At 45.8% G+C, this 144,179-nt stretch overlaps 1 pseudogene; it reads right to left on the bottom strand.

Annotated features, from left to right (window-relative positions):
* Positions 1–97,426: 97,426 nt before the first annotated feature.
* LOC123412102 lies at positions 97,427–99,167 on the bottom strand (annotated as a pseudogene).
* Positions 99,168–144,179: the final 45,012 nt, after the last annotated feature.

Genomic DNA, 144,179 nt, shown 5'->3' with positions numbered 1-144,179 from the left:
TGCCATAAAAGAACTCTATTTCTGTCGTCGTCTTGTTTTGCTATAGCAGAACTGATAACTCGTTAGCAGATCATTATACAGTCTGAATGTTTCAAGTTTGGCAACTATTATATGACAATAACAAGAACATTACTATATATAGCATGCATACACGGCGTACATACATCAAAATACTAAAAGTACATTTTGAAAAGTATTATGGCGCTATAAGCCCATTTGATTGAACAGGTGTTCTCCCTGGCTTAGCAGCATCATTTATATAACGGGCAAATTTTATGTCCCATTGTGGATCAAAATAGATTGAATCCTCTTCAGGCAACCAGCCCATAAACTCACTTCTGCGCATCCCATGGTAGTTAAGTTCATCAATGGTGAGTCCATATCCATCAGAAGCAATTTCTTCAAACTCTGCGTCACACCCATGGTATGTTCCAGAAGAAGGATGCACAAGTCTGGCCCCTCTATATTCACAGTGGTAACAACGGCCTTTTTACAGAGAAAAAACAAAAAAACATAATTAGCTGCAGGTCATCACAACTGACCAAAACCACCTACTAAATGACAAAGTGTCTCACATTAGCAGTCAAGTAAATCTTTTGCTTATACATAAAACAGTTTCAGCATCTACCACCGCACATAGCACAAAAGGGGTATTTAAGGACAACAACAGCCAAACTTCTTAGGTAGTTTAATCCACAAAGGGTATAGCAAGCGTAAAAAAAACAGTGCAGAAAGCAGCATCTATTAATGCAGAAAGCTTAAGCAGGCACAAGAAAAGTTTACCATCATCGCTCGATGGATCTACCACACAACAGCGCAGCACATTTTCATCTTCATCAACATTGCTACATTCAACGAAAAACAGAGTGGGGGCTGTGCCAGCTTCAGAAGGTGAATCCTTTGGTGCTGCATAGAAGTTGATATGACAGTATGGGTACCCATCTACGAGGTCGTAGAAACCATACTCCCCACTCTCTGTTACTTGTGCATTCACACCACATATAACATGAAGCTGATACTCAATCCCCTCCTACAACAAGGCAGACAGTGTAATAAATCAATGAGTGCATTAGTAGTAGTGGAGATCGATTGGAAAATGAACCCACCAGAGATTGCTTTGAAAATTCTCTCAGTGCAGCTTCAACTGTGTCACGAAAGAAAATTTGATCATCCTCAAACCTTGCCTGGCGGCGTGAGACAAAACTAGATGCACGGGACGTCAATTTGGGAACTTTCTGGACGGATGGCCTTAGAGATATCAACAGGGCAGAGATGTCGTTAACTTGTCTGGAGGATAACGTGTGTGCAGTGGTTTTCACAAGTGATCGCACAGAGGATATGACTGATGGTGCAGTTGACAGGGCAAACTTTCGTAGCGCTTTTGGGTTCGGATGACATGCTACTTGAGCAGCCATCTTGTACGCTTTCTTATAGGATCCAGACAAATGATGATGTTCCAGCTGCAGCTTTGCAATGGCTTCATGGAGGTTGGCATTAGCCTTAAGTAGATATAACATGGCGACATTCTCGGCAAGCTCAGGGAATAGGGCACAAACAAATGCCACAAGGCCAGCCATTGACCGTTGTTCCAAGCGTGCAAGGATTTTAGTGCAAAGCATGTCTATCAGAAACTCATCTTGAGCTGGGAATGCAGTGTCATACCAAATGGTGTTGAGTAGGACGTTGGATACAGGGTCATCAATGGGGCCAAAGCAGTAACCAGCCTTGAGGAGGCCGTGATGGTGGCGCTGGCACAAGGCGTCCCTTGGAAGGTTTGCAATTGCCTCGAGGTAGACACTGTGGATTTTATCTAGAAGCACAGAGCTAATTGAGGCCCTTAGTTCAAGGGGAACCTTCATCCCCTTCTCGCATTTCATCCGCCTAGTGAGATGCGATCTTAGAGTTCGAATCTGAGACCCATCTAGGTGGCCAAGCCCGAGCCCCAGCTGAGGTAAAATGGGGAGCAGCTTCTGAAGACAATCGGTGGTGTCTGGTGCTGAAGTCGGAGGGGATGACATGGATGCCCAGGTGGCCGTGAATGTGGAAGGGCAGGGGTGGTTCGCGGTGATGGCGGCGCACTTGAGGGCCACCGAGACGGCGGTGGTCAAGGGAGCTATCTTGGTGGTAAGGGGGGAGGAGCAGATGGCCGACGTAATCCCACGGTCGAGCTGGACGAGGCGGGCAGCCAAATCGAGATCGGCCTTGGCCAGCCGTAGGTAGCGCAGAGCCTCCCGCCTGTGTAGGCAGCGGAAGCGGCAGATGAGGAAGGTGACGAGGCCGCTGAGCGACCGCTGGACGACGCCGTCGTTGGAATCTTGGAACAAGTCTAGCTCAATCTGCGATCTTCTCTTCCTCTTCATCTTCTTGGGAGTGATGTCCTTGCTGCTGCTGGATATGGTGTTGAAGATGATGTTGGAGACGGGGTCGAGGAGCCCGAAGCAGAAGCCGGCGCCGAGGAGCGAGGGGATAAGCTCCGGCATCTCCTTCAACGGCAGCCGGTCGAGCGCCTCCTTGTAGTACCCACGGATGTGGCCCAGAACCTCGGACGCGTCGCTGGAGCGCTGTTGCGAACTGCTCGCTTTGTCGTCCATCAGAGCGACTTCTTTCTTTCGCAGGCACCGCGGTGGCGGTGGCGGGCGGTGGCGGTGGCGGCGGGATCGCCGTGAGACTTGTTAGGAGGATATGAACGCTATACCGCTGTGCACTTCGGACGGAACTAAGGATGAACTGGACGATGCGGGCCTGTCCGCTTCCTTGGGGGATCTTCGGTATTGGGCTGGCCCGAATTCACTGTTTCAAGCCTATTCGATTTATAGAAAAAGCTTTTTATTTTTTAAAGGAAGCTCGTGTACTTGGAGACGGAAAACCCTATTTGCCCTTCTTTGCCGCAGATAATCAGGAGCAACTACTTAGTTAGCACTCCTTCAGAAGTATTCCAGCGATCATTTAAAGGTGCCACCATTTAACGCGTTTCCAGTCGTCGCATGTGTCATGCTCTCAGTGTTTCATTCGGATTTTACTTTTTTTTCACGCGTTTTTGCTTTTTTGAGTGGTTTTTTTTGGATTTTTTGGTGTTCCTTTTTTCACGGTCTTTCAGAACTTTTGGACATTTTTTTTTCAATTTTGAATGTGAAAAAAACGCGTTTTCTGTTTTTTACGCGAAAAAACACGTTTTTTGTTTTTTTGTAAGAGACGCGGTTTTGGTTCCGCGAAAGGCACGGTTTTACCTTCGCGAGAGGCACGTCTGTGCCTTTAGAAATGGAAACAAAACGTGTTTTTTTTAAGAGGCACGGTTTTGCTTCCGCGAAAGGCATGTTTTTGCCTTCGCGAGAGAAACGTCTCTGCCTCTCCCGAAAAGGAAAAAACGTGTTTTCTGTTTTTTGCGAGAGGCACGGTTTTGCTTCGGTGAAAGGTACGGTTTTGCCTTTTGTGAGAGGCACGCCCGTGCCTCTCCCGAAAGTGAAAAAACCCCGTTTTCTGCTCTCTTTTTTCCGTGAAATGCACGGTTTTGCTTCCGCGAGAGGCACGGTTTTACCTTTGCGAGAGGCACGAACCGTGGCTCTCGGAAAGAAAAGAAAAACGCATTTTTCTGTTTTTTTCTATCGCGTGAGGCATGGTTTTTCTGTTCAGTTTTTCCCTCCTGGTTCGTAAAAAAAGTTGGTCAAAATATATCAACATGGTATCTAGTTTTGAACATCTCGACACAACAAAGCCAACGATGAAAACGGTTTGAGATTTGGACGCACGGTTTAGGAGATAAAACATTTTAAAAATACGGATCTACGAAAAAAGAGAAAACTTCCTCGTTGCGACAAGTGGCACGCAATGCCACTTATCTCAATCTTTGGAGGTTGGAGTAATCGTTTGAAAGTGTAGTCGCTAACTAGTGATTTCGCAGATAGTCAGGCAAATGCATAGGATTTCTGAGCAAGCCCACGGGTTCAAGGCCGAACCATTAGCGGCTTTCAGCCTTTTTCCGGTTTTGGAAAGCTTCTAAAAATTCCTGAACTAGGTTTTCCGTTCACCTTTTTCTTTATTCTTTTTATTTCTTTTTTCTTTTCTTTTTCTGTTTCAAAAGATATTCTTCAAATTCGAAAAATATTTTTTGCTTTTCTAGAAAATGTTCTAGATTTTCAAAAAATATTCTATATTTTCAAAAAATGTTTGGAATTTTCAAAAATTATACTTCAAATTCGAAAAAAGTTTTTCCATTTAAAAAAATGTTTTGGACTTTCAAAAAATGATTTGTATTTTCAAAAAATGTTCTTCAAATTTGAAAAATATTTTTGCTTTTAAAAAATGCTCTAAATTACAAATAGTTGCCTTTTTCAAAAACATTCATAACTTCAAACAAAGTTTCAGAAAAGGAAAAAAGTAATAGACAAAAAATGAAAAAAAAGGAACCAAGGTTGGGCCGGCCAAGTCGGGGCGCCCCCGTCTGCGGCTCAGGACTTCCTACCGCAACGAGCGACAGGTAGGAGCTCTCCTTCGCGACGGTATGATCTTAGCACAATTGGTGGGAGGCAAAGGGAGGTACTCCGCAAGTCAGGCAACAACTATCTATAAAGAATGTACCCTTTCTTTTTAGAGGACAAGGGAGGTAACTCTCCCCGGTTCCATTGCTTGAATGAAACCAAAAGTTATGCATAGATCGACTCTCTTAGAGGAGCTGTTCAAATTGAGCAAGGAGAACTAAGTGACAAGCGAAAGAATTCATTACATCAGCCATCACCAAAATGGCAAAAACCATGAGGAGAACTAGCATCTAAAAGAACTACTCGCAGGTGATCGTGAGAGCAGCTCTCCTTGTCTTTAGGGGGGAGGGGGTGCCGAAGGCATTTATTGAGACCAGCAGGGCACCACGGTTGACATTGGGCTGACCATCTCATTCTTGCCATCAGAGATCCTCTTCTTTACGGGGGAGAGGAAGCTGTCATAATTATCAGTGATCTTGTGCTTGCCCCATAGATCGAAAGCCAGCAAGTCTTGTGCAGGAGCGATGGGGCTGAGCCACTTGTGGCTGTCGGTGGTTTTCAAAGGAAATTCACGAGGTGCACTAAGAAGGCCGAGAGTCTCTCTCGGGCCTGAACCAGAGACAGGATATCCCAAGTTTTGATCATATTCAGAGCACCCTCAAAACCTGATGAATAGATAGCCAAGTGGTGTTATTGAAAATCATAGCATTTCCATATTTCGAAAGACATCACATCACAGCAGCCCTAACATAATTCAAAGCAAAATTCCTATCGTTGGAGATCGAGAGTCTAGCAATAGACTCAAAATCTCCACCAATTCGAACTTTAAAATGCTCATTAATTAAAGGTCGGATGTTCTTAGCCACCGCACAATCAAAGAAAAGATGATGAATGGATTCATTTTCAGAGCAAAACACTCAATCAAGGGGTTTAATTAGGAGTTTAATCAAGGGACATGTACTGCCCTTGAGTGGTACGATAATCCTGTTTTGGAGGTCATGTTGTTACACAACAGTGAAACTATGAACTATGAAGAAGCGATGGTGGCCATGATTCCCACAAATGCCTAGAGGCCTTGAAATCCAAGATAGGATCCATATATGAAAACAAAGTATGGACTTTGGAGGACTTACCTGATGATCGTAAATCCATTCAGAACAAATGGATATTTAAGAAAAATACGGACGCGGAGGGTAATGTTATTGTTTATAAAAGCACGGATTGCTACAAAAGGGTTTTCACAAGTTCAAGGAGTTAACTAAGATGAGACTTTCTCGCCCGTAGCGATGCTTAAGTCCATCGGGATTATGTTAGCAATAGTTGCATTTTTCAATTATGAAATCTAGAACATTGATATGAAGACAACGTTCCTTAATGGCTTCCTTAAGCAAGAGTTGTACATGATGCAACCAGAAGGTTTTGTCGATCCTAAAAATGATGAAAAGTATGCAAGCTCCAGTGATCCATTTATGGGCTGGTGCAAGCATCTCGGAGTTGGAATCTTCGCTTTGATGAGGTGATCAAAGCGTTGGTTCATAAAGTTTATGGAGAAGCTTATATTTACAAGAAAGTGAGTGGGAGCTCTATAGAGTTTCTAATATTATATGTGAATCACATATTGCTGATTGGAAACAATATATAACTTTTGGAAAGCCTGAAGACATATTTGAACAAGAGTTTTCCAATGAAAGACCTTGGAGAAGCTTCTTACATATTAGGTATCAAGATCTATAGAGATAGATCGATACGCATCATAGGGCTTTCACAAAGCGCATACCTTGATGAGGTTTTGAAGAAGTTCAAGATGGACCAGTCCAAGAAATGGTTCTTGCTTGTCTTACAAGGTGCGTAGTTTAGTAAGACTCAATGCCCAGCAACTAGAGACGATGGAGAAAAGATGAGTGTCGTCCCCTATGCCTCGGCACTACAAGAAATATGCTAACTTGCGACCTTCAATATTGGTCACCGAATGGTCGTTGATTTCCATTTGTGACCTTTTTACGACCAAAAACAGACGGTCAAAAGTTGAGCGTCTGTAATGAACTATAACGACCTTTCTTCCGGATTGGTCGTAGACATTTATGACCAAACAAAAGGTCGTTGGTTCTATGACCAATCATTTTGGTCATTCGTTATTTGTCGAGGCCACATTGGATCCAACGTGGCGTGGCAAAGTGACGACCAATTGAATTGGTCATTAATAAGAATCAGCCTGATCCAATTCAGTGTTTTACATGGACCGAGCCCAACATTTTAGCCTTTTTTATTTTAGGGTTTTGTCAAAGTCTAATTCAGTGTTTTACATGGCTGCACGGTTCATGGTGCGCTAGTTGGTCGTTGCTGGTACGTAATGGGACCTTGTGTCCGAAGTGGAGCTCCATAATGACATACTCCCTCCGTCCGGAATTACTTGACACTCAAATGGATGTATCTAGCATTAAAATAGTGTTAGATAGATCTATTTGAGCGACAAGTAATTCCAGAAAGAGAGAGTACAAGGTAAGTATTATTGGATATTTGCTGGAGATAGTCAGTATTTGACAAAAAACGGCTTATGAGGCGTTTTTTATTGGTTCAGTTGGTCTGGAACATTGGAAGATGATTTGTAAACCATGGCCCCCTAAGAAATGCTATTTCTTCCTGTGGTTGACCATAAGGCTATAATAGATGTTGGATGGCTGACCGCCTTTCTCAGAGGAGTTTGCCATATCCAGAATGTTGCCCATTTTGCGAGAAGGAAGAGGAAATGATTCATGACATCCAGGGTGAGTCAACCATTTTGGCATGAAAACTTGTAAGAACCTACAAAGTTTGACCATCTTATATGTTGAAAAGTTTCAGATTTTTTTAAATTTTGTTTTCTATTTTTTTTATTTTACTGTTCGTAGAGGATGCCTAGGCACCCGGGTGCTGTTACACCTTTCTCTTATGTAAAATTGGGCTATTCACAACATAGCATACCAGTATTAAGAGAAAGTCCACTCTGTGTGGCTTGAAAGCTTGAGTGAAACCCTCTACAGCCCATCACACCTCCACCCATGTCCACGATGTTCAAAGGGTCGTTGTGAAAAATTGATCGACGGACTAACGGGCAGCCCCTGAAACATAAGAAGAAATATACAGAACGAAATAGATATATTGACCATGGCACCAACGCAGAAAATGAAAAGCTGCATTCGTGGAAAAACCTTAATGTGCTAATTAACGCTTATGAAAGCCACGAGAACCAGCCCAATGCAGCTTATAAGATCTCATCAACAGTTCCAAATTTTCCCTACATTCCAGTACATACTTTCTACTCATCTGCTTTGGTTATATGCACCTCCTGCATTGCGATGTAAATACAGTATATGCCAGCATCATCAACAAACAAATTTATGTGCATGGAAACAATACACGTGGATCAGCAATCGGCGCAGGCATTTGCAAATCAACATGCAAACGCATCAAACCCAACGCCGAATTTAAACGATTCGCTGTTCAGCCAGGCATGCCAAGTACCGACGACCTTTCTCGACCCAGAACAGGAATGGTATTCACCTTCCATGAAGCACCGATACTTTAGAAATTTGTATATCGCCGTTCATTACTTCACCGATACTTCGATACTTCAGATACGCCTTCGATACGGGTATCCCTGAAGTATCGTCATTTTCAATTTAAAAGAAATGGCAATACGCGTATCCTCAAAGTATCGTCGTTGTGTATTGGCCATGCCTTGATGTATCGTTGATCTCTTCATATATGTAGTGCACGTGGACTGTACTAATGTAGTAGTTGAATAAAAGTGCTTGTTAAGGATGTTACTTGTGCAATTCATTATTTGACCCACTCGTGCAATCCAAAGTTGCTCTTTATATATGTTTGTCATTTGACAATCTCAAGTTTTTAAGTTTAAAAGATTTATTAATTTTATATTATCATGTTAATAAATATTACAGTCTAAATTGTACTGTGACAGTCTATGACCGATTGATCGTATTATTCATTGATGATAGTGAGATTTTAAAATGAGAAACAATAAGGTATGAAAGTAATTAGGCAATCAGTAAGTCGGTATTTTGTTATCATCTCATACATTTATTATGTTAGTTTTTATTGCATGTTATTTTATCATTATTTATATATGCTTGCCGTATCGCCGAATTGCTGTTTTCAGAAATTGCCGTATCCCGTCTCGCCGTACCCGTATCGCAGTATCAGTGTCGCCTTATCGGTGCTTCGTAGTTCACCTTGGAACTGGGAGGGAAAGGATCAATACCTCACCTCCATCTGCGCCAGGCGCCGGAAGCAGCCGCCGCCACATGGCCGTCTGCGACGAGCTCCCGGAATACCTCGCGGCAGATGTCGGGGGTGCCTATGCGGCCGATCCAACGCGGGCTAGTGCCAGCGTGGCGAGGCGAGGCGGAGGGGAGCTCCCGCCGGCGCCCTCCCCGACGCTGAGCGCACCTTCCGCCGTCCCCATCGCGCGTCGAGCTAGGGTTTCTCCGGCGCAGCAGGTTCTGGAAGGATCGATGAGGAGGAGGAGGTACGGCGACGTTGCGGGGGTGGGAGTGGATTATGGAGGGGTTTGCTTTGATGACTACGAGGGGTTTGGACCAAACTGACGAACTAGCAGTAGAAACCTGAAGGTTTTGATCGAAGCAGGGACTGTATGAGTAGAGGTGGAGATGATAACAAGGGTCTTCACCGGGCTTCACTCTTTTTTTTTAGAGAAGGAGGTTAAACCTCCGGCCTCTGCATCAATCGATGCATGCAGCCATCTTATTAATTATTCCACAAAGGTATAATAAGAATATACATCAATCCACCCAAAGCCACCACTCACACCTACAAACTCGATAATATGGAGTGCTCTCACTCCACATATCTAAGACCGGTGTTGTTTCCAATCCATCCACATAACGTATCGGGAACAACAGCCGGTGCAGCACACCTAAAACGCACACCTCACGCACACGTTTTACCAGCCGCCATCATCCTCGAACCACTGACCCATCTTCAGGAAAGAGATCCGCATCATCCTTGCCAGTCCAATCATCCGTCGACGCCACCACGGCGCCCAACGGCGCCACCGCCCTGCGCTCATCCGTCCAGATGCGAAGACTCTAGAAGATCTGTCGTGCGTAGCACCTGCCAACTAGGCATGACTCAGCGTAGCACCTGTCGGCCAGGCATGACTTGACAGCTCCACCAAAATTCCATGCAAGACGAAGCCGCTCCAGCTCCTGCCTCAGTCTGCCAGCGCTGCTCCACAAACGATGCTCCCAAGAGAGAAACGGCACCGCAGTACCACCATCGTCCGATCTGGAAGACCAGATCCTAGGGTTTCCCCCGAAGTAGTGCCCACCACCAGCAATCGTTCAGGACCCACACAGTGCCCACCACCACTCAGCCCTCAAGGCGACGCCTTCAGGAAGGTCACGACGTCAAGGTCGCCGCCGCCGCCCACCGGAGTTAGGGTTTTCACTCGAGAGGCAAGGAAGGGGAGCAGAGGAGCAGATGTATACCGACGTCTTCAAAAAGAATAACGGCGCCCTTGAGCGTCGTCGTCGGCGTGGCCAGCCTGGGCCAACCAAGGGGTTTCCCCCAATCCGAATCTCCTCCACCGGCTTCACCCGCAGGAAGGGCCCCGGCAACCACGCCGGCACCGCCAAGAATCCGCAGGAGAGAGGCCCACAGATCAGGACCTGGTGGGCGTAGGTGGCGATGCGGGCAGCAGCCGACGAAGGGGAACAACACACCTTCACAACGACACTTCCAACAAAGATAGCGGCACCCACGGGCGTCGCCGTCGCGGCTCCGATGAAGATCGGAGCAAGGATTTCTCCCGGAGCTACGCTGGATATCCACCGCCACCGACCGCTGAGCATGGCCGCCACGCACCATCACGACCCCCAGGCAAGGCCACTGCACCGCGCGCCCTGGACACTGCTCGTGCCCAGCCGACCAACGCAGCCGCGCCCGGCTGCCGCTCCCTACCACCAGGGCCGAGTGCCCCGCCATGGAGCCCCGGATCCGCCCTCCGCCGTCGCCGATTGGCGAGATCACACCGGATCCCGCAACCGCCGACGCGGGGCGCTGCCGTCAGAGCCTGAGGGCCGACGCGAGGGGCCCCGCCGCCGCCATCCCCAGGGCGCGTGCGGCTTCACCGGCGTCCCCTCCGGCAGTGACGAAGCGGGAGGGGGCGGAGAGGGGGTCCGGTAACGGCGCGGTGCGTGTCTCCAGATTGGTGCGTATCACCAAGATGAGCGCTTGACTCTGGAGCCCTTTTAAAGGGGAGAATTTCACTTCCCGGCCTCTGCATCAACTAGGGATGCATACAACCATTTTAGTATGAGTACCAAGATAAACATGGTCCTCAAAAATGAGTATCAAGATTTTTTTGATGAGTGGTTTCACCACACGAGTCAAACTTGATCCTCAATAAATGAGAGAAAACTCCCTGTGCATCACCTGTCAATTCTAAGAATTGAACTCGGGTCGTTGGACTGCACAACCGCATGCCCAACCACTGAGCCAAGGCTCTTTTTGCAACCGGGCTTCACTCTAGAGGGCGGAAACGAATTGTTGAACACCTACGGTCTGCCGTGGTGTCTTCAGATTAGGTTTTTTGGAAACTGGATTTTGGGGAGTCTCGTGTGGAGAACGAGGAAGCGAGGAACTTGGTAGGAGATGAGATAGTGGAGGTTTGTCCAACGCATGAGCGGAGATCATGGCAATAATCTAGCGAGTACAACTCTTTTTTAGGCAAAAAACTAGCGATCAGTGGGATACCTACTACTGCAACCTGCTACGTGTGTACGTGTGCTTCCCTCTTCCTGGGCTAGGCAAGTTGCGTACCTGGTGGGGGCCCCTTGGGTGTTGGGGGCCCGGGGTGGCCGCCCCCTCTGCCCCCCCCCCCCTACAGGGCCGGCCCTGGGTTTGGTTGGATCCTTGATAACCGTGTGGGCGCTAGGCAATAGCTTAGGGAAACACTCCCGTACAGAAGTCTGACCAAAAGCATTGGTCTTTATGTAGGTGGTGTTTCTTTGTTCAGGGACTAGACTAAAAAATCTTTTTATCAATAGATAAAGAAAAAGAAGAGACTTTTCTTTAAGAGACTAAAAAAGACTTTATTGAAGAGACTTTTTTCTTTAGTCCTGAGACTAAAAAAAGTATAGTCTCTGGGAAAGAAACACCACCGTAATATGAGATCAAAGATTAGAATTAGTCGGACGTGAATGTATGGAAATACCCTAGAAAGTCACTTTATATGACCAAGGGCATATAATTGCAGCAAGTAGCAAATGGCATGCTTTTATTCCTCATGCATTGACAACTCAGGCACTTGCCTGCAGAGACAAAGCACAATTGATGAGAACCAGAAGCATAAATCATGCGATATTGGAAAGAGAATCCACTAAGTTAACATTGTTTTATAGAATAAACCATGAACAATCTAGAATTCTCCCAATTGTAAAAATAAATAAGGGTTCTGCTAGAGGTCACTCGACTGACCACAAACACGATTCAGTCAATATATGCGTTGGACCGGTTCTTACTGTACGTGGAACACTATGTGCGTTGAGTGATGCATGTGGATAGCCAACACGAGGCAACTATGATAGTTAGAGCAACTCTAGAGACCCGTATCCATCCGGCCCGTAAAACGTATTTGCAGTTTATGAAAAAACGTTTTCGCGGGCCGCGTGCACGCCCGCTGATGCAGACCCTGCATAACAGATCCGTAAAAAAACATATTCATGAAATATGCTTTTTCCGACCCCGCGCGGGCTGAAATGTCCTTCCCACCAACCGCTTCCGCTTATATGCAGGCCACCGCAACGGCGAGGGGGAAACCCTCGAATACACGGGTTGGGGCCGAGATTTTGCCGCGCCCCGCAAAAATATTTACAGGACGGGATGCGGGGTCTGATCGGGCAGGTTTTTTCACCCCGACCCGCATTTTGGCGGTTATTTTTCGGGTCGGGACGGGATGCGGGGTCTGCTAGAGTTTCTCTTAGAGCATCTCTAGCCGCGTCTTCAACAACCATTCAGGGTTTTTTTCCGCCGTCGTGGAAAAATAACGGTTCAATTACGTTCCCAGAAGCTTGTTTTTCGTCGGTTAGGGTCGAAATTGGTCTCGGCGGTCCCAGGCCGAACCCAGCGCGCTGGGGGCGTCCGAGGACGCCGACGGAAACTTTGTTGTCGCGAAATAGTTGTGGACCTGCCGAGTCAGTGACTGGCGCGCGGTCGTCATCCTCATCGCCTCGTTTCCCGCGGAAATCAATGCGAAGGTTGCGCCGCCGGTCAACCTTCCATTGATTCTTCACGGGCGGCGCAGCGAAGGTGAAGGATGCAGGTCCCATGAACTCCAGCCACGCGTTCACACTACGTTGCTCTGCGTGCCTGCCTGCCCGCGGCTATATAAGCCGCCCCTCCCCTCGTCGGTGGCCACACACCTCTCTCGTCAGAATCTTGTCGTCGACGCCTCCTCTCCCTCTTTCTCTCCCAAAATGGCCGAGCGCTTCCCCGGTGACAAAGCGACGACCAATGGCTTCGGCCGCCGTCACCTCCACGAGGACGAGGCCCGCCTTCTCTACGAGGCGGACTACCCGGCGCCACCGGACATGTGGGTGCCGAGCTCGTGAAGGCCGAACGCCGGCAGATTCCCGGTACCACCGCCGCCATCTGGAGCTGACCGGCGGGCGGAGATCGCACGCATCTGGTCGTGGCCACCGGAAAGCTCGCGGAACCTGCTGACAGGGACGAAGCCACAATTCATGCATAGAGAGGGTAAGTTTATTTATGGAAGGGGAAAAGTTCATATGAAGTGAATTTTTTTGCCTACAACAATCACAATCATAATAGAAGAATCAATTTGTTAGGGGGTGTCTAGCCCCCCCCCCTCGCCCCCCTAAATTCGTCCCTACCTGCTGAGGTATGCCCTGGACAGCAACACATTGTGGATGGCTGTAACGACCAAGATGCGGTCCTTTCCGATCTGGGGGTCGAGGCCCCCGAATAGGAAAGAAGCGCATCTAAGCGTTTCGCAAGGAAGTAACATAGCACAAATAATAATACAAGTAGACAATTCGGGATTCAACTGTATTCTTATTAATAACTCAGAGTACATCACAGATACAATCAAGGTAGTTCCGCTATGGACTACAAAACATAGAAATGCTATGCTACCCTGCCTGCAGGCCCACGATCACGACCACGTCTCAGTCCTCTGGATAGTTCACGTAAAGGCGGTCTGTCTCCTCGTCATACTGCCACGCCAGCTGGGTGCCGTCGGGATCATCTGTCTCTGGGTACCTGTACCTGCTAGGAGTTTTGGAGGAATCCGTGAGCCACGGGGACTCAGCAATCTAAGACCTTGGTGCCAGAACTAGTCATGTTATTAGGTAGGGTAGGGGTGAAGTGTATCAGGCTGCAGCATCCTATGCTTGATTAAGTGGCTAACTTACGCAAAGTAGAAGTGAAGGTGGTCTACACTAGCGGTCGGGATTACGTGATCACTAAGTGATCCTGAACACCTACCTACGGCATTCATAACCCCACCGTGTTCCCGATCGAAGAGAGATCTTCGAAGGGACGGTCACGGTTACGCACACAGTTGACAGTTTTATTAGGTTATGTTTAAGTTCTCTAATACCAGATGTTAACAAAATATTCCAAGTTGCCACATAACCGCGGGCACGTCTTTCCGAAAGATTAAACCCTGCAGGGGTGCTCCAACTAGTCCATCACAAACGAACACAGGACGCAAAGGCATCCTCTATCACGAATCTCATGATCTCGTCGGATTCCTTAGAGGAAAACCTCAACTCTGGGGAGAACCAAAGCTTCACTAGGATTCCTATACGCAAGATATACCGCTAAGGTAAGACAAGGCTAGCAGGACCTCCCGTCGTGTCGACGACCCTGATAAGAGTCGCGTATCTCAGTCTCAGGACACGACGGATGAGCTAGACGTCGGGATGGCTAAACCTCTGGGTGACCAGTGGGGCCCCGGACATCGCTCAGGTGGGGCCAACACTCATGAGGAGCACTGGCCCGGGTTGTTGATTAAATTCCTTGGGGTAGCTATTCCCTATGCAGATTATTATGTGATTAGCAGATTAAAACCAAAGTTGGGTCCTGCCGGACATGCCTTAGCACTACGCGATTTATCAAGGGGGTCCCCATAACAACCCTGAACGTTTTGCTAGGAAGGAGAACGGTGTTTGGGCTCATGGCATATGAAGAGGCAATTTAATTTCAGTGGTAGGCAGCGAGCGGTAAGACATGGAAACGAAAACTAGCATAACAAGTCTAGAGATGGAATCAAGGTCATATCATCTTGCCTGTGATATCCTCAGCTTGGAATGGTTCTGGATCGTCCTGCACGTACTCTCCTGACTCCACGTATTCGTTCTCCGATCCCGGTGCTACCCAACATGAGAATAACAACCAATGAACAGCAGCACCACAAGATGCAACAATCACATGATGCATGAGATGAAAAATGGGCATGCATCACTAATTCTATCACTAGCACAAGCAAGTTAAACTACTGCAAGTTTCTGGACAGAACTGTACACTAAGCTATTTTTACATGCATGAGGATGGCATGAACAGATGCGGCTCGTGAAAATGATGCAAAACCATATAAATAACATTGCAAAAGGAGCTACGGATCAACGGGAATCAACGAAACAAGATATGAAGCTCTACGTGGAAGAATCAACACCACACACTCAAATGGCACAAATCTGGTATTCCCAAGTTGCCAAGACATGTATCATTCCAACATGAATGGAATGGAGCAAGGAAGAACACCACAACACCCCCTAAGCTCACACAATGACCAAAATGACAAAACTACATAATCTGCCATAATCTGCATCTTAGCTCTTTGGGAGCTACATGCAACATAGCTACAGGCCTCCAAACATGACAAGTAATATATGTGGCTGAAGCCAACCAAGAACACTACAGGCACCAGCAAGAATCACATCAAAAGGAATTAAACTCTAGAAGATACAAGGCAACAAACATTCCCAAAACCATCAGATCTTAGGGACTTAGTGAAAATTCCTGCACGTGAGTTTCTGTCTTTGTTCTCAAGCTTTTTGACAGCCATCAAATCACAACCTACTAGTCTCCAAATGATTTGAAATTTGACAGGGAGCTTCACAAACATACCAGGTCCAAAATCCTAGCGCTGAACTACGGCTAGTTATCAATACAATGACCAGCACATCCTCATTTATAAAAGAAGAAAATGTTTCCAGAATCCCAGACTTAGTGAAATTTCAGATTTCACTAAACTGGAATTTTTCAGCCACATGCCCACTTTGTCTAGGTATAGTTTGCACACACATAACACCAAGTGATAAATGACACCACTATGGTGTAGAACAAAACCCCTACTACTATCACACAAAAACTCATGCCCTTGGGCTCCACCTATTCCATGGAATCAAGGAACAAACTTGCAACAAATCTGAATATGTCAACTCCATAAAGTATCCTAATGGAAAAACAAACTTCACCACAGGATTCCTTGGGAGATTCTACCCCAAAATCATCTATAATATGTGGACACTTACTTGGAACAAATGACCACAAATTAAGGAAGAGGACACTACTCCAAACCATGCCTAGTAATTAGTGCATCATTTCATGTAGTTCCTACTAAGACAACAACTACAAAGGTTGTATTCATGTGCACAATGACAAAGTGACATGGGGGTTTGAACCCCATGTTTGTGTCATGCACATCAAAAACACAAATACTTCTCACTAAGTCACCCCCCCACACACAACATGCTCTCTCTCATATTAAGCATGAGGAGGTGCACAACTTGCAAAGGTGGGAAGGTCCACACACACACATATGTCAAGCACAACATATAGCTAAACCTACACATGCTAGTTAGAACATACACTAACTACACTCACATCATGATTCCAACACCTACACACCCAAGCTTGCTCATGTGCACATCAAGGCACATCATGCCTTGGCATGTGTGAGACACACACACATCAATCACACTAGCACCACATGGTGCAAGAGCCCAACACCAAGCACAAGAGAAAAATGCTCACATACATAACTATTCTAGTGCAAACCACAAGCTAATACACACACATCATGGTGTAGCTCATACCTACACTCATGCTCACAAGCCTACACCATCAACTATTCACATCACTAGCGAAAACAATATGAACAACATGTTGTTTGAGGGGAGAAAAAAATACCACAAGGTGCCAAGCCTACCACATGCAAGTAAGGAAGTGATCAAAACAAAACAGCAAAGAAAAAGACAAAAATAAATAAAAGGTTTGGGGGGGGATCGAACCCCAGATCCCCTGGACACCACCTACAGCTCATACCACTCTGCTACTATCATTACCTCGACAGAACAGAGAGGACCAAGCAAGGTAGGTTACTACGTGCAACTACTGTGCTACTGGGCAAACAAAAACAACAAAAAGGGGGGCTTGTTGCCTCTGGGACTCGAACCCTGGATCTCACGAGAACAACCCCACACACTTGCCACTACGCTATGCTACGAAGTCTGACAGAGGGGGAGGCCTGAAACAAGTAAACTACTACGACGCCCAGCTCGGCTCTGCACAGCGAGCCGATGACAGAGAGGTCGTCGTGCTCTCAGCTGCTGTTGTTGCTGCACGAAGAGAGGGAAACATCCCTGCTACTGCACGCCGGCTACCCACATACCGCGGGCGCGCAACAACTACTGCAACACCATCGGTCTACACTGGATAACGCCCACCACCACATATGCTGTTGCAGCTCGGGACAGAGATGGCTACCACCAAGATCGCCGGATCTCTACGAGGTGGAAGGGAGGAAGGTGGATGGCTCACCTTGGAGAAGGAAGAGGAACCACACGGTGGAGAAGTCCGTCCGAAGAGGAGGTTGACGCACGGGAGGAGCCCCTGTTGCAGTTTACTGCCGAACCGAGGAAGACGAAGCAGACCACCGGGGTCGAGCCGTTGACGAGGTCGAGCTCGTCGGTGAGGACTCTCCTCGTCCTCGGCGAGGGCGGGAATGGAGCGCGGGACGCACCCCCGAGCTTCTGGACATGGCCGCCGACGCTGGAGGACGATGGGGCGGCGATCGGCGACGAGCTCCTTCCTGTCCTAGCTACAGACCTTACCAGGAGGGGGGTTAGAGAGAAGGAGGAAGTTGGCGGTGCACTGGAGGAAGGAGAGCGAACCCTAGGTACGGAGGAGGGCTCCCGCAGCTTAAAACACCTCAGGGGACGCACATGAGCCGCTGGATTGGGGGGAGGCGGTCGGGAGGTCGAGCCATGGTCGTACAAGGTGACATCGACGGGAGGTAGGAGAGGAACGACGCTGGGCTGTTGTTGTGCGAAGGGTTATTGGGACTGGGGGGAGTTGGGCTGCTGCTGCGAAGGTTTGAGAGAAAGAGGGAAACCTGGCCCTCTCTAATATACAAACAACATGAGAGCAGCTAATATTTCTAGGAAAAACTAAGGCATAAATAAAAGAGATAAAATATCCCTGGGCATAAGGGAATTATGCCCCAAATAGATAAAATATCAAAATGACTATTTGGACAACTAAAAATAATTGCCAATCAGATTAAAATAATCCAAAATAAAGTAAAACCCAAAACAAAATAAGTTTTAAAAACCCCTCTCCTACATGCCCACATTCCAACTAAAATGCTCTAAAGGTGTAACATTTTTAAAACAACATAGGAGCAAATAGGATTTGAACTTGGGAATAAAAGAGCAAAAAGGTTTGAAACTAAACAAGGGGGTTTGAAAATAATGCCAAGCACCACACCCTCATTACTTCCCACCACATCATCACATATGCCTCAACACATGAATTCACAAAATCACACCTAGCAAGATCACAAGCAATCACAACAAGAACACATGGCATGAAACATTATGGTATGGCAAAGATGGTATGGCATGGATGCATGCATGCAAAAGAAGAAAAACAAGGTGACACATGAAATCATGCATGCATAAATAGCTCTCATGACAATGTCAAGGTGGTCCCACATGGAAGGTTACAAAAAGGGAAAGCTTTACAGTAGGGGCACTACAAATTCTCCCACACTACAAAGAAGATCTCGCCCTCGAGATCTAAGACTGAAAGAAATCGGGGAATTCGGAACGGAGGTGATCCTCGCGTTCCCACGTAGCCTCTTTATCGGAATGGTGTGACCACTGCACTTTGAGAAACTTGACAGTCTTGTTACGGGTCTTGCGCTCAATCGCCTCGAGAACCGCAACTGGATGCTCACGATAAGAAAGGTCAGGCTGAAGGTCGATATCTTGAAGATGCACAGTGCGCTCGGGGGTCTTGAAACACCTCCGAAGCTGAGAAACATGGAACACATCATGGACATTTGCAAAGGTTGACGAAAGCTCGAGCTGGTACGCAAGGTCGCCCCTCTTGCCAACCACTTTGAACGGACCAACGAAACGAGGCGCAAGCTTGCCTTTGATGCCAAGGTGCTTCATACCCTTCATAGGTGACACCTTGAGATAGACAAAGTCATCAAGCTCATACGACATGTCATGGTGCTTGCTATCGTAATAGCTCTTCTGACGGGACTGCGCTGCTCTGAGGTTGTCGCGAATGATCCGACACATCTCCTCAGCTTCTTCTATCATATCATTGCCAAGGATCTGACGCTCGCCTGTCTGGGACCAGTTGAGCGGAGTACGGCACTTCCTGCCATAGAGAATTTCAAACGGAGCCTTACCAGAACTAGCTTCATAACTATTGTTATACGAGAACTCCGCGAAAGGCAGACAATCCTCCCACTTCATGCCAAAAGAGATAACACGGGCTCTCAGCATATCCTCAAGAACTTGATTCACTCTCTCCACTTGACCACTAGTCTGAGGATGGAACACTGTGCTGAAGAGGATCTTCGTGCCCATAGCAGACTGAAAGGAGTCCCAGAACTTGGAAGTGAAGATACTTCCGCGATCTGAAGAGATCATCATAGGTACGCCGTGCAAAGAGACAATCCTGGAGGTGTACAACTCTGCCAACTGAGCTGCTGAAATGGACTCCTTGACTGGAAGGAATTGAGCCACTTTGCTCAATTTGTCGATGACGACGAAGATAGCATCATTGCCCTTCTTGGACTTCGAAAACCCGGTGACGAAGTCCATCTCAATGTGATCAAACTTCCACTCAGGAATCGGCAAAGGCTGCAAGAGGCCTGCTGGTCTTTGATGTTCTGCTTTCACCCTTCGGCATACATCACACTCATTTACGAACTGTGCAATTTCCCGTTTCATACGAGTCCACCAGAGAGTCTGCTTCAAGTCATGGTACATCTTGGAGCTTCCAGGATGAATAGAGAGCACAGAGTTACGAGCTTCTTCCATGATCACCTTCCTGAGATCACCTTTCGGGACGACAAGGCGATCCTCGAAAAACAATGTGTCCCTGGCATCAACAGTGAAACACTTATACTTGGGGAGACTCTTTTGTTGGGGAACGTCGCATGGGAAACAAAAATTTTCCTACGCGCACGAAGACCTATCATGGTGATGTCCATCTACGAGAGGGGATGAGTGATCTACGTACCCTTGTAGATCGTACAGCAGAAGCGATGTGAGATCGCGGTTGATGTAGTGGAACGTCCTCACGTCCCTCGATCCGCCCCGCGAACAATCCCGCGATCAGTCCCACGATCTAGTACCGAACGGACGGCACCTCCGCGTTCAGCACACGTACAGCTCGACGATGATCTCGGCCTTCTTGATCCAGCAAGAGAGACGGAGAGGTAGAAGAGTTCTCCAGCAGCGTGACGGCGCTCCGGAGGTTGGTGATGATCTTGTCTCAGCAGGGCTCCGCCCGAGCTCCGCAGAAACACGATCTAGAGGAAAAACTATGGAGGTATGTGGTCGGGCAGCCGTGAGAAAGTCGTCTCAAATCTGCCCTAAAAGCCCCATATATATAGGAGGAGGGAGGGGGACCTTGCCTTGGAGTCCAAGGGACTCCAAGGGGGTCGGCCGAGCCAGGGGGGAGGACTCTCCCCCCCCAAACCGAGTCCTACTTGGTTTGGTGGGAGGGAGTCCTTCCCCCTTCCCACTTCCTCCTTTTTTTTTTCTTTCTTCCTTTGATTTTTGTTCCTTGGCGCATAGGACTTGGTGGGCTGTCCCACCAGCCCACTAAGGGCTGGTGTGACCCCCACAAATACCTATGGGCTTCCCCGGAGTGGGTTGCCCCCCTCCGGTGAACCCCCGGAACCCATTCGCCATTCCCGGTACATTCCCGGTAACTCCGAAAACCTTCCGGTAATCAAATGAGGTCATCCTATATATCAATCTTCGTTTCCGGACCATTCCGGAAACCCTCGTGACGTCCGTGATCTCATCCGGGACTCCGAACAACATTCGGTAACCAACCATATAACTCAAATACGCATAAAACAACGTCGAACCTTAAGTGTGCAGACCCTGCGGGTTCGAGAACTATGTAGACATGACCCGAGAGACTCCTCGGTCAATATCCAATAGCGGGACCTGGATGCCCATATTGGATCCTACATATTCTACGAAGATCTTTATCGTTTGAACCTCAGTGCCAAGGATTCGTATAATCCCGTATGTCATTCCCTTTGTCCTTCGGTATGTTACTTGCCCGAGATTCGATCGTCAGTATCCGCATACCTATTTCAATCTCGTTTACCGGCAAGTCTCTTTACTCGTTCCGTAATACAAGATCCCGCAACTTACACTAAGTTACATTGCTTGCAAGGCTTGTGTGTGATGTTGTATTACCGAGTGGGCCCCGAGATACCTCTCCGTCACACGGAGTGACAAATCCCAGTCTTGATCCATACTAACTCAACTAACACCTTCGGAGATACCTGTAGAGCATCTTTATAGTCACCCAGTTACGTTGCGACGTTTGATACACACAAAGTATTCCTCCGGTGTCAGTGAGTTATATGATCTCATGGTCATAGGAATAAATACTTGACACGCAGAAAACAGTACCAACAAAATGACACGATCAACATGCTACGTCTATTAGTTTGGGTCTAGTCCATCACGTGATTCTCCCAATGACGTGATCCAGTTATCAAGCAACAACACCTTGTTCATAATCAGAAGACGCTGACTATCATTGATCAACTGGCTAGCCAACTAGAGGCATGCTAGGGACGGTGTTTTGTCTATGTATCCACACATGTAAATGAGTCTTCTTTCAATACAATTATAGCATGGATAATAAACTATTATCTTGATACAGGAATCATAATAATAACTATACATTTATTATTGCCTCTAGGGCATAATTCCAACAGTCTCCCACTTGCACTAGAGTCAATAATCTAGCCCTCACATCACCATGTGAATTACATTGTAATAAATCTAACACCCATACAGTTCTGGTGTCGATCATGTTTTGGCCGTGGAAGAGGTTTAGTCAGCGGGTCTGCTACATTCAGATCCGTGTGCACTTTGCATATATTTACGTCCTCCTCCTCGACGTAGTCACGGATGAGGTTGAAGCGTCGTTTGATGTGTCTGATCTTCTTGTGAAACCTTGGTTCCTTTGCCAGGGCAATGGCACCAGTGTTGTCACAGAACAAGGTTATTGGATCCAGTGCACTTGGCACCACTCCAAGATCCGTCATGAACTGCTTCATCCAGACACCCTCCTTAGCCGCCTCCGAGGCAGCCATGTACTCTGCTTCACATGTAGAATCTGCTACGACGCTTTGCTTGGAACTGCACCAGCTTACTGCACCCCCATTTAGAATAAATACGTATCCGGTTTGCGACTTAGAGTCGTCCTGATATGTGTCAAAGCTTACATCGACGTAACCTTTTACGGCGAGCTCTTCGTCACCTCCATACACGAGAAACATCTCCTTAGTCCTTTTCAGGTACTTCAGGATATTCTTGACCGCCGTCCAGTGATCCACTCCTGGATTACTCTGGAACCTACCTGTCATACTTATGGCCAGGCTAACATCCGGTCTAGTGCACAGCATCGCATACATGATAGAACCTATGGCTGAAGCATAGGGGACGGAGCGCATATGCTCTCTATCTTCATCAGTTGCTGGGCACTGAGTCTTACTCAATCTCGTACCTTGTAACACTGGCAAGAACCCTTTCTTGGACTGTTCCATTTTGAACCTCTTCAAAACTTTATCAAGGTATGTGCTTTGTGAAAGTCCTATCAGGCGTTTTGATCTATCCCTATAGATCTTAATGCCTAGAATGTAAGCAGGTTCTCCTAGGTCCTTCATAGAGAAACTTTTATTCAAGTAACCTTTTATGCTCTCCAAAAGCTCTACGTTGTTTCCAATCAGTAATATGTCATCCACATACAATATTAGAAACGCCACAGAGCTCCCACTCACTTTCTTGTAAATACAAGATTCTCCAACCACTTGTATAAACCCAAATGCTTTGATCACCTCATCAAAGCGTTTGTTCCAACTCCGAGATGCTTGCACCAGTCCATAAATGGATCGCTGGAGTTTGCACACTTTGTCAGCATTTTTAGGATCGACAAAACCTTCGGGTTGCATCATATACAACTCTTCCTTAAGGAAACCGTTAAGGAACGCCGTTTTGACATCCATCTGCCAAATTTCATAATCGAAAAATGCAGCTATTGCTAACATGATTCTGACGGACTTAAGCATCGCTACGGGAGAGAAAGTCTCATCGTAGTCAATTCCTGGAACTTGTGAAAAACCCTTTGCCACAAGTCGAGCTTTATAAACGGTCACATTGCCGTCAGCGTCCGTCTTCTTCTTAAAGATCCATTTGTTCTGAATAGCCTTGCGGCCCTCAGGTAGTACTTCTAAAGTCCACACTTTGTTCTCATACATGGATCCTATCTCGGATTTCATGGCTTCTAGCCATTTGTTGGAATCTGGGCCCACCATTGTTTCTTCATAATTTGCAGGTTCATTGTTGTCTAACAACATGATGGATAAGACGGGATTACCGTACCACTCTGGAGCAGCGCGTGATCTCGTCGACCTGCGTGGTTCAACAGAAACTTGATCTGGAGTTTCATGATCATCATCATTAACTTCCTCCTCAACCGGCGTCGCAATGACAGGGGTTTCCCCTTGCTCTGCGCCACCATCCAGAGGGATGAGAGGTTCGACAACCTCGTCAAGTTCTATCTTCCTCCCACTCAATTCTCTCGAGAGAAACTCCTTCTCGAGAAAAGTTCCGTTCTTAGCAACAAACACTTTGCCCTCGGATTTGAGATAGAAGGTGTACCCAACTGTCTCTTTTGGGTAACCTATGAAGACGCACTTTTCCGCTTTGGGTTCCAGCTTTTCAGGCTGAAGCTTTTTGACATAAGCATCACATCCCCAAACTTTAAGAAACGACAATTTTGGTCTTTTGCCATACCACAGTTCGTATGGTGTCGTCTCAACGGATTTCGATGGTGCCCTATTTAAAGTGAATGCAGCTGTTTCTAATGCATAACCCCAAAACGATAACGGCAAATCAGTAAGAGACATCATAGATCGCACCATTTCTAACAAAGTACGATTACGACGTTCGGACACACCATTACGCTGTGGTGTCCCAGGCGGTGTCAACTGCGAAACAATTCCACATTGTCTTAAGTGAGTACCAAACTCGAAACTCAGATACTCACCCCCACGATCAGACCGTAGGAACTTGATCTTCTTGTTACGATGATTTTCCACTTCACTCTGAAATTGCTTGAACTTTTCAAATGTTTCAGACTTGTGCTTCATCAAGTAGACATAACCATATCTACTTAGATCGTCAGTGAAGGTGAGAAAATAACGATATCCGCCGCGTGCCTCCACGCTCATTGGACCACACACATCGGTATGTATGATTTCCAACAAGTCATTTGCACGCTCCATTGTTCCGGAGAACGGAGTCTTAGTCATCTTGCCCATGAGGCATGGTTCGCACGTGTCAAGTGAATCAAAGTCAAGTGACTCCAAAAGTCCATCAGCATGGAGCTTCTTCATGCGCTTTACACCAATATGACCCAAGCGGCAGTGCCACAAAAATATGGCGCTATCATTGTTTACTCTAACTCTTTTGGTCTCAATGTTATGTATATGCGTATCTCTATCAAGATTCAATATGAACAATCCTCTCACATTCGGTGCATGACCATAAAAGATGTTACTCATAGAAATAGAACAACCATTATTCTCAGACTTAAAAGAGTAACCGTCTCGCAATAAACAAGATCCAGATATAATGTTCATGCTCAACGCAGGCACTAAATAACAATGATTTAAGTTCATCACTAATCCCGATGGTAGTTGAAGTGACACGGTGCCGACGGCGATTGCATCAACCTTTGACCCGTTTCCTACGCGCATCGTCACTTCGTCTTTCGCCAGCCTCCGTCTATTCCGCAGTTCCTGTTTCGAGTTGCAAATGTGAGCAACAGAACCGGCATCGAATACCCAGGCACTACTACGAGAGCCGGTTAAGTACACATCAATAACATGTATATCAAATATACCTGATTTTTCTTTGCCCGCCTTCTTATCTGCCAGATACTTGGGGCAATTGCGCTTCCAGTGACCCATACCCTTGCAATAGAAGCACTCTGTTTCAGGCTTAGGTCCAGCCTTGGGTTTCTTCGGCGGATTGGCAACAGGCTTGCCGCTCTTCTTCGAATTGCCCTTCTTGCCTTTGCCGTTTCTCTTGAAACTAGTGGTCTTGCTCACCATCAACACTTGATGCTCTTTACGGAGTTCAGACTCTGCGACTTTCAGCATCGCAAACAACTCGCCGGGAGACTTGTTCATCCCTTGCATGTTGTAGTTCAACACAAAGCCTTTATAGCTTGGCAGCAGTGATTGGAGGATTCTGTCAGTGATAGCTTCTTGCGGGAGTTCAATCCCTAGTTCAGCTAGACGGTTTGAGTACCCAGACATTTTGAGCACATGTTCACTGACAGACGAGCTTTCCTCCATCTTGCAAGCATAGAATTTATCGGAGGTCTCATACCTCTCGATCCGGGCGTTCTTCTGAAAGATAAACTTCAACTCCTGGAACATCTCAAATGCTCCATGACGCTCAAAGCGACGTTGAAGTCCCGGCTCTAAGCCATACAAGACTGCACATTGAACTATTGAGTAGTCCTCCTTACGTGCTAGCCAAGCGTTCTTAACATCCTGATCAGCCGTAGCGGGTGGTTCATCTCCTAGCGCAGCATTAAGGACATAATCCTTCTTTCCAGCTTGTAAGATTAGCTTAAGATTACGAGCCCAGTCTACAAAGTTGCTTCCATCATCTTTCAACTTAGCTTTCTCTAGGAACGTATTAAAATTGAGGATGACACTTGCGTGAGCCATGATCTACAACACAAATATATTCAAAGTGGATTTAGACTATGTTCAAGATAATTAGAGTTCAACTTAATCAAATTATATGCTAAACTCCCACTCAAAAAGTACATCTCTCTAGTCATTTGAGTGGTTCAAGATCCACGTACACTATCCCAAGTCCGATCATCACGTGAGTCGAGAGTAGTTTCAGTGGTAAGCATCCCTATGCTAATCATATCAACTATATGATTCATGATCGACCTTTCGGTCTCATGTGTTCCGAGGCCATGTCTGCACATGCTAGGCTCGTCAAGCTTAACCCGAGTGTTCCGCGTGCGCAACTGTTTTGCACCCGTTGTATGTGAACGTTGAGTCTATCACACCCGATCATCACGTGGTGTCTCGAAACGATGAACTGTAGCAACGGTGCACAGTCGGGGAGAACACAATTTCGTCTTGAAATTTTAGTGAGAGATCACCTCATAATGCTACCGTCGTTCTAAGCACAATAAGGTGCATAAAAGGATTAACATCACATGCAATTCATAAGTGACATGATATGGCCATCATCACGTGCTTCTTGATCTCCATCAGCAAAGCACCGGCACGATCTTCTTGTCACCGGCGCCACACCATGATCTCCATCATCATGATCTCCATCAACGTGTCGCCATCGGGGTTGTCGTGCTACTTATGCTATCACTACTAAAGCTACATCCTAGCAAAATAGTAAACGCATCTGCAAGCACATATGTTAGTATAAAGACAACCCTATGGCTCCTGCCAGTTGCCGTACCATCGACGTGCAAGTCGATATTTCTATTACAACATGATCATCTCATACATCCAATATATCACATCACATCATTGGCCATATCACATCACAATCATACCCTGCAAAAACAAGTTAGACGTCCTCTAATTTTGTTGTTGCATGTTTTACGTGGTGACCAAGGGTATCTAGTAGGATCGCATCTTACTTACGCAAACACCACAACGGAGATATATGAGTTGCTATTTAACCTCATCCAAGGACCTCCTCGGTCAAATCCGATTCAACTAAAGTTGGAGAAACCGTCACTTGCCAGTCATCTTTGAGCAAAGGGGGTTACTCGTAACGATGAAACCAGTCTCTCGTAAGCGTACGAGTAATGTCGGTCCAAGCCGCTTCAATCCAACAATACCGCGGAATCAAGAAAAGACTAAGGAGGGCAGCAAAACGCACATCACCGCCCACAAAACCTTTTGTGTTCTACTCGAGAAGACATCTACGCATGAACCTAGCTCTGATACCACTGTTGGGGAACGTCGCATGGGAAACAAAAATTTTCCTACACGCACGAAGACCTATCATGGTGATGTCCATCTACGAGAGGGGATGAGTGATCTACGTACCCTTGTAGATCGTACAGCAGAAGCGATGTGAGATCGCGGTTGATGTAGTGGAACGTCCTCACGTCCCTCGATCCGCCCCGCGAACAATCCCGCGATCAGTCCCACGATCTAGTACCGAACGGACGGCACCTCCGCGTTCAGCACACGTACAGCTCGACGATGATCTCGGCCTTCTTGATCCAGCAAGAGAGACGGAGAGGTAGAAGAGTTCTCCAGCAGCGTGACGGCGCTCCGGAGGTTGGTGATGATCTTGTCTCAGCAGGGCTCCGCCCGAGCTCCGCAGAAACACGATCTAGAGGAAAAACTATGGAGGTATGTGGTCGGGCAGCCGTGAGAAAGTCGTCTCAAATCTGCCCTAAAAGCCCCATATATATAGGAGGAGGGAGGGGGACCTTGCCTTGGAGTCCAAGGGACTCCAAGGGGGTCGGCCGAGCCAGGGGGGAGGACTCTCCCCCCCCAAACCGAGTCCTACTTGGTTTGGTGGGAGGGAGTCCTTCCCCCTTCCCACTTCCTCCTTTTTTTTTTCTTTCTTCCTTTGATTTTTGTTCCTTGGCGCATAGGACTTGGTGGGCTGTCCCACCAGCCCACTAAGGGCTGGTGTGACCCCCACAAATACCTATGGGCTTCCCCGGAGTGGGTTGCCCCCCTCCGGTGAACCCCCGGAACCCATTCGCCATTCCCGGTACATTCCCGGTAACTCCGAAAACCTTCCGGTAATCAAATGAGGTCATCCTATATATCAATCTTCGTTTCCGGACCATTCCGGAAACCCTCGTGACGTCCGTGATCTCATCCGGGACTCCGAACAACATTCGGTAACCAACCATATAACTCAAATACGCATAAAACAACGTCGAACCTTAAGTGTGCAGACCCTGCGGGTTCGAGAACTATGTAGACATGACCCGAGAGACTCCTCGGTCAATATCCAATAGCGGGACCTGGATGCCCATATTGGATCCTACATATTCTACGAAGATCTTTATCGTTTGAACCTCAGTGCCAAGGATTCGTATAATCCCGTATGTCATTCCCTTTGTCCTTCGGTATGTTACTTGCCCGAGATTCGATCGTCAGTATCCGCATACCTATTTCAATCTCGTTTACCGGCAAGTCTCTTTACTCGTTCCGTAATACAAGATCCCGCAACTTACACTAAGTTACATTGCTTGCAAGGCTTGTGTGTGATGTTGTATTACCGAGTGGGCCCCGAGATACCTCTCCGTCACACGGAGTGACAAATCCCAGTCTTGATCCATACTAACTCAACTAACACCTTCGGAGATACCTGTAGAGCATCTTTATAGTCACCCAGTTACGTTGCGACGTTTGATACACACAAAGTATTCCTCCGGTGTCAGTGAGTTATATGATCTCATGGTCATAGGAATAAATACTTGACACGCAGAAAACAGTACCAACAAAATGACACGATCAACATGCTACGTCTATTAGTTTGGGTCTAGTCCATCACGTGATTCTCCCAATGACGTGATCCAGTTATCAAGCAACAACACCTTGTTCATAATCAGAAGACGCTGACTATCATTGATCAACTGGCTAGCCAACTAGAGGCATGCTAGGGACGGTGTTTTGTCTATGTATCCACACATGTAAATGAGTCTTCTTTCAATACAATTATAGCATGGATAATAAACTATTATCTTGATACAGGAATCATAATAATAACTATACATTTATTATTGCCTCTAGGGCATAATTCCAACATCTTTCCCACGCCAATCTTGACCTTCTTCACCATAGCGTCAAGTAGCTGAGCTGCTGTGACATGATCTTCCAAGGTAGGAGAGATCTGAAGGTTCGCAAGAAAACCCTGAGGAACTAGCTGAAGATTAAGCTTCCTGAAAGACTCAGAAAGACCCGGCTGGAGAGGTTGCAGAATCAGACTGTTGCAATATGCCTTCCTGCTCAATGCATCTGCCACAACATTTGCCTTGCCTGGCGTGTACTCAACACTCGGATTAAAATCCTGGAGCATTTCCACCCAACGTGTTTGTCGAAGATTCAAGTTAGGCTGAGTGAAGATATACTTGAGACTCTTGTGATCGGTGAAAACTTCAACCTTACGTTCCAACAAGAGATGTCTCCAAGTCATCAAGGCGTGCACAACAACTGCTAGCTCGAGATCGTGCACAGGATATTTCTTCTCCGCAGGCTTCAGCTGCCTGGAGGTATAAGCAACCACCTTCCTATCTTGCATCAAGACTGCACCGAGACCCTGGAGAGAAGCATCGCAAAAGACCTGGTACGGCTTGGAATCATCCGGAGGGGCCAATACCAGAGTGGAGATAAGCTTCTCTTTGAGTGTATCGAAATCCAGTTGACACTCTGGAGACCAAACATACTTGACACCCTTCTGAAGAAGACTAGAGAGCGGCTTGGCGATTTTGGAGAAGTTCTCAACGAATCTTCTGCAATATCCGACAAGACCGAGAAAGCTTCGAAGCTGCTTCACATTCTGCGGAGGTTCCCATTCAACAATGGCTTGAACCTTGGACGGGTCAACCTTAATGCCCTCGGCAGAGATAATATGCCCAAGATAAACCACTTCTTTCAGCCAGAACTCGCACTTGGAAAACTTGGCATACAACTTGTATTCTCTCAGTTTATCAAGCACCAACCTGAGATGTCTCTCATGTTCTTCCTCATCCTCAGAAAAGACCAGAATGTCGTCGAGATAGAGCAAGACAAATTAATTCTTGTATGGTGAGAAAATATAGTTCATCAATGGACAAAAAGTTGGAGGAGCATGAGCCAGACCAAAAGACATGACCGTATACTCATACGAGCCAAAACTAGTCCTGAATGCCGTCTTCGGAATGTCTTCCTCGCGAATGGGAATCTGCTGATAGCCCATTCTGAGATCAAGCTTGGAGAATACTTTAGCACCTTTCAACTGTTCGAACAACTCAGTTATGTTCGGAAGTGGATATTTGTTCTTGATTGTCTTCTTGTTCAATGGGCGGTAATCGACACACAGCCGGTCCGAACCATCCTTATTCTTGACAAATAGAACACCACATCCCCACGGAGACGAGCTTGGTCTGATCAAACCCAAACGCTCCTGCTCATCGAGTTGCCTCTTGAGTTCCTTCAACTCTTCTGGACCCAACTTGTACGGCCGTTTGCACACTGGCTCTGTGCCTGGCTCAAACTCAATGACGAACTCAACTTCACGGTGCGGAGGCATGCCTAGCAGCTCTTCAGGAAACACATCTTGATATTCGCAGACTACTGGAACTTGCTCAATAGGATTGATCTCACCCTTTTCGTTCAAGGAGAACAAACGGATTGTATCATCGCGCGCCGCGAATATAATCACATCCTCCGAAGAGTGGGTAAGCTTGACTTCCTTAGCTTCACAATCAATTGACGCCTTGTTCATGGCCAACCAGTCCATACCAAAAATCAAGTCGATGTCGGACTTGCCCAAGACATAAGGAGAGGCCAGAAAAGAATAATTGCCCATCTTGATAGAAACACCGGGAGCACGGGTACTAGCATTCATGAACTTGCCTGGTGAAACTACTGATAACGGACTAGGAAGCTCTTCAACAGGAACATTATGCTTGGATGCAAATGGAATGGAGAGGAACGAATGCGAAGCACCAGAATCAAATAACACTTTAGCAGGACTATCATTGACGAGAAGGTTACCCATGATCACATCAGAGGAGTTGTCTGCTTCAGCTGCATTCACCATGTTGACTCGAGCTGATCTGGGGTTGAATTTGACAAGAGCGTTGCTTGGAGGTTTGCCTGGAGGAGGAGGCGGCAGACGGAGCTGAGAAGTACATTTGTTGGCATAGTGACCCTTGTGCCCACATTTGTGACAAGTGACATCTGCTGGCTGCCGGAACTGAGTCTGAGGAGGCCCTTACTTCTGATGTTGGTATCTCTGCTGGAAGCCAGGGTTGGGTGGGTGGGAAGAACCACGTCCACCTGAGTGCTTCGGCTGCTGCGAGTGCCGAGGAGGAGGAGGAGAAACCCAAAACCTCTGTTGCTTCTGAACCACCTGAGTCGAGGAAGAGCTGGAATCTCTGAAGCGCTTCTTGGAGTTCTCCACCCTGAGCAAGGCTGCCTCTGCTCTGAGAGTTAAGTTGTAGAACTTGTCAAACTCCTCGGGATCGTGCAAAGCAAGTGCTAACTGCAAATCCTCCTTTAAGCCACCCCTGAACTGATAGATCTTGCTCTTCTGATCCGGGACATCCTGCAACGCGTAACGGGCCAGCTCGTGGAACTCGACATTGTACTTGTACACAGAATTGTTGCCCTGCTTCAAATGCCTGAACTTCTCACGCATCTCCTCAACAAAACTGGAAGGGATGTAGTGGGACCTGAAGTCACGACAAAACTCGTCCCAAGACATCACCCTGCCACCTCTGGAGTCCTTAAGCTGCTGCCACCAAATAGAAGCGTGCCCTTTCAACTGAAACGTAGCAAACTTGACATAATCCTCCGGACGCACATTGCTACACTCGAAATGCTTGTTCATATCACGGATCCAATCTTCCGCATCAAACGGCTGGTCGCAAGAAGTGAACGTCTTAGGCTGGTTTGACAGGAACTAACTCAGATTGGCGAAGTGATTGCGACCCTACTGGAAATTTCCCTGCTGATGATTGGCTCTCTCCTGGATCAACTGCAACAGCATCTGTGTGTTTGCATTAGTAGCTGCCATCATCGCCTGCCAGGCCTCTGCAGGAGGAGGAGGCGGCGGCGGCAGAGGAGGAGGTGGAGTCGGCATATCCTCACGCGCTGGGGTCTGACGAGTCGGTGGAGCCATCCTGAAGACGGACAACATATTAGTCCACAGAATAATTGAAGATATTGCTAAATCAAAAGACAGAATATCTCAATAGAATTTAGCATTGCACTCGAAGAACATAGCAAGAGTGCATCCTCAAAGTAACAAGTGTGAGCTGGAACTGCTCGGAGCAAACATATGACCGAGATTTCCCAAACCTCAATCAAGCGTCTGTAGGAAGATAGTCCTATAAGATACTACTAGATATCCCACCTCTGAATTCCCGAAATAACTGGTCATGCAATCAGGTACACAGATATAAGGAGTATTTCACACAACTCCTAAACTAACCCGTCACCTGTATCACATCCTTCAACACACAACCAGCATCTCGGACCTTCATCTACAACAAATCCTCGTGATCACAACGATACAAAGTGTGGTAATACCCCCGAACAATCTACACCAGTACTGGGGACATCGGGGTTATCTCACCACTTCCAGTATTGAAGCAACAACGAACACCCTCCGTTCTTAGATACTCAGAAATCTGAATGATGGCGATGTGCGCAGGAATCCCTCGAGCTCAACTCCCCTGATACTTAGACCAGATAGGAGGCACCAGGAAATGATTCCGTCACATCGAAATCATATAGATTTCAAAAATACCCGCGTGATCCTAAAAAAAAATTTGAGCGAGAAAAGGAGTAGAGTTAAAGATTTCCTAAGACGGGAACCTCACGAGAGCATAGAAGAGGAGAAAAAAGAATCCTACTCTCTGATATAACTAAGACTCAAAACATTTTCTAGACTCGACTCGGCCAAGTACGATCACACAAAGGCTCCTATGGTCGTAAGGCTTTGATTACCAACTTGTAACGACCAAGATGCGGACTTTCCGATCTGGGGGTCGAGGCCCCCGAATAGGAAAGAAGCGCATCTAAGCGTTTCGCAAGGAAGTAACATAGCACAAATAATAATACAAGTAGACAATTCGGGATTCAACTGTCTTCTTATTAATAACTCAGAGTACATCACAGATACAATCAAGGTAGTTCCGCTATGGACTACAAAACATGGAAATGCTATGCTACCCTGCCTGTAGGCCCACGATCACGACCACGCCTCAGTCCTCTGGATAGTTCACGTACAGGCGGTCTGTCTCCTCGTCGTACTGCCACGCCAGCTGGGTGCCGTCGGGATCATCTGACTCTGGGGTACCTGTACCTGCTGGGAGTTTTGGAGGAATCCGTGAGCCACGGGGACTCAGCAATCTAAGACCTTGGTGCCAGAACTCGTCATGTTATTAGGTAGGGTAGGGGTGAAGTGTATCAGGCTGCAGCATCCTATGCTTGATTAAGTGGCTAACTTACGCAAAGTAGAAGTGAAGGTGGTCTACACTAGCGGTCGGGATTACGTGATCACTAAGTGATCCTGAACACCTACCTACGGCATTCATAACCCCACCGTGTTCCCGATTGAAGAGAGATCTTCGAAGGGCCGGTCACGGTTACGCACACAGTTGACAGTTTTATCAGGTTATGTTTAAGTTCTCTAATACCGGATGTTAACAAAATATTCCAAGTTGCCACATAACCGCGGGCACGGCTTTCCGAAAGATTAAACCCTGCAGGGATGCTCCAACTAGTCCATCACAAACGAACACAGGACGCAAAGGCATCCTCTATCACGAATCTCGTGATCTCGTCGGATTCCTTAGAGGAAGATCCTCAACTCTGGGGAGAACCAAAGCTTCACTAGGATTCCTATACGCAAGATATACCGCTAAGGTAAGAGAAGGCTAGCAGGACCTCCCGTCGTGTCGACGACCCTGATAAGAGTCGCGTATCTCAGTCTCAGGACACGACGGATGAGCTAGACGTCGGGATGGCTAAACCTCTGGGTGACCAGTGGGGCCCCGGACATCGCTCAGGTGGGGCCAACACTCATGAGGAGCACTGGCCCGGGTTGTTGATTAAATTCCTTGGGGTAGCTATTCCCTATGCAGATTATTATGTGATTAGCAGATTAAAACCAAAGTTGGGTCCTGCCGGACATGCCTTAGCACTACGCGATTTATCAAGGGGGTCCCCATAACAACCCCGAACGTTTTGCTAGGAAGGAGAACGGTGTTTGGGCTCATGGCATATGAAGAGGCAATTTAATTTCAGTGGTAGGCAGCGACCGGTAAGACATGGAAACGAAAACTAGCATAACAAGTCTAGAGATGGAATCAAGGTCATATCATCTTGCCTGTGATATCCTCAGCTTGGAATGGTTCTGGATCGTCCTGCACGTACTCTCCTGACTCCACGTATTCGTTCTCCGATCCCGGTGCTACCCAACATGAGAATAACAACCAATGAACAGCAGCACCACAAGATGCAACAATCACATGATGCATGAGATGAAAAATGGGCATGCATCACTAATTCTATCACTAGCACAAGCAAGTTAAACTACTGCAAGTTTCTGGACAGACCTGTACACTAAGCTATTTTTACATGCATGAGGATGGCATGAACAGATGCGGCTCGTGAAAATGATGCAAAACCATATAAAGAACATTGCAAAAGGAGCTACGGATCAACGGGAATCAACGAAACAAGATATGAAGCTCTACGTGGAAGAATCAACACCACACACTCAAATGGCACAAATCTGGTATTCCCAGGTTGCCAAGACATGTATCATTCCAACATGAATGGAATGGAGCAAGGAAGAACACCACAACACCCCCTAAGCTCACACAATGACCAAAATGACAAAACTACATAATCTGCCATAATCTGCATCTTAGCTCTTTGGGAGCTACATGCAACATAGCTACAGGACTCCAAACATGACAATTAATATATGTGGATGAAGCCAACCAAGAACACTACAAGCACCAGAAAGAATCACAGCAAAAGGAATTAAACTCTAGAAGATACAAGGCAACAAACTTTCCCAAAACCATCAGATCTCAGGGACTTGGTGAAAATTCCTGCACCTGAGTTTCTGTCTTTGTTCTCAAGCTTTTTGACAGTAATCAAAACACAACCTACTGGTCTCCAAATGATTTGAAATTTGACAGGGAGCTTCACAAACATACCGGGTCCAAAATCCTAGCGCTGAACTACGGCTAGTTATCAATACAATGACCAGCACATCCTCATCTATAAAAGAAGAAAATGTTTCCAGAATCCCAGACTTAGTGAAATTTCAGATTTCACTAAACTGGAATTTTTCAGCCACATGCCCACTTTGTCTAGGTATAGTTTGCACACACATAACACCAAGTGATAAATGGCACCACTATGGTGTAGAGGAAAACCCCTACTACTATCACACAAAAACTCATGCCCTTGGGCTCCACCTATTCCATGGAATCAAGGAACAAACTTGCAACAAATCTGAATATGTCAACTCCATAAAGTATCCTAATGGCAAAACAAACTTCACCACTGGATTCCTTGGGAGATTCTACCCCAAAATCATCTATAATATGTGGACACTTACTTGGAACAAATGACCACAAATTAAGGAAGAGGACACTACTCCAAACCATGCCTAGTAATTAGTGCATCATTTCATGTAGTTCATACTAAGACAACAACTACAAAGGTTGTATTCATGTGCACAATGACAAAGTGACATGGGGGTTTGAACCCCATGTTTGTGTCATGCACATCAACAACACAAATACTTCTCACTAAGTCACCCCCCACACACACACAGCATGCTCTCTCTCATATTAAGCATGAGGAGGTGCACAACTTGCAAAGGTGGGAAGGTCCACACACACACATATGTCAAGCACAACATATAGCTAGTCCTACACATGCTAGTTAGAACATACACTAACTACACTCACATCATGATTCCAACACCTACACACCCAAGCTTGCTCATGTGCACATCAAGGCACATCATGCCTTGGCATGTGTGAGACACACACACATCAATCACACTAGCACCACATGGTGCAAGAGCCCAACACCAAGCACAAGAGAAACACACTCACATACATAACTATTCTAGTGCAAACCACAAGCTAATACACACACATCATGGTGTAGCTCATACCTACACTCATGCTCACAAGCCTACACCATCAACTATTCACATCACTAGCGAAAACAATATGAACAACATGTTGTTTGAGGGGAGAAAAAAATACCACAAGGTGCCAAGCCTACCACATGCAAGTAAGGAAGTGATCAAAACAAAACAACAAAGAAAAAGACAGAAATAAATAAAAGGTTTGGGGGGGATCGAACCCCAGATCCCCAGGACACCACCTGCAGCTCATACCACTCTGCTACTATCATTACCTCGACAGAACAGAGAGGACCAAGCAAGGTAGGTTACTACGTGCAGCTACTGTGCTACTGGGCAAACAAAAACAACAAAAAGGGGGGCTTGTTGCCTCTGGGACTCGAACCCTGGATCTCACGAGAACAACCCCACACACTTGCCACTGCGCTATGCTACGAAGTCTGACAGAGGGGGAGGCCTGAAACAAGTAAACTACTACGACGCCCAGCTCGGCTCTGCACAGCGAGCCGATGACAGAGAGGTCGTCGTGCTCTCAGCTGCTGTTGTTGCTGCACGAAGAGAGGGAAACATCCCTGCTACTGCACGCCGGCTACCCACATACCGCGGGCGCGCAACAACTACTACAACACCATCGGTCTACACTGGATAACGCCCACCACCACATATGATGTTGCAGCTCGGGACAGAGATGGCTACCACCAAGATCGCCGGATCTCTACGAGGTGGAAGGGAGGAAGGTGGATGGCTCACCTTGGAGAAGGAAGAGGAACCGCACGGTGGAGAAGTCCGTCCGAAGAGGAGGTTGACGCGCGGGAGGAGCCCCTGTTGCAGTTTACTGCCGAACCGAGGAAGACGAAGCAGACCACCGGGGTCGAGCCGTTGACGAGGTCGAGCTCGTCGGTGAGGACTCTCCTCGTCCTCGGCGAGGGCGGGAATGGAGCGCGGGACGCACCCCCGAGCTTCTGGACATGGCCGCCGACGCTGGAGGACAATGGGGCGGCGATCGGCGACGAGCTCCTTCCTGTCCTAGCTACAGACCTTACCAGGAGGGGGGTTAGAGAGAAGGAGGAAGTTGGCGGTGCACTGGAGGAAGGAGAGCGAACCCTAGGTACGGAGGAGGGCTCCTGCATCTTAAAACACCTCGGGGGACGCGCATGAGCCGCTGGATTGGGGGGAGGCGGTCGGGAGGTCGAGCCATGGTCGTACAAGGTGACGTCGACGGGAGGTAGGAGAGGAACGGCGCTGGGCTGCTATTGTGCGAAAGGTTATTGGGCCTGGGGGGAGTTGGGCTGCTGCTGTGAAGGTTTGAGAGAAAGAGGGAAACCTGGCCCTCTCTAATATACAAACAACATGAGAGCAACTAATATTTCTAGGAAAAACTAAGTCATAAATAAAAGAGATAAAATATCCCTCGGCATAAGGGAATTATGCCCCAAATAGATAAAATACCAAAATGACTATTTGGACAACTAAAAATAATTGCCAATCAGATTAAAATAATCCGAAATAAAGTAAAACCCCAAACAAATAAGTTTTAAAAACCCCTCTCCTACATGCCCACATTCCAACTAAAATGCTCTAAAGGTGTAACATTTTTAAAACAACATAGGAGCAAATAGGATTTGAACTTGGGAATAAAAGAGCAAAAAGGTTTGAAACTAAACAAGGGGGTTTGAAAATAATGCCAAGCACCACACCCTCATTACTTCCCACCACATCATCACATATGCCTCAACACTTGAATTCACAAAATCACACCTAGCAAGATCACAAGAAATCACAACAAGAACACATGGCATGAAACATTATGGTATGGCAAAGATGGTATGGCATGGATGCATGCATGCAAAAGAAGAAAAACAAGGTGACACATGAAATCATGCATGCATAAATAGCTCTCATGACAATGTCAAGGTGGTCCCACATGGAAGGTTACAAAAAGGGAAAGCTTTACACTAGGGGCACTACAAATTCTCCCACACTACAAAGAAGATTTCGCCCTCGAGATCTAAGACTGAAATAAATCGGGGAATTCGGAACGGAGGTGATCCTCGCGTTCCCACGTAGCCTCTTTATCGGAATGGTGTGACCACTGCACTTTGAGAAACTTGACAGTCTTGTTACGAGTCTTGCGCTCAATCGCCTCGAGAACCGCAACTGGATGCTCACGATAAGAAAGGTCAGGCTGAAGGTCGATATCTTGAAGATGCACAGTGCGCTCGGGGGTCTTGAAACACCTCCGAAGCTGAGAAACATGGAAAACATCATGGACATTTGCAAAGGTTGACGGAAGCTCGAGCTGGTACGCAAGGTCGCCCCTCTTGCCAACCACTCTGAACGGACCAACGAAACGAGGCGCAAGCTTGCCTTTGATGCCAAAGCGCTGTATACCCTTCATAGGTGACACCTTGAGATAGACAAAGTCATCAAGCTCATACGACATGTCATGGTGCTTGCTATCGTAATAGCTCTTCTGACGGGACTGCGCTGCTCTGAGGTTGTCGCGAATGATCCGACACATCTCCTCAGCTTCTTCTATCATATCATTGCCAAGGATCTGACGCTCGCCTGTCTGGGACCAGTTGAGCGGAGTACGACACTTCCTGCCATAGAGAATTTCAAACGGAGCCTTACGAGAACTAGCTTCATAACTATTGTTATACGAGAACTCCGCGAAAGGCAGACAATCCTCCCACTTCATGCCAAAAGAGATAACACAGGCTCTCAGCACATCCTCAAGAACTTGATTCACTCTCTCCACTTGACCACTAGTCTGAGGATGGAACGTTGTGCTGAAGCGGATCTTCGTGCCCATAGCAGACTGAAAGGAGTCCCAGAACTTTGAAGTGAAGATACTTCCGCGATCTGAAGAGATCATCATAGGTACGCCGTGCAAAGATACAATCCTGGAGGTGTACAACTCTGCCAGCTGAGCTGCTGAAATGGACTCCTTGACTGGAAGGAAATGAGCCACTTTGCTCAATTTGTCGATGACGACGAAGATAGCATCATTGCCCTTCTTGGACTTCAGAAACCCGGTGACGAAGTCCATCTCAATGTGATCAAACTTCCACTGGGGAATCGGCAAAGGCTGCAAGAGGCCTGCTGGTCTTTGATGTTCTGCTTTGACCCTTCGGCATACATCACACTCATTTACGAACTGTGCAATTTCCCGTTTCATACGAGTCCACCAGAGAGTCTGCTTCAAGTCATGGTACATCTTGGAGCTTCCAGGATGAATAGAGAGCACAGAGTTATGAGCTTCTTCCATGATCACCTTCCTGAGATCACCTTTCGGGACGACAAGGCGATCCTCGAAAAACAATGTGTCCCTGGCATCAACAGTGAAACACTTATACTTGGGGAGACTCTTTCCCACGCCAATCTTGACCTTCTTCACCATAGCGTCAAGTAGCTGAGCTGCTGTGACATGATCTTCCAAGGTAGGAGAGATCTAAAGGTTCGCAAGAAAACCCTGAGGAACTAGCTGAAGATTAAGCTTCCTGAAAGACTCAGAAAGACCCGGCTGGAGAGGTTGCAGAATCAGACTGTTGCAATATGCCTTCCTGCTCAATGCATCTGCCACAACATTTGCCTTGCCTGGCGCGTACTCAACACTCGGATTAAAATCCTGGAGCATTTCCACCCAACGTGTTTGTCGAAGATTCAAGTTAGGCTGAGTGAAGATATACTTGAGACTCTTGTGATCGGTGAAAACTTCAACCTTATGTTCCAACAAGAGATGTCTCCAAGTCATCAAGGCGTGCACAACAACTGCTAGCTCGAGATCGTGCACAGGATAGTTCTTCTCCGCAGGCTTCAGCTGCCTGGAGGTATAAGAAACCACCTTCCTATCTTGCATCAAGACTGCATCGAGACCGTGGAGAGAAGCATCGCAAAGACCTGGTACGACTTGGAATCATCCGGAGGGGCCAATACCAGAGTGGAGATAAGCTTCTCTTTGAGTGTATCGAAAGCCAGTTGACACTCTGGAGACCAAACATACTTGACACCCTTCTGAAGAAGACTAGAGAGCGGCTTGGCGATTTTGGAGAAGTTCTCAACGAATCTTCTGCAATATCCGGCAAGCCCGAGAAAGCTTCGAAGCTGCTTCACATTCTGCGGAGGTTCCCATTCAACAATGGCTTGAACCTTGGACGGGTCAACCTTAATGCCCTCGGCAGAGATAATATGCCCAAGATAAACCACTTCTTTCAGCCAGAACTCGCACTTGGAAAACTTGGCATACAACTTGTATTCTCTCAGTTTATCAAGCACCAACCTGAGATGTCTCTCATGTTCTTCCTCATCCTCAGAAAAGACCAGAACGTCGAGATAGAGCAAGACAAATTCATTCTTGTATGGTGAGAAAATATAGTTCATCAATGGACAAAAAGTTGGAGGAGCATTAGCCAGACCAAAAGACATGACCGTATACTCATACGAGCCAAAACTAGTCATGAATGTCGTCTTCGGAATGCCTTCCTCGCGAATGGGAATCTGATGATAGCCCATTCTGAGATCAAGCTTGGAGAATACTTTAGCACCTTTCAACTGTTCGAACAACTCAGTTATGTTCGGAAGTGGATATTTGTTCTTGATTGTCTTCTTGTTCAATGGGCGGTAATCGACACACAGCCGGTCCGAACCATCCTTATTCTTGACAAATAGAACACCACATCCCCACGGAGACGAGCTTGGTCTGATCAAACCCAAACGCTCCTGCTCATCGAGTTGCCTCTTGAGTTCCTTCAACTCTTCTGGACCCAGCTTGTACGGCCGTTTGCACACTGGCTCTGTGCCTGGCTCAAACTCAATGACGAACTCAACTTCACGGTGCGGAGGCATGCCTGGCAGCTCTTCAGGAAACACATCTTGATATTCGCAGACTACTGGAACTTGCTCAATAGGATTGATCTCACCCTTTTCGTTCAAGGAGAACAAACGGATTGTATCATCGCGCGCCGCGAATATAATCACATCCTCCGAAGAGTGGGTAAGCTTGACTTCCTTAGCTTCACAATCAATTGACGCCTTGTTCATGGCCAACCAGTCCATACCAAAAATCAAGTCGATGTCGGACTTGCCCAAGACATAAGGAGAGGCCAGAAAAGAATAATTGCCCATCTTGATAGAAACACCGGGAGCACGGGTACTAGCATTCATGAACTTGCCTGGTGAAACTACTGACAACGGACTAGGAAGCTCTTCAACAGGAACATTATGCTTGGATGCAAATGGAATGGAGAGGAACGAATGCGAAGCACCAGAATCAAATAACACTTTAGCAGGACTATCATTGACGAGAAGGTTACCCATGATCACATCAGAGGAGTTGTCTGCTTCAGCTGCATTCACCATGTTGACTCGAGCTGATCTGGGGTTGAATTTGACAAGAGCGTTGCTTGGAGGTTTGCCTGGAGGAGGAGGCGGCAGACGGAGCTGAGAAGTACATTTGTTGGCATAGTGACCCTTGTGCCCACATTTGTGACAAGTGACATCTGCTGGCTGCCGGAACTGAGTCTGAGGAGGCCCTTGCATCTGATGCTGGTATCTCTACTGGAAGCCAGGGTTGGGTGGGTGGGAAGAACCACGTCCACCTGAGTGCTTCGGCTACTGCGAGTGCCGAGGAGGAGGAGGAGAAACCCAAAACCTCTGTTGCTTCTGAACCACCTCAGTCGAGGAAGAGCTGGAATCTCTGAAGCGCTTCTTGGAGTTCTCCACCCTAAGCAAGGCTGCCTCTGCTCTGAGAGCTAAGTTGTAGAACTTGTCAAACTACTCAGGATCGTGCAAAGCAAGTGCTAACTGCAAATCCTCCTTTAAGCCACCCCTGAACTGATAGATCTTGCTCTTCTGATCCGGGACATCCTGCAACGCGTAACGGGCCAGCTCGTGGAACTCGACATTGTACTTGTACACAGAATTGTTGCGCTGCTTCAAACGCCTGAACTTCTCACGCATCTCCTCAACAAAACTGGAAGGGATGTAGTGGGACCTGAAGTCACGACAAAACTCGTCCCAAGACATCACCCTGCCACCTCTGGAGTCCTTAAGCTGCTGCCACCAAATAGAAGCGTGCCCTTTCAACTGAAACGTAGCAAACTTGACATAATCCTCCGGACGCACATTGCTACACTCGAAATGCTTATTCATATCACGGATCCAATCTTCCGCATCAAACGGCTGGTCGCAAGAATTGAACCTCTTAGGCTGGTTTGACAGGAACTAACTCAGATTGGCGAAGTGATTGCCACCCTACTGGAAATTTCCCTGCTGATGATTGGCTCTCTCCTGGATCAACTGCAACAGCATCTGAGTGTTTGCATTAGTAGCTGCCATCATCGCCTGCCAGGCCTCTGCAGGAGGAGGAGGCGGCGGCAGCGGAGGAGGAGGTGGAGGCGGCATATCCTCACGCGCTGGGGTCTGACGAGTCGGTGGAGCCATCCTGAAGACGGACAGCATATTAGTCCACAGAATAATTGAAGATATTGCTAAATCAAAAGACAGAATATCTGAATAGAATTTAGCATTGCACTCGAAGGACATAGCAAGAGTGCATCCTCAAAGTAACAGACGGCAAAATTCCAATAAGGACCACTACAAACAAGTGTGAGCTGGAACTGCTCGGAGCAAACATATGACCGAGATTTCCCAAACCTCAATCAAGCGTCTGTAGGAAGATAGTCCTATAAGATACTACTAGATATCCCACCTCTGAATTCCCGAAATAACTGGTCATGCAATCAGGTACACGGATATAAGGAGTATTTCACACAACTCCTAAACTAACCCGTCACCTGTATCACATCCTTCAACACACAACCAGCATCTCGGACCTTCATCTACAACAAATCCTCGTGATCACAATGATACAAAGTGTGGTAATACCCCCGAACAATCTACACCAGTACTGGGGACATCGGGGTTATCTCACCACTTCCAGTATTGAAGCAACAACGAACACCCTCCGTTCTTAGATACTCAGAAATCTGAATGATGGCAATGTGCGCAGGAATCCCTGGAGCTCAACTCCCCTGATACTTAGAGCAGATAGGAGGCACCAGGAAATGATTCCGTCACATCGAAATCATATAGATTTCACAAATACCCGCATGATCCTAAAAAAAAATTTGAGCGAGAAAAGGAGTAGAGTTAAAGATTTCCTAAGACGGGAACCTCACGAGAGCATAGAAGAGGAGAAATAAGAATCCTGCTCTCCGATATAACTAAGACTCAAAACATTTTCTAGACTCGACTCGGCCAAGTACGATCACACAAAGGCTCCTATGGTCGTAAGGCTCTGATTACCAACTTGTAACGACCAAGATGCGGTCCTTTCCGATCTGGGGGTTGAGGCCCCCGAATAGGAAAGAAGCGCATCTTAGCGTTTCGCAAGGAAGTAACATAGCACAAATAATAATACAAGTAGACATTTCGGGATTCAACTGTCTTCTTATTAATAACTCAGAGTACATCACAGATACAATCAAGGTAGTTCCGCTATGGACTACAAAACATGGAAATGCTATGCTACCCTACCTGCAGGCCCACGATCACGACCACGCCTCAGTCCTCTGGATAGTTCATGTAGATGCGGTCTGTCTCCTCGTCGTACTGCCACGCCAGCTGGGTGCCGTCGGGATCATCTGTCTCTGGGATACCTGTACCTGCTGGGAGTTTCGGAGGAATCCGTGAGCCACGGGGACTCAGCAATCTAAGACCTTGGTGCCAGAACTAGTCATGTTATTAGGTAGGGTAGGGGTGAAGTGTATCAGGCTGCAGCATCCTATGCTTGATTAAGTGGCTAACTTACGCAAAGTAGAAGTGAAGGTGGTCTACACTAGCGGTCGGGATTACGTGATCACTAAGTGATCCTGAACACCTACCTATGGCATTCATAACCCCACCGTGTTCCCGATCGAAGAGAGATCTTCGAAGGGACGGTCACGGTTACACACACAGTTGACAGTTTTATTAGGTTATGTTTAAGTTCTCTAATACCGGATGTTAACAAAATATTCCAAGTTGCCACATAACCAAAGTTGGGTCCTGCCGGACATGCCTTAGCACTACGCGATTTATCAAGGGGGTCCCCATGACAACCCCGAACGTGTTAGGAGCGATCATTGTGGAATCAAACACCGGTGACCGGTAACTAAGGCGGCAATAACGGAACAAAGCACCCGGCAAAAGGCTTGGCCTCCCGTAATTTACCAAGTATATAGGTGTACTAATTAAATAACAGAGTTTAAGATAATGATATCGAAGCTCATGTTATCACATGAGTCAAAGCACCTGCATCTAGCAATGCTAACATTAGTAGCTGAGCAAGCCTACGTAGCCATACAAGTTTTGCTAGGAAGGAGAACGGTGTTTGGGCTCATGGCATATGAAGAGGTTATTTAATTTCAGTGGTAGGCAGCGAGCAATAAGACATGGAAACAAAAACTAGCATAACAAGTCTAGAGATGGAATCAAGGTCATATCATCTTGCCTGTGATATCCTCAGCTTGGAATGGTTCTGGATCGTCCTGCACGTACTCTCCTGACTCCACGTATTCGTTCTCCGATCCCCGTGCTACCCAACATGATAATAACAACCAATGAACAGAAGCACCACAAGATGCAACAATCACATGATGCATGAGATGAAAAATGGGCATGCATCACTAATTCTATCACTAGCACAAGCAAGTTAAACTACTGCAAGTTTCTGGACAGAACTGTACACTAAGCTATTTTGACATGCATGAGGATGGCATGAACAGATGCGGCTCATGAAAATGATGCAAAACCATATAAAGAACATTGCAAAAGGAGCTACGGATCAACGGGAATCAATGAAACAAGATATGAAGCTCTACGTGGAAGAATCAACACCACACACTCAAATGGCACAAATCTGGTATTCCCAGGTTGCCAAGACATGTATCATTCCAACATGAATGGAATGGAGCAAGTAAGAACACCACAACACCCCCTAAGCTCACACAATGACCAAAATGACAAAACTACATAATCTGCCATAATCTGCATCTTAGCTCTTTGGGAGCTACATGCAACATAGCTACAGGCCTCCAAACATGACAAGTAATATATGTGGCTGAAGCCAACCAAGAACACTACAAGCACCAGCAAGAATCACAGCAAAAGGAATTAAACTCTAGAAGATACAAGGCAACAAACTTTCCCAAAACCATCAGATCTCAGGGACTTAGTGAAAATCCCTGCACCTGAGTTTCTGTCTTTGTTCTCAAGCTTTTTGACAGCAATCAAAACACAACCTACTGGTATCCAAATGATTTGAAATTTGATAGGGAGCTTCACAAACATACCAGGTCCAAAATCCTAGCGCTGAACTACAGCTAGTTATCAATACAATGACCAGCACATCCTCATCTATAAAAGAAGAAAATGTTTCCAGAATCCCAGACTTAGTGAAATTTCAGATTTCACTAAACTGGAATTTTTCAGCCACATGCCCACTTTGTCTAGGTATAGTTTGCACACACATAACACCAAGTGATAAATGACACCACTATGGTGTAGAGCAAAACCCCTACTACTATCACACAAAAACTCATGCCCTTGGGCTCCACCTATTCCATGGAATCAAGGAACAAACTTGCAACAAATCTGAATATGTCAACTCCATAAAGTATCCTAATGGCAAAACAAACTTCACCACTGGATTCCTTGGGAGATTCTACCCCAAAATCATCTATAATATGTGGACACTTACTTGGAACAAATGACCACAAATTAAGGAAGAGGACACTACTCCAAACCATGCCTAGTAATTAGTGCATCATTTCATGTAGTTCCTACTAAGACAACAACTACAAAGGTTGTATTCATGTGCACAATGACAAAGTGACATGGGGGTTTGAACCCCATGTTTGTGTCATGCACATCAACAACACAAATACTTCTCACTAAGTCACCCCCACACACACAACATGCTCTCTCTCATATTAAGCATGAGGAGGTGCACAACTTGCAAAGGTGGGAAGGTCCACACACACACATATGTCAAGCACAACATATAGCTAGTCCTACACATGCTAGTTAGAACATACACTAACTACACTCACATCATGATTCCAACACCTACACACCCAAGCTTGCTCATGTGCACATCAAGGCACATCATGCCTTGGCATGTGTGAGACACACACACATCAATCACACTAGCACCACATGGTGCAAGAGCCCAACACCAAGCACAAGAGAAACACGCTCACATACATAACTATTCTAGTGCAAACCACAAGCTAATACACACACATCATGGTGTAGCTCATACCTACACTCATGCTCACAAGCCTACTGTCGTGGGTATAAGCCAGACAGTAGATGTATAGGGTACGAAAAGGATGGGCAGAGTCCTAGCTACGGCGAGGATGTATGAGTTCAGGCCCCTCTGCGGTGGAGGTAATAGCCCTACGTCTCAGTGCTCACGGAGCTTTGTTTTTGAGTTGAATAGGGAATACAATGAATTGCTAACCCCTTTACCAGCGGGGGAGGGTGGCTTATATAGAGTACGCTGCCCTCCACAACGGTTTCGGTACAGGGGTGGAGTAGTGGCGATTGAAATGTGTACGTTACAGGTAACGTACGTCCTTAATGCTAATAAATGCACCCGGAAACGTACGACCGTTTCCCTCCAGGGGGTTACGATGTACCGAGTGGTATACAGTCGGTTGACTCGATATGCTCCGAATGCTAGTCACCGACTGGAGGACCGAAGGTATGTTACCGACTGGACGACAGGGATTCCTTAATTCAGTCGGAGTTGACTAAGGGTCTTGTCCTCTGTGAGGGGTAGTCCCTGGGTAGGACCTATAGGGCAGGCCTATGACCCTACCCTAGGACTATAACCCCATCATTAGTCCCCGAATGGATTGAGGTTGGAACGACGAATCGATGTTTGAAGTTGAATCCGACTGGAACAGATTCGGCTTGGGCGTTGCTTGCCTCGGTCCATTTCGACTTTTCTGATCGACGATCCGAGTGGAAGTACTCGCGAAACAGACTGTCGGGAGCCGAGTTCTTCGGCAGCATCTTCTGACGCGACCGGTCAACTGAGAGCGGCGGATTTTCCGGGATCCTCAAATTTCGGTTTCCACGCGCTCAGCGGGGATGACGCCAGCGCGCTCGAGTAGCGCCTGACGCCTCGATTCTCGCGCTTTCAACCTCTCCACTAATATCGCCGTGGTGGGTCGGGGGGATAAGGTTTCGGGGCCACCTGCCAGCGACCCAGTCGGAACCCTATTTAAATCTCGGCGGCGAGGCTTCTCCGTTACGCTTGCCGAATCCCTTGCTCTCGCCTGCTCCGCCCTTCTCGCCACCTCCAGCGCTCCTATACTCCTCCCTTCTCCTTCCTCCCGAGGGCTCGCAGCCGCCGCCATGACCAAGGGCCAGACCAGCAAGATGGAGGCGAGGAAGAAGAAGGGGAAGACGGCGGCACCTGCTCAGCGGCGGCAGCGGCCGCTGCCGGCGGGATGGATCCAGGGCGACTTCCTCCCCTCCACGGTGACGGAGGGGGATCTGCTGCAGCTGGTGGAGCACGGGATGATCGGGCACAAGTCCTGGAGGCTGCCGGCGGAGAACGAGGTCGAGCCAGCGCCTCGGGAGGGGGACCGCGTCCTGCTGCTCAGCCACGTCCACCGAGGTTTTTCTTTGCCCCTGCATCCTTTCTTCAAGGGCATCATGAATCACTTCGGGGCCCAACTTCACCATTTTCCTCTGAATGCCATCGCCCATCTTTCTGTCTTTATAGTTTTGTGCGAGTGGTTCATCGACTGCCCTCCCCATTGGGGTTTGTTCAAACACATCTTTTCCGCCAGATCCCAAACCATCAAACGACTTAGCCAGTCGGATGATAAGACGCATCTCCTCCAGCTCTGCGGGGGCTTAGGTTTCTAGAAAAAGAGTCGGAGTAGTTATCCTGCTCTTCAGTTAAGTGAGTCGGTCAGGAACTAGCAGTCGACGTGGTTCTACTGCAAGGATATCGCATGTCCGAATGCATCGACTGGGCTGCCTCCTTTTAGTCTAGATCGGCCCGCCCCGCCTAAGCAGCTCGCGCTCTCGAAGGCGGAGAAGAACGACATCCAGCCCTTGGTTGAGGCACTCGTGGATGTCGTTAGGAGGGGGATCACCGGCATAGACTTGCTGGAGGTCTTCCTTGGTCGGTGGATCCAGCCTCTGCAGGCTCGCGACCATGCCATGTGGCATTACACGGGGCCCGAAGACTCCACTCGGACCAACGTGCTGGGCGTGACTGAGGAGAGAGTGGCCTTGTGGGTGCTTCAAATCACGGGTCCCTACGAGAATCCCAAAGGAGCTCGGCGAGTGAAGCCTTACAGCGCGGATCATCCTCCACCGAATCAGGTGAGTGACACTTGTCGAGTGCACTGAACTGTCTTAATCCCTGTCGTTTGCCTATATCTCTGTGTGATGTCTGATGTTGCCGACTGAAATTTATGCAGGCGTGGACCAACTGGTTCTCCCCCGTCTCGAATGGGAATCCGGCGGAGGAAGAGGAGGAAGGCAGCCAGGACAGCAGCGTGGAGAGCGCCGAGTACGTCTCCGATAGCGGGGAATCGGAGGAGGAGACCAACGAGGAAGAGGAAGAAAACGAAGAGCAGGACTCGCCGCCTCCGCAACTAGAGCATCGGACCAAGCGCCGACACGAGCCCGCCGTCCCCTCGGCTCCTCCCGCGTCTTCGAGTGCTCCGCCTACTGCTCCAGTGATCCCGAGTGTTCGAAGCACTAAGAGGACCAGGGATGCCGCCGCTGAGCCCGCGGGTCAGTCTTCTAAGGCGGCCAAGCCGAGTGGGCCTAAGCCTCGGAAGGCTGTGCCGCGAATGAGGGTTGCTGTCCTTGTCACCTCCACGTAAGTGTATCCAGCTTTCAATTCTTTCTGATATCCGAGTGAACTTCTGTTTACTGGCCGAATGGATTTCACTCGACAGGGTCTCTACTTCTGCCACCTGTCCGGCGCGCCAGGGAGACGATCCCATGGACACAGACAACGTCGTTTCGTCCCAGCCAGGTGCGTTGTAGGGACGTCGAGTGTTTTATACCATCGCGTCTCGAATTCTATCATAGGTCATGCTTCTTTCTTTTTCTGAAACCTCGTGTCATTCGGCCTGTCAGGGGCGATTTGCCTGGACGAGGACGACCAGGGGAGAGCCGACCCAGCTGTGGAGCCTGTTCTTGAGGCTGCTCCTCCTGCTGCCGCTCTCGCCGCCGACGTGCTGCCGACTGAGGCGTTGCCACAGACTGAACCAGTGTTGGTGGATGAGGAGCCGACTGGGGCGGACCTTGGGATGCCTCACGAACCTCCGACGATTCCAGGCTCGTCGAATGCTGAATTCAGCATCCAGCGTCTCCCGGAGGAGCAGGTGGGAGCGGCCAAGGGGGCTATGGTGCAGGCGGAGCTGATGGCTGGAGAAGCCAAGAGGGCCTACGACTTCGTTGCGGCCTTGTACCAGCGGAGCTTGGAGCTGCGAGATGATATCCGAGTAAGTGGTCTAGTAAGTATTTACTTTTCTCCTGTAACCCACTGGGTGTTCTTAAATAGCAGCCGTCGTTTGCAATGGGTTCACTCTGAGTGAACCCGGTGGGTGTAGTCCCCAAGACTTCTGTCGAGTGCTTGCACCGACAGTTGTCTTTATACATAGTGTCTTTACTTTGGTTGTGTCTGTAAATAGTATGACCGAGTACGAGTAGTTGCTGCAGTCGGAGTGCATTTACTGTAAGAGTCCCCGAGAGTAAGTTGTACTCAGGTAGGGTAGTATTGGCCTCGTAGGCGTAGGTGATAACATGCATCTCAATAGGGCAGGCATGCTTGAGCTGCATGCCAGTGGGGTCACTCTCACTGAACCCACTGGGTGTAGTCCCCGAGGCCGCTGTCGACTGCTTGCGTCGGCAGGGGTCTGAAGAACTTAGACTTTTAACTGTTGAACTTTCTGATTGTCCCTTGGTGCTTGGTGGCAGAAAACTTGTGAGATGGGGACGGCCTATGAGGCTCACAAAGCGGGGAGGAACCAGTTCGTTGGTGAGCTTGATGTGGCTATGCTCGCAATGGCCGGCATGAAGGATGCTCTGGAGGGACGAGAGAAGTCCTTGGAGGAGGCTCGTGAAGCGAACAAGGTGTTGACTGAGGAAGTGGAAAAATGAAGAAACAGAGGACTGCTCTCACGAATCAGATGGCCGTCCTGAATAGACGATGCATAGCTCAGGAGAAGTATGTCAACGACTGGGCTGGGCAGATGATGACGCGTCTAGCTGGTAAGTCATATGTTATGCTGAGTGCTTGTATCGTGTGCGTTACACTCGGTGTTTATTGTATGCTTGCCCTTTTGTTGCAGATTTTTGCGTTGATGCTGAAGCTGAAGCAGCGGACGTGGAGCGGTCCATTCGAGACAACATGCCACTCGGCGAGGACGCCAATCAGGATCTGCTCTGGGCGCATATCCGCGTAGGCAAAGTGGGTCCTTTCATCGGTCGACTGAGAGAGGTCGTCGGCCGAATTGACAAGGAACTTTGGCCAGAAGATGGGTCGCGGCAGGAGATGGAGAGCCTGATGGCGCGACTGGAAGAGATTCCGAACCGAGTGCAATCGTGGAGAAATCGGCAGCGCGTTGCGGTGCAGATGTTGCCCTGTCCTTGGTCCGAGTCCATTGCAAGGAGGTGCGTGAAGAGAAGCTGAAGACACTGAAGGTCGCCAACACGAAGAAGCTTCGATTCGAAGACTTCATGGAGACGTTCCTTGAGAGTGCTACCCGCATCGCCGACGGAATCGACTTGGACACCTTCGTGGAGCCCTCCAGTCCTGGCGCCGACCCAGTTGACGCGTAAGAAAACTTTATCCTCGGTATGCCGAGTGTTTATCTGTAAGGTACTTTGGCCACTTCTGTTGGCCGTCACATTCTTAAATCGGTGCGGGTAAGCTTGATCCGCACCGAGTTAGCTATCTTTGCGAGAATTTTGGAATCCGAATCAAAGCGTTTACTCTTGTGTTTGAATGTTGTTTCGAGTGCGACGTTTAGTGCACACTCGGGGAAAAGTGATTACTTAGGTGACTCTGGATCACAGCAAAGTCCCCGAGTGAGACGCTTAGCGTACACTCGGAGGAAGTTATTACTTGGCTGATTCTTGATCACAGCGAAGTCTCCGAGTGCGACGCTTAGTGCACACTCGGAGAAAGTTATTACTTAGGTGATTCTTGATCACAGCTAAGTCTCCGAGTGCGACGTTTAGTGCAGAGTCGGAGAAAGTTAGAACTTAAGTGATTCTTGATCACAGCTAAGTCCCCGAATGCGACGCTTAGTGCACACTCGGAGAATGTTATTACTTAGGTGATTCTTGATCACAGCCAAGTCCCCGAATGCGACGTTTAGTGCACACTCGGAGAAAGTTAGAAACTTAGGTGATTCTTGATCACAGCTAAGTCCCCGAGTGCGACATTTAGTGCAGATTCGGAGAAATTTAGAACTTAGGTGATTCTTGATCACAGCTAAGTCCCCGAGTGCGACGTTTAGTGCAGACTCTGAGAAATTTAGAACTTAGGTGATTCTTGATCACAACTAAGTCCCCGGGTGCGACGTTCAGTGCACACTCGGAGAAAGTTAGTACTTAGGTGATTCTTGATCACAACTAAGTCCCCGACTGCGACGTGTAGTGCACACTCGGAGAAAGATAGTACTTAGGTGATTCTTGATCACAGCTAAGTCCCCGAGTGCGACGTTTAGTGCACACCCGGAGAAAATTAAAACTTAGGTGATTCTTGATCACAGCTAAGTCCCCGAGTGCGACGTTTAGTGCACACCCGGAGAAAATTAAAACTTAGGTGATTCTTGATCACAGCTAAGTCCTCGAGTGCGACATTTAGTGCATACTCGGAGAAAGTTAGTACTTAGGTGATTCTTGATCACAGCTAAGTTTCTTTTTGTGTGACCAGAGTCTGCAACTGCGGAAGAATTCTGAGACTGCAAAAACTGAATCCACTTTATATTATTCCATCAATACTAGTTCTTTACACTGCTTCAGTCGACGATCACGTGTAGAAGCGCTTCAAGAGGTCTCCATTCCATGCGCGCGGCTCGTGTGTCTCCCTCTCGATGTTGTAGAGTCTGTATGCTCCGTTGTTCAGCACCTTGGAGATGATGAAGGGTCCTTCCCAGGCCGGGGCCAACTTGTGAGGTCTTTGCTGATCCACTCGGAGCACCAAGTCGCCTGCTTGGAACGTGCGACTCCTGACGTGGCGTGCATGAAACCGCCGTATATCTTGTTGATAAATGGTTGAGCGAGTCAGTGCCATCTCGTGCTCCTCCTCTAGAAGGTCCACTCCATCTTGCCTTGCTTGTTCTACTTCAGCTTCGGAGAAGAGTTTGACTCATGGAGCATTATGAAGCAAGTCACTCGGAAGGACCGCTTCTGCTCCGTAAACGAGGAAGAACGGCGATCGCCCTGTAGATCTGTTCGGGGTTGTGCGAAGACCCCAAAGTACTGAAGGTAACTCGGTGACCCAAGCGCCAGCGGCATGTCCCACCTCTCGTAGAAGTCGGGGCTTTAAACCCTGAAGAATAAGTCCATTCGCACGCTCGGCTTGTCAATTGGATTGAGGATGTGCTACGGAAGAAAAATCCACTCGGATACCTTGGCTTGCACAAAAACCTTTGAATCTGTCCGAGTCAAAGTTTGTCCCGTTATCAGTGATTATGCTGTGAGGTACACCGAATCTAGAGACGATGTCCCTGACAAACTTGACAACTGTTGAGGCGTCGAGTTTCTTGATGGGCTTGGCTTCTATCCATTTTGGGAACTTGTCGACTGCCACCAACAGATGAGTGTAGCCTCCTTGGCCTGTCTTGAATGGTCCGACTGTATCTAATCCCCAAACTGCAAACGGCCACACAAGCGGGATTGTCTTCAACGCAGAAGTTGGCTTGTGGGACTTGTTGGAGTAGAACTGACAGCCTTCGCATCGGTCGACCATGTCTTTAGCCATCTCATTCGCCTACAGCCAGAAAAAACCAGCCCTGAATGCCTTGGCGACTATTGCTCTTGAAGAGGCGTGATGACCGCAGGTTCCCGAGTGAATCTCTTCCAGGATCAACTGCCCCTCCTCTGGAGAAATGCAGCATTGAAAAACGCCTGAAACACTCTCCTTGTACAATTGGCCATCAATGACAGTGAATGCCTTCGACCTGCGGACTATCTGCCTGGCCTGGGCTTCGTCTTCTGGTAGTTCCTGTCTTAGAATATATGCAATGATCGGCACACTCCACTCGGGGATGGCAGCGAGGATTTCCATAACCAGATCAACCACAGCAGGTACATCGACCTCAGTCGGATCTGTTGTGCTCTTGGGTTGTACTGGTTCTTCTGTGAAAGGATCTTCTTTGACTGAGGGAAGGTGGAGGTGCTCGAGGCAGACGTCACTCGGGACTGGTCTCCGAGTGGATCCGAGTTTTGCCAACTCATCAGCTGCTTGGTTCTTCAGTCTCGGAACATGGTGGAGCTCTAGACCTTCAAACTTCTTCTCCAGCTTCCTTACTGCATTGCAGTATGTGGTCATGGTGGGGTTCCTGACATCCCACTCTTTCATCACTTGATTGACCACCAAATGTGAATCGCCGTAGACCATCAGGCGACGGACGCCGAGTGAGATGGCCATGCGCAATCCGTAGAGGAGAGCTTCATACTCTGCCTCGTTGTTGGAGGAATCGAAGTGTATCTGTAGCACGTACTTGAGCTTGTCTCCCTTTGGTGATATGATCACAACACCAGCGCCGGAGCCATTCAACATCTTAGACCCATCGAAAAACATTGTCCAATGAGCCGAGCAGATGTGGGTCGGTTGCTGTTGTTCTACCCATTCTTCTATAAAGTCAGCCAGGGCTTGAGACTTAATAGCTTTCTTGGCCTCGAACTTGATATCGCAGTACAGCATCTCCATTGCCCACTTCGCCACTCGGCCTGACGCGTCTCGATTGTGGAGAATTTCCGACAACGGAGCATCAGAAACGATAGACACCGAGTGGTCTTGAAAATAATGAGCCACCTTCTTCGCAGTCATATAAATCCCGTAGATAAGTTTTTGATCATGGGGATACCTCTGCTTGGAAGGAGTCAGGACTTCGGAGATGTAGTACACTGGCCGCTGAACTTTGTATGCTTTGCCTTCTTCTTCTCGTTTGACTGTAAGAACAGTACTGACGACTTGATTTGTAGCCGCGATATACAGAAGAAGGGGCTCTTTACTGAGCGGAGCAGTAAGAACCGGCTGGGTAGAAAGTAAGACTTTGAGGTCATCGAAAGCGACTTGGGCTTCGTCTACCCACTCGAAAGTATCTGATTTCTTCATGAATCGGTACAGAGGAAGTGCTTTCTCGCCGAGTCGACTGATGAACCTGCTCAAAGCCGCTAGGCAACCTGTGAGCCGTTGAACATCGTGTATTCTGACCGGCCTCTCCATTCGGACAATCGTCCCGATCTTTTCGGGGTTGACGTCGATCCCTCGTTCAGAAAATAACAAACCGAGTAACTTTCCGCTGGGAACACCGAATGAACAGTTGGCTGGGTTGAGCTTGATATCATATCTACGAAGGTTGGCGAATGTTACTACCAAGTCCGTCAGCAGGTCGGAACCTTTGCGTGACTTGACTACGATATCATCCATATATGCCTCCACATTCCGACCGATCTGGTCGAGGAGACATTTTTGGATCATGCGCATAAAGGTAGCTCCTGCATTCTTCAGACCGAAGGGCATAGTGATGTAGCAGAAGCACCCGAATGGGAAGATGAAGGCTGTTTTTAACTCATCAGGACCATACAGACGGATCTGATGATAGCCGGAGTAGGCATCAAGAAATGACAAACGCTCGCATCCCGCAGTCGAATCGACAATTTGATCTATGCGGGGGAGCGGAAAATGGTCTTTCGGGCAGACCTTATTGAGATGCTTGAAGTCGATGCACATTCGGAGTGACTTGTCCTTCTTGGGCACCATGACGACATTGGCGAGCCACTCAGAGTGGTGAACCTCGCGAATGAAGTTGGCGGCCAGCAGCTTGGCCACCTCTTCCCCGATTGCCTTCCTCTTGTGCGCGGCAGACCGGCGCAGGCGCTCTCGGACGGGCCGAGCGGTGGGATCCACATGCAGTCGGTGCTCAGCCAACTCCCTGGGTACACCTGCCATGTCAGAGGGTTTCCATGCGAAGATGTCCCAGTTCTCACGGAGGAATTGGGTGAGCTCGGCTTCCTATTTAGGATCGAGGGTGGTGGAGATGTTCGTCGGGGCAGCAGAGTCGTTCGTCGGGTGGATGCTGACCTTCTTCGTCTCTCCCGCCGACTGGAATGCGGACTCAGAAGCTGGTTTCTTTGAGCGCATCAGGTCGGCGGGGTCGACTGTCTTCTTGTACTCGTCGAGCTCGAGAACAGCCATCTGCTGGTCGGCGATTCTTGATCCCTGCTGCAGGCACTCTTCGGCTCGCTGACGATTGCCCGTGATGGTGATCACGCCTTTCGGGCCTGGCATCTTCAGCTTCAAGTATACGTAGCATGGACGGTCCATGAAGCTCACATACGCTGGGCGGCCCAGAATCGCGTGGTAAGCGCTCTGGAAATCCACCACCTCAAATGTGAGCTTCTCCTTGCGAAAGTTCTTGTCGGAGCCGAAAACGACATCCAAGGTGATCTGGCCGAGTGACTTGGCCTTTCGTCCAGGGACGACCCCATGGAACTGCATACTGCTCTCGCTGAGTTTGGACATCGGAATGCCCATTCCCTTGAGAGTGTCGGCGTACATGATGTTCAAACCGCTGCCGCCGTCCATGAGGACCTTGCGCAGTCGGACTCCTTCCACCACCGGGTCGACGACCAGAGCCTGTCTTCCTGGGGTGGGAACATGCGCTGGATGATCCGACTGGTCAAAGGTGATCGCAGTCTGAGACCATTTAAGGAACTTGGGGCTGGTCGGAACGGCCATGTTAACCTCCCTGTTCACCAGCTTCAGTCGACTCTTGCTTTCGACGTCAGCAAAAATCATGAGTGTCGCATGGACTTGGGGGAACGGATCCTACTTATCCTCCTCATCCTGTTCACTGACCTTCTCACTCGGTTGCATTTGAACGGCTTATTCTTGGGGGTATACTGCGCCTTCCCTTTGCCTTTGAAATTGGCATTGGTCACGACTGCAGCTTCTGCCTGCGGAGTGGATGGAGCCTTTTGCTTTTGCTTCCGAGTGTTGCTTCCTTCTCCGTCGCTGACTGTCTTGTGCTTGCCGCTTCGGATGCGGTCCTCTTCTTCGCCGTTTGCGTAGCGAGCTGCTATCTCCACCATCTTGCTCATGGAGATGTCGCCTGTTCGGCCAAACTTCAGGTACAGCTCCCTGTACCTCACGCCTGCCTTGAAAGCGCAGACTGCTTGATGCTCGGTGACGTTCTCCACCGTGTGGTAGAGAGTCGTCCAACGCTGGATGAAGTCGCGCAGGGGCTCATTCGGCTTCTGGACGCAGTGCTGGAGCTCCACGAGGCCTGCAGGGCGCTTGCACGTCCCTTCGAAGGTCCGGATGAACACTCGGGCCAGATCCGCCCAACTGTAGATGCTCGAGGGGGCTAATTGATTCAGCCAAGCTCGCGCCGAGCCGTCGAGCATCAGAGGGAGGTGCTTCATGGCGACGTGGTCGTCCCCTCCTCCGATCTGGACTGCCACTCGGTAGTCGTCTAGCCATGTTTCTGGCTTGGACTCTCCTGTAAATTTACTGATTCCCGCTGCCAATCGGAAGTTGGGCGGGATGTCAGCCGAGCGGATGGCTCGACTAAAACACTCGGGACCGTACACGATGGTCCTGCTTCCACTTGGACGGTCCATATCTTGACCATCACGGTGGGCTCGACCCCTGTCGACTCTTCGCTGGGCGATACGTCCTCTTGCGTCGGGTCTTGGGTCGTAAGTGTCGCCGACTGAACGCCGATCATCATGATGTCGGGACCCATAGGGCCCACCCCGCGGAGGGGTGCGTGAGCGGCGGCGATCTTCTTGAATCATGGAACGGCTGCCTCCCCTGTGGCGCTGATGGGAACCAGGGCTGTGAACCGACCGATGCGTATTCGCGTGGATGGAACTATTATAGATCCGGTTGTGTGACTGGGAGACCGCTGAATTCTGCTGCTACGCTGTGTGCAACAGGGCTCGGATCTGCTCGATCCCCCTTCCTGCCTCTGAATCAGTCGGCTCGAGGGAATTAGCTATCTTGGCAGCCGCAGCCAAGTTGAGGAGAGGCGTGCGGAACAACTCCATGTTGCTCCGCCGAGTGTGCCGACTGGCAGAACGGCAAGGTGGACGGCGTGCACCGGATGCTTCACCGACCTCGCGCTTGCTTTGGCCAGCTTGACGGGGATCTTCATGGGAGTTGGCCATGTGTACTTCTGCTGCAGGACCGCGACCTGCATACTCGGAAGGAAACTTAGTCGGAACCGAGTCCGAGTGCTCGGACGGCGGGGCAACCACAACGGACTCAAGAACTGCCACTTGCGAAGACACGTTCTGGCGCGCTTGGGCATGCTGCACCCAACGCTGGAGCCGCGGACGGCGGGACCGCTTGCTGTGGCACGTGGCGGCGGTGCAGGTCGACACCGGAGTCGACTGTTGGAGAAGAAGGATGCCGCGAGCGCTGGCACGGAAGTGCGTAGCCCCGCGACGGGGAAGCGCCTCGACGTTGAGAGGGGCATCCCGAAGCCTCGCCGAATCGTCGACGATGAAGGAGAGAGCGCCGAAGAAGATCTGGTGACCCATGCTCGAACCTCCACCAGACGACATGACGAAAGGAAGTAGTCGCAAACTCGCCGGAAGTCGCTTAGACATCTGCCCCACGGTGGGCGCCAACTGTCGTGGGTATAAGCCTGATAGTAGATGTATAGGGTACGAAAAGGATGGGCAGAGTCCTAGCTACGGCGAGGATGTATGAGTTCAGGCCCCTCTGCGGTGGAGGTAATAGCCCTACGTCTTAGTGCTCAGGGAGCTTTGTTTTTGAGTGGAATAGGGAATACAATGATTTGCTAACCCCTTTACCAGCGGGGGAGGGTGGCTTATATAGAGTACGCTGCCCTCCACAACGGTTCCGGTACAAGGGTGGAGTAGTGGCGATTGAATGTGTACGTTACAGGTAACGTACGCCCTTAATGCTAATAAATGCACCCGGAAACATTCGACGTTTCCCTCCAGGGGGGTTACGATGTACCGAGTGGTATACAGTCGGTTGACTCGATATGCTCCGAATGCTAGTCGCCGACTGGAGGACCGAAGGTATGTTACCGACTGGACGACAGGGATTCCTTCATTCAGTCGGAGTTGACTAAGGGTCTTGTCCTCTGTGAGGGGTAGTCCCTAGGTAGGACCTATAGGGCAGGCATATGACCCTACCCTAGGACTATAACCCCATCACCTACACCATCAACTATTCACATCACTAGCGAAAACAATATGAACAACATGTTGTTTGAGGGGAGAAAAAAATACCACAAGGTGCCGAGCCTACCACATGCAAGTAAGGAAGTGATCAAAACAAAACAGCAAAGAAAAAGACAGAAATAAATAAAAGGTTTGGGGGGGGGGGGATCGAACCCCAGATCCCCTGGACACCACCTGCAGCTCATACTACTCTACTACTATCATTACCTCGACAGAACAAAGAGGACCAAGCAAGGTAGGTTACTACGTGCAGCTACTGTGCTACTGGGCAAACAAAAACAACAAAAAGGGGGGCTTGTTGCCTCTGGGACTCGAACCCTGGATCTCACGAGAACAACCCCACACACTTGCCACTACGCTATGCTACGAAGTCTGACAGAGGGGGAGGCCTGAAACAAGTAAACTACTACGACGCCCAGCTCGGCTCTGCACAGCGAGCCGATGACAGAGAGGTCGTCGTGCTCTCAGCTTCTGTTGTTGCTGCACGAAGAGAGGGAAACATCCCTACTACTACACGCCGGCTACCCACATACCGCGGGCGCGCAACAACTACTGCAACACCATCGGTCTACACTGGATAACGCCCACCACCACATATGCTGCTGCAGCTCAGGACAGAGATGGCTACCACCAAGATCGCCGGATCTCTACGAGGTGGAAGGGAGGAAGGTGGACGGCTCACCTTGGAGAAGGAAGAGGAACCGCACGGGGGAGAAGTCCGGCCGAAGAGGAGGTTGACGCGCGGGAGGAGCCCCTGTTGCAGTTTACTGCCGAACCGAGGAAGACGAAGCAGACCACCGGGGCCGAGCCGTTGATGAGGTCGAGCTCGTCGGTGAGGACTCTCCTCGTCCTCAGCGAGGGCGGAAATGGAGCGCGGGACGCACCCCCGACCTTCTGGACATGGCCGTCGGCGTTGGACGACGATGGGGCGGCGATCGGCGACGAGCTCCTTCCTGTCCTAGCTACAGACCTTACCAGGAGGGGGTTAGAGAGAAGGAGGAAGTTGGCGGCGCACTGGAGGAAGGAGAGGGAACCCTAGGTACGGAGGAGGGCTCCTGCAGCTTAAAACACCTCGGGGGACGCGCATGAGCCGCTGGATTAGGGGGAGGCGATCGGGAGGTCGAGCCATGGTCGTACAAGGTGACGTCGACGGGAGGTAGGAGAGGAACGGCGCTGGGCTGCTGTTGTGCGAAGGGTTATTGGGCCTGGGGGGAGTTGGGCTGCTGCTGCGAAGGTTTGAGAGAAAGAGGGAAACCTGGCCCTCTCTAATATACAAACAACATGAGAGCAGTTAATATTTCTAGGAAAAACTAAGGCATAAATAAAAGAGATAAAATATCCCTGGGCATAAGGGAATTATGCCCAAATAGATAAAATACCAAAATGACTATTTGGACAACTAAAAATAATTGCCAATCAGATTAAAATAATCTGAAATAAAGGAAAACCCCAAACAAAATAAGTTTTAAAAACCCCTCTCCTACATGCCCACATTCCAACTAAAATGCTCTAAAGGTGTAACATTTTTAAAACAACATCGGAGCAAATAGGATTTGAACTTGGGAATAAAAGAGCAAAAAGGTTTGAAACTAAACAAGGGGGTTTGAAAATAATGCCAAGCACCACACCCTCATTACTTCCCACCACATCATCACATATGCCTCAACACATGAATTCACAAAATCACATCTAGCAAGATCACAAGCAATCACAACAAGAACACATGGCATGAAACATTATGGAATGGCAAAGATGGTATGGCATTGATGCATGCATGCAAAAGAAGAAAAACAAGGTGACACATGAAATCATGCGTGCATAAATAGCTCTCATGACAATGTCAAGGTGGTCCCACATGGAAGGTTACAAAAAGGGAAAGATTTACACTTGGGGCACTACAATGGCGTACTTCAAACGTTGGCACGCCGATCAGCTCGCCGCCACCAACGGGGTCGAACCCCACTACCTCCACAACTCAGAGGGGCGCCGCCAATGGTGGGGCATCCCCAACCACACATTGGAGGCCGTCCTCGAGCACATCGAGGGCGGAAAATCGCCGTGGTTCGAGTAGCCACCGCCACCAGCCTTCTCCCGCCGCCGCGACAGCTCCTGGATGCTGAGGCGGAAGGAAATGGTGTCGTCCTCCTCATCCGACTCCCGCTCCCGCTCCTCCAGGTCGTCGGCGCTCCTCCCCGTCAAACCAGAGCCAAAGGAGGAGCTGCTAGAGTGGCGCGCGGGCACCGACGGCGTCGTCACCAACGAGCCCGGCGCCTCCTCCTACCTCATCAAGCCGAAGTTGGAGCTGTCGCTCCTCCGCGTCAAGCAGGAGCACTTGGCCATGGCTACCGACGACGAGACCACTCTCAAATGGGCGCGGGACGACTACGTCCGGGAGGAGATGGAACGTCAGCACCGCGCTCTTGTGGAGATTGCCGCCCGGTGCCGCGGCCGCAAGGAGAGGACGACGTCGTCATCCTCGACGACAGCGACGAGGAGGCACCCAGACATTCCAACCCCATTCGCCACGGTGACCCAGGGCAGGGGTGCAGTAAGGACTGCGGCGGAGCGCAGGACGACGACGGCGACGACATCGACGACGACGATGACTACACCAACTTCTACAAGCTTTTCGGCATGTAAAAGACGGCGACGGCGGGCGGCGGCGACGTAGTTTCCATTTAGGGTTTAATTATGTTTTTATTTCACTTTTATACAAATTTTAATGAAAACTATGAATTTCTTCAAATTTGAGTAGTTTTTGGTCGAATTTAAACCGACTTTTTTTTCTTCAAAAACCAGTTGTGTCGACCATTGGGGGGAGGGGACTGGGTACCCGGGCCCCCATGCCGATTTTTTCGCCGACGCGCCCCAGACGATGCTATTTCACGTCCGTGAAGGGTTGGACGGCTGGAGATGCTCTTAGTTACTCCTTGTCCACTGCAAGGAACATCCAACACATTTTGACTCAACTGATGATAGGAGCTAGGTCATGTTTGGTCCACAAAAAATTGTTTGAACAAGACCTTTTTCGAAATTACAACTAGTTGTTTTCTAGTTCATCAATAGGTCAACCGAGGTAGCCACACGATATTCGTAACCCAAAGCCGGTTGGCCGCCTAGCTACCGGATAGCATGACCACACACGCTAGTGATGTCCATGCGAGCGGCTCCCATCTCGTTGGACAAAACATTACCATGGCTTGGAAACCTTCTCTAAAAATTCTAACCCTATTGCCACGACTAGGAAAGCTTCTCGTTGGATTAACAATTTATAAATTTGCACACAATTTACACAAAATTTGCTCATTTTTACAATACACACGAATAAGCATATAATAGTGGAATTTACGTAGAAAAGAAATTTTCAAATAAGGGGTGAATTAGTGGAATTGGTATTACCATTGAAAAAGAAAGAAAATAAAATATAAACCAAAACAAAATCAAAATAAGAATGTTTTCTAAGGAAGAATGAATTAGCATCATTTGTGTTACCCTTTAATAAGAAAGAAATGAAATACGAATAAAAAATGGAATATAGACTCATACAATATCAAAATATGAAGTTTTCTAATAAAGAATGAGTTTGTGACATTCGTATTACCCTTTACGAAGAAAGATAATGAAGAAAATAATCTAAAACAAACAAAGTCAACATTTGCACATAGTTTGCACTAAGATTGTACTTTTTTGTCATATGCAAGAATAAGCATTTAATAGTGACTTTTTTTGCAAAAAAAAAAATCCCTAGAAAGAATGAATTAGTGGAATTTGTATTACTCTTCAAGATTAAATAAATCAAACTAAACTAAAACCAAATCAAAATAATGTAGTTTACTAAGGAAAAATGAATTCGTGGCTTTGGTATTACCCTTTGAGAAACAGAAACAGAAACTAAAACTAAGACAAAACCAAAATAATGAAGTCCTAAAAGGAAGAATTAATTAGTGGCATTGATATTTCCATTTAAGAAACAAAACAATGACAAAAAATGCACATGATAGATACACAAAAAATTGTTTCTTCTAAATATGTACGGATAACCATATAATAATGGCATTGGTGTTACTATTAAAGAAGAAATAAAGTGAAATAATTACTAAAATAAATGAAAATATTGAAGATTTATGAGGAACATTGAATTAGTGGCACATGTACTGCTTTTCAAGAAGAAAACAAAATGAAATAAGTTTTTGAAAATTTGCACACAACCTCGCACCAAAATTGTACTTCTTTTTACTAAGGAAAGAATAATCATACAATCATGCAATTTCACACATATTGTACAGTATTGTGTGTATATATTTATACTGACCCAACATCCATAAAATACTCACAAAAGGAAAAATAAAAACCAATTAACAAAGGAAAGGAAAAACAAATGAAAAAAAAGGCATAAAAAGAGAAAAACAGAGAAAGAACAACGGTAGAGAGGGAAGGACTGGGTCGCACATGTAATGGATCTCAGCCCATTATGGACAGCTGTCTTGTAGATAGATCTTGTATAGATAAAGATCAATCCTAACCACTTCTATTTCATGTAATCTTTGTATTCGGTTGGCTTTACGTCCTATATAACACGCATACGTCCCTGCTGGTAAAGCATACGTTTCTACCCTATCGATACTCACAGAAGTAAAGACTCTGAGTCTGAAACCTAGACTTAAGACACTCAACTAAAACCACTAAACGAGCCTGCATGCTAGCTACTCCCTCCGTTCCTAAATATAAGTCTTTGTAGAGATTTCATTAAGATAGACATACTTTAGAGTATAGATTCAATCATTTTGCTTCGTATGTAGACCTTTAGTGAAATCGCTTAAAAAACTTATATTTAAAAACGGAGGGGGTAGTCATCTGACGAAGGCACGAAGCCAAGCCACCAAGGTTGCTGACTGGACGCAACGGAGCAGAAGAAAAAGGCCGGCTTGATGATTGAAGGGGACCTGCAAAATGGGACAGTGCAATTGTACAGTTCAGTTATAACAATAAAAAGCAGTGGAGTTTTACTAGTCTAGTTGATAACACACACACACAGACACACACAAAAAATAGAGACTTGTACTCAGTACTCACATGTAAGTTTTCAGCACTCTCCTTCCCGAAACACAAATAGTTCGCCTTGGATGTCGAACGTGATCCCAATTGATTGTGTTACCGTGTTCCCCAGAATCTGCATGCCCTTGACAAAGAATGCATCCCGCACAAAGTACATGCACAGGCCGTGACCCCCGTCATTGTAGAAGGCGCTTTGGGGCGGCACCCTTAGCTTTGCACCTGAACCAAATAACAGTTCCACCACTGGCAGAGCGAACCAATTCTTGAAAGGTGTGAAATTCTTGTCCTCAAAGCATATGTGAGTGTCGCTCCAGGTGGTATAACGGGTTCGCATATAGCCAAGAGGCTCCACGGCTTGGGTCACTGCATTGTCTAGCTCATCCAACGTATCCGAGAGCAACAAGGTTATCTCTGTCCCACTGTCAACTGTCATCTCATAGGGGTCTGAGTGTAGTGTGATTCCGTTGACAGATAATGTATTCAACTGCAAAGAATACATGGATCTGGGCAGTTTAGAAAATACCGGCCGGGGTGTCGCCACGAACATTGGTGTTGAATAGGAAGAGCTGGTGCGGCTATAGTTTCCAATTGACAAATACCCTTGCTTCTGCCTGTCACTTGAGAAACAGTAACTGAAAGCTTCGTATCCAACGAAGCGGGACACTTGCATGAAGAAGGAGAGGGGCTCTGCGCCAAACCCCATAATTCCGGCTTCAAGCTTTTTGTAATTGGTGCCTAAGCTGCAGCCGAAAATAAACCCGAGGATGACTGCTTCATCATTGAGCCCAATGGTGAGTTTATCAGTTACTATCTTGCCCACGGAGTATGAAGACTCTGTAGTAATTAACCTAGTTGTAGTCTAAACGTACACGTGTGTCCTAATTTGGTTAGTATTGCAAACCGAGTCGGTTTGCAGTAGGCCTAGTTTAGCAATATATATACGTATACCCCTGTGTAGTTTTTGTATCAGATTAGAGAGATCAAAGAAAAGCAATATCCAGGCTCGACACGGGCCTCGAGCAATACATCGACTCGGCGTCTTCCGTCTAGAGTTTTACCAAGCCGTTCGAGTTCAATCGTCGCGTTAAGCTAGCTCCAGTTCACGTGTATGTACACGGCCAGAATCCATTAAGCTCCCTGCTAGCTTGCTGCCTAGCTAGCTTGCACTTGGTGTTTTGGCTTCCCGGAGGATACGAGCTAGCACTCTAAAACCAACAATTGGTATCTAGAGCCTCGACGATCTACGATCTACGATCACGGACAGCGACGCTGAGTCGGTCAAGTCCGGCAGCGGCGGTGCCAAGGCCAACAAGAACGGCGACAAGTTGAAGAAGGGCGTCAAGTCAGCAACCAGTGGTGGAGGAACGAGCGGCGCCAACGTCCAGGCGCATCGCAACATCCCCATCTAGTACCCGATGCTCACCGACGCCAACTACGGCATGTGGGCGGTGAAGATGAAGATTATTCTTCGATCCCTTCGAGTGTGGGAGGCCATCACGGACGACGACGTCGACGAGGAGCGCGACGAAGGTGCCATGGCCGCCATAGCACAGTCTGTGCCGGATTCCGTGCTGATGACATTGGCGGAGTTCGAGACGGCAAGAGAGACGTGGAACGCACTCAAGGAGATGAGGATAGGAGAAGATCGCGTCACCAAGGCTCGGGCACAAGTGCTGAAGCGCCAATTTCACAAGTTACAGATGGAGGAAACTGAATCGGTGAATGACTATGCCATGCGTCTTACTACTTTGGTGGGAGAGATCCGCGCGCTTGGTGCAAAGCTCGATGAGACCGAGATCGTGGAGAAGTTTTTCAGTTCAGTCACTGATAAATTCACGTACATCATCGGCACGCTCGAGCAGCTTTACGACATCGACGACATGACCATAATGGAGGCGATCGGACGATTGCGGACATGGGAAGAGAATGCTCGTGGTTGTCGGAAAGGCAAAGGAGGAGGTAGTGACCAACTCATGTACTCGCGCGCAGATTGGGAGGCCCCAAGTAGCAAAGGAAGGCGTGACGGTGGCGAAGGCTCAAGCAACACGAAGGGTGATGGACAAACCGGAAAAGGCAAAGGAAAAGGCAAACCACAAGGTCGTGGTAAGGCGGGCCAATCTAAAGAGTAGAAACCACAGAATTTGGACTTGTCCGAGGTCAAGTGCTATAACTGCAATAAGATGGGTCACTTTGCGAAGGATTGTCCAAAGCCTAACAAGCGGGAGATCAAGGCAAATTTGGCAAAGCAGGAAGACGAAGGTCCAGGTCTTCTGATGGCCGAAGTTTGTGATCTTGCTGAAACGGTGGTTGTGAAACCAAGCCGGAAGGTGCTACTTCATGAGGAAAAAGTGACACCAAAGTTATCCGGTGATCAGAACGTGTCGTGGTATCTCGACACGGGTGCCAGTAACCACATGACGGGGTGCAAGGAGAAATTCCTCGAGCTGGATTACGATGTTGAAGGCTCGGTCAAGTTCGGTGATGGTTCAGCTGTGGAGATTTGCGGGCAAGGATCTGTCCTCTTTGAGGGTCTCACAGGCGAACATCGCATACTCACCGCAGTGTACCACATCCCACGGCTGTGCAACATCATCATCTCTATTGGGAAGCTTGACGAGAATGGATGCAAGGTGAATATCGAGAGCGGAGTGATGACGATCTTCGACAACCTCCGAAACATGCTAGCTCGTGTTAATCGCACACGGAATAGGCTCTATATCCTCAACCTTGATCAATCTCAACCGGAGTGTTGGCTTGCCAAGAGTGATGATGATTCGTGGTTATGGCATGCTAGATTTGGACACGTTAACTTCTACGCCTTGAAGAAGATGTCAAAGATGGATATGGTATCCGGGATGCCGGTTATCGACCATGTTGATCGAGTATGTGACGGGTGCTTGGTTGGAAAACAGCACCGCAGGCCATTCCCTGCTATGTCTACCTATCATGCAAGTGATGCACTCGAGCTGCTCCATGGTGATCTATGTGGCCCTATCACCCCGGCAACTCACGCTGGAAAGAAGTATTTCTTCCTTGTGGTAGACGACTACTCGAGATATATGTGGGTCATTCTCCTACGATCTAAAGATGAGGCGTTTGAAGCGTTCAAGAAGTTGAAGGCTGCAACAGAGATGGAACACAAGCTGAAGGTTCGCGCTCTACGGACAGATCGCGGCGGAGAGTTTACGTCGAATGAGTTCAACGACTACTGCGAGAAGATTGGCATAAAGAGGTTCCTCACGGCACCTTACACGCCGCAGCAGAATGGGGTCGTTGAAAGGCGCAATCGAACCGTCGTTGACATGACAAGGAGTTTACTCAAGAGCAAGAACCCGTCGGGGATTTTTTGGGGAGAAGCTGTCTCGATGGTGGTCTATCTTCTCAACCGGGCTCCAACGAAGGCGGTGATCGGCAAGACTCCATATGAAGCAATTTACGGACGTAAGCCGAATGTGTCTCATCTACGGACGTTCGGGTGCGTGGCACATGTGAAGACGGCGGAGCCACATCTCTCAAAGCTTGCCGATCGTAGCACCAAGATGGTGTTCATCGGATACGAGAGCAGTTCTGGCACCAAGGCATACCGTTTCTACGATCCACAAACCAAGCGTCTACGGATTTCACGCGACGTCGTGTTTGAAGAAAACCAAGCGTTGAATTGGAGCGCCGCAGCCGACGATGCTCCAAATAGTAACATATTTGCAGTTGAATTTCCAACTGATGATGATGCAGGAGAAGATGTCCAGGTGGTTGGCAAGACGCCGAACCAAGGTGGCCACAATGGTAGTGATCATCATGGTGCTGACACCGATGACGACGTGCATAGGTCGCAAGGAGATAGCGACAACAAAGCGCACGACAGGGGTGGAGATCTCGACGACAACATCGACAACGAGGCGCATAGTGACGATGACAATCAAGATGATGGTCATGATCACGACGACTACGTCGACGACGCGGATGACGATGACACGCCCGAGACTCAACCATCTTCCTCAAGTGCATCAACATCGACACAATTTGTGTCACCTCCTTCGCAAGCCACATTGGACTCCTCAGGGCCTCGTCGCTACAAGATGCTCAACAAAGTCTACAAGTACACAAAGCCAGTTACGCTCGAGTACTCCGGACTATGTCTGTTCGGAGTTGAGGAGCCGGCGAACTTCGTAGAGGCGAGCAAAAGCCGTAGTTGGACGCACGCCATGGATGAGGAGATGAAGGCGATTGAGAGCAATGGCACATGGACTTTGGTAACCCGTCCTCTAAACCAAAAGGTGATAGGTTTAAAGTGGGTTTAAAAGTTAAAGAAGGACACACAGGGTGCCATTGTGAAGTACAAGGCAAGACTCGTTGCAAAGGGCTACGTTCAACGTCAAGGAGTTGACTATGATGAGGTGTTTGCACCGGTTGCTCGAATCGAGACGGTGAGAGTGCTCCTAGCTTTGGCAGCATAAGAGGATTGGAAGGTTCATCATATGGATGTTAAATCCGCTTTCCTCGATGGCGATCTCACAGAAGAAGTGTACGTGGAACAACCCCTCGGCTACGAGAAGAAAGGCGAAGAAGGAAAGTTTACAAGCTCAAGAAGGCACTTTACGGGTTGAAGCAAGCGCCAAGAGCTTGGAACTCAAAGTTAGACCGAAGACTAGTCTCGCTCGGGTTCAAGAGATGTCCCCTCGAGCACGCAGTCTATACAAAGAACTCCAAAGGCTCAAACCTGCTAGTTGGAGTTTATGTCGACGATCTGATTATCACCGGAGATAGCGTACAAGAAATTAAACGTTTCAAGGCGCAAATGAAGAACAAGTTTAGCATGAGTGATCTGAGATTACTCAGCTATTACTTGGGCATCGAAGTGAAGCAAAGCTCCGGAGAGATTTCCTTATGTCAATCGGCTTACTCGGTCAAGTTATTGGACAAGTGTGGCATGTCAGATTGCTACGCGACACAAGTTCCAATGGACCAACGTCACAAGTTGAGCAAGCGTAGCTCAAATTCGCCGGTGGACACCACAATGTATCGAAGCGTTGTGGGCAGCCTGAGATATTTGGTGCATACCCGACCTGACTTGGCGTATTCAGTCGGGATCGTGAGTCGTTTCATGGAGAATCCGACAACCGAACACATGAGCGTGGTCAATCAAATTCTACGCTATGTGAAAGGCACCATTAATCTTGGTTGCACATACAAAAAGGGAAAGGAAGGATTGATCCTTCGTGGATATTCAGATAGCGACATGGCAGGTGATGTTGATGACCGAAAGAGAACAACGGGCATGATTTTCTACCTTGGACCGAATCCGATTAGCTGGAATTCTCAGAAGAAAAAGGTGGTGGCACTGTCTTCATGTGAGGCAGAATACATAGCGGCAAGCACGGCGGCTTGTCAAGCAGTGTGGCTGAGAAGACTCCTAGCTATTCTTGCAAAGCGGGAGGTGCAGAAGGTGTCATTGAAGATTGAAAACCAAGCTGCAATCTCATTGTGCAAAAATCCGGTTCATCACGAAAGAAGCAAGCACATAGATACCCGGTTCCACCACATCCGAGAGTGCGTTGAGGAAGGGATGATAGAAGTTCTGCACGTGAATACGAAGGACCAGCTTGCCGATATTTTCACCAAGTCTCTCGGTCGACAGAAGTTCATCGAGATGAGGAAGAAAGTCGGAGTGCAAGCAATGAAGACACATCAACAAGGTTACGGAGGTGAATGTAGTAATTAACCTAGTTGTAGTCTAAACGTACACGTGTGTCCTAATTTGGTTAGTATTGCAAACCGAGTCGGTTTGCAGTAGGCCTAGTTTAGCAATATATATACGTATACCCATGTGTAGTTTTTGTATTAGATCAAAGAGATCAAAGAAAAGCAATATCCAGGCTCAACACGGGCCTCCAGCAATACATCGACTCGGCGTCTTCCGTCTAGAGTTTTACCGAGCCGTTCGAGTTCAATCGCCGCGTTAAGCTAGCTCCAGTTCACGTGTATGTACACGGCCAGAATCCATTAAGCTGTCTGTTAGCTTGCTGCCTAGCTAGCTTGTAGGGCCGGCCCTGGGCCAGGGCAGCAAGGGCGACGGCCTGGGGCCCAGCCAAATTAGGGGCCCCGATCTAGTGCTTCAGTGTATATATAAATATAGGCCTTGATGAATTTGGTAAATAAGAAAGAAAGATTATGTAGGCGGGGAGGCCCAAATCCAACAGAATCCCAACCGCCAAGAGGCGAAGGCACGCAAGCACGCACACAGGCACAAGGCCAGCGACTCTGTTCCTCCTCAGGTCACACGCCCATTCGTCATTCTCGCTTGTTCGTCTTCAACAGATCGGTCGATCGGGGGATTAGGAGTGTGCCATAGCGGCCGCCGCCGGATGCTAGCGCACAGGGCCGGTTCACGAGGAACAGCAAGAGACAAAGGTAAATCTGTTGAATTTATCTAAGCCCTAAATCTTAATCCAGTTATTAATTTACATTCTTCTTTTTACAACAATAGTGGGCATGGAGTAGGGATCTATCTTATGTTGTTGTCGGCATGTTCCTCGACTTTTTGATTGCTTGATTGTACTTGCACTGAAGAATACAGATTTTCACTGATTTACAACCACCTTCAGCCTTCATGTGCCTTCACTCCTTTTTCCTTTCAAACATGCAGCATGAAAAACATGTATCTGCTTCCGAGAAAAGAAGAAAGAGGAAAATAACATATATGTTTACTGGAAATCAGAAAGGAGCTATGCATAAATTTGTTATGAGGAATGACACTACTCATAGTTTTGAGGAATTAGATGGCAATGGTGCTGAAGAACAACCTGCTGAGAATGAAACTCCTAAATATCTGAGTGACCGTGAGAATCCTGCAAGTGTAGATGAACAAGGATCTTCTCCTTTTTATATGTGTGACCCTAGAAACTAGGCCGCTCTTGGCAATAAATCAAGAGATATTCTGATTGAAAGAGGGCCTACAAGGAAATAAAATCTTGTGTTTGAAAGGATTACATTTAGAATATATCTTGACACTATCATTAATGATTTTGCATCAAAAAATGCACAAAGGAGCCGTTTCTCATGCTTACTTGAGGCTTGAGGTTCACTAGCATGTCAATTTTTCTTTTGTTCTTCATGACTTCTAGGATGTTTGATTTACACATGAAGTATGACATTGCTGTTTATGACTTGGAGTAGTATTTACGAAGGAAAAATTGCCGTTGTTTATTATAGCTTTGCAATAAAAAATTATCAATGTATAGAATTATTTTTTTCCTCTAATACTGTCATTGGGCCCATTCATTTGAGTTCGCCCCGGGGCCTTCGAAACTTTAGGACCGGCATTGCTAGCTTGCACTTGGTGTTTTGGCTTCCCGGAGGATACGAGCTAGCACTCTAAAACCAACAGACTCTCCTCCATAGCTCATGGAATACAGGCAGTTGTCCTCTCTCTCCATGCATGCTTTGGTCGGAACACGCAGACTCTCTTGGATAGCACGGCAGACCCCATCTGAGCACCCAACACGACCCAAGGTGCTGGATATGCTGGGGTAAAATGATTGGCCAGCGCCCACGTCTTGATTGTGGCAATTGACTGTGCATGGGAGGCACTCGACAAACGAGAGTGTTGATCGAGAGTCAATGGCCACCAAATTCCATACGAAATTGCTTCACGTACGACGTTTGTCGTACGACACTTCCATCCTACGGCAGGGTTCGTTCCTATCCTGCCACTTGGGGCCGTGACCCAAGGTCCAGCCCAAGCCCAAGACCCCAAACATGCGTACTGTTCCCTAACCCCATCAACCCACCTATTCGCTCCATAACTTTTCATGCCTCCTCCTCTTCCCTTCAAATCACGACGGTTGATCTTCTTCACGATCTCTTCCCTGTTGATCTGCTCTAGTACAGAGAAGTTTGATCTGTCTGATTCACATGTAATGTGCACCAAGATTTTTGATTAGAGGGGTAAACACCGAGGGCCAGAAAAAACATTACAAGGTATGTATCTGTTCCATCGTTAAGATCAAATCTGTACCATGTCCTCTTCACGAGTTCATCCCTGCTAATTACCAAATCTGTCTGATTCCATGTAATCCCTGCTAATTAGCAAATTGATAAGAGGGAAAACAATCACAGCTGGTAAAAAAAATCCAAGATATGTATTTTTCGCATTGTGGATCAAATCTGTTGTATCATAAACCTGTGGATCAAATATGCTATTTTTTTCTTCCTTTTTACGGTGCCACAACAGGTTATGCTTACTAACATGTTCATATTTAATTTATAGGCTCACGACACATATTTGATCTTATTGTTGGCAATTTTAGTTAGGTGATGGAGTCAAATTTAACTTTGGATGAAGTGACAGAGCAGAGCATGGTATTTCACGAGGATGATGATGTTTTCATCGCGGAGGAGATTAGGGATTCTTTGGATTTCCAGCAAGAACCGATCATGATGTTGGAACCTAAGAAGGGGCTCATGTTTGATAGTGAGGATGATGTTGTCAGGTTCTACAATGGTTATGCAAAGAGAAAGGGTTTTAGTGTAGTAAGAAGAACCACTAGGCTGAGTGAAGATAACAAGCTTAATTATTTTACTCTTGCTTGTAGTAGACAAGGAAAGGCTCAATACTCATCAAATAACTCATTCAAACCAAATCCATCGACAAGTATGCAGTGTCCAGCTAAGAGTAATTTCTCTCGTCGTGGAGAAAAGTTTTGCATTACTTCTGTTACCATTGATCACAATCATCTTATAAGTCCAAGCAAAGCCAGATTTCTGAGATGTCATAAGAAACTGGACTTGCATGCCAAAAGAACGCTAGAATTGAATGATCAAGCAGGAATCCGTGTGAACAAGAATTTTGGTTCGCTTGTTATGGAAGCCGGTGGCTATGATAAACTTGAGTATGGTGAAAAGGAGTGCAGGAACTATTTGCAAGAGACAAGAAGGCTAAAGCTTGGTGCTGGAGATGCAAATGCTGTTTATCAGTACTTTCTTGATATGCAGTCAAAAGATCCACATTTTTTTCATGTTATGGATGTGGATGAGGATGGACGACTGAGAAATGTCTTCTGGGCAGATGCAAGAAGTAGAGCTACATATGAATCTTTTTGTGATGTCATCACATTTGACACCACATACTTGACAAACAAATATAAGATGTTGTTTGCTCCTTTTGTTGGCGTAAATCATCATGGTGAATCAGTTCTGTTAGGTTGTGGTCTTTTGTCGAATGAAGATACCGACACTTTTGTCTGGTTATTCAAATCTTGGTTATGTTGTATGTCAAACAACCCACCAAATGCTATAATTAAAGACAAGTGCAAAGCAATGCAAAATGCAATTAAATAAGTTTTCCCATGGGCTCGTCATAGATGGTGTATATGGCATATCATGAAGAAGATTCCTGAAAAGCTTAGTGGGTATGAGAAGTATGAGAGCATCAAATATACGCTGTCAAAAGTGGTGTATGATTCCTTGACCAAACATGATTTTGACGAAGCTTGGTTACAAATGATCGAGAAATATGATCTTCAGGACAATGAATGGCTAGATGGATTATACGACGATAAAAATCTATGGGCGCCAGCATATGTAAAAGATACTTTTTGGGCAGGAATGTCTTCAACACAAAGGAGTGAGAGTGTGAATGCTTTCTTTGATGGTTATGTCCATGCTAGAACAACTCTGAAGCAAGCGTTCCCGTGAAGTGGCAGAAAATGGGGCTGAATCTGATGCATTACATGACTTGGTCATGGATGGCCTTAATGAGTTACAAATAAAGATTGATACTTATCGCACTACCCACACTAGTAGGGACGGGGCCTTTAGCCCCGGCCCGTAAGGGGCTTTAGTCCCGGTTCACCAACCGGGACTAAAGGGGCGGGACTAAAGGCCTAACCTCTCGTCCCGGCCCTCTTACAAGCCAGGACTAAAGGTGCTCCACGTGGGCGCCTCGTAGCGCCCCAGGGGCAGGACCTTTAGTCCCGGTTCGTTACACGGGCCGGGACTAAAGATTTTCAGATTTTTGCTGGTTTTTGGGTTTTTTTTTGAATGAAATTATTTTTGGGTTTTAGGATTTTAGGGTTTAGGTGTTCGGGAGATTAACGTGATGCTTCGTTTGGTGTTCGGGAATTAGTTTTCATATAATTTAAATAGAAATAATTATGCATATATATATATAAGGTTAACTTATCTTACAAGCAAGCATATATATACAATTATATGCAGATCTGAATTATCGAGACTAGAGCCCGTCTATTCGATTACATGGACGAACATCAGTAATGGCCCCTAGTTACACTAAATCGTCCTTTGTCATCTATAGCTTCCGTCCTGAGGAATCCCGCAAGCTCCTCTGCAACAGCAATCGCGCGTTGCTCTGGTAGGACCTTCGTCCTCATGGCCGTGTGCTATATAAGAAGAGGAGATGAATATGAATATCAATCATGATAACAAAGAATGACGGGTAAAAATAGATGTGTGAATGTTCATTGCTTACGTCGAATCTGTGATCCTTGAGCTCAGAGGTAAAGGTGCGAATGGTCTTGCAAACATAGTATCCGCATAGATGCGTTCCCCGTGGCTGCTGGTCGCACTTTACGAGAATAGAATATATATAATCAAAATAATAATCTAGCATCATAAATGTATTGAAAATAGAAGTATATCATACTACTACTTACCTCAGCCGCTCTAAAGGCCAGCTTCTCAGGCTCGATACCGGGAGTCACGCACTTGAACCGCTTCCAAACCCTGCCCGACAAGGATAATGATTTGCTAAGGTTTTTCATTAATTGGTATATCAGAAAATCATCGAAAGAGACCGATAGAGCGCAAGAATGATTGAAATTACCCTTGGAGCATGTCCTGCGAGCTTTGGAACTGTTCCAAGGGTCTCGATAATGGGTCGAAGGCATCAACTCTTCCCTTATCAATTTGAATGTCCAACATAATCCAATGGTATATATGTGTGTGTGTGTGTGTGTGTCAGTAACTTATCAATTACACAGATAAGTGAATGGACACAACAGAGTAAAGACCCTCACCTGAAGTTGTATGGAAACAGTATGTGGTCATAGAAATTTTGATCTGTTAGAAACCTTAGAAGGTTTTCATCCGTCTCCTTGGGTTTATCAGTTAGCGTCGCTATATGTATTTTATCTGGGTCAATAAACCCAATATTTAGGATGCTCTTACTTTTACACTCCAGAATCTTCATTCTGCATAATAGAGTACAAGTTATATATAGACAATGAATTGAAATAACTAAACAAGTTATATGTAGACAACGAATTGAAAAACTTACAGACAATAGCAACTCATAAGCGATTTGTCGAGGGCGTCGCCATTGTACATCTGGAAGAGTTCATCAAAGTCGATATGGATTTCTTCGGAGCGGTCGTAGTACTCCCGTGGGACACTCAGCACGATCATCGTTCTCCCATTCTTTGATTCACTTAAGTACCATTTATGCAAGTAACGCATATTTGTTGGGAGATCATCTTTGCTGACCAAAGGCTCTCCCATGACAAACTGTGGCTTAGGGGCTACCACAGCCTTGGGTATCCTGTCGTCTTGGGAAGCCAGCAAATCTTCAACCGAGATACCACATTCATCCGCCAACTCCTTTGCTCTTTCAAAAGCTTTCCCCTGCACCGGAGGGGGAACATTCTTGGTTAACACCTTGAGGGGTGGGATCGACTGTTTGGCCTGTTGTCCAAGCTGAGGAACGTCTGATTTTTTCTTGCTTGTAGTTGAACTTGATTTGCTCCCACTTGCACTTGCACGTGAGCTGCTCTTTTTCACTTCCTTCTGCAATGTGCGTGTATAGTCATCAGGCTTATAGTGTAAGTCATACTATGATGGAAGGGTTATGAAGTCTTTTGCCCATGCTATTTGCTTCTCGGTATATTCCGGGCGGGGCTCGGGTTCCTTCCTTTTCATCTGCGCATCATGTTGTTCCTTTGCTATCCTGGCGTTTTCCTCGGGGGTACGATCATAAGGTCTGATAGGAAGATTAGCATGAGGTACCTTTGGGAGGGGCGACAGTTTGCGCTTTGGGGAGCTCCGTCGCTTAGAAATCATCGACGGAGCATTCTTGCTGGCACGCTTCCGCTTAGTATCATGTGCAGGCGGCGGCGGAGACGGACGACCCAAGTCGGGCGGCGGTGATCGAGATGGACTCGTGTTGTGCTGGCCGACGTCATGTGGAGGGCTTGGAGGTAATGGAGGTGTAGGTGACCTGCGAGGACTCGGAGGCGGTGTTGTCCTTGGGGCCGAGCCTGGAAGCTTGATGTAGTTCTTGTCCCATAGGATGACTCCACCCAGTACTTCTTCGAGTGTCATCTCATCTTTGGGTCCAGCTATGTCGAGCTCCATATCATTAAACCCCGTCATGATTTCATCCACCCTGACTTTAGCAAAGCCAGCTGGAATCTCACGGCCATGCCAGCGTGCATCAGGGCCAGAAGGTAAAGCTTGTCCGACGGCCACCTTCATGGATATGTTCTTGAATTTTTGATGGAGTTCACATGATGTTGACTCCTTGATTCCATCCACGGGGTAGCCGGGACCGCCCTCTATCATTCTTCGTTCATCGTCGGGCGGGGCCTCATATTCAGCCACGCTCCTTTCCCGCTTAGATGGGGCGCCGGTAATATCAAGTGCAGGATCTTCCTGGCGCGGTACTCCTCTAAGATCATCAATCTGCTTCTGTTGCTCGTTAATCCTGGCAAGCAACTAGTTGAACTTGTCATTCTCCTCATCCTGTTGCCGCTTCTTTGCTCTCTCTCGGCTTCTGTAAGTGTCTTGGTCTCTGGCAAACCCAAGACACCATGGGTAAGAAGGACCGAAGCCTCGCGTTCGTCCTCCATGTTCGTCATTGCCGAGGACCAGTGTGAGCAAATCTCTATCTCTATCTGCAGTGAACTTTCTTTGTCCCTCCTTAATTTCTTTCACTATCCTTTTCCAATTCTCCCTGGGTATCCTAAGATTGTCATTGCAGATGAGGTCCCCTGTTGTTTCGTCGTACGACCCACCATGCGCAAGGAACCAATTTCTTGCTCTCAATTCCCACTCATCACTGAGTGGTTCAGGTACGATGCCTTTATCTATCAGATCTTGCTCTTCCTTATCCCACTTTGGGATGGCAGTCTCATAGCCCCCTGGCCCCAGCTTGTGGTGATATTTCTTCTTGTCGGCATTTATCTTGTTCTTTTCTGATAATGCCTGGGCATCTTCTGACTCCTTGTACTCTTGAAATGCCTTCCAGTGATTCGCCTGCTTGGCTAGATACCCCTCGAATACTGGCACTTTCTTTGTCTTCAGATAGTTTTTCCATAGCTTCTTCTTCCAGCTACGGAACAGTTCGACCATCTTCTTCAGAGTCCACTGCTTGACTTTGGCCCTCAGTTTGTCTGCGGCGTCTTCATTCTCACATTCTGGCAGGTTGAAATGTGACATGAGATCATTCCAAAGATTATCTTTGTACCTTTCGGCAACATAGTCACTATCGGCTGCCCCTTTGCGCTTGTTCCACTCCCGAACGCTGATCGGGACGTGATCCCTAACGAGAAATCCGCATTGCTTCTTGAATGTGTCACCAGCATTCTTAGGAAGCTTGGGTTCGCCCGTAGGAAATATCACCTCAAATGTGTAATGCGTCCGTGCATCCAACTTTCTAGTCGGGCCTCGTTTCGTAGTTTTGCTTGATGTGGAGGCCTAAGAGGGAGAAACATTCATCAAATGAATGTATATGTATACAATATAGAGCTATCTCCAATATTTTTCACATATTACAAGTGATTGTCGAACTTCATATGTATACCTCGCCGGACTTCTCCTCTTCACCGGCTTCTCCATCAGTGGAGCTATCACCTTTTCCGTCATTGAACCTATCTCCTGCCCCATCGGCTTCATCTTCGTGTCGCTCGACCTCCATTCCAACGTCCTGGTTTAGATATGATGACGGAGATTCAGCTGGTTCAACGTCGGGGCCGTCTTTGATTATATCTTCGAGAAGTTCTTCCTCTTCGAGGTTCCTGATATGTGGATCCATAGTTCTGCAAAAAACAGATTCTCTTAACCTTTGTATCAAAAAAGAATTATTCTATCAGGAACTCCCTTCCAAAACAACTTAAGTCCTGGGTCGTGGCTCCACCCGGGACTCCTAGATTTTTGCATAGTATTCAAAGTAGGAGTACTTTTCCAATTTGAGCATTCAATAAGAAAAACCAAATCGTAAAATAAAGTAGTATTCAAATTAGCATGCATTCAATTATAAGCTAATACATCATCACTTTTGTCCGTACATCGTCGAATATTATCACTAATACTCCTCGAATACTATCATACATATAGCATCACTGATACATCTAGAACCATAGCGCCCGACGGGTATCGGCGCGGGCGGTGGACACCCAAAGAGAAGGAACCATCACAGGATCATAGCTCCAGTGAGATCCCCGAAGAACCTGCCAGGTATGCTCGAACCTGCCCTCCAACGCAACCATGTAGCGACGGACGTGCTCATCCTCCTCGCTGACACGGTGACGTACCACCTCCGCGGTGTCCGGAAGCCTCGGCACCCTCACTGGCCCACACGACCGCCACCAAACAAGGATCGGGTCAACGACGGGCTGGCTCCTCACCAACCTACGCCCCCCGGAAGGTAGCACCTCCCAATACCAGCCGGGCGGAGCTGAGTCCCGGACAGGGCCCCTCTGATCAAGCAGGTGTCGTCCGCCGAGTCGACGACGAGGATGCGGGATAGGCATCGTAAAATGAACTAAAAAAATAAACTAGTTCTATTAATTTTCTTGCTAAAAATAAACTATTAACACTTAAGCATATACAATAGCAAAATTAAACTATTAACACTTAAGCATATACAATAGCAAAATTAAGCAATAATTTAAGAAACACTATTAACACTTAAGCATATATACTATACAATAGCAAAATTAAATGACAAAAAAAAATATTTCTTCTTCTCGTAACCCTAAACTAATTTTTCCTCTTCTTCTATTTCTCCTCTTCTTCTACTTCTTCTTCTACTTCTACTTCTCCTCTTCTTGTAGTACTTCTCCTCTTCTCTTCTTCTACTACTCCTCTCCTCCTCTTCTAATTTTTTCTCTTCTTCTACTTCTCCTCTTCTTCTATTTTTCCTCTTCTTCTCCTCTCCTCCTCTTCTTATTCTCCTTTTTCTTCTTTTCTTCTCCTCCTCTTCTTATTTTCATTTTTCCTGATCTTATTTTCTTATTTTTGTTCATATTTCTTCTTCTTGTAACCCTAACCTAATTCTAAATATTACTAACCCTAATAATCTAGCACAAACCTAATAAAAATAGGAATTAAATGACAAAAAAAATCTTTTTCTTTTTCTTCTTTTCTTCTCCTTTTTCTTCCTTTCTTCTCCTTTTTCTTCTTCTCTTCTCCTTTTTCTTCTTTTCTTCTACTGGCCGGAGTGTTGGGGAGGAGGGGGCGGGGGGCTTATCGACCGGACGTGTCGACGGCGCGCGGCGAGGAGGACGGCGCGGCGGCGAGGAGGACGGCGCAACGGCGAGGAGGACGGCGAGGAGGACGGCGCGACGGCGAGGAGGACGGCCAACGGCGAGGAGGACGGAAGGTGGCGGCGAGCAGGACGGCGGGCAGCCTGACGGCGTCGTCGAGTTCGTCGTTGTGCCGCGCCGGGCAGGAGAACGAGAGGAAGAAGAAGAAAAATGGACGATTTGGGTTGGAAATTTTCGAAGTCCCGCTTATATAGGTGGATCTATAGTCCCGGTGCGTGGCTCGAGCCGGGACTACATACCCCCTTTAGTCCCGGGTGGAGCCACACCCCGGGACTAAAGGCCTCTTTTCGGGCAGACCAAGAGGCGGGAAGCAGGGGGTCTTTAGTCCCGGTGCTTGGCTCGAGCCGGGACTAAAGGGTGTCTTTAGTCCCGGGTCGTGGCTCCACCCGGGACTAAAGCCCCTCCTCGGCTGCACGATAAGTTTAGTCCCACCTCGCCCAACGAGTGGGACTAACACTTGTTTATAAGCCCCGTCGCAGCTTGTCCATCGAGCTCCTCTCTAAAGCAGGATTACGGGCCTAAACTTACTGAAAATTGAAACTATATTCGAAATTGTGCAGAAAATTCAATCTGAATTCAAAGTGAGTTCACTTTGAATTTAGGTTGAATTTTGTCCATGATTTCTCATATAGTTTCAATTTTTTTCTATTTTCAAAATTAATTATTTTGACTATCCAAACTATTAACTTATTTTGTTATTTTCAATAAAAAACTATGTTTATTAAAAATTCTTTTTGCATATTTGAGAATTTGACAAAACTATGATAATGAAAAGTGTTTGAAATTGAATAAATAATTCAAAAATATTTTCTATTTTCAAAATTAATAATTTTGACTATCCAAACTATTATCTATTTTTTTATTTTCAATTAAAAACTATGTTTATTAAAAATTCTTTTTGCATATTTGAGAATTTGACAAAACTATGATAATGAAAAGTGTTTCAAATTGAATAAATAATGCAAAACTATTTTCTATTTTCATAATTAATAATTTTGACTATCCAAACTATTATTTATTTTGTTATTTTCAATTAAAAATTATGTTTATTAAAAATTCTTTTTGCATATTTGAGAATTTGACAAAACTATGATAATGAAAAGTGTTTCAAATTTAATAAATAATGCAAAACTATTTTATATTTTCATAATTAATAATTTTGACTATCCAAACTATTATCTATTTTATTATTTTCAATTAAAAACTATGTTTATGAAAAATTATTTTTGCATATTAGAGAATTTGACAAAACTATGATAATGAAAAGTGTTTCAAATTGAATAAATAATGCAAAACTATTTTTTATTTTCATAATTAATAATTTTGACTATCGAAACTATTATCTCTCGAAGTAGCAGCGTTTCGAACGAGAACTCATCTCTTACAAAGGGATTTCATTTTTTGAACTTATTTGAACTCCATACTTTTTGTGTGTTCAAAATGCACCATTCTAAGGCACATCACAAAATTTCAACAATTTCTGACTTCATTTGGTATATTTCGTGCATTTACTTATTTTTTTGAGCTAGTTGACCCTGAAATTAAAAAGCACTACAAATGAACTCTGAAAATGTTGAAAGTTCGCATGTTATCATCATTTCACCCACATAGCATGTGTTAAAAAGTTGAGAGGGCTACGACAAAAACTGGATGCAGTTCGTGTACAAAACGGACAATCTCTCTCGAAGTAGGAGCGTTTCGAACGAGAACTCATCTCTTACAAAGGGATTTCATTATTTTTGAACTTATTTGAACTTCATACTTTTTGTGTGTTCAAAATGCACCATTCTAAGGCACATCAGAAAATTTCAACAATTTCTGACTTCATTTGGTATATTTCGTGCATTTACTTATTTTTTTTGAGCTAGTTGACCCTGAAATTGAAAAGCACTACAAATGAATTGTGAAAATGTTGAAAGTTGGCATGCTATCATCATTTCACCCACATAGCATGTGTTAAAAAGTTGAGAGGGCTACGACAAAAACTAGATGCAGTTCGTGTACAAAACGGACAATCTCTCTCTCAGTAGCAGCATTTCGAACGAGAACTCATCTCTTACAAAGGGATTTCATTTTTTTGAACTTATTTGAACTCCATACTTTTTGTGTATTCAAAATGCACCATTTTAAGGCACATCACAAAATTTCAACAATTTCTAACTTCATTTGGTATATTTCGTGCATTTACTTTTTTTTTTGAGCTAGTTGCCCTGAAATTGAAAAGCACTACAAATGAACTCTGAAATTGTTGAAAGTTGGCATGCTATCATCATTTCACCCACATAGCATGTGTTAAAAAGTTGAGAGGGCTACGACAAAAACTGGATGCAGTTCGTGTACAAAACGGACAATCTCTATCGAAGTAGCAGCGTTTCGAACGAGAACTCATCTCTTACAAAGGGATTTCATTTTTTTTGAACTTATTTGAACTCCATACTTTTTGTGTGTTCAAAATGCACCATTCTAAGGCACATCACAAATTTTGTAAATGACTGTTTGAATTTTGAAATGCACCATTCCACTGCACGCCACGTGGGACTAATGGTCTTTCATTTTATAATGACTGTTTTAATCAAAAACAGATCTATTACAAAAGGGATTTCATTTTTTGAACTTATTTGAACTGAAGACTTTTTGTATATATATGTGGTCGAAATGCATGATACCATGAAGTTAGAAAGGGCTAAACCATTCAAAAGTAGCAAATGAAGTTAGAAAGGGCTAAACCATTCAAATTTGGAAACTATAATGGCACAAACAGAAACTAGACATATATAAATTGGTCCAAGAAGTAAATGATACTAGTCCAAACAGTACATAATAATAGCTACCATAGATATATATACAAGTGTTCGACGTTCAGAACACTACTCGTCTGAATCATCTAAATCAGAATGTCCACTTTCCTCGAGGTGACGCTGGCCATAGTGGACGACTCGAATCTTGCGGTACAACTCGTATGAAACATATGCATCTTTTGTTGCATACTCAATGTTGATATCATCAAGTGGGCCCTTCTCCCAAAGTTTGTGCTGAGACTTTGGGAAAGTGGTCTTCATATCAGCATATGAATCGTCGATCAAGGCAACTGCCATATGAGCCATCGAAGTCCTGTCATGTCGAAGCCTGAATATCGTTTGGAGATCAACGAGGCAACCAGCTGGTATCTCAATACCGAAGTTGTGCCTCATCTTCAGCTTGTCGTTCCTTATGTCAACGGAAGCAAAAGTGATGCCGCTGCGAAGGAAGTCCATGAGTTCTGGACAATGCTTGTCACTCCTGCAACAGAAACAAATTAAAATGGAATAAATGTACATACTGCTGCAATAAGGAAACATGTTTCACTACAACTAAAGAGAAAATTATCTTTAGGATTCAAATAGAACATATGCAATGGAACCTAGAGAGATCACTATAGCTATCCAATGGAACCTAGAGAGATCACTAGCTATATGCAATTTTCATGACTATGACATATCATATTGCTATCCAATGGAACCTAGAGAGATCACTAGCTATATTCAATTTTCATAACCTTGGATCAAAGAACACCGCATAAAATTGTATCACTACAACTATGATTTCAATGGAACATATTGAACCAATCACATTTTTCAGATTGTGGAACACTATTCCAATCAGATTGTGTTCCCTTCAACTAATCAAAATTGTTTCACTACAACTATTTGAAGCGAACCAACTATGATTCCAATGGAACATATTAAACACTAGTTGATTCTAATATGATTTTTCAGATTATGGAACACTACTCCAATCAGATTGTGTTCCCCTTCAACTAATCAAAATTGTTTCACTACAACTATTTGAAGGGAACCAACTATGATTCCAATGGAACATATTAAACACTAGTTGATTCTAATACGATTTTTCAGATTATGGAACACTATTCCAATTAGATTGTGCTCCCCTTCAACTAATCAAAATTGTTTCACTACAACTATTTGAAGGGAACCAACTATGATTGAAACAAATAAACTTACAATGTCATTACCTTGGATCAAAGAAAGCCTCAAAACTTACCTCGCCCATTGGAAGATCAAGACATGGCGTGCGAAGCATAGTTGGATGACGGCAACACCGCGTTGATCGGCCGTGTACTCCAGATCAAGCACCAAGAACTTCTCATGATCCACTGCGTTGTCAAACCATTTTTCCTTCAACTGTTGAAGAAAAAACGGCACCTCGCTGCTCAGGTTCGTGTACACGACATCGAGCATGGTCGTGCCATGTGCGAGCACCTTATGAAAGCTAGTTGGCATGGTGGAAGAAGAGAAGGGAAGAAGAGAGGAGAAGAACAGAGAGGGAGAGCGAGAGAGAAGAAGAAACAGAGAAATGGCGACTGTACGCTTCGGTTCGTGCTTTTCATCGCCCAAAACGACGCGGGATGCAAACCGTTTGGGTCTTTAGTCCCGGGTTGAGCCACCAACCGGGACTAAAGAGGTATACCAACCGTCGCCACCACTACGGCAGGCCACGTGTTAGTCCTTTAGTCCCGGGTTGAGCCACCAACCGGGACTAAAGGGGGATACGAACGGTTGCCACCACCACTGCCCGCCGCGTAGCCCTTTAGTCCCGGTTTGGGACACGAACCGGGACTAAACGCTCCTTACGGGCCGGGACTAAAGCCTCGAGGGAGGCAGTGAGAATTGGGGCGACGTGGCCGGGCCTTTAGTCCCGGCCCAGAGACAGGCCGGGACTAAATGGTCCCGGCCAAAGGCCCGTTTTCCACTAGTGCCATATAATTCAGGAGGTGGATCCTACTTCAAAACATGGAGATACAACGTTCAACAAAGAAAAAGTTGTACATAGCCCAGTCCCTGTTCGCAGTGTAGGTCGCCCTCCCTCAAAGAGAAAGGAATCTAAAGTAGATCAAGTAGTCAAAAGATTGAGAGCGAAGAAGAAGCAGGTACCAAAAGATACAAATGGAGCGTCAAGTCAAAAAGGAAGAAAGGCATGTAAATTTATAGTCTCTTTTAAAGAACTTCTTTTTTCCTCTTATAACTTGCTGATTTATACTGGTCATTGCAACCATGATTATCCTTCAACACTGTGTGTCACTATGTTTTGTATGACCAGAATATTTTTTGAAATCCCATATTGAATTAGTAACTTTATATTGATGGATAATCACATTGTCGATTACAGTAATATAGTATAATCATATTATACTGCATCCTATTTGGTCTCAATTACCAGATTCAACACTAGCCAGATTTAAGCATGAATTGACTACTTCTAAGCACGCTCCTGTCTGGGCAAGATATATGTGATCTTATGCACTAAATTTCCTACTAAGGACCTTCAAGAAAATTGCCACTCACCTTGCCACTGGGGCTCTGCAATTTGTCGGTCACCTCTGCCATTCGATGCAGCAAGCCTGCTCCTTGCCTCCTTCCCTGCAGCCAGCCAACCAACACCCCCTTCTTATCTCGTTGTGCATCCCCTCCACCAGTTGGGAGCATGCCAAAATTAACGCCCCGCCCAGCCCAGCATCCAGTCGACAGCACGCCATGACTTGCGCCTCCGACGAGCTCAACTGCAGAGCAACCTTACCTCTGTCGCTAGCTTCATCTATGAGGCTGCTATCGCTTGTATCTCAATCTTGCTTCTCTCATTGATCTCACTTTGCTTGCTGAAATATTCTTACGGAGTAGTATCACACGAGATGGCAAGGTAGCACCTGGTAGCAGCTAGAACACTCCGTCCAAGCCATCAAAGGAATAAGGTAGCGCAGTCCAGCTAGGGGATAAGGCAGCATAGTCCAGCTAGTTGAAAAAAGAAAAAAGAAATTACTTTTTAAGAGGTGGGGCCTACCAGGACAGGAGATGCACGCAGATCCAGCCCCGGCCCGAACCCAAGCCCAGCATGTGCACGATGCAGTTCCGTTGCCCCGCGCGTCGTAAGTAGCTGCTGCCACGTAGCGTCGGACGTTTATCGTACGAGAAATGTCGTACGTATAGCAGCCGAATTCCATATGGGTGGGGTGCCAATTTTGATTGGCATTAAATAGGGGAAGTTGTTTATGCTGAGGTTCTTCATGACATCAATGCGCAGCTTCACCTCCTCGGTTGGCCAGAGATGGTTCAGGGATTTTTGGACACAGGAGTGTTCTTTGTGGAACACTGGGAACTGAAGAGCCCTCTCCGAGTTGACAACGTGGTCTGGTGTGGGCGGATAAAAACATGTTAGTTTTAGTTAAACAGATACTAGTCTAATTTGGTGCTACATTCAAGGGGAGAAAACAATCGGAATCAATAAAGCAACCTACTCTTTGACTTTTTGATTTGAGCTACAGCACTGCATTGGCTATTGTGGAGTAAACTATGACGTGTAAATTGCAACTTCTAACCGACCGACCGAAGAGGGTATTTGGAATATTTGGAGAAATCGGTATGAGAGGGTCTTTTTGAGACTTTTTGACACTTTTTTCAACAATGCCCTTACTTTTAGCATATCATTTAATAACTACTACTACACTACTAAAGGTAACATGGTCTTTTTACATGTCATTTAATGACTTCTAGTCCCTATTTAGTCCCTGAAAACAAACGGATAGGGACTAGGGACTTTTAAGTTGGGACTAAAAAAAAGTCCCGGAACTTCTAAAACAAATAGGGCCATACTATCACCAAGACACCAGCTTTTGGGGGCATACAGTTCATGAAGCTAGCATTTGGTTTCACAATCTTCAGTGTTCAAACGCACGCGTGAACAGACGAACAGTTCAGTTATTGAATTTTCCTGATATCTAATTAATGTGACTACTAATCTAATGTGAGTATTGTTTCAGGTATGACATTATCACATTTGACATTTCCACGGTCACAGGCAGCAGCTACACATTTTGTAACAAGGAGAGTAATAACAATATATCTGTATGGATGTTATGTGCAGTACTAACCAAATAAAAACCGTGGCCGCAAATTTAATATTTTTATATGGATCATTTATGTGAAATCCAGGCCTATTGCAGTCACTTATGGTCTACTCCAACGTGGTGTATACGTAGTATTCCCTCTCAAAAAAAATGTACTCCTTTAGATCTAAAAGGAGCCAATTGCACGGAACCCTAGATCTAAAAGGAACCAAGAAAATAATTTGCACGGGAATGGTAAAGGGAAAGAAACCAACATACCGTACATGGAGGAGGGGCAGTGGGACTGGGTGCAATATGCCATCGTCGGTGCAAGAATCAACAGGAGCAACACTTTGAGTTTGAAGTATCCCATGTTGTATGGCAACCTGCGGCACTCAAATGATTAGCAGCTTGGTCGCTTAAACTACATGCAACAATGGTTTGCTTGAGAGAGAGAGAGAGAGATCTGGCAGCTAGTTCTTCGGTTACTTACCCTAGTGGGTCATCAAACCAGACGGTTTGTCCAGCAGAGAAGAGCTGAAGAGGTCCAGCAGAGAGCAGCTGAAAAGCGAGAAATTGAGTGCAATCAAGCCAACCGATCAACGTAGGGATGGATCAATAATCAAGCAGTACTGGATCATACTGGTCTTTACCTTCACAGGTGAAACGAGGAAGCCGGCCACCTGAAACGAGGAAGCGGGGAGCGAGGCACCCGCGTGCCCCATTTCTTGCTGCTCTCCTTGTTGTTAGGGTGGCCACGATAACACCCACGGACTAAGAGCATCTCTAGTAGAACCCTCAAACCCCCAAACCCTTAAAAATAACCGCTTTTTTTACAGTTTTCGTCCGAAAAACGGCGTAGACTAGAACCCTTAAACCCTTAAATCCGTAAATATTTTTAGAGGTCCGACCCTCAAACGCCATCGCAGCCTGTAGAAGTGAGGGTTGGGGGGAGTTTCTCCCCCCAACCTGCAATCCATTTCCTCGCGAGCGCGGGAGGAAGTTTCAGCTTCCTTCCCTCCCTCCGCAGCGCCGCCGCCGCTCCGCTCCGCCGCCCCGCCCTCCGCCGCCTGCGCCCTGCCCCGGCCGCCCTCCGCCGCCTGCGCCCCGCCCCGGCCGCCCTCTGCCGCCGCCGGCCCGCCCTCCGCCGCCTGCGGCCCCCGCATCGCGCGGCCGTCCCTCCGCCGCCACGCCCCGCCCCGGCCGCCCTCTGCCGCCGCCGCCCCGCCCTCCGCAGCGCCCCGCCCCGGCCCGCCCCGCCCTCCGCCACGCCCCGCCCCGGCCGGCCCTCCGCTCCGCCTCCGCCTCCACGCCGGCCCTCCGCCTCCGCCTCCGCCCCGGCCGGCGCTCCGCCTCCGCCTCCATGCCGGCCGCCCCTCCCAGCGCCGCCGCCCCGTCCCGGCCGGCCCTCTGCAGGTTCGAATTTTTGCTTTTTTCTTCATTTTTACATTTTTGCTTTTTTCTTCATTTTTACATTTTGGCACTCATATTGTAGATGGAGTTGAACAACGCCGACATGGACTCGTTGTCGGATTCGTCGGATTGGTCGTCATCCGACGATTCCGACATTGACGAGTTGTTGCAAGACGACGACGTCGAGATGATGAGCCTCCTCGTCGACGTGCAAGCGTTTGAAGACCGCGTGAAGCTTTTGGATCAGAGGAGAGGGTCGAAGATGGGGCGACTCACCATCTACCGGAACCGCGCTCTCGGACACGAGCATTTGATGCGAGACTACTTCGCGGAGGTACCTACATACCCTCCTCGTCTCTTTCGCAGAAGGTACCGGATGAGACGTAGTTTGTTTGTGAAGATTGTCATCGATTGTGAGGCCGCCTCGTATTACTTTAAACGTCGTAGATCCGCCGCCGGTATCATGGGGTTTAGTGCATATCAAAAGATATCAGCGGCAATGCGGGTACTTGCTTATGGCATACCCACGGATTATACCGACGAGTGGATCATGGGGTTTAGTGATGCTACCATTGTGCTTGAGGTCGTAGCATCGGAGGACACATGGATTTGGCATGCATTCTTTGGGTTGCCGGGAACACTCAAAATCATGAACAATGAGTATTCAATGGGATACTATCTTACCGATGGCATCTATCCCTCATGGGCAACTCTTGTGAAGTCCATCAAGGAGAAAAATGGGGTGCCCTTAACAAGAAAAGAGGCTCATTTCACCAAGGCACAAGAGGCAGCCCGCAAAGATATTGATAGAGCTTTTGGTGTTTTACAAGCAAGGTTTGCCATAGTTCGGGGTCCAGCTCGGTTTTGGGACAAGAAAACCTTGGTGAACATCATGAAATGTTGTGTGATTCTACACAACATGATCCTAGAGGATGAGAGAGGGTTAAACCTCCCTTGTTTCTATGACAATGTTGGTACGCGTGTGCAACCGGAAAGAAACCCTTCTCGCATACACGCCTTTCTTGAAGCACATCGTGAGATTGAGGATGCAACCACTCATGGTCGTCTCCGGGATGATCTAATAGAGCACCACTGGTAGTTGGATGGGCGGCGTATTGGCCCATGATGTATCTTTGTTTTACTTTTCTATGTCCTATTTGATTCGAACAATTGTTGTTATTTGCTCAAACATTGTTGTAATGATTTGAATGATTATTGTTTTATTCGGTGTTGTAATAATAACTAGAATGATTATTGTTTTATGTCAAATGTGATTGAATTTGTGATATGTCATATGATGAAATGTGATGAAATGTGTGATATATGAAATGACAGTTTTAAGGTTTGGGGTTGGGACAAAGAGTAGAACCCTCAAACCCAACCCTTATAACGGAATATTCCGTTATAAGGGTTGGGTTTGAGGGTTCTAGTCTTTGCCCCTGTTTTTCAACATTTAAAAGTGTCAAAAATGGACAATTCTCAACCTTTAAAACTGATTTTACATTTAAGGGTTTGAGGGTTCTACTTGAGATGCTCTAAGACCGTGTTATATAGAGGAGAGGGATCCGGGGTGTTGCAAGCAGTTACCCGTCCTTTTCTGGGAGTAGGAGTACTAGTGAAGCAGTACCCGAGGTAGCTACTCTACTCCACCCGTCATTTTCCCTCTGTCATACAGGCAATGGAGTTCTGACTTCCGAGGCATTATTATTGCAAATTCCTCTTACCGCAATGATAGGGTCACATTTCCCTCGGCCGATGATCAACACCAACGGAGACGAGTGTTATAGAGGCGGGTGTTGCAAGAAGTTTTTAATTATTATTTTTTGTTAATAGCTTACCAAGCTGACCACTTGGTAGGGTGTTGCAAGAAGTTACATGTCCTTTTCCTACTACGAGGCTAGGAGTACTGGTTCCAGCGATGTGAGATGCGGTAGCTCTATCATTTTTGTATGCGATAGCATTAGCTCAACAGTAATAACATCTACAACCGGACTTCTCGAAGTCTCATCAAACGACCGGACAGGCCGTCCGGTCACTAACCGGTCACGAGAAAGCATTCTAGACTGATCCCTTAAACCGACCTTAAACGTCTGGGTTGACCGGCACCCCTCATTTCTAGCCCAAATATGATGCGAATATGGGATAGCCCGAACACGCCCGCCTGGCCCACACTGGCCCGCGTCTACTCCATATATGTTCGTCCTCATTCGCTCGTCGGACCAAACTCTAGCCACTTCATTTCATTCCCCTCCACTCCCACCCCCGTCTAAGCTCACCTTCGGCATGGCGGGCAACGGATCTGACTCCTTCCCTCTAGATCCATCGACCTCGAGCTCGTCCCACGCGCCCCCGAGGACAAGATGATCGTCCGACTTGCGCCTTGCCGCTCCCGAGAGGTGGCCGCAAGACAGCGGCGCTCGGATTCGCAACGCCGGGAATCCATTGCATCCTCACAACCGGTGCTTGGATACGACGTTGGTGCCTCAACGGAGGTGGTGCGGTCCGTCTGGTGTCCACACCATGGCGGAAGCGCAACCTCTCCGTTGACGCGCGGAGCACGAAGCATGGCCGTCCTCGGATGATGTCATGGCGCGTCGTGCCCGCCGAGCAAGGCAGCGGGCACGGGATGCGGCGGAGGCCCTCACGGAGACGAATGTTGGAGAGGCGGAGACACACTCTCCGACACCCCGTAAGGTGCACCAGTGCGGGCGACACAACCACGTGGCGGTGGATGTCGGCTCCTCCCGACCGCTTCAGTCCGCAAACGCGCCATTAACCATCGTCAACGGGCGGTAGTGCACGGTTGGCCACGGTGGTAGCTGGTTAGTGGGCCTAACCGGTCAGATTCGTGCTTAGAGTGGGCGAAGCGGGCGGTTAAACGACTTGGTAGTTTTTTGCAACGGATTACGTAAAAGTGATAGTTTTTCGCACAAAATCGTAAAGTAGTAGTTTTTGGGCATGTTTCCATGAAATGTGGTAGTTTTTGGTTAAATACTCCAAATCGGGACTATAGGTCCAAACTGAACCAGGACTAATGATGCCCGTGCCCACCGACGGCTCCTAGCCGTTGGAAGCGGGACTAAAAACCAAACCGGGACTAAAGGTTCAAACGAAAGACCTGTTTTCTACTAATGTCAAAACCATACAACATATGTTGAAATATAGTAAAGTAAGGTTAAAACTTAAATGCTTAGCACTTACAATTTACATGTAATGTTTGGCAAGTTGCACGGCAGGTAGAAGGTTGTATGTTTTTTCATGGTACCATTGTATCCATGTTCTTTGTTACACGTTTTTTCTTCCTTCAGTTTGAAATAATCATCACAGATTTTCAAATCACAGTACTCCCTCCAATTCATATTACTTGTCGCTCAAACGGATGTATCTCTGGATCAGAGGGGGTAATAACATTATCCCATGGCAGTTTGAAGTTGTCTTATTCGCCACAATAAGTTTTTGTATGATGTACAATTTAGAGTCAACTACATCATAGATGTCAGAACTTGACATGAAAAATCAATTTGATGCTAAATTAAACTTGCAGCATACATTGAACCGACGACAGGACTTGGCTTGAACGTGCATCTACGATTCTAATTACGCTTGTGTACGTACAGGGTGCTGATGTGGAGCGCCAACATGGCACGAGGCCCACCCATCAGTGATTGGGAGGCGGGGATGAGGGCGTAAGGCCCGTTTTTTTTATGAAAACTCCCTGAAATTTTAATTTTCTCATGAAAAGCCCCTCAATTTTTTTTCCAAAAATTGAAACAACACTATTAATACAAAAAGTATTGCATCACCAAGGTTTGAACTGACGACCAATGGCTTTCTGGTCGATCTGGTTAGCCACCCGACTATGAATAAATGCTAGTGTAGTTGGATAGCTATTCGTAATGAACTATGGGAAAGCACCGCGGCCCATTTTTCACATGTTAGTTTTTTTCTTTCTCAGAATTATGTGGCATTATTTAAATTATGATTCATATAAATAAAAAGGAAATAAGTAATTAAAATATTTTCTATGTAATCCCAAAAACTATTTTATTTAAAATAATATTCATATAATTCTAAAAACATACTTATTTCATATAATGTTCATATAATTCGAAAAAATGTTCTTCTTTAAAAGAATGTCCGTGTGATTGTAAAATACGAAATATTATTTATAAAATTAAATAAATACAATAATATTTATGGTTACTATAGAAATTATTAATTGTAATACATGTATTATTTTAAAATATTTTTAATGATTCATAAAATACTCATCTATTCATGTATTTTTAGCCGGTATACATGTATTCACTTTGAGAGAAATATTATTATTTAAAGTGATGTTCACGTAATTCTCAAAATTATTAATGTATTATTTGATGCTCATGTAATTAAAATAATAAATACGAGTTGTATTAGTATTTTTGAACTATAAAAATATTATGTGAAAAAGGGGCTGCGAGTGACTACAGCGGTGCAGCCCATGTATGCCCTATGCGCGTGTTTGTTTGTAGGTCATTAGGTGTTATTATCCCATGTATACTTCTAGTAGTAGTTGGTGTGGTAGCTAGCTTGCATGTTCGTATGATGCAGCCTTCGGGGAGGATGCTGAGGGCGTGGAGGAACTCACCAGCCCTCCCATGACCCGAGGCCGCCGCCAGGCTGGCGAGACGGCCGTGCCAGGCGAGGCGGCCAAGAACAAGGACAAGGGTGCCACAACCTCCAAGCCGGCCTCCAAACGCGTCGCGCCTGGACCTCCAGCCGGAGCGCGAGCAGGCGGCGCCAAGAAGCGTCGAGCCGGCGCCAGCAGGAAGCAGGTGCCCGTCGTGGCGGGGTAAGAGTCCTTCGCTGTCTTTTTTTGTTTTGTCGAGTGAGGATAGGTTCCTCAAATCATGCATGGCAGGGAGGCAGAAGACGTGGAGGAAGAAACCGCCTCCGCCGCCAAACGAGCCGGCTGGTCAGCGGCTGACGCTGCCCAGAAGGCTGTGGATGATCAATCCGCCCTTCGCTGGGAAGTGGCGGCGAAGAAGAAGGCCGCGGGCCAATCTCAGCCCAGCCGGACTGAGAAGCCCAAAGAGAAGCGTACGAAGGCTAGACATGACCCCTCCAAGCGAACTCGCGTGAAGGAGTGAGCTAGCGAGGCGGCTCCGAGGCGCACCTAGAGAACCGAGGCGGCCAAGCCTCCCGAGTCGGCCGTCTCCACACCTGCGGACCTCGAGGTGATCCCCGACACGCCGGAGGCCGAGGTAGGCGATGCGCCGGAGCTGAACCTGGAGGTGCCGGAGGTGACCATGGATGCGCCGGAGGCGGCCAATCCACCCCCAGATGCAGAGACGGCGCCGACCGGAACGTCCACGGATCCGGCCACCAACCAGCCACGTGGAGCCGGCGCCATCATCGTGACCAACCGTGGCCCAGCCGCTCCAAGAGCCGGCTCCAGCGCGGGGAGCCGGCTCATGAAGACTTGGCGCGTGGCCAATGCCGAGCGCCTAACGATGGCCCAGGCGACGCGCTCAATGATGTCCCGGAACTGGTGGCGATGTTTACTAGTAGCCGAGTCAAGGTGAAGCAAGCGGCCAACGTGGCCCACAGCGATCTGAAGCGCCTGGAGGAACGCGCCAGGGCGAGTGCTTCCTCCTTTGCGTCTTCATCGCCTTGGTTTTGGTTTTTTCTGCTCTTGAATCAGTGGGGGCGCGCCAGCGCACCCACTCGGTGTAGCCCCCGAGAATCGGGCCGGCCAAGCATTGGTCGGGCCGAATCTCTTCGTGCTATGCCTTGTCTTTGCTTTTTTAGTGGGGACGCGCTAGTGCACCCACTGGGTGTAGCCTCCGAGAATCGGGCCGGCTATGAATTAGTCTTGCCGAATCTTACTTCCTTTGCTTTCTTTTGCTTTGCTCGTAGGATCTTCATGACGCCCAAGTACACGCGTACAACGCGCCGCGGGCCCAGACCCAGGCGGTTGACGGCCAAGTTGCTGATCTTCAGGGCCCGCTAGGCGTTGCCGTATCAGAGTGAGACGCCTTGCGCGAGGCGGGCCAACAGCTCCAGCAGCAGCTAAGTCTTCTCCAGACGGAGAAGAAGGATCGCGAGGCGGTCCTTCGGGCCGAGCTGGGGCAGCTGCGCACCACCCTTGAGGAGAGGGACACCTCCTATGCTGCCGACACGGAGCGTCTCAAGACGGCTCATCTCGAGGAGATGAAGGTCAAGGACGCCGCCTTGGAGGAGAAGGAGGAGGCCCTGATCCATAAGCAGGCGCAGTTGGCTAAGGCGATGGAGACGGCTGTGGCCCTCCAGGAAGAGCTCTCCCGTGCAGCCCAAGCGAGCACAGTGCGGGAGCGCGATGCCCTGGAGGAGGCCCACGAGACCGACGCCCATTCCGACCGTAAGCCCTTCTTTCATTTTGTCTTGGATTTTTCTTCTTTGTTGCTCTCTCCTCTTATTCTTCTTCGCACCCCATCCCCTGCCCCAGTAATCTTCCCTGAGTCACGGGAAGCCGCTAAAACGGCTATTAAGACCAGCCGCAAGGAGCGTCGCGCTGCTGGTGCGGAGGTGGATGCCAACGCCGGCTGGACTGTGGAGGAGATTGGCGTGGGCATCAGAGACCGCCTGCTTGTCCTGGCCGAATCCATGGAGCGGCTCCAGAGTGCCGGCGCGTCGATGATAAAGGCACTGTGGCCTGCAGCCGTGGAGCCGGCGTCGGTGAGCCGGCTATCCGGCTGGCTTGCGGCTGGTGGCGATCGCCTTGACGCCTGGCGCGCCTCAGCCGCACGTGCTGGTGCCTACATGGCGTTGCGCTTGGCCAAGTCCTAGTATCAGAACCTGGACTTGGGCAAGCTCGTCGCACAACGTGATGACTCGAAGGGGGAGCTGCAGGCCATGGAGGACCAGCTGCGTATGAGGGCCAGCGACATCGCCTCATATGCCGCCTGGGACGAGCTCAACTTGGAGCGGGATGAGCCGTCTCGCCTCTAGCCGGCAGGTGCTTCCTGGCCGGCCAGAGAATTGGTCGTCTCGCCCCCAGCCGGTAGGTGCTTCCTAGCCGGCCAGGGGGACTTAGGCTTTGCAGAATGGTTCTTGCTATTCCTTCTTGGTTGAAGGCAAAGGAGTAGGCTCGATGAGCCTACCCCGGGGTTATCCCCACGACATCACGCTCATACTCTACAATCATGTTGTGCATAATCACTTAAGCAGTCATCACCTACCACAATTTGTTAGTGCTCTAAGTTCTAGCAGAATACTGAACGATGATCCATCGAAATTGAAGAACTTTGAAAGCACACTCCACATACTTTCTAGCACTCTCTTGTGCTTGGGAAAATCTTTATCTCTTCTCTCCTGTCGGGTTTGAGATTATCTTGACAAGAGTACTCCACTCAGGATAGATCCTTTCTTGTAGTATCCTTTCTTGTTGTGGTGGCCATTCATCTAAAAGTTGACCTTGGGGCACTTGTCTTCTGAAAGCCTCTCGAACACCGAAGAGCCCCGAAGCACGTTGATGTCATCATGGAGCCGGCCATGTCAAAGAAAGAGTGCGAAATTCAGAGATCTTGCGAAGTCACGACCTCAAATATGACACTGCAAGCTTTGATATGACCCCTATATACTGCCCTTGACAAGTCGAAGAATAGGTCTTCCACTCCGAGCGCATATATTCTATGCTACTAAGCATCCCCAGAAAGCCCCCTTTCGGCATTGATCACCAACAATTAGGTTGTATCTACATCAGTTGGCTCTCTCAAGTATTTCGGGGCCAAATACTGCTACCACAGCCTTGAGGAACATATACATGGATTCTAGGCACGTGGACTCTCTCATGAGAACATATTCATCAATAGCGGCATGGCCTTCGGAACTAGGCGGCGATGAGGAAGGGATGGCCGGGTGCCCGGGTGTGTTGGCTGTCGATGGAAGAGAGGGAAAATGGCATATGTGTCGTCGAGTGATGGAGCATGCGGAGGACAAGGGCGGATGTCGTGCATTTCTGTCTTTTGTCTGCACCAATGCAAATGGGTCATCCGTGGACGAAAATGGAGGCTCGTCCGCTTAGATCGACGTGTTAGACTGAGATTTATGTTAATTTTGATCCAAACAGACATGCACAAGACTATAATGATCTATAGCAGCATGATGATCCAAAAGAGTAGAGTACAATTTTATTAGCAGCATCACAAGACTCAGAAACCCTACGATCTATTTAATTTTATTTACGGTGCTGCTAAATCTCAGTCGACTGAGACTTTGGGAAGTCTCAGTCGAGTCCCCTAACCGTCCCCTGACCGTTGGATTTTTTGTTGCTTTGTGATCAGTGTGTGCTGTTTTGTTGCATGAGAAACCGGCCCATGTAGGAGGCAGCTGGCCTGTTTTTGTATTTTTGTCTTATACGTATCGGAGGGGCCTGGGAAGTTACATGTGATGGGCTTGCCGCAAATTAGAATAGAGACCGTTCTATTTCCTGTTTGTTTGTTTTTGTCGGTCTACAAGTTTTACGGTAGCATGTTTTTTGTCACGAGATACACGTTGATTATGTTTATTTCTCCTTTTTAGCAAGAAATTGTTATGTTTATTTCAATGGTATGTATGTATATTATATGCAGTATATTTCTATTTTTTGTAAAAAATTTCCTTCATAAACTTTCCTTTTTATTTTCATTTTAATATCGTTTAACATGGTATTTTTATAATAGAGGATTTTATATTTAATTATTTTTCCCACCCGACTGCAATAGGCCTTTGTTTTTTCCAGTGGGCGGTGGAAGAGGGGGGCAGTTGCATGTCTCACATAGGGCATGCAACTATAAGTATCGTTCTCGACTATAACTAATCATTGTTTTGTCGGAGGGCGGCAGGAGAGGGTGGGTGGGGGTAGTTGCATGTGTGACACTAGGCATGCAACTGCAAATGTCGCCCTCGATCGCAATTGCATGTGTACCAAGATGATTGGAATTGACCTTCATTTTGTCGGTGGGTAGCGGGTAGGGGGGGGTCAGTTTTATGCCTGACAGTAGGCATGCAACTGCAAGTGTCGCCCTCGACTGCAACTGCATGTCTACCCAAATGATTGGAACTGGCCTTTTGTTTTCTCGGAGGATGACGAGAGAGGGAGTTAGTTGCATGTATCATACTAGGTATGCAACTGCAAGGGTCACCTCCTACTGCAATTGCATGTCTACCCATCCAATTGCAACTGGCCTTTATTTCTTCGAAGACCGACAAGAGAGGGGCAATTGCATGTCTAACAATACACTTGCAACTGCACGTGTTAACCCTTAATTGCAATTGCATGTCTACTCAAACGACTGCAACTAACCTTTGTTTGTTGGAGAGTGGCGACTGGAGAAGGGGAGTTGCATGTCTGACACTAGACATGCAACATCAAGTATTGTCTTTGATTGCAACTGCGTGTCCACCCTTCCGACTGCAACTGGCCTTTTGTTATGTTGGAGGGTGGCAGGAGAGGGAGGGGGTTAGTGGCATGTCTGAAACTAGGCACACATCTGTAGTATCACCACCCAACTGCAATTGCATGTCTACCTACCCGACTGGCCTTTAGTTTCTAACCTTTTGACTTGCAACTCCAAGCCCGCAACAAGCACACAAGTGGTGCTGTCTGATTTTTATTTTTGTTTTAACATTTGTTTCTTACTAAATGACTAAAATCCATTTCATCATATTTGAATTAGAGTATCTATCATTTATCCCTTTGTCATTTTATTTTATTGCATGTCCTTTTATCTACCACTTTTTCTGGTCTATAGAAGATAAAAACCATCATTTACCTCTTTCTCATTTTATTTTTTAGCTCTAGCGGTCTATACTTCTAGTTATTTGGGGTTTTCTTAGCTTGTGTGCCTAATGGTGTGTAATATTGTAACGTGTCCATTTCTCTTTCTTTATTGGTTATATGGGCGGGCATTTTCCTTTTCCAACCTGTTTTTTTTTTCTTGTCATTTTTTTGTTCTTCATAAATATTCCTTCCAAAAAAAGAGAGCAAGAAACAACACAATCCAGCCCAAATCAGTTAAGCTCACAAAAAAAAACAGACAGAAGACAGCCGAGTCCACAAACTAGCCCAACAAGCTAACAACATAAAGCCAGCGACAGAACAAGCGATTAAAACAAGCAGATCACATGTAGACGACGTACTGTTCAAAAAAAAGTGGATGATGTCATTCGACTGAGACATAGCAAAGTCTTAGTCGACTGAGTTCTAGACAGTCCCTTTTATTTATAACCTCCAAAGGACTTCCACGGCAATAGTAACTATCGCAATTGTCGTATGTGAACATTGCAGACTCGGGACGTGAAAGCAGAGCAGCGCCGCGAGTCGCCGCTTCCTCCTCCACAATTGGCTCCCGGCCATGGAAGTAGTCCCTGAAAAACGCAAGGATCTTGGGGATGCTCACGCTGCCGCCGACGAGGATGACCTCGTCGACGCTGTCCCACCGGCCGGGAGTGTGATGCCATCGCCACGTGACCAGCTGGTCCACCATGCCCGTGGCCCTCGCCAGCAGATCGTGGTTCAGCTCCTCGAACTCGGCCCTCGTGAGCGGCTCGAAGAAATCCGCGCCGTCCAAGAGCGACTCCGCCTTCACGAGCGTGGCATCCCAGTAGGTGAGTGCCTTCTTGGCCCTCTCGCACGCCGCCCTCAGCTCCCGGAGCGCGCCGTCGTCCCGGCGGAGGTCCCGGCGGTGCTTCTCCCTGATAAGCTTGACGAAGTGGTCCACGAGCCGGCCGGTGAGGTCCTCGCCGCCCAGGTGGGCATCATGGCGTGCTGCTCCGATGAGATGAGCCGTGCCGTCCTGAAACTTAAACATGGTGGCGTGGGTCGTGCGGCCGCCCATGTGGAAGACGAGGATGACCTTGCCTTCTCGCGCCTTATCGTGATGGCCGTGCGCCGCGGCCGCCGCGACGTGCTCGTCGACGTACCTCGTGGCGGAGAAGCCGCCATGGAGCCGGGCGGCCGTTGTGAGAAGGTGCCTCTGGTAGTCCCTCGAGTGCCAGGGGACGGTCACTAGAACGTTCCTGATCTTGCGGCCAAGGTGCGCCTCCGCCATCCGCTTCAGCTTGGACACGAGAATGCCGGCGACTTGGTCGGCGGCGATATCCTTGGCGCCGCCTTCCTCGGTCTCGATCTGGATAGCGCACCTTCCATCCTGGGTCTCGACCAGCTTGTACGGCACCAGCTCCATCTCTCTCTTCACCACATCCTCAAAAATCCTGCAACACTTTGAATTAATACCGTCGACGTTGGCAGAGTACGTAGATGAGAGGAGGGAAGAAAACAAGAGTGCCTGGAGCCGAGGACGCGCTTGAAGCCAGAGACGGCCGTCCCGGGGCTGACGGCGGCGTGGTTCAAGGCCGCCTCGCCGGAGAGGGTGCCGTTGGGGGTGAAGGCGACCCAGGAGGGGATGCAGAGCTTGTAGGACATGCCAGGATCCTCGGCACCACCGTAGCCGGAGATGCAGGCCTTGGTGTTGCCGATGTGGATGGCCGTCGTGTTGCCCGTTCGGAACGCCGCCGCACCCGATGCCGCCGCTGCAAGAAGAGACCAAATTAAGCAGCCTTAATTACGAACAAATTCGATTGAAAAGAAAACGCTAATACGATTTGACTTGTATAAGCAAGCACAAGAGATCCACCGATGAGCAGTAGAACGCCCAGCGGGAGGAGACAACTCGCCATGGATTGGAAGCTTTTGCTCCAGAAGAGAGGAAAGAACTCGCCCAGAGAGATGAGCCTACCTCTTTGCCTGTGTTCGCTGCTCGCTAGTAGGTGCCAGGTGTGGCACGGGACATGTCAGCGCATCGTGGATGGCCGTTGGATCTTGCAAGCAGCGGCAACATCGAGAGCTTTCCAAAAAAAATACTCATCATTTCAAGGAAAGTCTGATTTTTTTCTTTTGGAAACCCCTGAAAGCGTGATTTTATTTGAGAAATAAGAGAAAATTATGATCTGCTTGATTTCTTTAGATCATGATCTGCATTTTTTTTATTATTGGGTGTGCCTGTGACTAGGGTGTGATAATGTTCGATTTTAGATATTTTGTAGTTTCTCACAAACAAGACATATTTTTTATTTTATATATTATTTATTTATATATTTCCTACGTTTTCAATTTGTAAGTGAATTTTTGTAAAAAAAATAAATGCACGCTTGGGAACACACGGAGAAAATTTATTAAAAAAAGAAACCCTCTAGTCGCCTACACGTTTATTAAAACTACTCACAATGTGAGTAACATAGAGTAGTAACGTACATGTGTTACTAGTTTAAGTTATTATGTCCATAATAAATATTAATATAGGGGTAGTAACATTGAGCCTTTCATTTAGAGCAATTCCAACCGGCTGACCCAAACGGACGACGAATTTGTCCGTTTTGGTCGGTCGCCTGTCCGGCGTCCGCCCTGTTTTAGATTTGGGTCGGCAGTGGGTCCAAGGACCGACCCATTTCATCTCCGCAGTCAACATATTTTTTAAAAAGGGCCCGCGGCCGATTATGCCAGCGGCCATGTTTCATTCCAGCACCATGCCATCGACCATGTTTCATGTCAGCAACATGCCAGCGCCGGCATACAATGCCGGCCTTAAGAAATAGCACCACGGTCATGTTGGCGCACTCGCCAGCCGGCCGATACACATGCCACCACACAAAAAATGGTGGGACTTGAGTTCGACCACGCCATTGCGGCCCTGTGGTCATGCCAGCACATCTGCTGGCATCCAAAAAATATGGCGCTCGTCGCCATAGATCACTCGTTGTCGAAGTTGAGCATGTTGGCTTGCATCTTCTCGAACCACGGCCTCTTCCTTGGCGACACGGTGTTGAGATCCACCTTCATGATCTCCACCCCGGTCATCATGCTCGCGAGAGCCATTTCTTTGGCCTTGGTCTTGGCATTGGCGGCCTCGATCTCTAGCATCTTGGCTTGCTTCTCCGCCTCCATCTCAAGCATCCGTGCTTGCTTCTCCGCCTCCATATCAAGCCTCCTCCTTTGGAGCTCCAAGAAGGCGTTTATTTGCTCTTCTCTTTCTTGTCGGCGCTTCTCCTCCCTTGAGTCCTTTTTGGTGATCACGTCCTCCACGGTTGCGATCAAGGCGATCGATGGAGCATCCCGATTGTCCTCCTTCTTGGAGTTGGTCTTCCCCCTCGGTTGAGCCTTCTCGCCGTCCCCAACCTCCTCCATGGCTTGCTCCCACCACGCGACTTGAGGCCGGCATATTGCGCCTTGAACTTCTCCTCGTCTTTGATCACCCTAAAGCAATGGGAGAGGTTGAAGCACTTGCCATCGTGTTGGATCTTGAATGCCTCCAACGCTTGAAATGCCTACAAATGTATTTCATGCAAGCATATTGACAAAATGATATGCAAAAGCATGTACATGATGACACAAAAAGAGGGCGGCTTGCTATCATACCATGTCTTGCACACTGATGCCGCTCATGGGGCGGGCCTTGATGCTCTCAAAAGTGGCACAAAACTTGTTGCACTCTTGTTGGATCACCCTCCAACGCTTCGAAATGTACAACCACCCGCGCGCGCTTGCTATTTGAGAAGTCGGAAACTTCTTGCGCTCATTAAACTCACGGTGAACACGAATCCAAAAGGTTGAATGCTTTTGTTCGACGCCCGTATTGGGGTCTTGCCCAATGTCTCTCCAACACTCGCAAAGAAGCTTGTCCTCAGCCGCCGTGTATGCCTTGGTTCGCTTGCTCTTGCGCTTCGGTGCCGTCCTGTCCGCTTGGTTGGCGAGCTCGTCCTCAAACAAAGGCTCCGCTTCGATGACGCACTCGTCCTCTTCCTCTAGCCCGTAGTCCTCTGGGAACTCATGGTCGAGAGGGAAGCCGTCCAGGTCCAGGTCGACGGCGAGATGATCACACATGAAGGCAGCCTGATCTTCGTTGTAGCCTCGGCCATCCTGGCTTTGTGTCTCGTCGGGATCGAAGCCAGTGGCCTGCGCACCACCCTCGAAGACCATGTTCTGCATGTAGTCGTCGTGGCCGGCGGCCGGCATTCCGTCGAACAGGTTGCGCGCGCCCGACAGCTGGTCGGCTGGCGTCTGCCTTGCACGTTTCCTTGCGCCTCCGGATGACGAGCCACCGGCCACCGGTGTGGCGTTGAGGTCGATGGTCGTGGGTGCGGGCGTGGAAGGCGCGACCATGCTCACCTCGAGCAAGCACTCCCCCGAGAGGCGGGAGGCCTGCGGGTAGACATGGAAGCCGGGCACCGGGTTGCAAGACGACGCGCGGGGCGAGTCGGATAGCAGAGCACGAGGGAAGGAGGATGAGCCGGTGCTGACTGCGGCGGCCACGGCGGTGTTGACGAGGCCGTGCTGGCTAGGGTTTAACCCCAACATGCAGAGCGCCTCCCTCGTTGTCGCCGCGACGTGGGCGTTGGTGACCTGCTGCCGCGCGGCGGCCGCCGCGATGGCTTCAGCCCTTGCGCCTGTCCGTGCCTCCGGTCCTTCCTCTTGGCCGACTCCTTTGTCCGTTGTTCGGCCGTCAACACCTTCTTCGACTTTGGCGCGGCGTCCTTCCGGGAGGCGTGAGGCTTGCCGTTGTCGGACGCGAGGGAGGCCAGGCCGGCTGTGGCGTCGAGGTCGAGGTCGCCGTCCATGGTGGGCGCGGGGCGGGAGCGGGAGCGCGCGCGGGCGAGAGGGTTTTGGGGGGAAATGGCGATGGAAGCCACCGACCGGCGGGCCCGGGGAAAGGAGTAGGCGCTCGCGCGAGGGTCCGTCTCGTGTCCGTGCCGACGCAAATCCAGCCGAAAATTGGGCCGGGAATGGGTCGGCAAGCTGACGCGCGTTCGTTTGGGTCGGCGCGTTGGGCCGACTTTTGTGTCCGCCACAACCCAAACGGACGGCGACGGACGAAATGAGTCGCTCCATTGGAGTTGCTTTTCTATACCTAATAATAAAGAGGTTATTGCTTCCGTCAGAAAACCTACCGCGGCATTTTTATAAAATAAATCTGTAATTTTTATTATTCAACCCGCGCTCCATCTGATTAAACACCGTATTGGTCACAGAATCCATCAGTCACACGTCTTGATTATTTTGGGTAGATTCCTCCACATATTTATCAGCCACCGATTGCACATATTCCATCAATTACACGGCTCGTTATTTTTCATGGAAGATATGTTACGTAACTATACAGTTCGGATCCAACTACCTTGATTAAATCATAGACGTAAATTATAAATCCGATAATATAGTTATTGTGTGGAGTAACTAATGCCTCATATAAAACTATATAATTTGGATAAGAGAATCTGCTTGTCCAGTGCGTCCTTGATGTATGCCGTACTTTTTTTGAACTGACCTAAGCCGTATGTTTTTTTAGTCTAAACATATATCTCTATACCTATACTAATAATAAAGCGGTTATTGTTTTCGTCAGAAAACCTACCGTGACATTTTTATAAAAAAGGCCTTGTAATTTTTGTTATTCAACCCGTGCTCCATTATTTATCTGCAACGCAAAAGGAAAAAACGATTCGCTGCAAAAATTATACTCGTACGCTTCGCCTCCTCCCGTCGACCCTGGGTCACCCTGACCTGTGCTCAGGCCGCCGCCACACCACTCGCCGCCGCAGCCGACCTCAACCGCCACCGCTGTCGATCTCAACCCACCCGCCTCCGCGGTCGTACCTCTCCCCGCTCACTGCCCCCGTTGCGGCGCTCGAGCGCATCGCGTCGACCCTGGTCCACCCTGGCCTGTGCCCAGGCCGCTGTCACACCACTCGCCGCCCCGGCCGACCTCAACCACCACTGTTGTCGATCTCAACCCACCCGCCTCCGCGGCCGTACCTCTGCCAGCTTGCTGCCCCCGTTTCGGCGCTCGAGCGCTTGTGGATCAAATCAACGCGACAACTACAGTGACTGGGGATGATGCGTTTGCTCGATGCAGAACGGCGGCGGCACGACGGAGCGAAGTACTTGCGGGTGGAGGCGGGCCTCCATGGCTCACACGGGAAACTCCGAGGTTACGACGCGGCAACGGCGACTCCTTATGGCCACATAGAGGCGCCTAACGCTTGCTCCCCTCATCGTATCCCCTCCTCCGGCAGGAACTCAGCATCTGGTTAGATCCCCTCCCCATGCCTCCAACCATGTGCCAAACACCGGCAAGAAATTTTGTTCTGTGGGGATTTGTTTGCTGATGAATGAATGTATTGAATGTAAGATTGTATTGTTGTAGAGACAGAGAATGGAACACCACCTTCAGTTTGTCATCTGATCCCATATTCTCTTCCCCATGAGTGAAATAAGATAGCAGTGCATTGATCAATTCACGTAGCCTCTTTGTTTTCCTTTGCTTGTCCCGCTCAATTTCTCATCATGGTGGAATTAACAATGGATGGGTTGATTTCTCAACAAAATAGGATAGGACTGACTACATTAGTTAGTTAGCTTATTATTTTAATAAATTAAAATAATTATAAAAAGATTAAAAGCGTGTGGTATTTTTTTCTCCCGTTGTAACGCAAGGGCCCTTTTGCTAGTACTAGCCTATAGACTCATCTTACCTTGGTATCCATTATGTTAACGCATCGTTGATGGTCGTTGGATCTTGCAAGGAGCGGCAACGTCGAGAGCTTTCCAAAAGAAATACTCATCATTTCAAGGAAAGTCTAATTTTCCTTTTGGAAACCTGAGAAAGTGTGATTTTATTTAAGAAATAATAGAAAATTATGATCTCCTTGATTTCTTTAGATCATTATCTGCATTTTCTTTTTATTGGGTGTGCCTGTGACTAGGGTGTGATAATGTTCGTTTTTAGATATTTTGTAGTTTCTCACAAACAATACATATTTTTTATTTTATATGTTATTTATTTATATATTTCCTACCTTTTCAATTTGCAAGTGTACTCTCTCACAAAAATAAAAGTCACACCCGGGAACACACGGAGAAAATTTATTAAGAAAAACTATAGTCGCGTGCACGTTTACTAAGATACCTCGATGGGCTATCCCGTATCCAATGCCCCCCACCCCCCACCCCCCCCCCCCCCCCCCCCCCCCCTCTCTCTACGTTTATTTTCCTAGTTGTTCCAGCTCTCCACATATGCGTGAATCGCTCAAAAAAATCCTGATACGCCCGAGAGGTATATCTCACATAAACGGGATGATTGGTTCGCTTGCGTCGATCTTCTTGTTACATCGTTGCGCTTAAATCATGTTTTCTCAAAGGAAAAAAACTAGTAAGCCATGTTCGATATTAAGGGAGCGTTCGTAGTCTCTCCGCAGATCTTGTAATTTTATGGAGCTGGTGAATAGTCGAACATGTCCTAAGGGTGCGAACTGCTTGGAGCAAGCGAAACCGGATTTCCACTAATTCTTCAGGTTCTTTTGTTTTCATCGGCTTTTCTTCCTTTCTTTCTCCGTTTTACTTGTTTCTTTACTTCTCTTTCTATCTTTCTTGGTTTTCATTTATTTTATTTGGTTTTATTTTCCATTTCCTTCCCTATTTGTTTCTTTCATATTTCATTTGTTTCCTTGGTTTTATTTTTCATTCTATTTTTCTTATTAGTTTATTTTGTTTATATTTTCCTTATTTTATTTGTTCCTTTGGTTTTATATATTTTCTACCACATGTTTTAAAAACTTCCAATACAAATTAAAAAATTTAATACATACGCAGCATTTTTATACACATTTTCTAAAACTTAATCGCATAATTAACAATTTTCAGATACAAGATTAATATATTTTGAATGCATAATTCACATTTTTCTTATACACACTTTAAACATTTTTTGAATGCTTGATTAACTTTTTTCAAAATTCAAAATTAACATTGTTTTAATATAGTCAGTATTTTTTCTATGCACAATTAACATTTTTTTAAAGTGTACGATTAACATTTTTTAATAGATGGTCAACATTTCTTCTATACACATTTGACATTTTCCACATGCTTGATTACCATTTTTTAAATATTGTTCAACATTTTTTATTTTTTTATTAACATTTTTATATGCAATGATAATAAATTCATTATTTTATTGATGCTTGGTCAACATTTTTTCTATATACATTTAACATTTTTCCAATGCTTGTGTACCATTTTGGAAATACTTTTTAAACATTTTTTCAAATTCTTGATTAATTTTTTTATATACATATTGAAGATAATTTACCATTTTCTAATACATGGTTAACATTTTTTGTATATATATCCAACATTTTTCAAATGCAGGAGTAACATTGTCTTAAAACATTACGTAAAGTATTTTTTGTAGTATATATGTTCAGAATATTTGAAAGTGAAAACAAAAGTAAAAATGGAATAAAAAACAAAATAAAAACGTGAAACAATACCCGAAATAAAGCAAGCAGTGTATTACTGCGAACTGGGCTGACCTATATTCTCATGAGCGCTTCAGCGATTCGGACGCTGAACTCGCTGAACGCGAGACATAAGCGCACTCCAAATATGACCTCTTTTATAGTATATGTGTAGCCCTATAGCAATAGTTTGCCAAGTGAAAGAAGACCCTTTCTTTGGTCCAGCCTTCACAATGTCTCATGAGGATAGTATAAAGAATACCAAGAGCAAAATTTACATCCTGATCCGTAGACCATGTAGCGATGACTATAAAGCACTAGAACGAGTCGAAGGCGCACCACCATCACCGCCCCTCCCTCACCAGAGTGGGTAAAACCATGTTGTAGTTGACAATCGAGAAGTCGTCTTGCTAAGGTCGTAGATGCTCGACCAATGTAGAACTACAACCACTGATAATGAAGAGAATGGTGGATCGGAAGGATCCAACCTATAGACACACGGACGCAAATGAACGAAGACCAAATCCATGTGGATCCACCAAATACATACGACAACTGAACCCCATGAGATCTGCGAGAGACAAACCTCCACACACCACTGAGATGGGGTCTAGGCGGGAAGAACCTCATTCCATCTTAAGAGAGCCGGCGTCGTTTCGTCTATCTGAGAAGGACATAGATCCTATCAAAACTAAAAAAGCACGTCATAAAACGAGGCTCTCCCACCAGGAAGGGTCGATTTTACCACATCTACATGGCCCTAATGCCACAAAAGACGAGACAGACTCGCGGCATTGCCATTAGGAGGCAAAGGAAACCTACAACTTCCAGCTTTTTCATGATTCTGTGTTCACAACTTTCCCAACTCACAAGTCAAAACTAATTTTCAGAATCCATTGTTGAACCAAACACACCCTTAATCTAGTTCTACACTAACCAAATCCCTTTTGACCAAGGTTAAATTTCATCACATGTGAGGCTAAGAGCATCTAAAGTCGGGTGCCTAAAACCCTCCTATACACCGAGGAGCACAACCCGATCACTGACCGGTCAAAAAAATGTGACTCGAACGGACCCCTCATACCAGCCTAAACACGTTGACTCGCACACCTTATATCCAACCGAAATATGTGCTTGATATGAGGAGGCCCGGGCGTATCCAACACGTCAGACTGGTCGCGTGGACCCATGCGGAATCGGTCAGAAACCATCCATTCAATGAGTGTATCCTTTGATTTCAATGAGGGTGGTGAGGACGCATTGAGGGCATCGTGTACCGTCGCTTCGGCGCATCACATGCTGACCCCAACCCTAGTTGCATCCCATTTCCATATCCGTCTCTCTCCCCTCCACGCCGCCATTCATACATTTGCTCGCGTCCGTCGCTAGCCTTGGCCCATCGTAAGGTCACCACCTATACCATGCTTACGCACCAGGAGTGCCTACAGCTGCTTGAGGATATCCGAGCTAAGCGTGAAGGCATGTATCGCTGTCGACCTGTCTCCGAACTCGCCAAAGCCATAGGAGGAGGTGGAGGAGACGCATGTGGAGGTGGATCAAGATGTGGCCACGAAAGAAACACGACAGGAGGAGGAGGACGACGATGCAGGCGAGGCGGCTCCGACGCCTCCTGCTGTAGGTTTCGGCATGCCCGAGGAGCCGACGGAGCTCAAGGTGGCCCAGGCGAAGTAGGCAGGGGACCAGCAAATCATCCTCGACTCCATCCAAATAGAGGTCAAGGTGGAGGCCAACTGTCTCTTCCTCTGCCCATGGGAGGCGAAGATCGAAGAGGTCTTCATCCATCTGAAGGAGGAGGCGGAGTTGAGGCACGACCATCTATCCGGAGTCTGACACGCAGATCATTGACATCTCCGACGACTATGAGTAGTAGGCTAGCTTATATTATCTATGTAGTACTTATTTTTTCTTTTGCATGCTTTGTATAGATTTAAGGTATCAAATATGAAATATTCGGCTGCATAGAAGAAAAAAATGTGGGCTGCTTGGTCACTATCCATGGACCTGTCCGGGCATGTTCACTCGCGTTTGAGGGCCCAAAGCTAGTGTGTACATCATAGATGCTCCAACACGAATGGCAGATACATGCCTTGAACCCATTGCCCACGCGTGAGGCGTGAGGCCCAAACAGTGCGTGCTAAAGCATTTACTGCTATAGTGTATAAAAACGGCCCCGGGTGCCCCGATGGGCTGGCTCAGCCCATGCTCCAACAACAGAGTCATAGATCCACATAATGCATAGTCCGGCCTCCATCAATGACACAGTTCTGGTCCTCAACCCAAAGGTATCCAAACCCCTCCACCCTTTCACAGTTTCGTCCAATAACCCTGTGTAATATTCTTTACAAGATTGTTCCCAAGGTTGTTGCGAATCGTTTAAAGCAAATTTTGCCAGAGATAGTTTCGGAGGAACAATCAGCTTCTGTCCCTGACCGTTTGATTACGGATAATATTATATCTTCTTATGAATGTATGCATTTCATGAAGAGAAACAAGGCCAAGAAGAACATGTTTTGTGCTCTAAAACTGGACATGATGAAGGCTTATGACCGGGTGGAGTAGACCTATCTGCAAGCAATAATGACTAAGCTGGGTTTCAATCCACTCTGAATCTCTGTGGTCATGAATATGGTGAGCTCTATCTCTTTCTCTGTCTTATTCAATGGAAAGAAGTTGGAAAATTTTAAGCCTTCGAGAGGTATCCGACACGGAGATCCTCTTTCACCCTATCTATTCTTGTTGGCAGCGGAGGGCCTCTCGTGCCTCTTAAAAGCTAATGCTCAGTGATACGTCTCTGCTACTGCAACAAAAGACCTTCCAACGGCGCCAGAAACAAGCGTGCTGACGGGAGACTATTCTTGTCTTGATACTCCTCAGCAACGGCACCAGGAATCCTTCTGCTACGGCTACGCCTTTAGGGACTTCCTTGGCAAATATGCAAAGGATTCCCCCGTGGCCTTGGAGCCTTGCGTTGGTGTTCCCTCGAAGCGGAAAGGGTGATGTAGCACAACGGAGGTAAGTATTTCCCTCAGTTTTGAGAACCAAGGTATCGATCCAGTGAAGGATTATCACAAGTACCTGCACAAACACAAAGAGCTTGCACCCAACGCTATGAAGGGGTTGTCAATCCCTTATAGATTGTTTGCCAAGTGAGAACTGAAAGCAAAAAGAAACAAAGCAAAGTAAAGCGAAAGTGGAAACGATAGGTGTGAATAGACCCGGGGGGCGTAGTGTTCACTAGTGGCTTCTCTCATGAAAGCAAGTAGACGGTGGGTGAACGAATTACTGTCGAGTAATTGATAGAACCGCGCAAAGTTGTGACGTTATCTATGTCAATGATTATATCTATAGGCATCACGTCCAAAACAAGTAGACCGGTACTTTCTGCATCTACTACTATTACTCCACACGTCGACCGCTATCCGGCATGCATCTAGTGTATTAAGTTCATGAGAACAGAGTAACGCCTTAAGCAAGATGACATGATGTAGATGGACAATCTCATATGTATGATAAAAGCCCATCTTGTTACCCTTGATGGCAACAACATGATGCGTGCCTTGCTACCCCTTCTGTCACTCGGAAAGGTCACCACACGGTATGATTCCAAAACCAAGCACTTCTCCCATTGCAAGAATCATAGATCTAGTTGGCTAAACAAAACCCAAGACTCGGAGAGACTTACAAGGATATCAAATCATGCATATAAGAAATCAGCAAAGACTCAAATATATATCATAGATAATCTGATCACAAATCCACAATTCATCGGATCTCGACAAACACACCGCCAAAGAGGATTACATCAGATAGATCTCCATGAAGATCATGGAGAACTTTGTATTGAAGATCCAAGAGAGAGAAGAAGCCATCTAGCTACTAACTACGGACCCGTAGGTCCGAAGTGAACTACTCACAAGTCATTGGAGGGGTGATGATGTTGATGTAGAAGCCCTCCAACTCCAAAGTCCCCTCGGACAGGGCACCGGGATGGGTCTCCAGATGAGATCTCGCGGAAACGGAAGCTTGCGGCGGCGGAAAAGTGTTTTTGTGGATTCCCTGATTTTTTCTGTATTTTAGGGAATATATAGGCGAAGGAGCTAGGTAAGGGGGCGTCAGGGAGGCCACAAGCCTAGTAGCCACCGCCCCCTGGTGGCATCTTTGGACTCTTTTTGTATATGGGCTTCGCTGGCCTCTTTTATTTCCTCACATGGGACAATGCTCCATCAATGATGATCATCACACTTACAACTCAAAACTTAGAGCAACGATGACTCTATATGGAATGCCTTCGGTAGTGTACCGTGACAATGATCTAGCATGGCATAGACATTAATGGAAACATCATGCTAGCTATCTTACGATCATGCAATGTCAATGTAGAAGTGGTGGCACATGTCATGGTGATAGTTGCATGGCAATATATCTCGGAATGACTTTGAAAAAGTCATCGTAGGTAGGTATGGTGGCTGTTTTGAAGGAGGCTAATGGTGGGTTTTTGTGCACCGGCGAAAGTTGCACGACACTAAGAAGATAGTGATGGTGGAAGGTGAAAGTGCATCTAAACCATGGACTCAACATTAGTCATGAAGAACTCATATACTTCTTGCAAAAGTTTTAGTAGTAATCGAAACAAAGCATTCAACGCATACTCCTAGGGGAAGGGTTGGTAGGTATAAACCATCGCGCGATCCCGACCGCCACACAAAGGATGACAATCAACATACTAATCATGCTCAGACTTCATCACATGGCGGTTCACCATACGTGCATGCTACGGGAATCACTAACTTCAACACAAGTATTTCTAGATCCACAACACCTTAGTAGCATAACTTCAATATTACCACAACCACAACTCAAAACTAATTGAGATGAATCAAACTTCTCTAACTATTCAATGCAAATGAAGGTGGAAGTGTTCATATCCCTTTGGATAATTACCCCTTTTGAGACTACTTTCAAAGCATAGATCAACTACCAAGCCACGCACCGCCGTGCTCTAAAAGATATAAGTGAAGCACATAGAGCAAAATTAACTAGCTCGAAAGATATAAGTGAAGCACATGTGAGCTGAATTGTCTACCAAAGGATATAAGTGAAGCTCGACAAAATCACGGTGAGTGCATGTCTCTCTCTCTAGGTGTGCAGCAAGGATGATTGTGACACAACAAAAATAAAATACTCCTATGATACAAGACGCTCCAAGCAAAACACATAACATGTGGTGAATAAAAATATAGCCCCAAGTAACGTTACCGATGGATTGAAGACAAAAGAAGGGATGCCTTCCCGGGGCATCCCCAAGCTTAGGCTTTTACGGCATACTTGAATCATCTTGGGGTGCCTTGGGCATCCCCAAGCTTGAGCTCTTGCCACTCTTTATCTTTTTGTCCATAGGAACTTCACCCAAAACTTGAAAACTTCACAACACGAAACTCGTGATAACATTAGTATAAGAAAGCAAACCACCACTTCCTTGGATACTGTAGCAAACTTAAATTCTACTTATGTTGATGTTGGGTTACTGTATTTTCAATCTTCCATGGCTAATACCCCCCGATACTATCCATAGTTTCATCAAATAAGCAACCAACACAACAAAAACAGAATCTGTTAACAGCAGACCAGTCTGTAGCAATCTGTATACTTAGTATACTTATGGTACTTTAACAATTCTGAACAATTATGACAGTCTGAAGAATTTGCGTAGAAATCATCAGCAAAAATAATCAACTCAAAAGCTCTTACAGAAAAAAATTGAAAATTCTTTTCGTGAGCAGAAAGTTTCTGTCTTTTCCAGCATGACCAAACGATCATCCCCAAGACTAATCATAACGGTTTTGCTTGGCACAAACGCAAAAAGAAACACAAAAAACACAATCATAACAGAATTATGAGAGTGTAGAAAACACAAAACAGAAAGAAAAATGATAGATTCGTTGGGTTGCCTCCCAACAAGCGTTATTGTTTAACGCCCTTAGCTAGGCAAAAGGTGATGAAATCACGTATAGTCATCTTTGGTGCTCAAACCATAAGTATCCCTCATCATAAATTCATAAGGCAATCTTATTTTCTTTCTAGGAAAGTGCTCCATGCCCTTCTTTAGAGTAAATTTAAATATAATATTCCCTTCCTTCATATCGATGATAGCATCAATAGTCCTTAGGAAAGGTCTACCAAGAATAATGGGACATGAAGGATTGCAATCTATGTCAAGTACAATGAAATCCACGGGTACATAGCTCTTATTTGCAACAATAAGAACATCATCGATCCTTCCCATGGGTTTCTTGACAGTAGAATCCGCAAGATGCAAATTAACAGAACACTCTTCAATCTCATGAAAACCAAGAATATCACATAAATACTTTGGAATCGCGAAAACACTATCACCCAAATCACACAAAGCATTGCACTCATAGTTTTTGATCTTGATTTTGATAGTAGGTTCCCACTCATCATGAAGTTTTCTAGGTATAGAGACTTCTAATTCGAACTTCTCTTCAATAGATTTCATCATAGCATCTACGATATGCGCGATAAAGGCTTTGCTTTGGCTATAAGCATGTGGAGAGTTTGCAATGGATTGCATCAAAGAAATGCATTCAAACAAGGAGCAACTATCATAATTCAATTCCTTGAAATCTAAAGTGGGAGTTTCATTACTACCCAAAATTTTGATTTCTTCTACTCCACTCTCCACACCTTTATCATCAAGATAGGCGGACTCCGAATCATTGGGGTGTTTTTCAACCAAAGTGGATTCATATCCAGCCCCTTCATCAATAGGTTTGACATGCGAAAACAAAGATCAAGAGGAGTCACACCAAGCACTTTAAGATCTTCGTGATTTGCATCACTAGAACACACCCTTTTAAACCATTCATGCCTAGCGCGAATTTGGGCGGTTCTTTCTTTGCTCTCATTCATGGAGACACGCATAGCTTTTAAAGTTCCATCCAAGTTGACCTTGGGAGGAGCACATCTAACTTTCAAAGCATCAATATCACAAGACATCCTATCAACGCTCTTAGCCAAATCGTCAATTTTGAGTAGTTTTTCCTCTATGGACGCATTGAAAATCTTTTGAGAGTTGATGAACTCTTTGATATTACTCTCTAAATCATAGGGTAATTTGTTGTGATTTCCGTAAGTGTTGTTGTAGGAATTGCCATAATTGTTAGAGGAGTTACTAGGAAAAGGCCTAGGAACATAGTTTCCTCTAAAAGCATTGTTGTTGCCAAAGTTGTTCCTACCAACAAAATTAACGTCCAAACTAGCGTTGCTACTCTCAATCAAGGAAGATAGTGGCATGTCATTAGGATCTAAAGGAGCATTTCTACTAGCAACCAAATTCATCAACTCGTCCATCTTAGCACTAAGTGAGTTAATTTCTTCTATAGCGTGTACCTTTTTGCTAGCAGGTGACCTTTCAGTGTGCCACTGAGAGTAGTTGGTCATGATATTGTCTAGGAATTTTGTAGCGTCTCCTAACGTCACTACAAGAAATATGCTCATACATGACGTTTTTTAAGACGTCGTTGATGAATTCGTCATATATCTATGACGATTTCATCCGGGATCATGGTAAACCGTTTGAGGGGATCAAATCTACATATAAATTACGACGATGTGAGTCAAAAAACGTCGTAACCGCATAAGATGAGATCGTCATAACTTTTACGACGATTATAAAAATATCGTAACCCATGAATCTTCACACATGATGTGGCCATAAGATTGATCATTTGGCTTGAAACCCATGAATCTTCACACATGATAGCCCATTTCTAGAAACACTTTTTAAAAATAATTGCCGTATTACAAGGTTATTATTTTACCTGGTAACTTTGTCACATATAATGACACAATGCAAAGGTTTTCCATTTTTTTGGTTTTTTTTGAATTTTTCATGTCCATTTCAAAATGCGGTCAAAACAACGGGTATGACCGTTCCTACCTAGTGGTGAATCTTGGAAAACTTTTGATGTTTCTCTGATTAAATAGATAACTGAGTACCTAGAAATCATTTTTGGAAAAAATAAAGAGCAAATATGAGGCAGCTGCAGTTCAAATTTGACCCGCTTTCAGCTGACTCGACGAAAATTTGTCTTTTTCACGAGAGGTTGATCAAAACTTTCGACACCCAATCATTTGGTAAATTGTACATTAAATGTGGTCTAGTATTTTAGAAAATTGGCTTGGTCCAATTTTGCAACAAATATATGGTAGATCCTTCACAAAAAAACTCATTTTGTTATTTGATGTTTTTTTTTCTTTCTAGAAAACTCATTTCTCAATACACCTTTTTAAAATATAGCAAATATGCCCGTGCGTTGCGACAGAAGAAAAAAATCATCTCTCATACACACGCTCGTCGACACCGACAAATCATTTGAAATCTTTCACGGTGCTATATGAAGAACAACATGATAAGTGTTTTTGTGCAGAAACATAAAAGTTATGTCCAATTTATTAGACAAAAAAATATCTACCTAGTTATCGGTATCAATTTACCTTTTACGGTGTGCCTTAATCATACTTAACAAATAATGCATTATATTGAAAATAGAAAAGTACACTCTAATACTCAATGATAGCATGTGCATAAGAGCATCATTCCTGATTTGTTGATCTATGTGTTTGTAACTGTAACTCAAATCAAGAATTAATTTGGTTGCAGTATATTAAAATCTCCATTGAAAAAAACCAATCTAAAAGTACATGCATAATGAAAATATTTTTTTCAAACGCCCCATATAAAGAAAGGTATTAATTAAGGATGTAAACATAATTTTGGAAATAATTAAAATGAAAGATAATATTATATTTGAAATATACATATTCTTTTAAGCTATTTCATATATAACTTTCAAAATTTGGAGTTAGAGTTCAAAGGATATGAATATTAAAAAAAATTGAATCTGCAAAAAATAGAAACGTTTAAAAAAATAGTTAGGTCAAAGTTGCAAGAGTGCAGCCCATCTAGTAAAATGACACTTGGGCAAGGTAGAGCCAACTAAATCAATCAAGTACAAAAAAAGAAGTAGAAAGTGGGTGGGTGGGGAGTCGAACTTGGGTGTCCCTGGTGCTAGTAGAATGCTCAAGCCATTCTGGTTATTGTACGGATGTGGTATTTATAGGGGCCTTTCGGTAGATGAACCAACCTCCTTGACCGCGAATTTTAAAACAGAAAACGAATCGTTTTTGTAACTTATGGGTGGCATTGGTGGGTAATTTTTTTCAACTTAGGGGCAAATTTAATGCGGGACGACAGAAGCAGTAGTTGTTTTATTATTAGGGAAAGTTGGATGCTCATGGATCCAACGGCACTCATCAGTCCACCTGGCCGAAACCCTAGCCCTGTCTTCGTGGACATATTCCATCCACCCCCCCTCCATTTTTGTCTCCTCCCCCAGATCCATTCCTGCCCCTTCCCCTCCCCTCAAATCCACCACGGCCGGCGCTCGGACCAGGCTGCCCAAATTAGAACCTCACCAGGGCTAAATTCGGCGGCGCCGTCCTCTCGTGACGGAGCAGGAGTGGGGAGATGGCGGTGGCGGCGGCGCCGTGCGCGTCGCGGAGGTCATTCAGGGACTCCTTCCTTCCTTCTCCTAGTCCTCCTTTGACCCCTCCCTCCGATGGACTCCGCCGCGGCGTTCCTCGTCGTCAGCCCTGGCTTCCGACGACCGCTTCTGGGATGGCGTGCACACCCGCGTCGACACCATCCTCGAGGACCACCGCCTCATCACCTCCGCCGCATCCACGGTACTCCTGATCGATCCTGACCGAAATCCCTCTTTTTCTTTCTTTGTCTCGACTCCCGAGTTGGATGGATCCTCACGCGTGCGTGCTTTCTCTGATCTGATCTATTCGGCGCAGTGCACGGTGGCGTCCGGGCGTCCGAAGCGGCTCCGGGAGAACTCGCTAATGCTGGTCCGCCGCGTCGCTCGCGCAGCTCCCCGACACCCTCACCGCCGCCCACAAGGTAACGATGGATTCCACCGGCGGTTCCTTCCTTCCCTCGCCGTTTAAGCTCCATGATATGACACTGGATGTGCTTGTGTTCCGGTTTTTCCAGGGCGTGAACGCTCTAGCATCGTGCTCGTCCCAGGCGAGAGAGCGCAAGAGCAGGGAGGAGGAGTCTGACGCAAAGCGCCACTGCGGCGGCGCCTCAACGAAGTTCGCGGCCCAAGAAACCCTTTCCATCCCCTTCTACAACCTGCGCCTCCACCAGCCGCGTCCTCCTCACTTTCCCTCCCAGCACGGCCGACGGCCGCCTGCTCCTGGGTAATTTGGCAGAGCGATTAACAAGTGTTTTTGCAGATACAGAACGCGTCAAGAGAAGCATGGCAGCTGCTGCTGCACCCTGCGGGATGGACGCACGCACGCATCATCATTCATTCATCGCCCCAGCGTAAGTTGACAATCGAAACACATGCTCGGCTGCAGACTGAATCCACATGTACACAAATATAGTATACTATTATCTATGTAAAAAATATATACTAACCGCAAACAAAAAAAAGATATACTGCTGTCAAGTTGGTTTGTTTCACCTAGCTGTTATTAGCAAGAAGAAGAATTAAAAAATGACTTTGGATCGTGTGGTCTCGAGGCTTGAGGACAAAACTGCAGCCATCAGAACCTCCGGTTGATTTGTGAACGCGGGTGCCGGAATTGGCCAGAAGCGCTCGTAGGCATCGCTTGGCACTAATGCTCAGTTGTTTGTCGTTCAGATTAGTAAATGTGCCTCTAGCTAAACATGCTTGCCTAGAGTTTTTTACGTGACTCTGGTCCATGGTTTGTAGCATGGTGACACTAGATGGATTTTAACATATGAAGGCTTTGACCTGGGTTTGGGGAATTTCCTATTCCATAGGTTTTAGCACTTCAACATGTTTCCTATTTGACCCGAGTTAAAAAAAAGCGCCGATCCCACATTTCTGCATCAGGTTGGAGTTATATTTGATAGGTTTAACACTTCAACATTTAACTGGTTTAAGGATTAAATTATGTTCCTGCATATGAATGCACTCATGTCTGTGTTGTACATCACAGGGACTATGAATGGCGTAAGTATAATCACTAATGTGGTAATTGCATCATGCCAATGGCTGCATATGGATGCACTCATGTCTGTGGAGCTTGGCAGGGTCGTTGGAGCTGGGCTGGAAGGATGCGCGCGGGCCGACTTGGTTCGGGCCGGAGCTCGAGATTCATGGCCGGCTGACTGGGCTAGTTTAGTATCCAGCCGGTTCCATGGGGCTGGCGAAGAGGATTTTTTTCTTTCAAACCCGTTGATACTGCTTGATGTCTGTGATTTGTAGTGCTGGCTGATTAGCTGGGCTTGTGCTACGAGCTGATACTTTTAGGGTGTGAACTGTTTGTTGTGAGCGTCCGAGTCGGAGGGTTACTTCGCGCGGTTCATTTTTAAGGATAAGCTTTCTGATCCGCTCTCCACGGCCTCCACCGGCGTGCTGCTGCTTGTAAGACCTTGACTGGCCAAATTATCTAGTTACATTTTGGTGGAAAGGGCTCAAGTCTCTTGAAATTTTTATCATCTCGGTTAGAATCGTGCTTGTACATTGCAATTTCATGCAATACTGTTGGAACTTTTGAGTGCTTAGAGAGCTTGATCTAGAGTTAACTGTTAATCCTAGAAAGGCAAATGTACTTACTCTGCAGTTCTTTAATTGTATGTGCCTGATTGATTGTGCGTAGAGTGATTCACATTGGATGACTATTGCTTCCTGATTTGTGCAAATAGTTCAGTTACGACACTAATAAAAGATTGTCTAATAATCTGCATTAAACTGTTTCCTACCCAGACCATTCTGTAGTTCTTCCTGGACTTTGGAGAGGCGGTCTTGCACGATGCTGATGGTAGCTTGAAAACCTTCTTCCGCTCTTGCTTAAGTAGGACTTGCACGATGCTGATGTTGATGGTAGCTTGAAAACCCAGGCTATAAAAAGTGTGCTTTCTATTTAGTTCACTAACAGTTTTTGTTCTTGCTGTTAAAACATATACTTCTTTTAAAGGGAAACATACCTATTGTTTTAATTAACCCTGTATATATAGCAAATTTCTTCTAATTTGTTGTTCTTAACTGCTGAAGGAGCCTTTTTGTGGCACGTGCACACAATTTTCATATGTATAGGTATAGCTATAATAACAATACAGTACTGAGAATTTTTTTTGAGTTACATGATGACAATGTTAGAATCCTTACTATTTATAACTTTTGTGTGCATGAAATATGAAAAATCAATACAATAATTTCCCTGTTTGTGAGGTGTACTTATTAAGATGGCATTGGGGAAATCATTATCAATGTTCTTTTATACCTTATTTGGTAAACATAGTGTTAGTTGAGAACCCATGATAAGAACAATTACTTCCTGTCGAATTACTAGGCTAAATATGCTCTTTTTGCCATTGCGCTTTCAGTCAACTTGTTTGCTCAAGCTCTCTGGTTTGGTTCCAGGAACGCAGGACTACAACCAGCAGCGGCCGTCTCAGGAGCAGGTCGCCAAGGATTTGCACGACACCGAGTGGAAGTTCCGCCACATATATCGAGGTAGTACCACAGCTGAACAAACACATTCATGTTTTACCTTGGTTCGATAGCAACATACTTAGATATGAGCTTGTGCACTTGGTACATTCCAACTCCTGCACACAACATTCATTTTCCGGTTCTGAGTTGATGCCATGGCTGGACCAGCTATGGCTTTGAATCCTTACATCTGGGATTTTGAGTGATCATACATCAATTTCGAGTTGATGTTGTGGCTGCACTAGCAAGCAAGCTTGAATCCTTTCATTTGAGATTTTGAGTAATCATACATCGATTTTTGCGAGAACGCTCACTTCTTCGCTGAGCATGTTGTGTGGCAAGCTATGACTGTAGCTAGACATGACAAAAAATTAAAATAATCTCATCAGTTAGAAGTGGTATTACGTCTGCGTATAGTGAAAGCGTAGATTGACCAACCTCTCTCCCTCGTACGTATATTATTCTTATGTACTATGTATGTATGTATGTATATTCTGACCTTCCTTCTAAGTTTAGGTGCTACTTGTTCTTTGTCCATGTATGTTGACAGCTGAATCTGTTACCGTTTCCAGCACCACCCACGAACCTCACTTCCTTAAGAAGCTTCCTTTTTCTTAGCTAAACTATCGCTAACACTTACTCCACAAACTTTATTTAACTATATATGCAGTAGGAGTATTCTATTGTGCCAGTATTCTTATCCATCTTTTTATAACTAGTGTAATAAATGTAACCCAAGCTCACTATATGCAGCAGCTTATTGATCCAAAAAGCTACCATCAACAATAATTCAGTGAGATGCGGCACGCCGGAAGGTTCCTAAAGTACATATTACACATACTGCACACTTCTTTAATTTACACAGCCTTTAAGAATAATGATGCACTAGCTTTAATTTACACAGCCACTAAGAATAATGATGCACTAGCACTAGGGATGAAAATGGAGTGGAAACTAAGTGCATGTCTCCCTCGCTTTTGTTCGCATTTCTTTTTACATCATCTTCAGGATGAACAAAAATCTTTTTATTTCTAATATTTTTTATATTTATTTCCTTTTGATTGATTAATGTTCTTGTAGGATGACAAGTTGTCGCATCTCGAGCATGTCTCATAGGAGAGTGAAATGAAGTCCATTGTACTGTTGGAATAGTAGTAGATGTGGCATTGTTCTATTGTACAATTCTGTGTGTTCTTGCTATATTCCTGTGTATCATGAGCTGAGTTATTGTGTTATGTAAACCTGGGAGATGTATTATGTGATGTTATATGATGGATGATTTTAATTCGACTTCGAGTTTTCTTGATTTGAATATGAAATATGAAATAGTGTTGGACAAATAATTGGGTTGAAAAAGGCCTAACAAATAGAAATGAAACCAAGTTCTGAAACAAAAAGTTGTTGAATTCAAAAATGAAAAAGGGTCAAAACTGAAACTGGACCAAATGTATTTGGGCACTAAAGGGCCATGGCCCAAATTATAATGATAAAAGAAATTGAAAAAAATACTAGAAGTGTCTGTAAATAGGCTAAGGCCTAATAAGAAAAAGCCCCAAAAAATAAAATCAGCCCATGTGATCAATTGAAATGGGTTGGGCTGATTTCTACTATGACGTTTTGATTTCGTCGTAATTTTGCCACGTAGGACTGGGTTAGATCGTCAACGAAGATTTAGGATCGTCGTAAAGGTTATGACAATCCAGGAATCGTCGTAAAAGTTATGACGATTTTGATCAAAACGTCATTGTTGTTCATTTGTGACGCTCCGTTTTCGACGATTGGTTTTTCATCGTGAGATCGTCGTAAATTAAAAACTGTGACGATGTAGCGACGAAAAAATAGCATCGTGTATTAGCATATTCCTTGTAGTGCGTGATTTCCATGAACGTTCCACCTGAGGCGGAGTCCAAGATATTGCGAGAGGCAAAATTCAAGCCAGCGTAAAAGATTTGTATAATCGTCCACAAACTCAAGCCATGAGCGGGACAATTTCTAATCATTAACTTCATCCTCTCCCAAGATTGTGCAATGTGTTCATGATCAAGTTGCTTGAAATTCATGATATCGTTACGTAAGGAGATGATCTTAGCCGACGGAAAATACTTGGATATGTAAGCATCTTTGCACTTATCCCAAGAATCGATACTTTTTTTAGGCAAAGAAGAAAACCAAGTTTTTGCGCGATCTCGCAACGAGAAAGGAAAAAGCTTCAACTTAATCACGTCATTATCCACATCTCTTTTCTTTTGCATATCGCAAAGCTCAATGAAGGTATTGAGATGGGATGCGACATCTTCACTAGGAAGGCCAGAGAATTGCTCTTTCATAACAAGATTCAGCAAAGCTGCGTTGATTTCATACAATTCCGCACTAGTGGCGGGAGCAATGGGAGTACTAATAAAATCATTATTATTGGTACTCGAGAAGTCGCAAAGTTTGGTGTTTTCAGCCATGATGAGTTCAACAAACAAACAAGCACACAAGCAAGCAAGAAAACCGGCGAAGGAAAATGGCAAAAAGGCAAAAGGAAAATAAAACGACAAAGGGGAAAGGCAAATAAAAACGGCAAAGGAGGAAGGCAAATGAAAACGGCAAACGTGAAGTGGGGGAGAGGAAAACGAGAGGCAACTGGCAAAAAAAGTAAATGGAACAGATGAGTTTGTGAGACCTACTTGGATAGAACTCTCCTTCCCCGGCAACGGCGCCAGAAATACTTCCGCTACTCCAACAAAAGACCTTCCAACGGCGCCAGAAACAAGAGTGCTGACGGGAGACTATTCTTGTCTTGATACTGCTCAGCGAAGGCAGAAGTACTTGTATAGAACTCTCCTTCCCCGGCAACGGCGCCAGAAATACTTCTGCTACTGCAACAAAAGACCTTCCAACGGCGCCAGAAACAAGCGTGCTGACGGGAGACTATTCTTGTCTTGATACTCCTCAGCAACGGCACCAGAAATCCTTCTGCTACGGCTACGTCTTTAGGGACTTCCTTGGAAAATATGCAAAGGATTCCCCCGTGGCCTTGGAGCCTTGCGTTGGTGTTCCCTCGAAGCGGAAAGGGTGATGTAGCACAGCGGCGGTAAGTATTTCCCTCAGTTTTGAGAACCAAGGTATCGATCCAGTGAAGGATTATCACAAGTACGTGCACAAACACAAAGAGCTTGCACCCAACGCTATGAAGGGGTTGTCAATCCCTTATAGATTGTTTGCCAAGTGAGAACTGAAAGCAAAAAGAAACAAAGCAAAGTAAAGCGAAAGTGGAAATGATAGGTGTGAATAGACCCGGGGCCATAGTGTTCACTAGTGGCTTGTCTCATGAAAGCAAGTAGACGGTGGGTGAACGAATTACTGTCGAGAAATTGATAGAACCATGCAAAGTCGTGACGTTATCTATGGCAATGAATATATATATATAGGCATCACGTCCAAAACAAGTAGACCGATACTTTCTGCATCTACTACTATTACTGCACACGTCGACCGCTATCCAGCATGCATCTAGTGTATTAAGTTCATGAGAACAGAGTAACGCCTTAAGCAAGATGACATGATGTAGATGGACAATCTCATATCTACGATAAAAGCCCATCTTGTTACCCTTGATGGAAACAACGTGATGCGTGCCTTGCTGCCCCTTCTATCATTGGGAAAGGTCACCACACGGTATGAACCCAAAACCAAGCACTTCTCCCATTGCAAGAATCATAGATCTAGTTGGCCAAACAAAACCCAAGACTCGGAGAGACTTACGAGGATATCAAATCATGCATATAAGAAATCAGCAAAGACTCAAATATATATCATAGATAATCTGATCACAAATCTACAATTCATCGGATCTCGACAAACACATCGCCAAAGAGGATTACGTCGGATAGATCTCCATGAAGATCATGGAGAACTTTGTATTGAAGATCCAAGAGAGAGAAGAAGCCATCTAGCTACTAACTACGGACCCGTAGGTCCGAAGTGAACTACTCACGAGTCATTGGAGGGGCGATGATGTTTATGTAGAAGCCCTCCAACTCCAAAGTCCCCTCCAGTAGGGCACCGGGAAAGGTCACTAGATGAGAACTCGCGGAAACGGAAGCTTGCGGTGCCGGAAAAGTGTTTTCGTGGATTCCCTGATTTTTTTCTGTATTTTAGGGAATATATAGGCGAAGGAGCTAGTTCAGGGGGCGCGAGGGAGGCCACAAACCTGGTAGCTGCCGCCCCCTGGTGGCGGCTACAAGGCTTGTGGGCCCCCTGTGGCTCTCCTGCCTTGGCCCTCAAGTCCCCTGATCTTCTTCCGTTCTGGAAAAATTCATTTCGGGGATTTTATTTCGTTTGAACTCTGTTCCAAAATCAGATCTGAAAAGAGTCAAAAACAGAGAAAAAACAGGAACTGGCACTTGGCACTGAATTAATAAGTTAGTCCCAAAAAAGATATAAAAGGTACATAAAACATCCAAAGTTGACAAGATAACAACATGAAACCATCAAAAATTATAGATATGTTTGAGAAGTATCAGTCTCCAACATATCTATAATTTTTGATGGTTTCATGCTATTATCTTGTCAAACTTTGGATGTTTTGTATGCCTTTTACATCTTTTTTGGGAATAACCTATTAACTCAGTGCCAAGTGTCAGTTCCTGTTTTTTTCGTGTTTTTGACCCTTTTCAGAGGAGGATTTTAAACGGAGTCCAAACAGAATAAAACTTCCGAAAATATTTTTTCCGAAATAGAAGAAGATCGGGAAGCTTGAGAACCAAGGCAGGGGGCCAACAGGGACCCCACAAGCCCCCTAGCCGCGGCCAGGGGGGCCCGTGCCTCCCAGGCTTGTGGGCTTCCTGGGCCACGTCTGCCCTAGGTCTTTCGCCTATAAATTCCCATAAATTCGAGAAAAAATCAGGAGATCATTGAAAGTACTTTTCCGCCGCCGCAAGCTTCTATCTCCGCAAGATCCCATCTGGGGCACGTTCTGGTTCCCTGCCGGAGGGGGAATTCGGATACGGAAGGCGTATTCATCAACACCATGACCTCTCTGATGATGTGTGAGTAGTTCACCATAGACCTACGGGTCTATAGCTATTAGCTAGATGTCTTCTTCTCTCTCTTGGATCTTCAATACAAAGTTCTCCATGATCTTCATGGAGATCTATCCGATGTTATCTTCTTTTGCGGTGTGTTTGTCGAGATCCGATGAATTGTGGATATATGATCAGATTATCTATGAATCTTATTTGAGTTTCTTCTGATCTCTCTTATGCATGGTTTCATATCCTTGTAATTCTCTTCGAGTTGTGGGTTTTGTTTGGCCAGCTTGATCTATGATTCTTGCAATGGGAGAAGTGCTTGGTTTTGGGTTCATACCGTGCGGTGACCTCACCCAGTGACAGAAGGCGTAGCGAGGCACGCATCGTGTTGTTGCCATCAAGGGTAAAACGATGGGGTTTTCATCATTGGTTTGAGTTTATCCCTCTACATCATGTCATCTTGCTTAAGGTGTTACTCTGTTCGTCATGAACTCAATACACTAGATGCATGCTGGATAGCGGTCGATGTGTGAAGTAATAGCAGTAGATGCAGAAAGTATCGGTCTACTTGTCTCGGACGTGATGCCTATATGTATGAATCATTGCCTTAGATATCGTCATGACTTTGCGCGGTTCTATCAATTGCTCGACAGTAATTTGTTCACCCACCATAATATTTGCTATTTTGAGAGAAGCCTCTAGTGAACACTATGGCCCCCAGGTCTACTCCACACCATATTTTCAGCCTTCCTCTTTTTCTTCGTTGCACTTTCCGCCTTCAGATCTCACTTTGCAATCAATCTTGAAGGGATTGACAACCCCTTTATAGCGTTGGGTGCAAGCTCTTTTGTGTTTGTGCAGGTACTCTGGACTTGACGAGATTCTTCTACTGGATTGATACCTTGGTTCTCAAACTAAAGGAAATACTTACTGCTCCTGTGCTGCATCACCCTTTCCTCTTCAAGGGAAAATCCAACGCAAGCAAGTCTCCGTCAACGTGTCAATTCCTGGCGCTGTTGTTTGAGAAGTAGCAGAAGGATTTCTAGCGCCGTTGCCGGGGAGGATCAAGTCAAGAACTCATCCAAGTAAGTGTCACAAACTCATCTCTTGCATTTACCTTTTTTGCGTCTCGTTTTTCTCTCCCCCACTTCTGAAAAACAAAAATTTACAAAAATATTTGCCTTTTTTTTCGTTTGCCTTTTCGTTCGCCCTTTTGTTGCGTTTGCCTTTCCTTTGCTTGTGTGCTATGTGCCTTCAATATGCTTGCATCTTCGTTTGCTGAAAATCTAGTGGTATGGATCCTCACCCACTTGCTAATCTCTTTAAGAGATCCAATTATGTTGAACCATTTGCTAGTGAGTTGAGTGCACTTGACTTTCTCTATGGAGTTTTGCTTGAGATGCGTGAATCTGAAAATCGTGATGAAGAAATTTATGAAGTGATTCACGAGGGCTCCTTGAATGAAAAGCATGATTGCAATGATTTCATTATAAATTCTATTAATGACAATCATGCTAAAAATATGCAAAATCCTAAGCTTGGGGATGCTAGTTTTGCTATGACCACTACTTGTTGCAATGATCGTGATTGGGATGATAATTTTTCTTATGATCTTGAAAATTTGTTTAACCCTCATGATGATTATTGTGTTTGCAATAATACTGAAAGTGGGTTTGGAGAAGTCATGACTTTAGTTGATGATAATCCCACTATTTTTTAAGAGCGTCAACTTTGCATGCATGTGGATCATGAAAAGAATATCCTTTGTGATAGCTATATTGTTGAATTTGATTATGATCCCACATGTAGTTGCTATGAGAGAGGAAAATATTGTGGTAGAAACTTTCATGTTACCAAATTACCTCTCGTTATGTTGAGATTGCTATTGTCTCTTTTTTCTTTGTTGCATTTGGTAACTATTGGTTGTCTTGCCAATTTGTTTTCCTATATAATGCGTATGCATAGGAAGTATGTTAGACCTAGATGTGATTTTCACATGCTTTATGATGCTCTCGTTGTGCTTCAATTCTTGTCTTTTATGTCAGCATCATTGAGTTATCAATGCCTAGCTAAGGGTGTTAAACAATAGCGCTTGTTGGGAGGCAACCCAATGAATTTATCTTTGTTTTTTTGCTTTCTGTTTTGTTGCGTCCACACCATCATAATTCTGTTATGATAGTGTCTTTTGTGTTTCTTTTTGTGTTTGAGCCAAGTAAAACCTTTATGACTAGTCTTGGTGATGGTTGTTCTATCCTGCTGGAAAAAGACAGAAACTTTTCGCTCACGAGATTATTTTTCATTTTTATTCAGAAAGAGCTTTTGAGTTGATTCTTTTTTCTGCTCGTTGATATGCCTTTTTCCCAGGCAGTCGTAATTGTTCAGAATTTTTGAGGTACGAGAAGTATACGAAGTATACAGATTGCTACAGACTGGTCTGTTTTTGACAGATTCTGTTTTTGTTGAGTTGGTTTCTTGTTTTGATGAAACTATGGATAGTATCGGGGGGTACTACCCATGGAAAAGTGAGAATACAGTAATATCTCCCTAATAATAAAGCAAATAGGGTTTCTGGTCATCCGTCGTGGCATTTTTATGAAAAAGTCCCTCTGTTTTCAGTTAATCAACCCATAGTCCTTTCTTAAGTGGAAAAAACGTTTCCTTTTTCAAAACAGCCCCTGTCCTCCACCGGCCTCCCCCGTCTCTGGCCGACCACGAGCCCGCCCCCTCCTCTCCCGACACGGCGACGGCGACGAGCAGTAAGAGGAGGAGGAGCAGCGGGGTGGGAGTACGATGGGCCATGGTTGTAGGCGTCGGAGACCGTCACCCCCTGCTGCCGCTGCTCCGTCTGCTGATGCGCCTGCGACGCCGGCGGGGGCGGATCTGGCGAGCGCGGCCTCCCTTCGTTTCCCAGCCGAATCCGGCGGCAGCTTGAGGTCCGTCGAGCTGGAGCTCGCGGGGCGCGGCCATGGCTCCATGGGGAAGCTCCTGAAGAAAAGAGAAAGAGAGATGGGGCGGTGAGGAGGAGGAGAGGGAGAGATAGCAAGGGAAGGTGATGGAGAGGGCAGAGGGGCATCTGCAGCAGCGGCGGGGACCTCCGCCCGTGGGTCTCCGTCTCGCTGCTCATCCACAGGGAGGCTGCGCGTGAGGTACGGACCTTAGATATCAGGCGAAATTAAAGGAAGCATTACATGGACAGTGGGCTAGCAATCCAACGAGGTTTAGGAGACGACCCCTCTTTCGTCAAGTGTGGCTTTGCAGGAACCATGTTTTGCTTGCCAGGGACTCCCTGTGAAACAGAGGGAAGACACAAGACCACAGTGTCAGCAGGGCAAGAGATCATTCAGCAAAGAGCTATGTAGAGAAAATACCCATTTGGCAGCAGGGCAGGGAATGTGAAAACTAAGATTAGCATTACCATTCGGCAGTTCTCTTTGCCTCGGTGCGGCTCTGACAGCGGCATCGCCTTCCTCACCCTCTTGGACCCTCTCTTGAACTCAAACGTGAACTGGTTGAAAGTTGATAAAACATCGGAAGCATCAGGACTCATGGTCAAGGCATATCATAAATGGTCAACCACGGGCTAGCGCCATTCAAGTCTATTATTAAAAAAAATGAACCTCACTAATTTATTAATTATATTGCAAAAATTCCGGACTAGGAATTCGAATCTGCATTTTGGGAGATGCTCCGCTGCTGAATCTAGCAAAGACCAAGAGAGATCAACCGACTAGCAAAATCTCGACTGGTACTCCTAGACGAAATAAGAGCAGCAGCAACTCTCAAAGAGGAGGAGGAGAAAGGGGGGGTGGCGAGATGGGCGGCTTAGGGAAGACACCACCGGATCCTCCAACCCCAACGCGGCGTCGCCTACGGCGCCGGACCGGCGGCCGTCCCCTGCGTTGTGCAACGGCGACAACGAAAGCGGATTCAAACCGGAGGAGAGAACTAGTGGGAGCAGAAAGTAGTCGTGCGGGATGAGGCGGCACCGCTGCTCACCTCGGCGCGGCGCGGGGCGGGGGTGGGGGCAGCGAGGGGGCCTCGTCGCCACTGCCACAGCTCCTCACGGCGATGCAAGATGATGATTGCGACACGTGAGATAAAACTGCACAAGGAAATGTCAATTAAGATGGAGCTCGTTGGCGTTTTTGCAAAAAGGCCCCTGCGTCTTTCAGTATTTAACCCGCACTCCCTTTTTAAGTATAAAAACGGTTCAGTTAGAAATCTTTTGTAGAAAAGCGCATTTTTGTTTTGGTAATTGAACCCGCAGTCCTCCCCTCCACGCCCTCGGAGCGGTGGCGCCCCCTGGCCGCCCTCCTCCGCTGCCCCCGCCACGCCGGCCTCCCGCACCGTCTACAGCGACCGCTTCATCCCCACCCGCACCAGATCCAACCTTGCCCCCGCCCCGCCCCCTCCGCCACCGCCTCCTCCTCCGCCGGATCTGTCGCCCCCTCGCCCTACTATCCGCTCCTCCGCGCCGCGCTCTTCGGGCCCGACACGCCCGACCGCCTCGCCTCCTCCGCCACGGCCTCCTCCTCCTCCTCCCCCGTCGGCTCCCCCGCTGGCGGCAACATATTCCTCCGCGTCGGTAGTAGACTGCCTGCTGAACGAGGCTAGAAGACTGGGAGGTAGCTAATGTTGTTTAGTTCTCTGTTGTCCATTCAGTTATCATCCACACACCCTTCAGTGTGAGTAAACAATTTTCTGGAATTGAGTTCCTTTTGAAGTTTCCCTGCAGGCTGGTAAATCAGTGTCCGGTGCATCCGTCGACGCCAACGGGAAGTTTGTTGTCAAAGTTGAGAAGCGTGTTGTTGATTTTGTTGATTACATCAGCGTTAATTATGTCTTGGTTTTGTTTGCTTTCCACAGAATATATGGACTGGTGGGTACATAGCTGGGACAAGCATAGACACATTGGCATCAACCAGCATCCTCAAAGAAGAGCAGGCCTGTTTGCAACTGCAAGGATCATAAGGAAATGCAGTGATTCAAGGATTCTCATTGGCCAAGAAACTTTGTAAGAACTTGTGAGAGCGTAGAAGTATTGTAGGAGTAGCTCAAAAACAAGCAGAGATAACCAAGATTCACATCCACTAATTGTATTGTCGTCGTGTTGTAGCGACAAATTTGTTGTCGAGTAAGATACTACAAGGTTCGCAGGTTGCCCTACAAGGTTCGTTGCTTCCTCACCTCCGATTTCATGGCTCCTTCTCGGATTTGCTGCCTTCTTCTTCCAGGGATTTTCTCCATGGTCGCCAAAGATTCCATCTTTCCTCGTAAATTTCATCAACTGGCGGGGGGAGGTTGCTCGAGGGGCTGGGGAACAGCGTCGCTGCTGTGTGGAGTCGGTGCTTCAGTGCCCAGAGGTGGGTCGCGGCTGTGCGGAGCCTTGCGCTAAAATTTCAGATTCGAATCAATAGTCCCACACCGCCATAATACATCAAATTCTAGCAACTTATATACGTTTTAAATTGTAAGATTCAACAAGCCAGCAAAGAGGATGAGATACGAGCAATCAAAGAGGAGGAATGGCGCATAAATCCAATAAACCATCCAAACCGAGCGTGAAGTCTTCAATCACCGCATCCAGATCTTGCAAGCAACCATGCCACCACTTCTCACAGGCCCCGCAGCCCCCGTCGCCCACCGGAGAGTGAGGCTCCACCACCACGGCACGAGAACCGCTGCCGCAGGCCGGGCAGCGGGCGAATGGGCGCGGGCGTCCAAATCGAGCGACGGTAGTAGAGCCAGCTCCATGGCTGGACGAGGCGCTTGGGTCGGGCCAACCACCACCTCATGGACGCGCCGGATTGAGAAGAAGGGAGAGCGTCAGGTGGATGGAGAAGAGGAAGAAGAATGGTGATGTGTTGTAGATAAGGGGCATGTAGTGGGAAGTGGCCGATGGGCAGTGGGGTTGTCGCTAGATGTTGTGTTGGACCAGAAGCTGCTGGACACCGATGGAGCTACGTGTCGGGCTCGCCCCGGCCAATGTATGTGCACGAGGCCTGCGTGTGAATATATTAATATGCATGTCAGACTCACAACAACACTGCATTGCATACACTTTTCATGAATGGCATTTTTTGAACCCAAAAAATATGTCATTTTTAAGACCATTTTTCTATTAAATTAAGATATGTCTTATTAAGTAGGACATATCTTAACTGAATGGAGTACATACAATAGTGACGGTGAGAATAAAATAGTAACGCCCCAAACCAAACAATGCAAACGTTTTTTAGCCATTTTACAAAGATGGCAAGGCCGACAGCATAATTCTTCATGTTAAGAATTGTTAATGTGAGTCATAAATCAAACAATTACTCGTGTTATAGGCTACGGGATGTGATACTCTTTTTTCTCCCGGTGCAACGCACGGGCATTTTTACTAGTCCAACACCAATATAAATAGAAATTAAGTTTGCTACAGTACCTAAAGAGGTGGTAGTTTGTTTTCTTGTGCTAATGTTATCACGAGTTTCTGTTTAAGTTTTGTGTTGTGAAGTTTTCAAGTTTTTGGTGATGTTCTCATGGACAAAGAGATAAGGAGTGGAAAGAGATCAATCTTGGGGATGCCCAAGGCATCCCAAGCCAAATTCAAGGACACCAAAAAGCCTAAGCTTGGGGATGCCCCGGGAAGGCATCCCCTCTTTCGTCTTCAATCCATCGGTAACATTACTTGAAGCTATATTTTTATTCACCACATGATATGTGTTTTGCTTGGAGCGTATTGTATCGTAGGAGTCTTTTCTTTTTGTTGTGCCACAATCATCCTTGCTGCACACCTTTTGAGAGAGACATGCAATCATTGTGATTTTGCTAGAATGCTCATCGTGCTTCACTTATATCTTTTGAGCTAGATAATTTTGCTCTATGTGCTTCACTTAGATCTTTTAGAGCACGGCGGTGCGTAACTTGGTAGTTGGCTTGTGCTATGAAAGTAGTCCCAAAGGTGATAGGTACCCAAAGAGGATACAAAAACCTCCATCTTAGTGTGCATTGAGTAGAAAGAGAAGTTTTGATTCCTCTCAATTAGTTTTGAGACGTGGATTTGGTAATATTAAGAGTTATGTTAGTAGGGTGTTGTGAATCTACAAATACTTGTGTTGAAGTTAGTGATTCCCGTAGCATGCACGTATGGTGAACCACTATGTTAGGAAGTCGGGGCATAATTGATCTATTGATTGTCATCCTTTGTGTTGTGGTCGGGATCGCGCGATCGTTAACACCTACCAACCCTTCCCCTAGGAGTATGCGTTTAGCACTTTGTTTCGATTACTAATAAAAACTTTCACAACAAGTATGTGAGTTCTTCATGACTAATGTGAGTCCATGGTAAAGATGCACTTTCACCTTCCACCATTTCTAGCCTCTCAAGTGCCGCGCAATTCTCGCGCGGTGCATAAACTCACCATATGCCTTCCTCAAAACAACCACCATACCTACCTACTATGGCATTTTCATAGCCATTCCGAGATACATTGCCATGCAACTCCCACCGTTCGTCTCATGACTTATGCCATCACTCTCATATTTCCATTGCATGATCGTAAGATAGCTAGCGAGATGTTTCAACGTCATACGCCAAGCTAGATCGTTGCACATCCCGGTACACTGCCGGAGTCATTTCCTATAGAGTCATCATCGTTCTGAGCTTTGAGCTGTGAGTAAATAAAAGTGTGATGATCATCATTATTAGAGCATTGTCCCATGTGAGGAAAAAAAGAGGCCAAAGAGCCCAATAATAAAAAAGGCCCAAGAGCCCAAAGAAAAAATATATAAAAAGGAGAGAAAAAGAGAGAAGGGACAATGCTACTATCTTTTTCCACACTTGTGCTTCATAAAAGCACCATGTTCTTCATGATTGAGAGCCTCTCATTTCGTCACCACCATATGCTAGTGGGAGTCTATTATATAACTTGGCTTGTATATTCCAATGATGGGCTTCCTCAATTGCCCTAGGTCTTCGTGAGCAAGCAAGTTGGATGCACACCCATTAGTTCTCCTTTTAAGATTTCACATACTTATAGCTCTAGTGCATCCTTTGTATGGCAATCCCTACTCATTCACATTGATATCTATTAATGGGCATCTCCATAGCCCTTTGATATGTCGAGTCAATGTGACCATCTTCTCCTTTTTTGTCTCACAACCACCACACTTGGTTCCACCTATAGTGCTATATACATGGCTCACGCTCATGTATTGCGTGATAGTTATAAAAAGTTTGAGAAAATAAGAGTGCGGAAACAATTACTTGGCCAATACCGGAGTTGTGCATGATTTAAATTAGTTGTGTGAGGATGAAGGAGCATAGCCAGACTATATGATTTTGTAGGGATAACTTTCCTTGGCCTTGTTATTTTGAAAGTTCATGATTACCTTGCTAGTTTGCTTGAAGTATTATTGTTTTCATGTCAATAGCAAACTATTGTTTTGAATCTTAACGCATCTGAACATTCATGTCACACGAAATAAGTTGCAAAGGACAACTATGCTAGGTAGCATTCCACATCAAAAATTCATTCTATATCACTTCCCTACTCGAGGACGAGCACGAGTTAAGCTTGGGAATGCTTGATACGTTTCCAACGCATCTATAATTTTTGATGGTTTCATGCTATTATCGTGTCAAACTTTGGATGTTTTGTATGCCTTTTACATCTTTTTTGGGACTAACCTTTAACTCAGTGCCAAGTGCTAGTTCCTGTTTTTTCCGTGTTTTTGACCCTTTTTAGAGGAGGATTTTAAACAGATTCCAAACGGAATAAAACTTCCTAAAATATTTTTTCCGAAACAGAAGAAGATCGGGAAGCTTGAGAACCAAGGCAGGGGGGCACCAGGGACCCCACAAGCCCCCTAGCCGCGACCAGGGGGGCCGCGCCTCCCAGGCTTGTGGGCTCCCTGGGCCACCTCTGCCCTAGGTCTTTCGCCTATAAATTCTCATAAATTCCACAAAAAATCAGGCGATCATCGAAAGTACTTTTCCGCCGTCGCAAGCTTCTGTCTCCGCAAGATCCCATCTAGGGCAAGTTCTGGTGCCCTGCCGGAGGGGGGATTCGGATACGGAGGGCTTCTTCATCAACACCATGACCTCTCCGATGATGCGTGAGTAGTTCACCATAGACCTACGGGTCCATAGCTATTAGCTAGATGGCTTTTTCTCTCTCTTGGATCTTCAATACAAAGTTCTCCATGATCTTCATGGAGATCTATCCGATGTTATATTCTTTTGCGGTGTGTTTGTCGAGATCCGATGAATTGTAGATTTATGATCAGATTATCTATGAATCTTATTTGAGTTTCTTCTTATCTCTCTTATGCATGATTTCATATCCTTGTAATTCTCTTCGAGTTGTGGGTTTTGTTTGGCCAGCTTGATCTATGATGCTTGCAATGGGAGAAGTGCTTGGTTTTGGGTTCATACCGTGCGGTGACCTCACCAAGTGACAGAAGGGCTAGCGAGGCACGCATCGTGTTGTTGCCATCAAGGGTAAAAAGATGGGGTTTTCATCATTGGTTTGAGTTTATCCCTCTACATCATGTCATCTTGCTTAAGGTGTTACGTTGTTCGTCATGAACTCAATACACTAGATGCATGCTGGATAGCGGTCATTGTGTGGAGTAATAGTAGTAGATGTAGAAAGTATCGGTCTACTTGTCTCGGACGTCATGCCTATATGTATGAATCATTGCCTTAGATATCTTCATGACTTTGCGCGGTTCTATCGATTGCTCGACAGTAATTTGTTCACCCACCATAATATTTGCTATTTTGAGAGAAGCCTCTAGTGAACACTATGGCCCCCGGGTCTACTCCACACCATATTTTCAGCCTTGCTCTTTTTCTTCGTTGCACTTTCCGCCTTCAGATCTCACTTTGCAATCAATCTTGAAGGGATTGACAACCCCTTTATAGCGTTGGGTGTATGCTCTTTTGTGTTTGTACAGGTACTCTGGACTTGACGAGATTCTTCTACTGGATTGATAGCTTGGTTCTCAAACTAAGGGAAATACTTATTGCTCCTGTGTTGCATCACCCTTTCCTCTTCAAGGGAAAAGCCAACGCAAGCAAGTCTCCGTCAACGTGTCAATTTCTGGCGCTGTTGTTTGAGAAGTAGCAGAAGGATTTCTAGCGCCGTTGCCGGGGAGGATCAAGTCAAGAACTCATCCAAGTAAGTGTCGCAAACTCATCTCTTGCATTTACCTTTTTTGCGTCTCGTTTTTCTCTCCACCACTTCTGAAAAACAAAAATTTACAAAAATATTTGCCTCTTTTTCGTTTGCCTTTTCGTTCGCCCTTTTCTTGCGTTTGCCTTTTCTTTGCTTGTGTGCTATGTGCCTTCAATATGCTTGCATCTTCGCTTGCTGAAAATCTAGTGGTATGGATCCTCACCCACTTGCTAATCTCTTTAAGAGATCCAATTATGTTGAACCATTTGCTAGTGAGTTGAGTGCACTTGACTTTCTCTATGGAGTTTTGCTTGAGATGCGTGAATCTGAAAATCGTGATGAAGAAATTTATAAAGTGATTCACGAGGGCTCCTTGAATGAAAAGCGTGATTGCAATGATTTCATTATAAATTCTATTAATGACAATCATGCTAAAAATATGCAAAATCCTAAGCTTGGGGATGCTAAGTTTTGCTATGACCACTACTTGTTACAATGATCGTGATTGGGATGATAATTTTTCTTATGATCTTAAAAATTTGTTTAACCCTCATGATGATTATGATGTTTGCAATAATATTGAAAGTGGATTTGGAGAAGTCATGACTTTAGTTGATGATAATCTCACTATTTTTAAAGAGCGTCAACTTTGCATGCATGTGGATCATGAAAAGAATATCCTTTGTGATAGCTATATTGTTGAATTTGATTACGATCCCACATGTAATTGCTATGAGAGAGGAAAATATTGTTGTAGAAACTTTCATGTTACCAAATTACCTCTCGTTATGTTGAGATTGCTATTGTCTCTTTTTTCTTTGTTGCATTTCGTAACTATTGTCCTCACAAATCTTTATCCCGCAATCCCGTGTCTTCAATACAGAGCCAAGACTTGTTGCACCATCTGGTGATGTTGTCATACCCTATGGCGTGTCCCGAGCCTTTTTTGCAAACTGTTCAACACGACCTGGACAGAGCTGCTGGAGTCCATAAGTTTGAATTGAAAGCACACTTCAGTTCGTAAACTTGAAAGGCGCACCGTTACTCGTCTAAGTGATGACTTTTTGAGATTTAGAAAAACAGATCGGAGAAGCTTTTCTACAAGGCTTTTGTTGTTGCCACTATCCGTAATGTTACCGTTTAAGAAACTAGTTGATGCCACGTCGATTGATTAGTGTCGGACAGCCATTGGATGGACGTGAGGCATGAAGCATATTCATTGAAGTCCTAGTTGGCGTAAAGCCAATCCAACGTCAGCCGGCGTGTTGAGCCACATGGCTACACGTAGGTAGAGACCACCCAACATTGGAGCTCGCAAAAGAAATCGTTGGAATCAGGGCGTCTGATACTCACGTCGTCGTCCCCGGCCGGTCTACATCCGAGAAAACAGCAGCACCATTGATGTTGCATATGTAAGACCGAGGAAAGGTGCACGCAACCCTGCCTGCATGTGCTCGCGCTCGCGCTGGTACTCTGTAATTCTCACGTAGCCGGTCAATTCTTGAAACTTGAAGCGACAATTGATGTTGCATATGTGTGAACGAGGTGACGCAGCCCAATTTCTTTTGTTGTTTTGTTGTGCTTGTTAAGAATAGATCAAGTTAATTCTTAGATAGGTTACTTAGTCCTCAAGCAACCATGCACTTCCTTGACTCTCAAGGAAACTATGTAATAATTTAGCCCTTAAGTAACTTCAAGTTACTTGATTCCCAAGCAACATGTGTACTCATTGCTATCATCAATAAAGACTAATGAATCATCTTTCATTCATCTCTCTCGTTCTTTACTTTCTATTTCAAACACGTTATCAGCACGAAGATTCTACCGAGAGCAGTAAAACTCGTCGGAAGATTGTTGTGCGGCGAACCAAGTGGTAGACACACATGCATCCGTTCTAAGCACAAATCGATCAAAGCATTTTCTTCCTTTGGGTTTTGTCCTCTTGTGTTTAATCAATGATCTAAGAATTACTCAATTGGATTAAACACATGTACAGGAGCAATCATGGACATGCGCCGGCATGCCTGCATCTCTACAAGGAAATCGGGTCAGAAACGGTAATCTATTGTCTTCTTGTGATTAAGAAAGAAGAAGAATCTGATCCATTGTGCTTTATGCGAGAATCGCTTCATTGAATTCCCCACGAAGAGGCCGTCTGCAAGCATGGCTGCATGACGCACAGCGTCCACTTCCTTGAAACTGGTGGCGACGGCCAGTGTGGCAACTGACGCACATGCATGAATCAAGGTGGCTGTCTTTTATAATTATTATAAGAGATCTAATCATGTATCTTCTATTCATCTTATGCATGTACTATTCGTCCGGATTGAGCATGTGTACATGAAATCACCGATTGCTACTCCAAGCATGAATCGGGATGATTTTTTTTACGATGACATGGCATGGCGGCGAGGCCCTACATCTTCTCCCACTCCATCCATTCATGTTGTGGCGGTCAGCGACGCCTGACAATGGTGGCTCGACCTCACTCGTAGCAACGCGGTCTAGAGCCTCCTAGACGGCAGCCCGCGAGGCGCAGCAACAGTGGCAAACAACAAGATCAACCTCCTCGATCGAGCCGGTGCACAAATCTTGGCGGGGCTCCTCCCTCCACCGGCGCACGGCGCGGCTTCTTCCAAGAAGCGGCAGCCCAGGCATATCTCCACCCTGCGGTAATAAGCCCATGAGCCTAAATACTACTAATTGCGTTCACGCCCATGCCCACGGCAAGTGTGTTCGGTGTCTCATACTAAGCATAAAGTTTTGAGACATGCATTTTGCATTCAATACACCTAGTACTACTGTGCAAGTGTTCATACATTATAATATCATAAAATGTAGAACATTATACGCTAGCGATGGCATTGTGCCATCTTCTATATGTTTGCCTCAACATTCTTTATATAATACTAGCAATTTGGAGCAACAACTATACATCAAATCTTGATGTAAATTCAAAATGAGAATCATAAAGTGTCGTACTCAATACGACTAACCCAAAATTTATTTATAAATCACAAGGTATTGGTGGCATCTATTGCATCATTTGTAGATTATCCATCACTACTGTGAGGTCTACGTCTTGCCATTTTAATAAGATGACTATCTTTAATATGCTTTTTCAAATATTAATATAAATGTGATTACCTTCAAAGTGATTTCATACATTTAGCATAACATAAGGTAATAGAATTATGAACATCTACTGACAAAAGTCAGAATATATTTTCTATTACTCCGAGATTTACACCATATTGGTGATTATCTTCAAAGTGTTATCCTATATAAATTGAGGTCTACACATATGGTTATAAGGCATTAGCCGTACTAGAATTTGCTCCTACGAAGCATTCATTGTTTTTGTTCACTAAAATATTTTACTCTCACAGTAAATAATGTTCTTGCACATTTTGCTTGAATATGTCATATGAAACTATGAAAATATTTGCATATACGTATGATTACCTTCTATTACATTGGTAAAACACATGGCAATGGAGCCTACATCACTATTTCTAATTATAGTGTCATCCATCCATCAAAATGGATACCATAATTTATAACGAGTGACTCAAACACTATTGCAAAATCCACATCACATTGTGGTTGTTATTTTCATAGTGACTAAGCAATGTTAAAATTGCAAAGTCTATGTTTTGGCTGTGACTCTAAAGTCACACTTTTTCTCATGAATGAAGCCCAAAACATTAGCAACGATTTCATCACATGCACTATATTGAAGGTTTACACCCCATGTTCACCAAGCATCACCTTGGCGGATTTTGCTCAACAAGATCATGTCATCCATATATTTTATTTTACTCCAAGAAGTAAATTAAATATTGCATGATCATTTCATGTAACACATGGTTATTCTATTGATGCACATATGCATTTTATATGTCACCAACTTCACTTGGTTCTCAAACTAAGTACACAATGGATGAATATAGATTCACCTTGAATATTCACTTAAGAGAAACATGCTACCATGAGCACATCGCGAATGATCTCCCATTCGTTTTTCAAAGACATCAAGTCTTATCGCGGCTCACAATTATGTCACCTTAATCAACTTCAAGTTGAGATCTCATGATCAAAATCTTCATATGTAGATCTGATTGAAAATCCATTAATACACTTTACATCCTCTAATGATGGTACTACCATTTTCCATGATGAAGGAACATGGAATTTCTTAAAATCAACATATTCACCCAACGGGTGCTATACCATTATTTCATATATTTGCTAGTATTGAGAATACTAAGCAAGTCAGTGATCACAAAATAAAACCATGATGTATTCAAGGTAAAGTGGAGGCTAAAATACAGCCAAAGATGGAATTATTTCTAAATAGGGAATATATCGTTTTCAAACGACCAACGACAACTTTCAAGTTTGTCAAATGTGTGGTTATTTAAGCATCGTACCTATGATTACCAAACCCTCAAACATATGGTCAAACCACACCACAAATTTGTGAAAAAGGCAAAGAAGTCATTGGGATAAATTTGAAAAACCGCAAACTTATAACTCGAAACTATTCTCGTAAATGATTGTTCTCAAATCTTCCTCAGAAGGAGAACCAAAAATCAAGTGCAAGAAAAGGTTTGTCAATTCCTTTGCACCCAAGATATGTTTGCATATAAAAAAATATCACTAATATTGGAGACCTCATGTAATCTCCTGATTATTTCCAAAATATTGTTTGCCTATACTTCTACTACTACATGTAGTGTAATGTCCAATATCCTATTTCTTGGACATTATATTTGATAAATTTTGAATGTATGAATCAATTCATACTCAGTTTTGTTGCGTACAAAATAATTTTCTAAATCTTACAAAATATTTGGCTTTAAGCCTTACAATCCTGGTTTGGGGTTGATTAGAAAAATTATTGGCAATTATATTGGTCATAACATTTTAAGTTATAATATTTCCCAAATCAATAGATTTTATGTGCACCGCATGTGCCATAGGGGAAATAAGTTTTAAGGCTCTCTCACCTTAAAAATTCAAATGAGCCACTCATTCTTCCTTGAACACATTCAGAAGATATGTGGATTACTCAACCGTTATGTGGTATTATATAGATACTTCATGGTACTCATGGAAACATTTATAAAATGATTTCCAGTGTGTCTCTTGTCACACAAAACCATGAATGATATAACTAAATTAGTTGCTCAAATTCTCAAAGTAAGAGCAAGTTATCCTAAACAAGGGATAAATCCATTCGAATGGACAACTTCGTTGAACTCATTTCAGAAGCAATGTCTGATTATACATAATACTTTATGTGCATACCCAAAATGGTTTAGTTAAATATCTTATCAAAGGTACTGAAATTAATAACATGATCAAACTTATATAATTGTAATTTACTAGCCTCTTGCTAGAAAAATATGACATTACACACCATAAATATGATATAAATCATACCAACTGCATAACATACTACTTTCCCCTTGTAGTAATTACGTGGAAATCAAAAGAGTATTTCCTATCTGCGATAATTCGATTACATACCAATATCACCACTCCAGCATACATCAATGGGCTCTCACATACAATTAGGGATCTATGTGAGGAATAAAAAATTTATCCGTCAATCAAAATTATTCATAGCCCGTATGCTGATTACGTCAGCAATAAGGACATTTCTGGCATTAGGGGGAGATTAGTACCACAAAGAATGCCGAGAAGTCAATTTGAAATGTTATTGACATTCAGTCCTTATATCCACGTACTCAAAGAATCTGAACTAGAAGTTTAGAATCACATATTTGCAACTCATTGCAAATCTGCCACATACGTTTACTGGTGACAAAGGTGTCACTCAATTTTATATTCCTGTAGTAAAGTGTCAGAAAGAGTGGAGGTACCTGATAAATCACTCTTCTCCTCAAATGAGAGCAAGAGGGGGAGAAATCTGACCACATGAGATATAATCTCGCATATGCTTCCACGGAAACAGAGGAAATCAAATCCTCAACCAGTAAATGTAATTCAACATCAAGTTGAAAGACACCTCACTGGATGCTCATCATCCAAAGCCTGACATAAATGTGCACAAATGTTTTGGTGTCGGGACATCGAAACACCTTGACTCCATTGTTGTAGGAAATCACAAGGAGTTAAAAGGAATAAATGCATTTCCACAAATTTCATCAATTCCACGAGAATCATTAAAAATAAAGACTACATTTGTCGACATATATTTCTTCTGAAAATTGCTAAAACCTTTTGGGCCCTGAACCAAAATCCATGTAGAGTACCTCTTGTACTCATATTGGTTCACATAAAAGGAAGCAAGTAATGAAGATAGCACTCGCTCTGCAAACGAGTGGTATTTACAACAGTAATGCCTACTCCACATAAGTATATTTCTTATAGAATACTAAAACTTCTCACTCATAGACAAAGTTAATGAGGTGGTGAAAAAGCGAGGCTTGTAGCAAAAGGGTTCACGCAGAGACCCGACATCGATTACGATGTAACATACCTTCTTGGTATGAGTGGAACTATGTTTCGATGATAAATACCATTGGCAGTACAAATAATATTATCCATGCAGTTGATGGATGAAGTGGCTACATACTCATATGAGTCACTCATTTCAGAAATCTATATTAAAGTCCCTGAAGGACTTCATTTCCGAATCCAAAAAACAAATCGCAACATGTATTGTGTAAAACTTCATAAGTCACTCTATGACTAGAAATAGTCGTGAATCATATGGTACTACCCACTAGACGAGTTCCTTCTTCAAAGGATTAGTCAAAGGATGATGATTGTTCATGTCTTAATAAAGGAATCCCAAAATTTTATTTCCTTACATCACCTCAGTGTATATCGATGATTTCAACATCAATGTCTCTACAAGACATAAACATACACAAAATCATCTCAAGACGAAAAATTTGGATTCAACCAAAGTTAGCTTAAGCTTACAATTTGAGCATTCTCTCAAGAATACATATCAGTCTACATATATCCAAAACAAATACGAGAAGTTTAGTGTGGATATATCATAACAACAAAAGGCATGTATGGACATACTACCTTTGTTAAGGTACATACCTAGGGTTGATAATGAAGTGACATAAAGACTGAAGTTCTATATCTCACTAATGTCAAAGCACTCATATGATTGCAAACTATGTCAGACCTGACACCATATTTGCTATGTTTGTTCAGAGTGCAACCCCCAACAAAAGGTACATGCTTGATATATGTAATATCATCGTATATCTTAAGCTCACAATAAATATTGGACAATTCCATCAAGAAATACAAGATATGACCACGATATGATATAATAATATTGGCTCTTTATTTGATCCCAATGACGACATATCAATGACTGAATTTGTTGGAATAACCTTCATATGGAAGTCATCTAAATGGACTTTAATGGTTATTCCGACTTATCATTATGACATAATTGCTTTATCTAAAAGCATTGCAAAATATGCATGGCTTGGCAGAATGATTAACCACATCAAAATCATGTGGTTGAGATTCATCAGAATCACATTACTTCATTTATAAAGCTACTTCCACTTGTGTTACTAAATACCAACAGGTTATATGAAGAGCAATATCATAAATCACATTGCTTGGAAACTATTTATCCTCATGGATTATAGAAAAGTGAGGAAATAATTTATAAACAAAATCATGTGAAAATCCAACAGATTATACACAATCTTATGTTCATGTCAATGAAATTGGTATGAGACATCCACCATATTTGCAAAGTTCAGAGGGAGTAATCTCCCAAACTATAACCTATTAACAATCATCAGATTGCATATATTGTACTTTTTCCCTTGATGAGTTTTTCCCTAATGGTTTCTCATAAAAGGTTTTTAACGAGACAATATAATCACAAATGTTTGTATATGCCATATCATTTTCTCCTTATATTTTTCCCAATGGGTTTTAAAGGAGTTTTCAATGGCATGTGAAATGCACTCTTTTCCCTTATGAGTTTTTCTCTCAAAAGTTTCTCATAATGGTTTTTAATGAGGCAATATCTTATCAAAGATCATATGTCATAACTTTCTATTTTCCCTATTGGGGTTTTTAACGGAAGTACTGAAGACATATCAATTGTTCTCTAACCTCACCAATGGGTTTTCTCCTTCTTCAAAAGGTTTTTCTCATATAAGTTATCAAGAGATAATAATCATTACATGTTGCATTATTTTCTCCTTATTATTTTTCCCATTGGGTTTAAAGGAGTTTTAGCAACATATCTGCACAATTCTCCTTATATTTTCTCCACAAGGTTTTTGGAGGAGACTTTCAAGAATATTCAAAGAATTTATCAAGATGATGCATATACTCAAGAAGAGGCGTTGTACAAGGGGGAGTGTTAAGAATAGATCAAGTTAATTCTTAGATAGGTTACTTAGTCCTCAAGCAACCATGCACTTCCTTGACTCTCAAGGAAACTATGTAATAACTTGGCCCTTAAGTAACTACAAGTTACTTGACTCCCAAGCAACATGTGTACTTCCGCCCGGATATAAATACCTCATTGCTATCATCAATAAAGACTAATGAATCATCTTTCATTCATCTCTCTCGTTCTTTACTTTCTATTTCAAAAAGTGCTCTCGGGTTGGGTTAATGCCAAATTGGCTGGAACCACAGGGCAGTTCTAATATTATTTTTGATGACATGTCATAGTTTCCGATATTATTATTATTATTCCTAAATTGATAGCTTATTTTTTATACACGTACAGTTTAAAATTAAATATTATTTTTTCTGTATCTAAATAATTATAGTTAAAAAAATAATCTACTTCTTCCCAACTACGAGAATTTTTTCATAAAGAGCTATACATACAATTCAAGTCTTCAAATTACCAAATGGTTACAAAAAAGCCTAACTTTGGGAACGTAATGTTCCATGTGAGAAAACAGATGGATGTTTTTATATGTGAGTCAGTATGTGCATTTTTAGTCAATTAATAGATGGAATAAGTCGGGTTCAACGGCAAAGCGAATGCTAATACGTCGATTTACCTTGAATTTTTTAATACCAACATACACCATTACATGGTGCATGTAAAAAATTGTCATTTTTGTACGTTCGTTTGCTATAATTAAGCTAGCATGTGCATTTCTAGGTATGTAACGGATATAATTGAAATTTGAGCCGCAAGTACACGAAGAAGTTGGCAAAAATGTGTTTCAGTATCATATTTCTATTCTTGAGTCTTAGTTTAGGCCTTATCAAAGGAAAAAGGAATTCCAAACATCAATGAGACAAGACTCGACTCCAAACATGGAGTTGATTGATTTTCTTTTATTCTAGAGAATGCAAATGAAGTGTGAAATACATCTAACTTAGCATGTTGTTGCTCCGGGCCTTCCTCCCGAAACCATCACCCCTCCTGGTGCTGCCCCTACTCACGCCCGATCTCCCTCTGCCTCCACATGTCTTTTGCACGTCCATACCGCCATGCACCAGCTAATCCGTGACATGAGCAGTATGACTTTGGGGGTGTTTGTTTAGACGGACTTTTTGATGTAGGGATTAAAAGGCCCATCTAAGGACCTGCTTGTTTAAAAAGTTCTAGGACTTTTTTTAGTTCCAACTAAAAAGTTTCTAGTCCCTATTTGTTTGGTTTTAGAGACTAAACATGGATTAGAGGTTATTAAATGACATGCTAAAAGACCATGGTACCCCTACTAATAGGCTAGAGGTTATTAAATGACATGTTAAAAGCAGGGATACTGTTGAAAAAAGTCACAAAAAGTCTCAAAAAAGACTCTCTCTTAGGGACTTCTTTCTTTAGTCCCTAAAAGTCCCCCCCGTTTGGTGTAGATAGGACTAAAAGGGACTTTTTTAGTCCCTACATCAATAAGTTCCTGTAAAAAACATCCCTAAACCAAACAGAAGGGACTTTTAGGGACTAAAGAAATAAGTTTCTAAGGGAGAGTCTTTTTGGGACTTTTTCCAACAGTGTCCGCGATTTTAGCATATCATTTAATAACTTATAGTTCATTAGTAGGGGTAACATGGTTTTTTAGCATGTCATTTAATAACCCCAACTCTATGTTTAGGCCCTTTTTATTTAAAAAGTCCAAGGACTTTTTTTAGTCCCAACTAAAAAGTCCCTAGTCCCTACCCGTTTTTTTCCATGGACTAAACAGGGACTAGAAGTCATTAAATGACATGCAAAAAGACCATGTTACCAATAGTAATGTACTAGAAGTTATTAAATGACATGTTAAAAGTAGGGGCATGGTTGAAAAAAGTGTCAAAAAAGTCTCAAAAAGACCCTCCCATAGGGACTTATTCGTTCAGTCCCAAACACCCACTTTAATCCCTAAAAGTTCCTCATGTTTTTTTCACATGAGACTAAAAGAGACTTTTTACTTTAGGGACTAAAAAAAGTCTCTGTAAAGAAACACCACGGTCTCTAGAATCAACCATGTAGGGACTAATTTTTTTAGTTGAGACTAAAAAAATGTCCTATAATTTTTTAAACAAACAGGCCCTTTATCCTAGCTGAGCTCGCACCCTACTCATTGACCAGCAAGCCAGCACCAGTATATATTCTGATCCTGAGCATGGAGTGGATACCCCGGGCCCTGTGTTGTGCAGCCATCACGAAGAGTGCTCCGCGAGGTGGAGCTGCAGCGGAGACGCTGCCGGGTACTCAGCGAGGTGAAGCTGCGGTGGTCACCATGGA

The sequence above is a fragment of the Hordeum vulgare genome, chromosome 7H, assembly GCF_904849725.1.
Source record: "Hordeum vulgare subsp. vulgare chromosome 7H, MorexV3_pseudomolecules_assembly, whole genome shotgun sequence".
NCBI lineage: Eukaryota > Viridiplantae > Streptophyta > Magnoliopsida > Poales > Poaceae > Hordeum > Hordeum vulgare.
Note: the sequence above shows the minus strand (reverse complement) of the source record. Positions and strands in the feature narration are given on the sequence as shown.